Consider the following 121896-nt stretch of genomic DNA (forward strand, 5'->3'; position numbering starts at 1 on the left):
GAATTGTACTGTTACAGGCCTCTTTATTAAAACACTTCTGCTGTGTATGTGTTCCCCCGGGACAGGTGGTGGACATGATCAGAAACAGTGGAGCATCAGTCACATTTCACATCCTGGATGAAGCTTCCTACGAGCAAGCCAAAGCAACGGGAGTGAACCTGTCCGACCCTCAGAGCACACCGGTTGCCAACGGTGGGGCCAAACCGGCTCTAAAGCCCAAACTCTGCTACCTGGTTAAGTCCAGCTCAGGCTATGGGTTTTCCATTCGCTCAGTCAAAGGTGAGATGACGAGACGGGCTAAGGAATGTCAATTTTGGGCATATGATGAAAAGAATGAGAATGAAAGAGTGCTTTAATAAGCACTAAATGATGACATACAATTAAACCTGTTTAATTAATCTACCCATGTGGGTTATTTATAGATCAGGAACAAGTCCGTAATTAGAATAACTTTTGGGTTTGCCAGATTGTGAAAGTTAGTTTATATGCTCCTCCAGAATGACTCTTTGTTGTAATGCATTTAGATCTTTAGCGTGTCCATTGAGGAAGCATTTTGATTGATATGTATAACGTCAATAACTTAAATACTTACGAATGAAGCAAGCTTGTGGTGAAAGTCAAAACAGCACGTCATTTGCTGAACCGGCAAAAGCAAGTGACATATTCAAGGAGAATGAAAACAAGCCAAAGTGATTTGCACAACCTGGCCACCAAATAATGTTGCTATTAATGGCTTATAACTGATCTATAAAGTAGGCTACTCCTATTTGTATCAGTCTGTTTCATCTTTGCATAGCTTTCATATCTGCTATAACATCTTCTCTAGGTGAGCAGGGTTTGTTCATGGCAGAGGTGATCAGAGGAGGTGTGGCTGACAGGGCTGGGGTCAGTGTCAACGACCGCCTGCTGGAGTTTAACGGGGAGAACGTAGAAGGCTCCACACACGATCAAGTAGTGGACAAGATCAGACTGGCTGGTGGCAGCAGCATCATGTTCCTGCTGGTTGACGAGGAAACAGACAGGCACTTCCAGAACAAGCATATGAAGCTAGGAGCATGGTTAGCCACTGCCAAGTATCTCCCACACAAGCCACGCATCATCCAATTGACCAAAGGACCTGATGGCTATGGCTTCCTGCTCAAGGAGGAGAGGAAGCACCCAGCAGGCAAGGCCATATGTAAATATCACAAACAACTGGTATTTTAATGCGGAGAGAAGGCTGTGTTTTAACAGTGTGCTCGTTGACTCCATGCAGGCCACTTCATCAAGGACTTAGACAGAGACAGCCCAGCAGAAAAAGCAGGTGTGAAGGAAATGGACAGACTAGTAGCTGTGGACGGTAAGGAGGTGGACAGATGCAGCCATGAGCAGGTGGTGGACAAGATCAGGCAGAGTGGAAACAAATGCTGCCTCCTAGTGGTGGACAAAGACACGGACCAAATGTATACGCAAGTGAGTCAGAGTGCCACTGTCAAACTTCAATATAGACTGCAGACCATCTAAATGTCATCGTTGTGTCCCTCACAGGGCCAAGTGTCTCCTATAGTCTTCTTGGAGGAGATACAGGATTCCAACTCACCGCCCAGTTACAGAGAGGCCCTCAATTTACCTGCTCCTGTCAAACCATCCACACCCGTTCAGAGTAGGAAGGAGGAGCTCAAGCCCAAACTGTGTAAGATGGAAAAGGCCTCAACTGGCTATGGCTTTCACCTAAATGGCATCCAGGGGGTGTCTGGAAATCACATCAAGGAGGTAGGAAGTACAGACATCTCCAGCATTTCATCATTTTCATATCAAACTGGTGACAAACACTTCGTTTCAGGTGGTTAAAGGTGGAGTGGCCGACAGGGCGGATCTGGAGGATGACGACATTGTGGTGGAGGTCAACGGGGTGAATGTGGAGCAGAGCAGCCACGATGAGGTGGTGGAGATGATCCGCAGCAGTGGCAGCTCTCTGGAGCTGCTGGTGGCTAACGAAAGCGTCTATGACCAATTCCAAGCTAAAGGAGTGACCATCACACGCCGGCTGCTCGGAGAAACATCTTATGCTCAGGTCCACACTGCAGACACTCCAGAGGAAGAAGAGAGACATGAGGAGGCCAGACCTGAAACCCCAACTGAACCAGCAAGAGCGAGGGTGAGTGGTGCTTTGTAAAGCCTCACAGGTGATATATTTCACTGTGTGGCTCCAGGGATGGCAATGGCGGGTTTGTCGGTCTGGCCACCTCTGTGGTCCAGACTGAAATATCTCAACGACTATTGGAGGGATGTTTTGCACAGACATTGATGTTCCCCAAACAATGAGTCCTATAGTGACCAATCACCAGCAACACCACGAGGTAATCATTTGTGGTTTTGAGTGAAATGTCTTGTCAACTATTGGATGGATTACCACAAAATTTCATACAGACATTTATGTTACTCTAAATATGAATTGGAACAACTTTGGTGATTGCTAGAGATTTCATTAGCGCCATCTTCAGGTCATACTTTGAATCGGTTCAGTACTTTGGTTTATGAATAATTACCTGCAAAACATACGAGACTCCCCATGAGTGTTAGCAGTGGTTTGTTTTGTGCCGTTTCATGTCATGTCATTTCTTTTCTAACTTTTCAACCACAAGCCTTCACAGAGAAAAAAATGTTTAATGTGTAAAATAATTGTGATTTTGTTTCCCCTCTCTCTCTTCTAGACGCCATCGTCTTCATCTGCAGATAGTGTCGATGAGAGACTCTGAAAAAATCACAGAAAGGAGCTGCTCTCCGATTTGGCCTTTGTCAATCTAATGTTGATCCATCATTTTCTCAACAATCAGCTGTGTGGGCTTCAATCTTCCAATCGACATCACAGGAGACAAGAGATGCAGAAAAAAAAAAAGGACAGTCAAGACTTTTGAAATGTACTGACGATATCTTAACTCTGGCAGGATATTTGCATGATTAAAGGGCTGAGAATACTTTTTCGTGAATACTTTTGTCTTCCTTTGATGAAAATAGTAGCTCTACTTGGAGATGAGCAATGATCTGAGTAACGTAAAACATCTACCAAAGCTTAAGAGCTTCAGCTGTTATTATCACCAGTACGTACTGTGACCTTTCATGTCTGTTTTTCTCTTTGCAAAGACTGCTGCCTTTATTTAATGTTCTAAAAGGAAATTAAATCAATTACAATTTCAACTAACACCAATAAATGAAAACATACTATCTGAAATAAGCTTACTTTACGAGGATTTGATTTTATTCACAATTAACGGACACATTTTGCTTCAGGGTGGAGATCATGAATGACATCTTGATCTTTTCCTCGTATAGTCCTTTTACACTTCAGTAGCAGTGAAGCACAGATTTGCTGTGAACAGTACAGCTCCAAAAGATCGTTCTGGCTGAAATAATAAGAATTTAAGTGGTTGCATTTGCAGGTAAAATTTAATTACTAATAGTAATGTCTGTTCTGCAAATATTTCAATTCAAGAAAGTCCACCTTCAAAGTGTTTTGCTAATGTGCTCCAACAGTTCCCCATCACTTGCATCCAACAATCAGCCATTCCTGATTCAGGAACAGGCATTCGATATAATTATCTCTCACATATTAAAAAACAACAACTGATCTCTGGATATCTCAAGATTCCAGATTCAAAGTCACCCAAGGGTCAGTAGTCAAATCCAGGGGGGGGATGTAGGGCATCAGAAGGACATTTGTTTCTCTGGTGCCTGTTTGTGGGCGAGATAAAGGAAGAGGATGCTGGACAAGGCGCTGACCAGGAAGATGACGTCAAACCAACGGTGGTAGAAGTTGAACTGCAGCTCTCCCAGAACCTCCGTCACGATGGAACGATACTCCAGCGGCATGCTCATACGCATCAGCAACACGGACGATACAAAATACATCCCCTGGTGGAGTGAGACAGATGGAGAAGGTGTTGCTTTATCTGTTGTTTGGAGGCTGTGCTCTGTGTTACAAGATAACTATATAAAGCAACACACTCACCATGATCTGAGCGAGGACGAGCACGATGACATTAGACGACTTGCTGCTTGATATTGCATAGAAGAACTAAAAAAACCAAGGAGCATTATACAGTTGGTTAAACAGCATCATTTGAAAGAAAATATCACAGATTTATTATAGATCTGTAGCCATTTCAACATGTATCATGTGATAGTTTTACCTTCGTGAGGGTGATGAGTAAGCCCCGAATGGATGTAACGATTATTATCCCCACCAAGATGAAAGAGATGTGTTGGGACCAAAACTTGACCTGAGAAGCGGAGAAAGAGAATAAATGAAAAACAAAGCAAAACATGTGTTAATTGGGAGTAGGAAAGGAAGATGACAACTTCATCATGTATCTATTTAAATGTAAACATACTGCCATATTCTGAGAGTGTTAGCTATAACGCAACAATAACGCAATTAAATAATTATGCGATCATGATCAGGTACGCAGCAGAGAAAGCAGCAAGAGAGACGACAATGTGCTGGCAATTATCTTTACAGGAGGTCATGCAGTGTAACGTGACTATTACAGCAGGTAGGTGTGTGTGCGTGTGCGTGTGCGTGTGCGTCTGCGTGTGTGTCTTACCTCAAACTGGATGCCCAAGTAGTTCACTGTAATTTCAATACCCCTCGTCACAGGATCCGTCTTTCCAACTCGATCAAACACAATGTTTATTGTGGCCTATGGGGGATAGAAGAGGCATTTTGAAAAATAAATAAAAGGTACTTTTTTATAACTGCATCTCAAACAATAAGAAAAACACAACAACATGTGATTACCTAATTGGGCCGTAGCACTCACAGAATCTATATGTGAGGTGAGGGAAAGACACAATGCCAGAATATAATTGCGAATGTTCTCACCATGAAGATTTTCCAAACACAATAGATGGAAAAGAAGTAGCCGAGGAAATTGAAGTATTTCCCCTGGAATGTCTTCGAGTACTCAATTCGCTCCTAAAGATAAGGAAAGGTGGTGGTAAAGCATTAAGTAATCATTTATCGCACGTAGGCAAAGGTGTGTGTAGATAGAAGTGTGTGTATGTAATGTCAGCAGGTACCATAGCCTGGCCCCAGTCCAAATGTCAGTTCACATGTGGGCAGCTGCAGAATCATTCTTTATCTGATGTGATTAAACCATGTGATAAGTCAAGAGCAGACCTGGCAGTACGCTATCAAAAGCTTCTTTTTTTGCAAGGTCCTGTGATGTTATCCTGCATGTGAGGATATATAGTGGTAATAAACCTGACTCTTGACATCTTTTATAGAAACTGATTTGTATTTATGTGACATGTTTAATAGAACCAACGTTTAGGTTTAGTGTGGTTGAACCAGCAAAAATCAGCAAAACTAGAATGAAAGAGAATTAAGATTGCAGCTCTACAGAGCTTTTAGCGAATTGTTTTATAGCACGTTTACTGTACGATTGAGTCTTAGCCCCGCTAATTAACTCCAAGTCCAGTAAACACTGGTTCATCAGGTGCACAGAACTACTACTCCAGTGAGACATTACTATAGATGTGTGTGTTATGGATGTGATAATACTTAATTGTAAGCTAACAACTTTATTAGTAGGTGTATATGGTCGGGGTAAGGATATGTAGAAATAACATGGCTAAACTCTGTCAGGAAGAAAGGACTTAAGTGTACGTCAGTAACGTCTTCTTTCCTATGTTTTTAACTAGCTCTGTAATCTTTGACTGGCCCACGCCTCCCTCAGCAGCACTGACCACACCGCCTTAATAATCAACGGAGGAGCTACGAACACAAGAGGTGCATAACAATCGAAGGGGAACACAAACTAGCATCCACGCCTGTACACAGCTTAGAAGCTGATAAAGCTCCAAACTGATAGCAGCAATTAAGAATGTGTTTTGGGAGATGACTCTTTGTTGTCAAAGAAACTCCACCACAGATTATACTTGAACTGAGCCTTTGGTTTACAGAGTCATAAAATCGTCATTAAAGCATGCTTAACCTGTGTTTGATCACGTGAGAGTTGGGACAACACAATGTTGACTTATAATCACCTGTTGCTATGTGTTAGCAAAGAGTTACTTATTTACACACCCAGCAGTTATGGAGCAACATTATCATTCCTTTGGATCCTGTTTGTGTTTTGCTGATGAATGTAAGCCCAATATTAACTCCTTTTAGCTGTTTTTGGTCTCCACCTACTCCTGAAGGAGTCTCTTTAGCTGCTATATACTCTTTTATATAAAAATATATTAAATACATATGCTTTATAATGTCCACTAGTAAGTCCCTAACTGTGCCTGTCTGCCGATCGGTGCTGAGCAGGCAGTGTGCATTGTTTTTGAACCAAAACAGTGAAGTTGCAGGCCGGACAGCTAGAGACAATGAGCTGAAACTCGCTACAGCTCCGTCAGGCATTGGGGTGTTGCAAACCTGCCAATCATTCATTACTTTTGAATCCCAGGCATTCCTTGTTATATGGTTACTTGTTCCAACCTTAACTTGGAGGGAGTAAGTCAGGTTTGTTTGTTTTATTTCCACCTGCATAACGTCATTCAAGATTATAGCCTGCATGTTCTTCTGTATTTTTGTTTTTTATTCACTCTATGTTTCTTCATAGTTAAGTGGAGCACAGTGTGCTTACGTGGCCTTGTGTGTGTGTGTGTGTGTGTGTGTGTGTGTGTGTGTGTGTGCACGTGTGTTACCTTAGTGGCTTGCAGATCCACAGTCTCAAGAAAGAGTTGCCGACTCAGCTCCTCCAGAGCATCAACCTCCTGCTGGATCAGAGATAGGTCTGGAGGGAATAAGTCAAGGCTGACATCCACTACAAATACTGTAAACAATTAGTACACAGTTATCTGGGAACAGACTTTTGGAAACTATAGTCCATATATAAGTATGAAGGATACTTTCGCTGCCTGTTTGTGTCGAGGTAACACTCTTGATCATGCCCCAGAATCCTGTCTGTTTGTTCTGGTCTTCCCCACGCTGGTACATCTGCCTCCGTGTCATGGCAATTCTACTCACACACAGAACAAATTGTAGTAGTAAGATAATTTGTTTTATTCATTCCATCAACAAGATAAGTAATACTTTTTACTCACCGTTTCTTCTTGCTGACAATCATGTCCATAGTCTGGAGCAGCCGCCTCTCCAGAGCGAGGATGTCACTGTCTGTTACATTCCTTTGAAAAGAACCAAGCAGGACGCATCAAAGCAATGGCCGCATGTGTCATGAAAACAACAATATGCCATTCACGATAACAATGTCTGACGCATATAAACAGACTGAGATTAACAAGCTGTGTGATGCGGCTGCTGAAGGTAACCTGAGAGAAAACCCACAGCTAAGCTTACCTGAGGAAATAGGACATGTACGTGTAGGGACAGTTGACCGCACCAAACCCAGACAACAAAGCCATGAGGGTGACTCCGATCACACCAACACGACTGATGAGCTGCTCAATGGACAGGATGCCTGGGGAAAAGACAACAACAGACTGACAACAGTGTTTCACTTGGCTATCAACCACCTTTACAGACGAAGGCCTCTACACAGTATGAGGAACGAGAAACGAGGCGTAAAGGCGCCCAGAGAGGAGACCAATGCACACTGACCATGTTTTGGACTCAGGATGGGGAATGGGTCTCCCAACTTCCAGAAGAAATACATGAAGGTAAACCACACCATACAAGCGAACAGAAGCTTCTGTCTCTGCACTACACACAGACACAAAAAAACAGCTTTCTGTGACATAATGTGTGAAATTACAACCGTCAAAATTGCGTAATACATTTTTAGTTACAGCATTTTATTTCCAATACCCGGGTAAACAGCTATACTTACACAGGCGTATGTTGCTGACAACAAAGTATCCGATGTAGAAAGGCACCACGAAGATTAAGACCAGCAGAATCACATACAGATTCAGCTTCCAGTGAAAATACCTAGAGCTGTGGCAAAGACATGAAACAAATGAAAATTCCTCAACCGCAAGGAAGCAGCAATAAAACAGAGTTATAGTCCACAGAACATGTACTCACTTGCTACTTAAGGCACCCAGGATCTCAAAGATGATGAGCTCAAACATGGTGCAGGAAAAAGCAAAAGTGATGGAGAAAACCACCTGGACGACATACTGTCGCACCTGTCAACAAACACAAAAGCAGTTTACAGTTAGTAGAGAGGACGTCCAGTGCTTGATGAGGCCTACAGCTCTATTGGAGATAACCAGGTGGAAATGCACTTGTGTTTAATAACAGTGTACCTCATAATCTTTAAACAGCCGCCGCATAAAGAATAACCAGCCAAACCCAAAGAACAGCACCTGTGTTGGAATAAATGAGTTATTTGGAGAACGATGTGGTCCATGAAGAAAGACAATAAAAAGTTATTTACAGTTGAATCCACATAAACTGCTGTTATGCTGACGTGGGAAGTGTTTGATCTCAATATTGAGTATTATGAAATGAATTTAGATAGACACACCATGTTGGACTACAGGACGTTGAAGTTCAACGTTACGTAGATACCATTTTAATACAACGTTAGCTGGCGCTGTATGAACTTGTTCAGTGAAAATAACACACGTTGCGATGTGTCGACTTTATTAACTCACTATCAACGTTACCTGTGAGGTGAACATGATGACTGAGTCCACCAGGAACGACATGGTGATGTCTGTAAAACAGCCTTTAGTCCGCAAAACAAACTGACCGTTCAGGTGTAGCAGGGTAGAGGACAGTTATAATTCATGCTAATCTGTAAAAAAAAAAAGTCGGGCTTCAAATGTTTATGTCACTAATGGGCTCATTTTAAGAGCATTTGTTGTTCAGCTGTCAAATTACTACGGCAGCCCATGTTGTTACGTCATCAAAATGAGTCCGACTAAATACACTTCCGTCGCACAACTGTGACGTCTCAGAAAAAGAAAAGCAAATGGCATGATACGATGTACGATGTAATACGATGATTCATGAACCTTGAAACATTTTTAAAAGCATTTTTGATTGATAGTAAATCATAAACTTGGTTAAAGTTAGGGTTAGCCCTTTCATTAACGTTCTGAGGACTTTTGTTACGCTGTAGTAGTTACCATGTGTGCATACAGAGGGCGACAAAACATATACTGCTACTTTTCCCCACCACCAAGAACAAGTTGCCTATACTTTTACTAATAATAGTAAAAATTATAATAACGATGATAACAATCGGGGTTTTTTTTGTCTTTAAAGGTCCATAAAGTTATTGTTCTTTCTCAATCCACCTCTATTTGAGCGTTTGAGTCCCTCATGAACACAACAGTTTCTGCCAAAGTTAGAAAAGATTTGGTTTGTTTACTTCACGTGATTATTGTTTCTGTAAATATTGCTTTATCCGTACTCTTCTAGACAGTGCACTCTTCACAACGAGTACTGTTTGATACTTGAATCTATAAACTGGACTACTGCAAATACGTTTACCGTGATATGTTTACATAAATGCTTCTACAATTAAATTGTATCAATATTGTGGATGCACGTAAATGAAACGTTTTTATACGTTTATTTTTTTTAATTTATGATTTATCTCCGGACAATAGAGATGAGTTGGAAGTGAAAGTTGCAGGGCAAATTAACTCTTTTCTCCTGTGGTAGGCTCTTTCTGTCATCGCATACTGCAACATGGGCCACAAGGAAATCCTAATTAATAGAGCAATTACTCAATTGTAACTTTTTAAAGCGTAAAAGCATTAATAGTGGATCAAATAATTGAAATCTCCACCTGTATCACAAAACAATACAAAAAGTGACACTGGAGGGCGCTGTTTAATCCAAACTGCGCTGTGGCTTTGCCCGCACTCATAAACCCCACTGCATCCAGAGAACTGGAGGTTCGGAGCTGCCACCGGCTGGTGTTCATTGTGCTGAAGGGGCGCAGAATAGAAAACACACGGAGGAGTAAAAATAGTTTCTCGCTTGGTCTGGAGTGATGTTTCGAAAGACTGCTGGGTTATAAGGATGTACAAGATGTTGCAGAGGTAGAACATCTTTACCTTTTGCATTAGGACAAGTAGGTGAGTGTCATAATTCATGTCATAATGTACGTGACATAGAATAGAAAATATAGCCTAAATCAAAAATAGCTGCTGTATGATGTTATATGTATGATGTTATGATGTTATGATGTTATACACTGCTTTTATGTCCATTGCAAGTTTAACTTAGTCAGTGATGTGGCAGAAAACAAATCTGTTCACATTTTAAAGAGCTCTGATAACTATGAGACCCAAGGATAATTTATTTCTGATCTATTTCTCATATGAATAGCTTTGTATTGAATATTGAAATATATTGGTATAGCACATGAGGATTTCTTTTGCATTGCATTGCCTCCCACTGAATAGTTTTCTGGATGTTTTTATGCAATGTAATGTGTTAAACAGTATCTAGTGAACTCATGAGCTGAATTCTCTCTCGGAGTAGGAAAATTCTGACTCTTCAAAGTTCTTCCTGTATCACTGTGACCAGTTATATAATTTAAAGGAGAGTTTGAGTTCATGTTGGGCTGACTGTTATTTGTGAAATTCTCAGTACCGCTCTTTCTCCTCCCTGTTAAATGAGTGATGAAGAAGATGATGATCCAGGCCTCCTGTAGGAAAGGTGTGCAGGTGTGTTTAATCCTCCTGATGGTGGGAAGACTACAGGGTGAGTCTGCCATGATAACAATACATCGAACAACTGACATCGAGAACTCATGTCACACCAAAGTATATATTATGTGTTGTTTTTTTTTATACATATTATAATGTTATTGTTTTTTTATTTTGGTAGGTGTTTCAGGCAGGGTAACAGCATCAGCGCGTTTAGAAGCTCCAGTGGAGAAGCCCTTCACTCTCACTTGCAGTGTCTTGAGGGAACGAGGTGAGTCTCTGAGGCAGGTGCGTTGGCTGGACGTCCAAAACCAGACCCTGCTGAGCTACCAACCCGGCAACAAAGACAGTGTGAGTGGACAGCAGTATGTGGAGCTCGCCTCCTCCCCAAAAGACACCTCAGCCATCACCATCCGCAGGGTGGGTTTCCGTGACGAAGGCTGCTACACCTGCATCTTTGACATGCATCCTTCCGGTTCAAAGCAGGGACAGACATGCCTCACTGTTACCTGTGAGTAAGTCCTGTAATGACCACACATTTTGTGAACAAGGACGCAATTAGTTACAGTTTAGACAAGATGAATGTCTAATCTTGTTGGTGCTTATATTGAGAGCAATTTAAAATGAGTATCAGTATATAGGTTCTTGGTTCTCCAGTGCCAAGGTTTAAAACCATGTACTGTTACGACATGCTGGCCTGTTAGAGAGCTAGAAATGCAGGGATGAAGCAAAAACAACATGCGGGTCTCTGACATTTATTCAACCCTGAGAGGACAGCTTTAGATGAAACATGAGGTATTTTTTGGCCCATGATAAATTCCAGGAAGTGTCTCTGCTATTGTGACATGGTTGTGAAGTTCTTGAACCAGGTGGGAGAAGCATCCACGTGAGGCCAGGATGAGTAATGATCACGGTGACACGCAGAAGGGAGACTGATATCAGCCGTACAGATATATCGAGGAGCTCAATCATCCTCTGTTTGATACAGGCGTCAGTGTCATTCACATCCATTTATTTAAATCAGCTGCATCTATTGTATTAGTGTTAGTAATATAGATTTGCAGCCACTTTGCCAACAGTTTGTTGACGGCTCTATGAAAGTTATCGTCAAATTGGAGGCTGACGCAAACAGTTTTTCCCGCTCTGCTGCTCGTAATTACATTTTAAACAATGTTACGTGAAAGTGGCATAGCTGATATTGGAAGTCTGCCCTTTGCCCCCGCCCTTTAAAATGAAACAAAACAAATACTCCAGAAGACTCCAGAGACAGTTACTCCTCCCTACAACCTCAATATCAATCCGCTCTGGGGATTTACTGAGAAATATGTAACCCCCCCCTAACCTTTCAGAGGCTCAGTCGGCCATATTAATAAAGAGCAGTGCAGCAGTGGAAGAGAAGGGGGGATCATCTTTCTAAGCAGAAACAGCTGTTCCAGATTCCAGTGACTGGTTTCTGTTTGGGCTCCTCGTATTTCTGAATATTGTCCTGTGTTTCACTCTCTGTCCCCCTGTTGTTTTTCTTATGTCTTTTCTCCTCATCCATCATTCTTCCACTGGATGGTGGGCTCTTTTCTTACTCCCAGCTCAAGTCACCGTTGAAAGCAACAAGACAGCAGTGAGCGGCAAGAAGGCCTCCCTCTCGTGCTCCTACGGTTTGCCTGAGAAGGTTCAACAGATCATATGGAAACACACGTCTGCACAAGGTGACTCCACAGAGGTGGCCTCCTTCGCAAAGCGGAGCGACCCCATGATAGAGCCATCGTTCCAGGGAAGAGTCTGGCTGAGTGCCTCTCTGTCAGAGAGTCAGCTCACCATCCAGCCTGTCGCTATCCAGGATGAGGGCTGCTACACCTGCCTGTACAACACACATCTCGACGGGCCGAAGACGTCCACAGTTTGCCTCGTCACCTATGGTAAACTTCTTTTTACACACCTCCCATTATTGATGATTATCATATATTACATTATGTAAAAGTATGGCCCACACAGAAGCCGAATAGGCGAGGAAAACTCCTTGAGGAAAGAGCAGGTTATGTACAATATAGTGTACATACCGTCTATCAGTCAATGCTTGTGTTATAAAAAGTGAGATTTCTCTTTACTGTATTGAGCAGGAATAAGGTCATCAGGCTGGATTAAAGGATACGTTTCTAAAATGACATTTTAAAAGAATAGTTTGATAGTTTGGGAAATTCTTCGCTTTCTTGCAGAGAGTTAAAGAACAAGATTGATATCCCTCTCGTGTTTGTGCGGTAAATATGAGGCTACCGCCAATAGCCGGTTAGGTTAGCTTAGCATAAAGACTAGAAACAAATAATACATTACATTACATTACATTACAGTCATTTAGCAGACGCTTTTATCCAAAGCGACTTACAATAAGTGTATTCAACATAGGTATTCAAGAGAACTACAAGTCACCAGAAGTCATAAGTGCATCTCCTTTTTTAACAGCATCTAAGAGCATAAACCAGAGCATAAGTATAATGTAGAAACAAACCAATACAATAAGTGCAACAAACTAATACGAATACAATAAGTGCTAAGTGCAAGGCTCAGGCTAGTACTTCTTGAAGAGGTGAGTTTTCAGCCTGCGCCGAAAGATGGGCAGCGACTCCGCTGTCCTGACGTCAGTGGGGAGATCATTCCACCATTGTGGGACGAGGACAGAAAACAGCCGTGACCGGGTCGATCGGCCTTTAATTAACCAAAATCCCTCTGCAGTGGTTCAGCAAGGAAACACTGTCTGTGAAAACTCAGACAGACACCCACTTTATCTGATTAACTCAGACTACTGAAGCCTCATATTAGCTTTTCAAAAAAATAACAGAATCCATCCTTTACTCACAAAATACATATCAGGCTGATGGGAGTTCATTTGTTTGTTGTTGAAGCATTCTTTGATTGAAAATAAATTAATTGTCCAGTGATCAACAATGTTATTAGAAGTCTTACTGAATTTCTGTATCAAATTACACACAGAATCTCATGGCAAACCATCTAATTGACATATTTTATTCTGGACTTAAGTGTAGGACCAACAGACTGACCCACATGTCCATCTCTAAAGCCATGCTGCTAAAATCTGACATTCAGGGCAGATAAATTGATTTGTAGTCAATGCTTTTGTTGTCACAGTCATCTCCTATGCTGCTTTGTTTCACAAAAATGTCACTTTTATGTTAACCTCACTTGCAATTTTTTTCTTTTTTAAGATATAGAAGTAAGAGTTGTTCAGATGCATATTTTTGCAGAGGTGTAGTAGTGAGTGACTATGTTAGATGTGGGAGCTAGAAAGACATGATCTTGTGGGGGATGATGGAGTCAGACTAGCTGCTGAATGTTTTCATGATATAGCAAGGCTAAGCTGTCGGCTGATTTGTTAACACACAAACACAGAAGAGTGTGTCCATGTAAAGAATGGAGCATTCGAAAGAATGATGGAGGCAGGGAGTGAGGTCCGGATGCATGACTGTGTCAGTGTTTGCAGCAGACAGAGATCCCCTCTGTGCTTTGTCTCTCTCTTTGCTCATGTTCTCCTGCTCCCTTTCTCTCACAGTTATCTCAACAAACAGTTGCGCTTTTGTTTGAAATTGAACTGTACAGTACAGTAGGTGTTTCCAGTAGTGAAGCACGATTAGCATTATTTTAACGTTTTGTATTTTTTCTTGCTGTGTGCGGCTGCCAACGGTCTTCCACCCTCATCCCACCCTGGATGATGCGACGCCCCCTCCTTTACTCCCTCTCTCACACATGCTGTCCACACACAGCGATAGATAAAACATGCAAAGGCATATGATCTCGCAACATTTACATCTGGAGTAAGTCACTAAAGTAAAATGTGTTTCTTCAAAGTGAAACAGAAATAGTGATGAACTTACAGAAAATGATCACCCACATATGCAGCTACCCTCAGCTTTACGGAGCTTTATAGGGAGAAATATAGTGAGGAAAGTCTGTGGAATTTCATTTTCGCAAACAATCAACTTTCACACCAGCTTTGTGCTCACTCTCAGGTCATTATGGTTTGGATTGTTATAAAGATTTCTTCCTGTTGTGGAAATCTGATACAATCCAGACCGATGGAGGGTGAAGCTCACCAACTAGAACTCCGAGAAGACGCTGAAACTACGAGGGCTGGATATCTGTGGCTGAACGTAGTTCTTGCCAACAAAAATGTTCTTGGTTCCAGTGCCTCACATTCCTTGCTCAGTCTCAGAGCGAGAACAGAGAATTGAAAACAGCCAGAGATTTACTTATGGAACTCAAGAGTAGAGGAATTCACATTCCTACCTGATCAAAGGCTTTAAGGTTTTTCTCAGGTATTATCTTAGCAATTTACCCAAAGACACTTCGAACATGTACAATACAAACTAAACTACAATCGGGATTAGCATAACAATTTTCATATGCCAGTCCTCAGTGTTTGATTGTCATGTGATACTATTTCCAGAGTTTTCTGGCTTGTGTATTTCACACACAGCACAAGATAATAGAGAAGAATACATTATTGGCACAGTGCATTTTATATGTGCCATATACGTCTACCACAGTATGAGCTTGTTTGTGTAAGTGTGTGCCAGTGTGTTGTGATTGCTCTAGTTTTTTCTGTATATTTCTCCCAGTGCTGCCCAAACCTCAGGTGAGCTACAAGACCACCTCTCCCGGTGTGATCGAAGCCAACTGCACCTCAGTGTCACGGCCCCCGGCAGAGATAGTGTGGAACGTGGAGAGGGATAACCGCACCATGGGCCCCCCTGTGACAACACAGCTCCCACAGGGCGATGGGACCACTCTGGTCATCAGTACGCTGACTGTCCGATCTGGGCTGCTGAAAGATGTGTCCATCAAATGCTTGGTGCACCACAAAGGGCTTGAGTCACCGATTGCTGTATCCATGAACACTAAAAGTGAGTTGGTCTCGGTGAACCTTTGCTCCAATGAGATACTTGACCTCAATAAAGCATTGTTTCTTTATTTTTTCTGGCATACTCTAAGTTCTTGATGCCCTCATCACATGAGATATCTTTGGAAAAAGAAACCTACTAAGAATACTAAAGAAAGCAGAGATCATTGGCGACTGTAAAGGACACGTAACGTGCACATCCCAAAAAAACTTAGACAGGTGCTGGATAAAAAAACAACAATCTGAAACCCAAAGTCAGAAAAAAGATCTGCACATTGTACTGATACTCACACTAAATTTAATTTAACAGAGTACCGTACCGATCAGGGAATTGTCAAATAAACACCAGAAAGTGTAATGTGTTACATTGTACTGAATCTTTGTTTTGTTTTTTTACAGTGTTTTGGTTTTCTATTTTGGCCCTTTCCATAGAGACATACTTTGTGATGTTTGTTTGACAGCTGACGAAGATGATCAATTTGTTGCTTTGTTAAATTCAATTCATTAGGAGCTATTAGGACTGCGGTCTGACTTTTGCCTTCACACTATAAGGAAAGGCCAGTTCTACTAATCCTATGTCTCAAATGTGCAATGTCCCATGTACAACAATTATACAATTGAATTAGTTTTACTAAAACAAAAATCTGTATTGTTTTATTGCAGCTAATGATGGGCAGTAGGTAATGGCAGTGCATCAATGGCTTTAGTTTGCTGAACTAAACTCTGAGATCAGATGGTAACACTGTGAATTAAATCTCAGATCTAATCACTGATGGTCCATAAAAGGGAACCATTGTCCAGACTAGCACAGGCCTTACAGTACCAACACGTATCATGACTCTGGCTTCTGCAAGGCTAGGATCTGCACACTGCAGTCTCTAGAAATATGGAAGATAATAAAAAATGCTGATCATTTCACTTTTTTTCTCCCTCCTAGTTGGGACGGCTCTCACCATCCTGATCTCTGTCACTACGGTGGCTGCCCTGTTGGTCATGTCCCTCTGCTTCTGCCTTTGGAAGTGTTTCTTGCGCAAAGAAGGTGAGATCCTATTTGTCACGAACAAGTGATCTTGCCAAGTGTAACATCTTGTATCTACACACCCTTTAGGCCATTTAGATAGAGATGTGCAGAGGACAGTCGGGAGATAATGCTTGTCAATCTCAAAAATATGGGGCCTCCACTCACACCGCACTGCATTCAGAGATTAGGCGGTGGAGAATGAGGGAGAGATTAATAGATTACATCTCAACCAAAAAACACCAGCGATCAATTTGTTACCTACAACCAACTACTTGCTAATGGCCAGTAGCAGTTTTATATGGTGGATGTGGTAGCTAGTCGTCCAGAATCAGATTTGATTGGATACATTTATATAAAAGACCCAGACTTCCAGATGAGTTGACAAGAATATTCTCATCTTTTACAGGACGAGAAAGGAGACATTTTGATATAGGAATACTCAACCTTTGTTGACATGTATTTGGCATACAGCAAGAGATAAGTCAACAATTAAGACAAGGGCACAGGATTGTAACTTTATTTATTTCCCGTTATGTTAACTGACGGTGATCAGAGGTATTGATTAAGCTGGGAATGATTTTGTGGCACTTTTTGTGTAGTACTGTACCTTTCCTGAAGCTGACCTTGCTCTCCTGGCTTATTTGGGAAAATGTCTACAGATTCACAACTATCATTCTCTTAAGAAGATCAATAAAAACACATTTTTAGGACCTTTCAGAACCTGGGCGTGTACAAGGAACAGTGGCCCTGAAGGGATGTGCTGCAACACTGACGGAATAGCCTCTGTTCCTCTTTCTTCTGTGGCTCAGCCCAGTCAGTATTTCTGTCTTTCGGAAAAAAATCAAGCGTGTTCCTGGAGTTTACTTTGGACAAATCCCCATCCAGTTGCAATAAGAAATGAAAAGCTTTGTGATTGAACAAAGTTAAACAATATTTACTCTCTCATGGACCTCTTTTGTTGAGGTGTGACGCTGCGGGCTTGTGGGAAATGACATTTGTTGATTCTCACCAAAGAACAAAGACATTGAATAAACAATATTAGATCGTTTTTGGAAAACTAGCATCCTTATCTAAACATATGAAGCAAGCTACATGACATATACTGTTTAGAGAGGCTCTGTAACCTGTTCCAAGGCTGTATTTTCTGTTATTAGAATAGTGACAAACGTCAATGCGACCCTCACAATACTAATATTTGCTGATGTGTTAAAGGAGACATTTGGAAACTTGCCATAATATTAGCATGAACGAAACTTTATAGCTGCATTAATCAATGTTTTTTATATTAACAGGGGGTCTCCATTTCTCCTTAACTCTACAGAGCCTTTTAGTCTCTTTTAGCTGCAACAAGCGGCTGTTTTCAACAAAACCAAAAGCTGTGATAAACCAAATAACAAACTGGCTTGTGAAAATAGTGCAGCGTTAAAGACACAGCATTTTTCTGAGGTCTTTCAAGTCAACTGGAGCTAACAACATTGCTCCTCATTCACATGATATCGTGTTTATATCATCTAACTCCTGAGAACATGACTGCCTTCTTAACTTCATTTTTGTTTTTTTATACCTGCACTCCATCTGCACTTTATTCGCATGTCCAATCAATGTTTTCTATCTGCAGGAAGGAAAACATCCATGGCATTACTAGTGCGATACAGAATAACACTGTACACAGGCAGCACATCAGCTTAAGCAGAGCTCAGTCTGGTGCCTTAATAGACAGGACAACTGATACAGGATCTGGAGTGATGAGCTCTGGTGCCCACCTAGCCTTGACAGCACATTAGAAAACTGATGTTTAGTGTTGGCATTAAATTGGATTCTACTCAATTACTCCACTATTTTTTTTCCACACATGCAAATGTTAATTACAAACGTCTTTATAACATCTATGTGTGGCTTTCTTGATTTCTATTTTACTGACAGCAGACTTTTACACAGGAGACGTTCCTCATATGTGAGGTGTGCCATCGGACCCTTCTCCCACTGCCGCCTCTTACTCCGATAAAGGCTTCATGTTGAAACGTAATTTGCTAAAATGTTTTAACTACAACTGTGTTATCCAGACTTCATCACTCCAGATCATGTATTGTATTAGCTCAGAAAATGTTACCATCACAATGCAATTGTTGCTTTGTATAATCCTACAGCTGAGACATAATAGTTTGCCGTACCAGTATGTCTCAGTATGTCTCTTGGTGATTTTTTACAGAGCAGTCAAACGGTTTCAGGTTTGCATCTGAATTTGATGGTCCTCATTAATAGCGTTGTCATGCGGTCGTAGCTGCACCAAGTCGCATTTGAAATCTTATTTTTCTTCCTGGAAATTTATGAGAAACTATTCTCAAGAATATGAGAAAACACTGAACTTTCAAAAAAGTAAAATGTATAATGCGTTCTTCCATTTGTCTCATTGTTCTCCATGTATTTCTTTTCAGCTGATTAATCTCTCAGAGGAGACCAGACGCTGTAAAGAAGGGGCAGTGTTTCTCAGAGTCAACCTTTGCAGAATTGTTTCCCTGCATCATCATCATCATTATCATCATCTTGGTACAAAGGGAAGATGTTCTGACACACATCTATAGGATGACAAATACAATCCTATTCATGAACGCCAACTGTACAATGATATGTATCTCTTCTGCCTCTGCCCCCGACTCTTATATAATCTCCAGGCTGTCCTCACATGAAGTCAATAAGGAAACATTTTCTCTCTGGCTCTGTAACTGATTGACTCGATGGCCACACTCTCTACAACATACAGCAGAGTCACTCTGTGGCAAATTGAAGTCCAATATTGTCCTTTAAATACTTCCCTCTGTTTGTCTCCGTCTTTTACCTGGTCCTGAAAGGATAAGTGTGGTGATAATACATTTTTTTCTTATTCAACAAATCCTATGAAAAGACTAAAACCAACAATGAATTGATTCCATTAACAACCATAGTCTGTGTAACAGTCTGATACAGCATGGCCCTGCATTGTTGTTCGAAAACTGTTAACAAAAAGTCATTATGAGCTACGTGACGCACCGATGACTAGAACATGGGCACTGTAATTAATATACTGCTGAAAATAGTCCCCAACAAATGTCCGGTTTAGCCCAGTTTCAGTAATAATTGTTAAAAACTACAGTGCCTTAAAGAAATTATTATTTCATTCAAGGCTCACATCTTAGTTACAGTAGTTCCCCTGACAAACTAACATTGTGGAGGACACTTTTTTCTGTATTTTAATGGGATTTTTCTTTCAGTAGGAAAAATAAAGAATATGGTGAGCTTTATCCTTTAAATAACAAAGCTAATTGAAAGTATAAGCTCACCATTAAGGTTCTACTTCTCAGCCGAAGGCCTACGTCACTTCTGTATATTGTTAAAGCTGGGTGAGGTCTTCACTTGTTCAACTAAGAGGGCTGTATACTTATGTCTTCTTTGTGTAATATCTATTGCAAACTTTTCTACATGTTTCAACGTCTGTGTGTGCCTGTGTGTGCCTGTGTGTGCGTGTGTGTGTGTGTGTGTGTTATTTGTACGTTGCTCTGGATCAAAGTGGCACCTAAATGCTTACAATATAGTGAAGCTTTTAGGTTATATCATGTTTGCATCTGTACAGTATACAATGTAAGCTTTATGCTGAAATATTATTGTATATCAAAGCATATGAATCGGTCAGTTATGAACAGATTGACATGCTGGTTATCAGATTTCAAACCTATTGCTTCAGTTGGGCTCATCACATGCCTCACCATTAACAAGACTTTAGGCAGCATTCCTCTGTCAGTAGAGCTTCACTATGCATTCAACACTGATTATAAGCTCAGAGTTTATACATTAGAATAATTATGGATGTGGAAATGTGGTTTCAGAACATTTGTTGGAAATACATTAAAATGTATCTGGCCCTGTAGCAGAGCAACTACAGTCAAGAAAATATGAAATCATGCATTATGACCGACTACGTAAAGTGTATGTAATGAATGCAACAAATAGAAAAATAAAGATATTTCAAAAGTATACTTTTTTGAAGCTTTATCAAATTAGAATCTTTCATTGCCACTCTTACAGCTTTTTCAGCTCAGCGTTGTACCTTTCAGAAAAACATGAAATTATTTTCTGATGTGCCAAACCTTGCTGCCAGATGCTCATTTTTTGATGCCTTTTTCATCAAAAGCCAGATGGAAGGTGATGGACCTCACAGAGCAAAGAAAGCACACACACACATGTTGAGCACACACATTCACTCACTGAGCCTGCAGCGCATGCCAGCTCTCTTCTGATGTATTAATACAATATACAGTATGTATTAGTTCTGTTAACTCAGCACAGGAAAAACTCAATCAGCTACCAATATCATGGTTGTTAAAAATAAAAGATGATAACAGTTTGGATCACATATTTGGCTCACCTGCTTAGAAGGGTTTCTAAGCTGCAGTACTGTAGACCACACACTCAATCAAATCACATATTTGTATGTGGTGGGATATAATATGTGTGTGTGTGTGGGGGGGGGGTCTGCATGACTTTTAGAGGTTAAATTCCACACTCAGATGGTTTAGAAATCTATTCCTTTTAGATGCAACTCTTACCTCCTTTGTTCTACTGAAAGGTATGTTTCATTGCTTGTCTGCATTTTACAACCAGGCGAGAAAAGAGAATACGTGTATATGTCAGGCTGTGGTGAGGAGTGAGGAGTTGAGATGTGTTGCTTTGGGGTATTGTGAGTGTAATTTACAAGACCCTCTAATAATACATTTACACAAATTTTCCTGTTGCTTTGGGGCAGCAGGTTAAACCTCCAAAAGAGCCACTCTACTCCATTAAAGTGTCCTTGAACGAAACCCTGAAACCCTGCCTGCTCACTTTCTGTTGCTACGGATCAAAGTGGAATCTAAAACAATACGTTAAAGCTAAAAATGTGTTATTTAACTTCACATTACCCACTCACTGTTCATTAAAGATCTTTTTTTTAAATTATAAATCACAACTGATCCACTTATTTATTAACTCTACTAGAAAGGCCCCCTAGAGGGCGCTTCATCACGTTTTCTCTACTGGAGCAGCACCCTACAAGGCAACTTTGTCACTCTTTCTCCCTTTAAGAGCATTCTAGAGCATTATGTTTTATCCACATTGTGGGCATCTAAGAGGACATGTTTCTGGAGGGATTTTGGAGTATAGGATCACAAGTATTCAGCACTCCTCCACACTTCATCAGATGCTTTCTAAGTAGAAATGCTGCAGTGTCCACACACTCTGTAAGTGACGTCAGGCTCGATCTAATCAGGCCCATCTCAAACGCTGACGTCGCACAAGCCTCCACGCTCTCCATCTCTCTGCTGCCTGAACCAGGGCTTTGTCCACCAGAGAAAAGACACAATTACTCATGTGTGTGTGTGTGTGTGTGTGGGTGTGTGTGTGAGTGAGTGTGAATGTGTTTGAGAAAGAGAGAAAACCTAAAGGAGCAGAACTTGTGTGTGGGCTGTAACTACCAAACACCGTTGTTGAGGTGAAAAGAAGTTCACTAAGTCATTTCACAGGATGTTCAGGACCCACGTACAGAATGTACATTCAACTTTTCACCTTGAGTATGCATTCCAGTGAGTATTCTGTACGAAACATAAAAGTCAGGTCACATTATTCAGAAGCATTTCATGACATTTTCCACATGCCATTTCTGAGTCAAAGGACCTTTTGTGAGTACCGTTAAATTGATTACAACACAAGAAACACTGTGGCCTACTGGACATCATCTAAAGGAAACTGAATTATGTTATCAGCATGATGAGTGATTTAAGGTCTTATGAGGTGAGCAATCCCTGATTTTCTGATTCTGTTCTCAATTTTGTCATCTTTCAGATTGCAAATGAGACGCAGAAATAATTTGACTTGGAAAAATATTATGGAATTTCTGATTTATTATAGTAATCTAATCGATTACTCAAAATGTAAATGTGTGACTTTGTTTTCCAGTTATTCCCCCAAATTTCAGCAAGATTTCGCAGCTAACATTGTTAATTCATGAAAGCAAACAACTTAATTTTACTAATTGAAGCTTGATAAGATATAATTTAATGATAACATTTTAAACACTGACCACAGAGCTAAGCCATGCATTCAAACATTCATCAACTGTTTTTTATTGTTGCTGCAAACCATCCCAAGAAATGGCTATATAGGTTTTACTGCTCGAACTACAGAGTCTCAGTGTGGTTGAGCGCAGGTGGGACATCTGTCACTACAAATGATGTCAAGAAATCTTTCAATCTTTGACTTTCTGCACATTTGAAGTTAGACCACACTGGTGTGGTCGAGGGAACCGCTACTGCATTTCCGCTGGTGGTAGTGAAAAACACAGAGGGCTGTGTGGGACAGCAAATGTGTGAGACAAAATACCAGATTCACGAAGTAAGTAAATTTGCTCAAAATGTCATCTCTCAGTCTCTGAGAGTATTAGGATTCTTCCACGTAGAACTATAGGATGAGCTGGCCAAACGATTCTTTCTTTAAAATATTTAAATAGTCATCTCAACTGACAGGAATGCAAAAATAAATATCAAGGACGCCACATTCAGTCAAACAGTCACAGATCAGCCAACACTGGAATTTATTTAACAGATATAGACGCCTCCCAAACTTCAGTCCTCATACCAAAAGACAGAAGAATGCACAACAAGTATTCAGTGAGTCTGCACACAACAAATCTACTTACCCACTGGCATTTTTAAACAACCCACCAAAGCTTTGAACAACAAAGTTAGCCAAGTCAGCAAAGCCCTCTAAGTCATGTAAATTAAATGATTGTAGGAGAAAAAAAAAAACTAAAAAAATAATTAATAATAATAAGAAGCTTTGCCTGGGAAAAACCTGAGCGTGAGAGAATAAGTTCAAAGCTGCTTCTGGTCTAGCCGGGTTAAGTTGATGGACGTAGTGTGCATCTGTGGGACCACAAGCCTCCTCCGTTCACCTCTTCTGCAGTGTGGTTGATCGCTTAACTTCTTGGCCCGTGTTCCATGACACGACCACATACTTGAGTACATTTTTCCATCCATGTATTCGGCAAATGTGACTGATCCAAAATATTCAGCAAACGTTGAAGGCAGCATATCCTGCGTTTTTATTTTTGTGTAGTCTCAGCATGCTGTTCTCTGACAGGTATCTCAGTCTGTCGGTGGTTGACGACAGCATACACGGTCTGACACTTGACTTTCATCTGCTGTGTTTGCCATCGGGGGAGCTTGTGATGGTGGTCTTTTTGCAGTACTTGGAGAGCAGGTGTAATGCAGGATAATGGGGAGGTCGGGTATCATGTGAGTGGACCTTTCCTATGACACCAAAACACCAGAACAAGATGAAATAAAATACTCTTACTTGACACCATTATGACTCTTCAACATCTGGGTTAAATGATTAGTTTTTGAGAAAAGAAGATCCCATCACTGCTTAGTGTGATTTAGAGATGCTAAGCTAAACTAAGCCAGCTGGCTACTGCCTGTAGCTTCATATGAGCGTACAGGAAGAGAGTGGTGGCAATCTTCTCATCTAACTCTCAGCAAGAAAGTCAGTACGTTTAATGCTCTATTGTTAGCGTTGAAATGTAGAAATGTTGCATTAATTGACTGTGAGCACGTATTAATGTTCTTACATTTACAGCCATAACACCTCAGGAGGGTTAACACTGTCAGTGTGACAACCAGAAGAGCTATACTAACACAGATGAGAAAGTAGGGCAGCCAAGGCACATCCTCATCATCATCATCCTCATCATCAGCGCTTGGTAGCTCATCTACAGAAGAAGAAGAACCACATCAGTAGTTCCAGTCTTTATCCGTTAAAATGTATGCATGTAGTTCAACAAATAAAGCTTCTTACCTTCATTATAGTCAGAGATCTTTACCCCCTGGTTTAAATCTGTAAAATAATAGAAAATATATACAATTTATACCTGAATTTTGACGTCTAATAAATCTATATTTTGGCACTGAGGGAGGAAAAACTGCCAACCTGAAACTGAGATGTTGATGTTGTGACTGATTAACTCATCTTTGTATCCTTTTAAAGTGCATCTGTACAGGCCGTCGTCATGAATGGAAATCCGCGTGAAAGTCAAATATGAGATCAGTTCGCCCTCAACACGTTTGTCGTTCTGTCTTATTTCTACGTTTTCTGTGTCATGAATGCGTTCACATTTGTTTGTGTCGAGCAGTTTACACCAGGTGACATTCAGTGGTTCTCCACAGTGTTTGACAGGACACCTGACTGTCAGAGGTTGTTGCGGGACAGCTTTCAGCGTCGTGCCTCTCCAGACCATCAGCTCAACTTCACACGGAAACAAGCCTGAAAAAAAACAAAATCACGTTTCACTAATCATTAACATCAGATCAAACATCTTTGTCTCAAAGCTGTTCATCATCATAACAAAGTGCCTCATACAGTACATTCTCACAAAAACATCGACAGTATGTTGGATTTGTTCTCTTATGCAATAAATGTAGTTACATTTTCAAAATACACCAGAACCAATCTAAAGACTATGCAATTGACATGATTATTTCTTTAATTATTACATTATTATTTTAATTGCAACACTGCGTGCACTTTTTTAAACAATTCTTCCCGCGTCATGAATTGAAGTCCCTCTGAAACACAAAGTCTGTACTCCCTCATTCACCAACCTGCCGTCTTCCTCCCTTGTAGTTGCCCAATAATTGTATTGATAACTATATATTAAATAATTACACTGTAATTTATGGGCTGTAATCAAAAGAGTGACTGTTAAAGACTTAATGACTTAACTAGTCACTTAATGACTCCAATCTATTCAAAATGCACTGTCATGCCCTCTTGAAAGTCATATCACAACACAACAGTATTAAGGCTTACCTTGACCTTTGCCAGAGATGCAGACAAATGTAGAACAGCATAATGTCAGCAGATAGGTGTATCGCAGTCCATCCATGAGACTTGACGTGTTCATGACCTAACACCTTACGGATAATCTAAAAGCGGAGCTACTGCATGGGCTCATTTCACTTGTAACAAGCTCGCCACTTCCTGTCCTCCCACATATTTTCAAAGACCACCCTGCATGTGTGTATTTCAATATGTCATGGCAAGACACAGTTGATGCTGTGCACACAAGTGAAAATTGCTAATGTGTATTATCTTTGCAATTTGATTCTGCAATAACACGGTTACAGAAATACTTATTTAAACAGATGTAGGTCATTCTCAGTGCACAAACTGAGACACATAGTTATCAAGATTATTGAGTGAACTTGACACTTCTTGTCAGGGAACTGGAGATCAACTTTCCAGGGACGCAGTTTCATCATCTCAACCAACAACACTCCTACGCTGTCCTAAAGTGGCTCAGGAGCCTTGGATGAAAAAAGTGAAATATACATGAACCATTATTTGTTTTCGTCAAACGGTGTGGATGATTGGTGGATGTGAATGTATTTGATTGATGGCACTGTACAGTGTTTTTTATTCTTTGCTTTTTAAAAATAATGCAACCAGATGCCATTTTACCTTTCTGTAGTAGACTGAGGCCATGTTCCTGCTCAGTGGTTTGAGAATCACTCGGGCTGCTCCAACAGTGCCCTCCAGTGTACAACGTGATACCATATTTGACAGATGAAATGATCAAAACTTAAAACAGTGAACGTCATCATTCGAAGTTGCTTTTTTTAGACTTTACAAAACTGCTTTTACTGCATTTTGCATGTTAAAGAAATCTCACCGAATGATCATCATTACATCAATAAAGATCTGTTAATCTTAAAATAGATGCAGTTTGTGAAGTAAACAGCACCGAGTTTCCACCTTATACGGGAGAGAAATGTCAGTGACTTCCTCATATTCTTCAGCAAGAAAATTTGCACAATCATGCAAAAGAGCCGACAGCAACAAGAGTTCTACTCCTAGATCGGCTTAGCCCCCTGTGATATAGATATGCAGAGAATTTTGATTTTACTTGCAGATGTTTCGAGACATCTCAAAGTGATGACAACTCCACAGGCATCACCTCCAACAGTTTTTATTGGGACACTTTGTTATGTAAAAATTGCTGGACCGGGCTGTGTTGTGTGTTTGTATGTGTGTGCGTGTGTGTGTGTGTGTGTGTGTGTGTGTGTGTGTGTGTGTGTGTGTGTGTGTGTGTGTGTGTGTGTGTATTGGCACACAAAAGGCTGTTGTATGGTATCTACAGCCACCCCCACCTCTCACTCTCTCTCTCTCCAGCCCATGTGCAGCAGAGCGATATCACTATAGCACTGTCAGGCTGAGGGTTGCAACAGCAACCAAGCACATGAACCTGCCGCCTTTTGACGAATACAGTGTGAACATCCAGACTCTGTGGGCACATCATGGGAAACTGCACTTCAAGGTAAGTGATCATCCTTAGATGCGCAGAGTAGAAGGCACCCTCACATGCCTCAGAGCAATTTTTCAGCAGGTGGTGATTAGGCTCTAAAGCTTTCCAGGAAGTGTATACTGACAACCTAAAACAAGACTGATGACATTAAAAGAAACTGTGGGAAAGACCACTTTTTAAAAAGAATATAAAAGAGCTGGAAGCACGTGTTTAAATTAAACATTGTTGTATTTTGGCCCCATGTTAAGCAGCTTGTGTATTTGCTTCAATGAGGAAATATTGGTGATAAGAACAGACTCAGTGTCCAACTTAAAGAATTGACAGTATATAACAGTGCAGTTTGTATCGTTGTAAAATGTTGACGTTGACCTAGAACCACCCAGAAAGTTCCACGACCTGTGCTGTTAGTGGCTGACATACAGTACACAGTTGGTCATAGATAGATGTGGGTTGAATATCTGAAGTGTTTCCTGTTGCAGCAAACGTCATCTTTTAAACTGTCAAATACTGCTGTGGGGTAAAAAACCTATACGCCTCCAGCCTCCTAACATTCTCAGTCATTTTATTTTCCCCACACTAATGGGTTTTATTGTTCTGTTCAATGCTCCGGATGATTGCATCTTCATTGTGCTCTTCATCTTTTGTTCTACTGTCAGAATAAAGAAGAACAGGAAAGGTAAAAGTACATTTATTATGGACAGACTTTATACAGTTTTGCTGTGTGTGATGTTATATATTTACATTTTCTCTTCCAGGTGATTATGCAGCAGATGGAAAGAGCAGCACACATAATAAGGTAGACCTGCCCACATCAATGTTGAGTCTATTTTTGTTGAGTGTAAATCTCCATGGTTATCAGCTCCAGCTTTTCATGGGACACAGGGGTGTTCCTGTGCTTTTATGATAGCCCGGTCCGAGGTGCTGCCTCCTTCAATTTGCATACTGGGTGAACATTAATGTGAGGCCTCTGTTGTAAAAGAAACTGTGAGGCTGTTTATTTCGGTTACAGGAAGTCATAACCACAACCCACATCAAGATTGTGCTGGTTGCAGTAGTCCTGTGTGAAAAAAAGTATAAATAATGATGTGTAACATAAATCATGTTCAGGATTTACATCTTACTTTTTGTATTATCTCATGACAGCCTCACGAGGATGTAACGTACGCCTCTATTGACCACAGCACTGCCAAAGGATCAAGTAGGACCAGAGCCACCAATGATGATGATTGTGACTATGCAATAGTTCATGTCCCAGCAGCACGTCAACCTGAACGTGTGTCTGAGTGCTCATCTAAAGACGAAGGTGCAGACGATTATGTGCTCATGGGGTGAATAGAAACAAGGGGAAGTTTATTCGGACTATTGCAAGATGCAGGACTCGTAGATAGCACAAACAGGACGAAGTGACTGTCTGTTAATCAAATCTTGATCTTCAGTGAAGAAACTGTGACAAAGTGAAGAAAAAGACATCCACGGTCAACAGCAGGTGGTTGCGGAAACACCAATCCCCCTCATGTTTCGCTCCACTATTGAGAAAACTGTCTTGTTCCTTTCTAAAGAAGACAAACTTGCATCACATTTGTCATGTGTCAAACTTTTATATCATAGCACCTTTTTAAACTTTGGCAGAAAAGATTGTCAACTAAATTGGTTTTGTCGGTGTGTGCACTACTACTATGTAATACATACTGTATGTAGTATGAATTGTGGACATATCTTTGGTGTTTGACCACTTTTTGACACTCGTGCAAGAGGTTATATCTATTTTGAACGTCTTTAAGACGGAAGAGCAAGTAGCTGTTAGTTACAACATGGCCTGAATGATTGAGAATCGTTATCCTAATCTTTACGCCACTTTGTGTTGAATTTTGAAATTATTTTCATTTGCTTTTGTTTGTTGTAACATTTGTCTTCAAAATGTTTTCGCTTGCAAGGGGTATATGTGCGGTAGACAAACAGTTGCAGAAACTTAACCCTACGTCAAGATGCCTGAACCAGACTTCAATAACAGCGCGCATTATGCCCAGACTAACATGTAGCTCAAATGTTTGTATAATAAAATGGTAGAATTGTGTGTGCAGTTGTGGCCTTTGCCACTTTATCCAATCCATGATGGAAGAATGTAATGTTTATAAAAGTGTGTCCACAGCAAACACCTCAAACTGCTTTCCAGAGTTTGTGAATATTTTATAACATTGCTCCTGAGAACTATGCACCAGATATAATACAATTAGATATTTAAGGCTTCAGAATTTATATTTTTCATGTCTTGTACGAGCATTTTGAAAATGCCTCAGGGTTTGTTTGACTGGATGGATATAAAAAAGTAAAGTGGTGTAATTTACTGCAAGTTGCATTTGTTTCTCTGTGGTTTCATTGGTATTTTGCAGTCATTAAAACCCCTTTTACCACATTAGTTCATTATTCAGTTGTATTAATCAACTGAATCACTGAAAACATCTGAGAGAAATCATGGCAATAATCTCTTTTAAGGTCAAACCGTCGGTAAGGTTCTTTGCTACATTTCAGAGAGCTGTGAATGTGTTCACCAGAAATAGACAAGCAAAAAACTAATCGAGTCCAAGGGCGTCATGTTCTGTGGACAGAAATGCATTTGACAGCTTCCCCTTTTCTGTTCAACTAAATAATCAGTGTGAGGTTGAGACACATTATAGTTGCTGCAGCCATTTTAATAGCAGAATTCAAATAGAAAGTCGAGACCCTGGCTGCATGTGTATCAGGGGAATTGTTACATCAAGCATAACCTGTTTCAATGTGGACATGTGGGTACATATTAGTATTATTCAGACTTCTCTTTAAGATGCAAGATACAGGATCGGGAGCATTTTGATTGCCTCTCAACGGCGGCTCAAAGCTAACAGCAGTAACGGCGCAAACATTGGCGAAAGTGCTGACAGAGCTAACAGTGTTTACCTAAGGGAGGGTGGTTGTAACGCTTCCCGCATTATCAGCTGTAACCACCATACAAGAGCAGTGCAGAGTGGCGGCCATGAGCTAAGGGCAATCTCACACGTATTACTAACACGCACCTAAAGCACGTGCAGCAGGCCCGGCTATGCCAACAAAGCAAGGAGAAGCTTGGATATCAATACATACAGAGAGCGACTTCATTCTCTGCTCAGGTAGACATAACTCCACGATATCTTTACATAGATGATGGTTTTTTTGCTGCTATATTATTGTTCAGGATGTTAAATACAGCTCTTTAAACATGGACTGTGATGCATGATGATGATGATGATGATGATGATGCTGATGATGATGATGATGATGATGATGATGGACTATTTTCTGATCTCCACCAGTAGATGGCAGGACAGTCCTTTTTCTATTTTCCATTTCCTCTAAATCAATTTCTTGAGAAATGGGTTTAAACTCATCATTTATTAGGATGGTCTGGTGCGAATATTATTCAAATGGGTGAGAAAGGGTGGATGTTCAAGCAAGTATCAGTTTGCTGCAATGGATAACAAAAGTAATCTTCATATTTAACCTTTTTAAATATTTACCACAGTGGAAAAAAAAGCTAAAATCATTTTTAGTGTTCTTTTTAATTTTGTAGAGTTTAGCAGTGGAAACAGTATATTTGGATGTGTGTTCAATACACACAATTACATAATTTGACATTACATGAATACCTCACATAATATTATCTTGAGGCAATTTTACAGCTGTGTTTTCTAATTGGGATCGTATTGGGTTGACCAAAGCTAGAATCTGTTAAAAGGTGAGCATCTCTTCACATTTATCTACAAATATATGTTAAAAATAATAATGATAATAATGTTCATATAATTGTCACCCATATAGTTCATGATTACATCAAACGTTCTGTAGTCTCGGCGCACTGAGTCCGGCTGAAGGCGGTATTCTTTCCAATTCAGCAATTCCTTGCATTTGTAACTACAGTTATTATTAATGTTCTCCATGACACACACACACACACACACACACACACACACACACACACACACACAGAGAGTAGTGGGCTGCATGTGCAGTGCAGCCAGTGTGTGACATCAGATACATCCCCTGTTCCATCAGTCAAGAGTTAACTTGGGGCAGACTTTAAACTGAGAGACTTCCCTCCCTTCTCGGAAGTCTTTCATCTCACTCTCCTCTGTCTTTACTATTTCACCGTTTCTCAGTTTCACAGCCTTCAGTTTCTCACAAAGAGTCATGTGCATTTAAGTGTGTGAATGTGATGCATGTGTAGGATTTTATGTGAAAAACTCTGCAGATGAATTATAGATAGAGTTCACACGTTGAACATAGCTGGCGTAGGGCTCCACTTCCTCCACATCTTCTGCCTGTAATAACCAGAAAGGTGTCACAGACAAAGCTCAGCAATCTGTAAACAGTGAAGCAGTGAAACACACAGAACTACAAACTGCAGACATAGAGGATTACCTACCGGTGGCGATTTAGATGGTGAGGTGTCGGACGGCTGGCATCGCCTGGCAAAAGGTGGATACACAAACCAGCTCAGTGATTCAACATAAAAAGCTTACAAGTAGTCATTGTAAGTCATTTTTCATTAAATGGAAATTCTTACCTCAATGTTATTATTTTCTTTCGTGCCAAAAATAGAAATCCTGCTAAAATCACAATGATTACGACAACAATAAGGACGTACAGCCAAGGGAAATAACCTGCAGTGAGAGAGTGAAAATTAAAGGTTTGTTAAAAATCTGCAGTATCAATAAAGCACATAACATCTATTTAACCACTATAAAGTCACCTAGTCAATGTTTACTAAAAAGATTAACCTTATTGCTTCTGCACTAAACCCAAAGCTTAAATGTTGTCTCTCATACTGTCCACTCTGCAAGAGCCTGACCTTTTTCGAGTTTCAGTACCAAAATCCTTTTCTCTGTCCAGTTTGGGTGCTGGATAACACAGCTCAGGTTTTCTGTGTCCATTCCCTCGGGGAGCTCCAGGCGACTTTCTACTGTAAAAAATCCATCTGAGTAATTTTCCACAGACGATTCGTTTCCCATATGACTCCAGCTGATGTTGGCAGCAGGTTTTCCTCTTTCGGCCTTGCACACTGCCACCAACTTGTTGTCTTTATGGTATAACCAGGCTGATATACGGGGAGGAACTGGGCCAGGGGAAACAAAACAAGAGAAATGAGACTCACCGAATAGACCTATACTTCAGCTCACTGTAACTAAATCACAAAAAAATCTAGGCAAGTAAAACAGAAATTGATGTTTTATTAATCTTTGTCACAGTGATTTGGGTGAACTGACCCTTTTAGATAACCTTATTGATTATGTGGCTCTTGAAATCATGAATCTTTCCTACCTATGATAGCCACATGGATGGCATGATTGTCGTTTCCTCCTGTGTAGACCGACTCACACTTGTATCGCCCTTCGTCAGTATCTGAGAAGTTTGGGATGTGAAGGTAGGACAAGGCGCTGGATGTGTTTCGGAGTGATTTGCCATCATTGCAGGAATCATCGTTTGTGCCATTGTTAAAAGATATCCTACATTCTTTTTTGGTTTGAAATCGTATCTCCCAGATAACAAACAGCATCTCATTCCATGTCTTATTGCTGCATGTCAGGTTAACTTCACTCCCCTGGTTGAAAGCTAAATGTCTGACAGCTGAAAAGAGAAAAGGATAGTTGCATTATATAATGTCTGTACATAGCGGTCCAATGACTGGGCTGATTAAATGGTTTGGGTTTATTCTATACACAGTGAGCATGTCCTAATATACACAAAAAACGTGCAAAAACATAAAAACATCTTCAATTCTACACGGGAAGTGGAACTGCAAAAACAAACCAACAAAAAAATAACAAAACAAACTATAAATAGCATGTAACACAGATATAACTTAAGCCATGAAGCATTACACAAGATGAAAACAGCTAAAAAATGAATCATATTTGATGTTTTTTATTTTTATTACTTACAATAAAATATCCCAAAATCAATAAACTATGATAAATTGGCTTAAACCTTTGATCATTATTAGACGGAAGAAAATTATATTCGAATGTCATTTGAAATAAATTCAAACACATCAACTTTCCTTCAGAATATTTTTTTATCGTTGCAGAATATAAACATGTATTCTAAGAGCTACTGAATGAGAACAAATTATAATCGGCCTACTTTTGTAATGCAGGCAAACATTTGGTATAGCCCCTTATTAATACTTCATAATTGCCTTCCAAAATAATAGAAATAGAAAAGGGGAAATGTGTTTACCATAAACTGTGAGGTTCGCAGAGTGTGTGCTGTGATTAGTTCCTGAGAGAGATGGAGGTGGATGTGAGGAAAAGGTTAGTAAAATCAGATATATCAGTCAGAAAGCATGCAGTTAGTGATTTGTTCTGAGATGTTCTATCAGCAGAGAAACAATCAACGGGTTCATCTGTTATCTGTCAGGTAGTATTAGTAAGGGTGTGAAGCGATTCAATTAAAACCGGTGTGACTTGAGCAGCTGCAGCAGGGCTAAATCACAGACAGTTGTGGCAGAAAATGCACTACTTTGACCTTTGTAAAGCAAATCTAAACAGAAAAAAAGAACAAAAGTAGTTTCATTTAATCTCTCCATAACCTCCCCCAGTGTGCCTGTCTACACTGTAGAAGAAGCTTGTGACATCATCACTGCTATTTCAAAGAAATTGATTGCTAAATGCAGGACTCAATGAGTGACTTTCATGGTGTTATGGGGGTCTAAGATTTGTTTTCTTCTGACAGGTGTAAGCAAACAGGCATGCATGAAGTGGGATGGCAAAACCACAGATTCAAAACAGAAGTGTCTCTTCCACCTCTCAGAGACCACACAGTGGAGAAAATGTGCATGGTGGGGTTACCCTGATCTGAAATCATGATTTCCACTGAGGAAGCTGGTGGCAGCGTGCTGCTTGTTCATTCAGAGAATATGAGGCAACTTTTTCATATACTGTTTGTGTTGTGGGAGATTTCCCTCCGTTGTCAGCTTGTGCATTACCCCGGCCTCCGAGCATGTTCTTTCCACTGACTGTCTACACTGTGTGAGTCACACCACAGACTACTTCACAGAGAATGCAGAGCGTCTAACCACTTACAGTTTACTACTCATCCAAATATTACTACATGTCACAGAATATACAGTAATGAACGATATTATTATGGCTGTATAATATTTGAGTTACATTGCATGTTAAGGGAAATACACTCACAAAACATACATCTAGTAGCCTATAAAGTAGCACAAATGACAGTATGAAAAATATGAATCCCTAGTTTTTATACCATGAACCATGTTGCTAATTATCAGAGGCAACTCCTAACGAGATCATATTTGTGGAGGTTTTGTGCGCCTCAAAATAACAGCGTCTGTATCTAAAAGCTGTATCTGACCAAGGCTAAATGATCTAAAGTGCTAAAACCACTTGTGAGTAAAATGAATGTATGTTCAAACCTGTATCCATGCTCCGTGCTTCAGACAACACGAAGATAACCACAGCATAAATCCACATCATGTGCCCCATCGCCAGTTGTCTTCAGGTTCCTCTGTAGACTGGCAACCTGCAGCGCTGTGAGAAACACATCAAGTCTTTAACCGAATCCTCAGTCCTGAACTCCGTCTACAGTGACATCAAACTGAGTTGCCAGGTTTTGCCCGGACTATACCATTTACCCTCGTTTATCAATTTCTCTCTCTCTCTCTCTCTCTCTCTCTCTATTTATGCACAATGAGCTCAGGGTTTGAGTCGAGCGAGTTCTCCACCCCATCCAGACAAACTGAACATCCTTAACACTCCTGATGACAAACACATATAAAGGACATGTGACTCACTAATCCCTCCCTTCATTTTTGTCTTCCCCCCTCTCCAAACCGCTTTCCACTGAAACATCTGCCTTTTTGCTCCAGCACAGGATGACATCTGACAAGATACCAGTTTCCTTTCTTGCTAGTTACATCTCACTCTGTCAAAGCAGTATGTGTGAACACTCTAAGCAAGACAACGTTGCAAAGCAGATACATTAGACACAGTCACATTTCGTATATGTACAATACCATAGATAAAATTCAACATGGCTCAGACTGCATTACTATATGAATGCTCATACATCTAATACAGTGTAATACTATTGGGACTACAGATGAAAAATAGCCTTTTGGCTAACTCTGGCACATTTGCAGAAATGTTTTTATTAATGTGCACTGTCCCGTTCAAATAAACCAATAAATAAATACAATAGCATTGCAATAAATCCCACCTTCTTTAATGTTAAAATGTTCAGATGTTATTCAAACTAAGACGGGTGTGTTGATTCTAAATAGGCCTTTTGGAGCTGCTGTTGTTGAACGCATTTGCATTAAACTGAGAGGTGTAGTCTATCCTCATTGATTTAAATAGTGTAGACAACATATCAGAGACGCCCTCTCACCATAACACAATACAAATGTAGCAACAGCACAATCTATATAGTCTCCAAAGTTACCACAGTTAAATCAACACTTCTCTAAAAAGGTTACTTACTGAAAGCAGGATTTATTGGCTGTTGTGTGACTTTTAGCTAGGTTTTAAATAATAATCTATTATAGTTATTATAGAGAAGAAATCGTTTGTGCTGAGTAAGTGTAATTTGTTTTGCGGTCTCTGCTGGTGTATGAACATCTTGCTTTATAACGGTTACTCAATGCAGAGGTGCTGACTCCATCCTCAGTTTGCAGATCAGAGATGAACCGACAACAATGCATTAGGCAGTTATTGCGTGCGTGTGGTTATGATCTGCAAGCTCAATGCGGAGTCTGTGGTTCATGAGTAGATCATGGAATGAGACATCTTCATATTAGCTGCCCCGAATAAAATCAGGTTGGCCGGATGAACAATAAAAACTCAAAGTTTCTGTTTGCTGAGTGTACTCTCACTCTGCCCATAACTGTGACAATGAACGTTCAATGCAGATATACAATCTCTGAAAGAGAGGCCTACATAAAACCTTCTGGTTAAACAGTAAATCAACCCACAGCTCGGCCAGCACTTATTTGCCCGTCCTCATAAAATGCTGAGTTTGGGAATTCAAAAACAGTACTGACACTAATGTGAGGAAGTGATAGTTGCAGTAATCCAGCTTTTACCATGCACAAGCGTGTTCTCCTTTTTCTAAGATCTAATATTAGACAGTGTTTATTCAACAAAAACAAGTTCAGCTGACTGTGAGCTGGCACACTTGGCACTAAAACTGGCTCTTTTTTTACAGCTGTGAAGAAATGTTGCTTTGGTCAGCTGTGTTCCTCTAATCCAAAACTAAAAAAAAACTTTGAGGAAGAGAATACTATCTGTGCCACATGCTGTGTATGTGTGTGTGTGTGTGTGTGCGTGCGTGTGTGTGTGTGTGTGTGTGTGTGTGTGTGTGTGTGTGTGTGGCTGTTTCCTTTGATAACACAGACTTCCTGTTGATGCCAAAATCAACCTTTTTGGCTCACCAAAAATATGCTCTGAGGGGTAAAGAAAAAAGAGAGATGTATGAAGTGAAACAATGAATATGTCTTCTGAAAAAGAGTAATAGCCAAAAGAAGCTCCTGATGTACATTTGTACTTAATGGGGCAAGCCTTCCTCTGTGACTGATGAACTCTTGTCAAAGTAAATAAATAAATGTCATTTTGCCATTCAAACACCTAAGCAGGATAATTCAATACAAGTATAATTTATTTTCACATTAACATAGAAACATACTATTCTACCCCCCTGGTCTAGCTGCAATAACATTAAGCAACATATTTTTAAATTTGTAGGACTAGTTGATCAATTTTGGGCCACTGTATTAAACTGTTGTGACTATATGTTGACTACATGCACACATATAACATGAAACAGATGACATGTACTTTCTTTTCCATCACTGGGGTTATAATTCCATTCTTATAATGTAAAGGTTATGTTTTAAGACGAGACGCAAAGGGGGCGGAACCATCCATGAGAGGAATCGCTTTTCCCGGGAGTATCTATATCACGTCCTCGTTTGAAAGTTTCTCTTTTGCAACATTTAAACACAGGAGTCTCTGTAACGATGTTATATGTTCATGTCAATAATCTCCTCTTTCTTATAGAGGAATCACGTTTCATGTTTTGTCAGGAGAATGGCTTTTCTTCCACACGAATGAGCCTCAAGTCGACCAAAGCACGAATGAGACACAGCCGGGGCGAAGAACGCTGCGCTCCGAAATGATCCCTGGGAGTTGTAGTTCGTTAACTTCTCCTCTTGTTTTGTTCGGTACATTGGCTTGGACGTTTGACTTTTTAATCACATGTAATGCACGACCACGTCATTTGTAGAGTCTCATTTTCGTGAAGCCTGCTCTTTCAACGACACGATGTTTTATGCAGATAATAAAATGACCCCCCCAACGTTAAACCTTTGAGTTTACCTTCACCATGGTTACATCGCTAAACACCACAGAGCTGTCTGAGAGAGACGCGTTAAGGAAACCACGATTTTTAAGCGAGAAAATGAGCGTCACTCGCACGAATCCTAAGACAAATGAAGCCTCTAAAGTTGTGAGGCCACAACGGCTTTATGACCACTTATATGGTAAGTATACTTATAATATAGCGTTAAATGCACGCTGACGCGAGCTATACCATTTACACATGTAGTGAACTGTCTCTCCACAGATCCTGTGTACACGGTGTCATCGGAGGTGAACCATGCCAGGTCCAGAGTCAGTGCGTCTAAGGGCCGAATAGTAAGTTGCGTCCACATGTATCCTACAGCAACATATTGGTTTTGTTGAGCCCTAATGTGTAACTCTTATTGTTTTGCCCAAATACTAAGTTAAAGGCAACACTCATTTTGGCTTAGCAACTCTTAAACACAAGACATATGTTGGGTCAAACTGTATTGTTTACTTATTACCATGTTTTATGTTGGTTAAGTTCTGTTGCTCACAGATTTGTCAAAAAATGACAGTATTGTTCTCAGTTGTTTACACGTATACCGTAAACTCATCTAGAACTTCACCGATTTATTGTCAGAATAGTGTTTGTTTTAAGCTGGCAAATACATTTATTAGATAAGAGCATACAAATGAAGCTTGTACTGTAATATTGTACTGTGTATAACTAAGTTAAATTCATATTTTTTATTTCACACTATTAACACGGAGCTTAGGAAAAAATGTCACAATTGACCCACTTTCTGTTTACCTTTGCTCTTCAACTAGGACCCATGGCCAATATTTTTTCTGTTGCTACACATGAGAATAAAGAAACAGACTGAACATGAAATGCACTCGCTGACTGTATTTCTCTCTGCCTTTATCAGAGGAGAGTGCCTGTGTTTGAGTCGATGTTCAGTGACCTGTCCCACTACCCACGGTATACCGTTCAGCTGGACCCAGCAGACCCAGTACCGACCTTTATGGATCGTCCCTGGCGAGGCCACACGGAACAGCGTATGGAGGCATTGCAGCAGTTGGCTGGGTAACACTAACAGACACCATTTTAATGAGTATTAATTCAAGGTTAAACTACGTTACTCTTGACAAATATACACTGGGTCTCTTGGCATTATCTACTTGACAGGGCTATTCCAAATGCTCAGTCGTGGCTGAAAAGGGAGGAGTGCCATGTGACCGGAGCTGATCGCTGGAAATACTTTAAACGGTTTGATTGGCCTGTCTACACTCACTCATTCACAGCTGTGAATACGGTGGAATACAACCATACTAACATTGTGCAGCGGTTTCTTCAACCTGATATTATGACAGTTTGCAAAGTATAACTGGCATATTGCCACAGTTTCCACTTTAGATATTGACCGTGTCTCTGACGAGGTGTTGCATTCTGTTTCCCTTAGCCCTCTGATTCCCTTTGCAGAGCAGATTCCCCCGCATGCAACTTTTGCGTTGCCTAAGTAAGTACCGCATTGATTCATCACGCTTCTTTATTTTCCAGCCAAATCTGTTTGAGGGTGCATCCTCTCATTTTGTCTCATCAGAGAAGACGTGGTATCTTCTGGTGGAAAGAATGCTGGGCATTCTGAACAGCCCACTCACTTCACTGTCGGGGTCCAGACAGACTACAGGGAAAGTGAAACACAGACAGACCCGTACAGCCCTGAGTATGTGGTGCAACCTGGGACAACTCCCTCAGAACTCCTGCAAATGGCAGCTTTGACTTGGGGTACATGATCAACTGTTCAGATCTTGACTAGAAGAGACTATAATGTATAATTACCTTGTTAAAACCAGACATATTCAGCTGTCCCACTGGTGGTCATCTGAATAGTTTACCGGCACCTACCAGGTTATTAGTCTACTTGTACCTTTAGTGTCTTTTATTAAGCTTACCTACGCATCTCATTAAACCCTCCCTGATGACGATTTCCCTTAGGTCGTGGTCTGCCTGCAGGCCTGGCAGAAGTGGAAATGATAGAGCGGGCACGTGCCAAACAAGCTTGGGCGACCACCCTTCCTCCATTGGATGACCTTAGTCAGCTGGAGAAAAGGAGACGCATGATGGAGGAGATGGAGGTCAAAGAGTGGGCTTTCAGAGAAGGAGAAATCCAGAAGTGAGTGGTGCTGCACCTTAACCGCTGTTATTTAACTTTTTATTTCCAACAAGAAAAGACATAAATAGATAAGTAAACCACTACTCATCCAACATGTTGTTAGTGCAGTTTGGCACAGATTTGAGCCACCTGTTAGCATGTACCAAGTAGCATTATATCTTAAGCCTTATGCCATCACAATTCTACTTGAGATGGCATTGTAAAGGTAGGTTCTCTCATCAAAATGCTACAAACACATAGTACTTGGGGCTACTACATGTCTAACCAAGAATAATATGTTGACTTATTAAGTAATCTCTGTGACCCCCCTCCTTCCCCTTGATGTTCCTGCTGTCTTCACCATGCAAAACCTGCCCTTCTGCCATTGCTCTTTGTTTTTCTGTGGTGGCGACAAGGTTGCAAGATGCTCGTCTTACTGTGCTGAAGGACCTCTTGAGGCAAAGAGATGAGGCCCAGAAAGAAGTCACAAGCGAGAGACTCAACCACATATTTTCTAAGCTCCAAAAAGACAAAAAGACCAAGCTACATAAGATTCACAATGACTACACCAGGTGTAAGACAACCGCTGGCTCTGCTCTAACATCATACCTCGATCGTGAATGTATTATTCAAGGTTTTTCTTTTTTTCCGTGGTTATTTTGTGTGTAGCACTGAGAAAACTGGAAGCCAAGGGGAGAAATGTGGAGGGGAAGCTAGGGCGACTTGGCATTGGCAAAAACTATACGGATATTCAGCCATGTGCCCCTCGGAGCCGCAGGGATACATTCTCCAACAGGAACACCTGCAACAATGAGTTAAAAAGCCACTACTTGAACGCATATGAAGGTCTGAATCATCAAGTAGAAGTGTGGATCATCTCCATACTAGCATCTCGGAGACAACATTATCCGTTTATTTTCAAGGAAACTTTAAACTGTTTGTCAATCATAGGTTTGCTGGAGTTAGAGGCAGGACTCTCTGCCTCAGACCTCAAGCCATGGGTGAAAAGACATCAGCCCAAAGTCATCAACAATGTGATCAGTCCACCTGAGTGCCCAGAAATAGAAATGATGAAAAAATACAAGGTAAAGCAGAAAGAAATATGTTCAAGTATATCACTTACGTTCTACATACACATGTATTACCGATTGTTGGTCCACAGGCCCTGAGAGAGGAGGAAAATAAGCAAAAAGCTTCGCGTTTTCCTGTCAAGAGGGAGAAGCCCGTTCCTCGTCCTGTCACTCCCATAGTGGAGGAGCCACCAGAGGTCAGCAAATGTCTCTGACTCTAATTGACATTAACCTTGCTCATCCTACATGTTTCGTTTTATTGTTAACTCATTCATGTGTCCCTCTATAGGGGGACGAGGAGATAGAGCTCGCAGTCATCCACTTACAGAAATTACTGAGAGGAAGAAGTATTCAATACAAGGTCTGAACATGTCTGCATGCACATGCATGTGTGTGTGTGTGTGTGTGTGTGTGTGTGTGTGCATGTTTACTTGCATGTCCGTTACTTTTTTTTAATGGCTGAAGTGCCTACAGAAATGTTTAAATGTTCTTAAGTTGTAAGGACTCTATTTACTCTCTATTCACTTCTGTCTGTGTTGTTTTACAGATGTTTAAGGGCAAGGAGAACCATCTGGAGCTCTTTCGGGAACTGAGGACTGTCCACGCCCTGCAGGGGGAGGAGCAAGAGCTACAGAAAGCTGACAAAGAGCTCGTGATGACCCTTAAAGAACAGAGAGACAAACATAGACACGAGGTGAAAAACATAGTCACATCCACATACAAAATGTTACCAACTCCAAACAATCTCATTGCGCCTCCTCTCTCCCCTCCCAGACCTCTCAAGAGGAGGCTTCTCAGGCCGGAGTGGTAGGCGCCGAGCTTGAACACCTATTCGACACCTTGTCCAAGGGGCTGATTCATCTCCAGGAAGAGCGTAGGATCCATGCCTTTATACTACTGGCTGAGAGAGACCGTCGCCTGCGAGAGGCTGAGGAGAATGGGAGGAGACAGGTGGAGGACCGCAGGCGCATAGAAGAAGATGAGATCTTCAGACAAGTGTGTACATGTGTCATTTGTTAGCTACGAGTGTGCAAAGGATAATATGTGTTTGCGGTGCACAGGTGTTATTGCTTCGCATGTGTGTGTGTGTGTCCTAAACACTGTGTAACAGGTGGTTCAGGTGCACCAGGAAACTGTGGATTTGTATTTGGAGGACATCATCCTAGCAACCTTGGAGCAGACAGCTGACAAGCAGGCCAGAGAGGAAATCCACAGACGGGCAAAGGAGGTCAACGACATCGCCTATGCCATGGAGGAAAGGTAATGGATACCTCAGCATGCCAGCTAATGTTTTATATTCAGAAATTTCAAAGCAGCAATAATGACCAAAGATAATGTGTGTGTTTAGCCGAAACAATCTTCAGTCGGAGGAGATTGTGTCTGAGTTGATGTACAGTTTCCTCATCCCAGAGGTCGAGAAGATCACTGTCAGGCAAAGAGGTTTGGGAGATTTTCCTATTTTCCCTGTATTCACACATTGTTATCATAGAAAACAATGTCAAAATGATTGAAAATCATGAGTAGATGGTATTTGTACCAACAATTACAAACAGATAAAAAAAGGCACCACGTTTTAAGACCCGTTCCCTTAATAGAAACAAACAATAAATGACAATTGACTGATAAAGTTAAATGATAGATTTACCAGCGGTCTAACTGTGTGATTTCTCTCATCCAGTGCACCAGAGGCAGCATAGACACTTACAAGCAGCTCGGAGCATCATTCAGGGAGCTGCTGAGCATTCTGGGATCCTTCCTAGTACTCTCTTGTCGTCGCAGTTGACCTGTCCCTCTGAAAGAGCCTCCAACCGGGTCCTCGAGGAGATGATCAGCCAAGTGGAGCAGGAGAAGGGGAAGGAAACAGAGTAAAGAGAGGACTATGAATATAACGTGTTGAAATGCAGTCCGATGTCTAAATTTGCTGTTCATCAATACTATTAAAGTTTCATATTCATCATTGTGGGTTTATGGGTTGATTGTAGCCTTTTGATTGTTACTACTTTAACTAGAATGTTCAGTATATTCCTACATTTTCTGACAGGGTCCAAGTACAAGCTCCATTTCTATTTGGGGACTCTAGTTGGGCTGCTGTGATGGTATGGAGTGCTTGATAGGGGCCCTGGACTAAGGCTTGTATTATGCTATAGCTATTTGTTAAGTCTAATGCTGGTGCCAGTTGGTATTGGTGCACCTGCTCTCCACCTTAATCAGTTGATTGCTTTCCTCCACCACACTGAAGCACTTCTCATTTTATTTTGACCGAAATTTGACAGAGTTTTTTTCAGGGACAGGTTTTACAGAGAGACTGATTGATTCATGCAGTAACTTATTTACAGAAAGAAATGTGCTTTAAAGTGAGATAGGAAGTTATAGAAAGACGTTTGATGTGGTAGTGAATTCCTATAATATAAGCCTGTAATGACTGACAGCAATTCAGCTCTCAGTCTAATGCAATTTTTTTTAAAGTTTTAAAAAGACTTTTAAAGTCTTAAAAAGTCATGGGACGGAAACAAAGCTGGATTTTCAATGTCTACACAGAATGCATAATAAATTAGCCCCTTATGGCCTCAGTACTGCCGACATCAAAGTTTGGAGTAACTGAGGTCACAATGGTGCTCAGGTAACCCTAAATCATTTTACTGTAGAGTTTAGGAGAACACTAAGGAGAAAGTACGAGAAAAAATACATTGTAACAAATGTTCTATTTTCTCATATTTTAACTGTAATAAAAAAATAATTAAAAAACTGAATAGACGCCTATCAAAATCCAAAAGGCGTCCGCCTACACACACCTACACACACACACACACACACACACACACACACACACGCACATTCTCTGCCGACAGGCCCGTCCCGCAGGCTGCACCCAGGATATGAAACATCAAACAACACGGCCAGCAGGAAGAGCTAATGCGATACTCGTGACACCTGTTGAGTGTAAAGTAAATCCGAGGCTACCGAAGCGCAGTGGGCTACTGACAGCTGTGTGGACATCTGGAGTCACCAAGTCAGTGAGTGGAATGATCTCGATCACTGTTTGATTAACGCTCGACCTTTAACCAGGCAAAGGAGTTGTCGGAAAACTCTTTATCTATTTCAGATTATATAAGAGTCACTTTACTTGTTGTTGTTTTTTTGTTTCGACTTATATAAAATGTAAATGGGCTGTGTCAGAACGTTATTTTCTGCCCAACAAGTTAACAGAATGACGACAGAGGTGCGTGGCCCAAACAAAAAAATGTATTTCGCGAGGTGCTTATTGAGAATCGCGAGGTGCTTATTGAGAATCGATGTTTCTCAATCACTGCCAGTCACACGGTTGTGTAAGCGAACGTAAAACGTTTACTGGTTCTGGTTGTGTCTGGCTAATTTTACAGGAATGGTAACAGGTTAAAGGCACATCACATTAGGCCAACATAAAATACGCATTATGATTGTGGTTAATAATGTCATATAGTGGATTGATGATGTATTTATAGTAGCACATTTATTGACACTGAGAATACGCATTTGAGGTTGAAAAAATACACTTTCTTCAGGTCTGTCCCTCTCAGTCAGTTCAGTTCACTGACTTGAAGATTTGAAACAAAAATACAATTATACAAAACTATTATAAAAGCATGATCACTGTGACAGATCAAGCAACTTTATATGTGTCATTGGAAGTAATGAGAGTATAAAGTGGTTCTGTTGAAAGCGTGGGCACTATTCACTGTTTTGCACCGCTGCAATTAAGGCACTTCAGAGTACTTGGTGTTACTTGATGCTCTTTGATGGAGTTTGAAATGGTTCCCCACTGTGATCATTTAGCCTCGGGGAATGGATTACAATGAAAGGCTTTTAATAGTCTTAAATATCTCAACTGAGCCTTCATTCAAACGCATGCGTCACTGCACCTTTATTCAACGATGCAATAGAAGAAAATGATTCTGCAACCATTTGTCGAATGAATTCAGCCCCAATATTGTTGTCTTAGAAGGTAAGCGCGTCACAGCTCATTATTGCAGAGCATACGTCGTATGTAAGTTTTTTTTTTTTTTTGGAGGGACTTGTCATTTTTATCCATAAACAATGTTGTACTTAAAGTTAATCAATAGGGAGTAGCTACCGATGCCAGAATGGTCTCATCATCCTCACAGGGGAGAATGAGTCAGAAGGACACTGGAGTGCAGAGCATCCGAGAAGCGCTCACAAGGCACAATAAAGCGGTGGATGAGGACGGAGAGGTGACGGAAGATGAGGAGCCCCAAGCCTGCGGTGTGTGTGGAGATCTGGCCAAGGGTTTCCACTTCAACGCCTTGACGTGTGAAGGCTGCAAGGGCTTCTTCAGGTGAGGTTGTTTCGCTCACTCTTTTTCTCTATATTACACACATGCTGCAGCTTATCCCTCATCCCAGTCTGTGTTTCTGCTTCCCAGTTTTGCCATTATTTATAACAACCAACAGGGACATCTGTGATATAGGAAACAGGTGCCTCACTTGCACTTATCATCGGGGCAGATTTACAGTTTTCTCACTGGCTTAAGCAGCATTTCTGAAACGAGGCACCAAACAAGTATAATCATCAGATGAATTAAAATGGATACTGAGCCAGACAGCATTCCATCTCTCCAGCAAAACTGTCCCTTCTCTTTCTACATCAATTACTCTACCGGTGTTGCCTTGAATTATTGAAGAAAACTTTCAAGAAAATGGGGCTCAGCAGAACTATATCAAAACATACACTCTCACACAACTCCAGTCGTATGCTCTGTTGTTCCCAAACCCGTGCATCTTTGCTAAAACCATACTATTTGAAATACAATTATATATCTCTTAATATTTTACGGCTAGCTTCACATATCTGAAACAGAACCAGTGTGACGTCATCATTCAGCATTGTCGTTACACACATACATCGCACACTGTAAGACTGTAATACAATGTGTGTTTTCATGCATGTGATTTTTTTAACATCAAATTGATGTTTGTAAGCTGTTACTAAGTGGATTTTTAAAAATAAATTCAGACGTGCCATAAAGAGGCCAACGCAGCTCCGCTGTAGGTTCCTGAATGAATGCAATATAAAGAAAAACAACCGACGTTCGTGTCAAGCCTGCCGCTTCCGTAAATGCCAGGCCATAGGCATGCGCCAAGAAAGTAAGTAACATCCAGATACAACGTATGATCCCGTATTAAACCTTTACAGTATTTACATTAAGACAGAAGTATCTGATTTGAGGAGTTCATATTTCAATTGCTAGAGTGCTAGTTTTGTGAAACTGTTTTTGAAATCAGATTTCCATACATGCAGGTATGTTTTGTGTCCTTGTAGTGGTCATGTCTGAGAAGAAGGTGTTGGAGCGGAGGATCCGAATCCAGTCAAAGAAGATGCTTGACGCACCAATACAGCTGTCCTCCCAACAACAGGAAACCATTCAGGAGCTACTCTGTGGCCACCACAACTCATTCGACCCAGCGTTTTACCGCTTCAGTGGCTTCAGGGTGCGTGAATGACTGCCAGCGTGTTTGAGGTGTTGTTTTTGTCGTTGTTTTCACATGTCTGAACAATGCTTTCATCTTTTCAGCCCATGGATAGAAACGTCCTTCCTGCGAGTGAGTTCAACCAGTCTGAAAGCTCACTCTGCTTCCTCTCCCCCTCGCTCTCGCCCTCCTCCTCCTCCAGTCTCTCTGGTTCCTTTGAAAAACAAGAGAACCACGAGGACGAAGAGGTCAGAAAAGCCAGTGTTTTCTCGGCTCTTCCACACGTGACTGACCTCACCACTTACATGATTCAGGACATAATTCGTTTCTCCAAAGGTCTCAGGGACTTCCGGTAAATGTGTGCCTCAATGCATACCAAATATGTTTTATTTTAGAACTGATGTCTACCTGGAACAACTTACTCACTGTTACGTGTGTGTGTGTGTGTGTGTGTGTGTGTGTGTGTGTGTGTGTGTGTGTGTGTGTGTGTGTGTGTCTTGCAGATCTCTCAACATGGGGGACCAAATTTCTCTGTTGAAGGGAGCCACTTTTGAAATTATGCAGATCCGCTTCAACATGGTGTTCAATGCGAACACAGGCATCTGGGAATGCGGCCATAACACATACTGCATCGATGACGCTGTGCGAGGTGAGCCAATGCATGCTTTGGCATATGTTCAAAGGAGGAGGCTTGGCTGTATCCACTGTGCGGTGTGAACATGTACGTAGACATTACAAATAGCACTGTAATAATAAAACCATTTTTTTTGTTACGTGATGAACGGGTCAATGAGGTGGAAGTTTCACATTTAATTTGTTTCGGTGTCGATTAGCCCTGCATCTTTGTATGTGAAGTTGCAAAGTGGTAGTACTGTTTTATCTGTGAAAGTGTGTGTGCACTTCTCTCACCCGTCATGTTCACAGAGGTGGAACGTGACGCGTGGAGGAAAGTTCACCAGAATGTCGTCGAACTGGTGCGGTCTGCTCCTTTTATGAAGACAAACTGAAGAGCTGTAGGCATTCATTCATTCGTTGTCTTCCAGCTTTGTACTCCCTCGGCTGGCAGACACTCTGTAAGACTGATCCTGTGCGCAATGTCTCTCAAAAATGTTTATGGGATATTTACAATAAGATTAGGAAATAATTCAGGCCACACAGAATATTATTCTATTTGGATGTTTTAATGCAGCTCTAAAAAAAAAAGTCTTTGACGACAGTGTGACAAAATTCAATCTATTTTCACAGGATTTCCTCTTCCTATGCAGCTGTATTCATTGCATTAGATGACAACTAAAACTTCTTAGCTTGTGATCTTTAATACTTTTGTAAATATTGATCCTAAGAAAACAGAAAAATATCTTGTTGAAGTAATCCTGATAACAATTTTGTCTATATTGCCCATAATTTACTTACAGTAAATACTTTTAAAACTGAAATATGAAATGAAAAGCTTATATTCACATAAAAGCTGAGGCTGCAGATTGTTTGAACATACACAGGCTGGTGCTGACAAAAATAATTGAGGTTAGCAGCTCATTCATACTGACTTGAATCTGCAACCAAAGTGGGTGAGTTTCATTTAGGGTCATGTAGGCAACATCTCTGGTTCCCCTGCAAACATTATGATCCATTTTTAATTAGTTAGTTTTCCATGTTTGCACTTGTCTCATGGTCTATCATTGGCTTGACATCTCTGTCATGTCGTTTTGCAGCGGGTTTCCAGCCGCTCCTGCTGGAGCCTCTGCTCAGATTTCACCACACGCTGCGCAAACTGGGCCTGCAGGACGAAGAGTACGTTCTCATGCAGGCCATGTCCCTGTTTTCTCCAGGTAGTGGCGCTTCATCACAGTCCTTGCTGATATTGCTGAATATTTAAACCCTAGAAACAGTGTGTATTAGTACCCAGCCAAACATAAAAATGTATTTCTCACTAGTAGAGATTTGTTTTTATGTGATCTATCAGACCGTCCTGGTGTGCAGCAACACGGTGTGATTGACAAGCTTCATGAAAACACGGCACTGACACTAAAAACCTGGATTGACTTCAAGAGGACAGGACCAGAAAAAGAGTGAGTGAAATACTCTCAGTTCACTCACTGAAACCTCTGACAGATTGAACCACCTCTGTTTCCTCTGTGCCTTCAGCTTGCTGTACCCTAAAGTGATGGCCTGTCTCACGGAGATGAGAACAATGACCGAGGAGTACAGCAAACAGGTTCTGCAGATCCAGGACATCCAGCCAGACATTATCTCGCCTCTCATAATGGAGGTGGTTAGTAAAAACTGCTGTCATGACTTTTAATACTGTCATCTACTGTCCATGGACAGGACCAGCTGACTGTGCTCATTGATTTAAGGCAAAGTATTCTGTTTTTCTTGTTGTGCACGTGTTAAAAAGTGATGGTCTAAAACATAAAGATGATTGTTAGTCCTGCTGTAAACTATCATCGGTCACCCACACGTCAAAGAAGCCATGAGTAAGGCAGGATTAAGTTTTACAAAGTTTGTTTTAAGTGGTTACAGTACCGGTGGATTATGGTGGATTTGACATGTGTGTTTTATTTGTTTTGCTTACAGTAAGTACACATTGTGTCTATCAAAGAGTGTTCACGTTATGTTTTAAAGGTTTAATGGTTTTCAAAAGTCCATGAAGTTCTCATAGAAGGAAAAGAGCTGTAGTTGCAAAGACAATCTTTGCATTTTATACCTCAGGTTGTTGTTTAGTGTTACTGTGAATAAAACTGCTCTCCAGACTGTAGTGCGTGATGGTGCCTCCGCTCCATTAACAGCATAATAAGGCAAACACTGCCCCACTGTGGACAATTGAAAGGCTAACATTGTCAAGTAGATCACAGGGCACAGCCTAAACAATTCCATAAAAAGTATCCTGGCAAGTTTATATTTTTAGAATCATTTTATTTAGTTGTTGGTGTGTTTTGTTATTCCTCGTCCTTCAAACTCAAGAGTTCTTATATCTCACAGCTAAACTAATACAATCATTATTTCCCTTTTTATACCTCGGACATTTATGTTACCCAGAGGATCGTGCTTATTGATTTTGGTGTTTCTCTGCCTTTTCTATATATTTGGTTATGCTGGAGCCAGCATCTTGTGTACTCGTTGGGAAAGTATAGTGAGAGAAAATTCTTATCAACTTAAATCACAATTTTCTAAAGTATGTTAAATGTGTAGCTGCTGGCTCTGCTATTTGGCATCCGAGACCAAGTCAGAACTCTTCGGAACATTCATACGTCTCACTTTTCTGAAAATATTGAGGCATTTAAGACTAAATCACTCTGAACAGGCTTAATACATACCATCTCTGACGTCCATTTTGCCCTCGCACTAAAAGAAGATGGAACAGACAAAGAGCTCGATCATTTCCAGGCTATCCTACTCTTTATTTAATGCAAATTACAGTACCAGGGAACTATTCCTCAGAGCACGCAGAGGGAATATTTACAGAGGTGCACATTTAGCTTACCTTCACAGAACAAAAGAAAGAAAAAAAGAAAAGGAAAGAAAAATTTCAGTCACAAACAGAGGCATTCAAGTAGTAGTACTGTTATACATGATGTTTTTGTAGTATTTTCTATGATTTTTCTTTTCTTTAACCCCAGTTAGCATAGTGTACATGCTAGTATAATATATTATACTAGCATGTACACTTGCTTGTTCTCTGTTTTGGTAACCTTTGTGGTGTTTTTAGTGAACTGGAGTTAGGGGTAAGGGTGAGGTGGTCAAACGTTTGTGTGGTGGTTAGCAACACGTCCATGAATGCGAAATTACAGCAAGCAGGAGACAGGAGAGAGGCTACATGACTCGACCTTAGGTGCTACTGAATCCCTCCCACCGTCCAAGTATGCTGACAGGAAGGAGAACAAGCAAGAGGACAGATCAACAACAAAATATCCAGAGAGAGAAGAAGAGAGACAGAATACATTACTGCCTCTGAGGATGGCTCATCACAACTACATCTTAGTTTGGCTTTGGTAACAGAACCAACACTGTGATTAACACAGAAACTGTACTGTATTGTTTGTGTATATACATATATATATACACATACAGTATATGAGGAACCCCCCTCCCCTCACTTCATGCCCCGGAGCCTGTGCCAGAACTATGGTATACATGTTTGTGCGTGCATGTGTGTCCAAGACAAACAACTATTAAAATAAACACTTGTCAAATTGTTTCTTCATTTAAGGAAAATGTCTGTATATTACAATAAGTGTGCAATGAAAAAGGGGAAGAGGTGCGAGTGGAGGGGACTGAAAATCAAGTGGGACTGTGTGTGTGTTGCGGGATAGCAGGACATTCAACAGCACCAAAGGGAGAGTCACAATCGGGAGGGGGAGGGTGATGGCGGGGGCTGGGTGAGGAGGGGAACAAGGCGAAGGTGTATGAAAGCAAAGGCACTCCAAACTATAGTTACACTATACATGACTAGTTCTTGTTACAATAATACAGCTGTCATCTACTGTACTGTACAGGTAAGATTGAACATATGGCTGGATAAAGCTGATCATCATCATCTACAATATCCACAAACATCAGTTTTGCCCTGATTGTTTTGTTTTTTTAATCTTTTTTCATGTCTTTCCAAACCCTTTGTCATCTTTGTTTTTGCTCATAAACAGTACATGGGTCTGCATATATACATACCTTGAACACAACATGGAAAAAATAATCAACATAACATTTAAAAAAAAAAAAAAAAACATACAAGTCATACATGTCAGAATTTTGGTGAGGAGCATTTATACTGTATATACAAATTCTGCTTTTTTTCTTTTCTTATTTTTATTTTTTTTATGTAGTGAGTATTCTCTGTAAATAAGACGCTTGGACAGACTGTACCGAGTGGCTCTATGTGCGGCGGGTGGAGGAGAAAGAAGGCTAGGCTAACACTTCAGTCAGTGGTCGCAACACGTGAGACAGCAAGAGATGAGCCGAGGGACCGCCGCCGAGACTTCTCAAGGCGTCGAGGAAAGAAAAGTGTTAAGAAACGTCTTGAATTCTTCACAGAGACGGAGAGAGAGAGGAGGAGCGAGACGGGAAAGGTGTTTGTCTAGACACTGCACTGTCACAGAAACACTGTCACAGACAGAGTCGGTACAAAGACGGGGAATAGAGCAATGCCCTAAATCCATCTACAGCCTTAATAGAGACAACACAGGAGAACAAGGAAGAGACTGCTGGAATCTAACCACACTCCAGCAAAGAAAACAAAAACACCACCATATCTAAATCTATTGTCCTTAGGCAGCGGCAAATATTGCCACTGCTCAGCCAGATATGAGCTCACCATAAATGATTTCTGAACCATTGTAGTTAATATACATATATCTATATATACTTTTTATACATAAGGAAAAGTAATATATAAACTGTGTATGTATGCGTGTTTGTTTTTGTATTGTATGTATATATTATACAAGCACACAGGACCAGATACATGTCACATCCATTGCACGTGGCAATCCGAAAACATCTGCCCAGGAGTACAAAACAAAAATTAAAAACAAGGTCGAGTAAAACAGCTTTTCTGACCATTTAAAAACAACCCCAGGCAAAGAAAAAAAAAAATAAAAAAAAAAATGTCCAAACTTTACCCCCGCAAGGGGACTGCTTCTTTCCACATACATCAGGATCATCATGCACCCATGTGTGTGTGTGTGTTTATGAGTGTGTATGTGTGTATACCCGTGCGTGAGCCTCATGCCTCGTCTGTGGAAGTGGAGGTGTGAAGTGAAAGGGCGGATGACCCCCCCCCGGGTGATCCTAACCATACTCAGGCCATGCACTACAGGAGGAACCATAGGTGGGATCGGCCAGGGGACACATGAGGTCAGAGGTCAAAGGGTGCAGAAAAATGGGACAATATGGAGGAGGACAAAGGGGGGGAGGCCAGATAGGGAGAGGGCCAAGGGGAACAGCTTAGGACTTTTTCTACAGATTGTCCTCTTACAAACATTAGCAGGCTAGCATTGTGTATACATGTACAGTGTACTGTTATCAATAGTACAGTCGACAACAGCTCTGGCCCTGCGCTTTCCTTCCCTGTTGAAAGGGCACGGACAGACGTCTTTGACGGAGGATGGAGTAGAGTTCAAACAGCTGGATGAGGGGCAAGTCAGGGATAAAAGAGGCAGGTCAGGGATGCTTTGTTTGTGGTCGTGGCATGGGGCTGTTGAACCCGGACAACGTCGGCATCACTCCGCTGCTGTCAGGGAGGAGAGCAGGTCAGAGCAGAGCTGAGCGAAGCTCACCCCCTGGCCAGGGCAATGGAGAGGCCGTGGGCTGGGGCTGAGACCGGGGCGGGGCGGGTCATCTGTGGGCTCAGGAGGTGGAGTTGGAGGCCGAGGCAGAGGCGGTGGTGGTGCTGGGACCTCGCTCTGTGCTGCTGCCATCTGTGGACAGGAAGAGGAGATGATCATTCAAGCGAAACAATTACTTCAACAAAGTTTGTGAGGAGATTGGCGAGTGAGGGACAGCAAATAGAGTGATGAGTCGCCCTTTACAGGGAAAATATAGACAGGGAAAGTGAAGAAGTAATGCTCATCACCTTCCTCAGTTACTACTAAGAAGGATCTTTTACACCCCACTGGAGCTGCTCAGTGACCAACAGTTACTGGTTGTTTTGGGTAGTCAGGTAAGGTAAGCAGTCAACTCTCTGGTGAAAGCAACTTGCATAGCAGCGTTAAACGCCCACAGTGCTTTTTACACACCACCTTAAACACAAGTAAACACTCTTTTTCAAGTTAGCAGCAATAGAAGTCACAACTAGTAATTCTAACAGATAAATAGAGCCTTCAAGCTGCATTAAAAAAGGGGCCTGTTGGAGGAAGCGTGGGTCAAACCTGTGGTGGCAGAGGTGTTGGTTGGGGTAGAGGCGGCGGCCTGGCTGCGGGCGTGGGCAGGGAGGAGTATGGAGGCCAAAGAGGGATTACTGGATAACTCTGAAAGAGAAACGGCAAACGTGTACATGTTGACTGATTTAGAGCTGAAACAATTAGTCCTTTAAACGGTTAGTTGATCAAAATTCATCAGCAACCATTTTGATAATCTCTTAATTGACTTTTCTTTCAAAATATCCATGCAACAGCTTCCGTTTTAGTTGAAAATGTTAATATTTGCTGGTCTACTTCAGTCCTCTACACTAATAAACAATATATATGCGTGTGCACACCCTGGGTGGTGAAATTGAAGAGGGAGGGCTTCTCTCTCCCGTTGGGCAGTTTGACGTTGGGGTCGCGCAGCTCGTCAAAGAAGGAGTGTGCGCAGGCCTCTAGAGGGGTGAGGCGGGCCGTGGGCGTGTACTCCAGCAGGCGAGAGCACAGGGCGATGGCCTCCGGAGGTGTACGCGGCCGGAACACCTGAACGACAGTTAGACACAAATACGGATGTCAGCAGGGACCACATGAAGTCTGTTCTCAAGTGTTGGCAAATAAAAGAAGATATTCCAATGCTGCTAACACACACGCACACACACACACACACACACAAAATGAACTTGAAAATGAAAAAAGAATATCCCCAGTGTGTTTTATGAGTCAGTCAAATGTAATTATTTGCTTTTAGGGGTAAATAAAAATCAATGAAGGGTTGGCTTTGATAGCTGCAGCAGTGAACAGCTGTACACAGAGGCAGAGAGCGACCACTGCAGGGCCCCTGAGAGGGCAACGGGATGACATACTGCCTGCTTATTGGACGACTCGGTTATCCAATGGAAGACCTGTGGGTGGGACTGCTGAGGGACAGCCAGGAAGAGAGAATGTCTCTTTACCCTTTCCCACCCGTTTTATTTTCCCCATGACTTGTAACGCACCAAGATGAGAGCGTGAAGTGGAGAACGAATGTATCTGATGTCGACGGGCCAACTTGTCTTTAATAAACAGACAGATAAAGCAGAGCAAAGTAAGGACTGACTGAGCAGGATGGACAAATTGTCAAGAACTAAGGAAGAAACACATTTCTTAGCTTGATTTCAAAGAACTGTTTCAGCTGTGAAATCCTAACACTAAAGAGAGTTTCATGACAACTGACTGAGTCTTGTGTGTTTTATCCGTCATTCTTTATGGGGGGCTACACAGCTCAGGGCTGTTTAGGTCTGATGTTGGGTGGATGTGATGGAGTTGGATGCCTGCGGAGCGACATGCGGGTATGTTGGAAACACAAGCATGGAGGCAAGCGATGAAGCAGCGGTGGATCTTAAGAGAAGTAAAAGGGCTCCTGTACCTGTTGACTCACCTTAGTCCAAGGATGTGCCTTAATCTGGGGGAATTTGAACTCGGTGTAGTTGGGGTTCATCTCACGAATTTGTTCTCGTGTTGGGGTCCCGAGAACCTGGAGAGAAGAAAAAAAAAACGGCAGACAAGAACAAGAGCATTATGTCTCTAACTTGAATTCCTCGTCATCACATCAAAAGAAACTTTCAGTATCACATATGAAGACTTCTACGCCCTGTGGGTCACCACCAGTCATTACCTTGATGATTTCAACCAATTGATCCACTCCACTGTCACCGGGGAAGATTGGTTGTCCTAGCAACAGCTCTGCCAGAACACAGCCAGCTGACCACACATCTAAAAAAAAAGAAAGGAAAAGACAGGTCACCGAAAGGAAAGAAAGATGTCCGATACGAGCAACAGAAGGGCAGAGATGACCTCGATCCTCTGGACGAGTCTGCGTGAGCAGCAAATAATACAGAACATCTGATAATCTCAGTCAGTATGCGTTTATCTTTACAATCAAATAACATATATGTGCCGAGGTGAAGCTTATTAAGAGGCTGAAGGATTAAAGTGTTGACGGTGACAGCTGGAGTCAGCCTACCTATGCTGGACGTGTAGTCAGTGGCACCAAAGATGAGCTCGGGGGCTCGATAGTAGCGAGAGCAGATGTAGGACACATTGGGCTCTCCACGGACCAGCTGCTTCGCACTGCACAAAGAATCAAAAGCACATCATCATCATCATCATCATCATTGAACCTGAAGAAAAGCCTTGTGATTAGGATGTACACAGAAAAGTAAGTGACTTTCTGATTAAAGTAAAAAAAATAAAATAAACGCTGCCTACTTGCTTATTATGAACTTCCCTGGGTGGCATTTTCAGTCGATTGCTTGAATTGTGAAGGAGCATCAAACTCTTCAGTGAACACTTAACAGCAATCATTTAGCTCAGCACAAGACCAAATTCTTTCAAATGAGTAGTTTGACATTTTCTCTTTCTTACTGAGAGTTAGATGAGGAGACTGATACCGCTTTCATGTCTGTATGCTAAATATGACGCAACTGCCATCAGATGGTTAGCTTAGCTTAGCATCAAGACTGGAAACAGAGGGAAACAGCTAGCTTGGCTCTATCCATAGGTAAAGAAAATCACCTATCAGAACCTATAAAGATTTGATTTGATTTTGTTTCCTTCAGACAGAGACATTTCCAGTCTTTAAGCTAAGCTAAGCTAACCGGCTGCAGCTTCATATTCTCTACAAGAAAGCAAATAAAGGGCATTTCTCAGAATGTCAAACTATTTCTTTAAACTACAGGAAAAAGAAATCTGACCACTGTTGACTCGTAACAGTTACTGAATTACGGAGTCTCACCTGCCGAAGTCGCAGAGCTTAAGCACAGCGGTCTCTGGATCCAGCAGCAGATTCTGGGGCTTGATGTCCCGATGACAGATCCCAAAAGAATGGATGTAGGCCAGGCTCCTGAACAGCTGGTACATGTACAACTACGCACAGAAACACACACACACATAGCAAGCTCAGTTTTCATAACAGGGCTAAAGTCTCGAAACAATCACTCAAGAAATCAATTTCAGCCCGGTCAAGTGCGTAACATTTTATCATGTTTAAGCGACAGCGTCTCGCATGGCCTCTGTAAACTCCTGACACTTGTTACCAAGGCCGTGTAGAGATAAAACAAAACATGAGTCTGTAACTGCAAAAGGCCTTCTTTTGCCCCTCAGACTCAATCAAAAACTTGTGATTTTGGCAATATCTGCATACAAAACGTATTCTTATGTCCTCTATGTGAAACATGTTAAGCTCTGAAATACCTCTTTTAAACCAACACAACATCTAGAACACAAGCAGGCGACGTCTTTATATGATTCACCTATTCTGAATGTCGAAAACATTACATTATTTTCTTGTGAGGTGATAAATAATGCTTCTTTGCAGTAATACGGTGAACCAATACTGTATGTGCTCAAGCTCTTCTCATCCCACATTTCCTGTACTGATTAATATTCATATTGGTGCGCGTAGTTAAAAAGGTAACTGAGTGCTTCCTCCGCTTCGTGGAACTAATAAACTGGAGGTGTGTTTTTTTTAATTATTTCACTGAAAATGATTCAGACTGAAGAGACGGGCAATGTGCAGTCACTTTTCTGCTTTTGCTAATTATTCGCACATTTGCCTCACATACCTGTCACAATCAGAAATACTCAATAAGTGACAACTAATCTTTTAGAAAACAAACATATTAGGAATGTGTAGTCGCTTTATGGATGCCTACGGTTCAGGTCTTAATAAAGTAAATGGAAGTTTCATCACATATCTTTCACTAACACAATGGAGCAGAGACGACACCCTTTGGTTTATTACATTCTTTGGATATAATATACGGTACTCTGCTGAGACAGTAATGATGCTATAAGATATTGAACACGGAGTTTAATTTAATATGGTCTTTCCCAGGTTTTGTTAATAATACGGAACACACCACTTAATGTCGCAGTGGTTAAGGACTCTCACACACACACACACACACACTTATGTACCTTGACATAAACCATGGGCAGAGTCTGCTTGGCTCGGCTGTAGTGTCTGGCCACTCTGTAGACCGTCTCAGGAACGTAATCCAGAACCAAATTCAGATACACTTCATCTTTCTGTTGGAGAGGAGCAAAAACATGCACACAGAGGAGCTCAGTGTAAAATAGTTTTAACAAAATAATCTATCATAGTTTGCAATGTCAAGCAAAACAGTTCCCTTTACATTGAGTATGACAACAAACAATGCAAAAATAAATAAAAATCCACGTCAGCTGCCACACATTTATTTTGGAGAATAGTTTCTTCCTCTTCCCTCTCTGTCGGCCGTTATGATACGTCTTTCCCTGCTGAAGAAAGCTGTCTGTGAGCTGATGTAGCCGATTACTTTTCACAGTCTAACTGGGGATCCATTGTGTAGGACTCGTCCCCCGAGGGCAGGAAACACACAACCGATGCGTCATAACGGCCTGCGCTCCAACAGTGGCCGCAGACAATGATATCATTTCCTCGTTTCCTGGTTAGAGGAGGGCGGGGTTGTGCACGTTAAACTCTGGAGCACACTGACCCTGAAAGGATGCTGCATCAGAAGCCTCTCCACCCAATTATTCTAACACTTCCCTTCGAGAAGAAGCAACGAGTCATCTGGTGTTTCTCGTGAGTCCATTGTTGGAGACCTAAAAGTCAAGTCACACTCGTAGCTCGTACGGAAATGAATTCATGCATTCACAGCTAGCCTCTCTGTCACTGGTGGTTTGTTAGGGAGGAACAATCAAGCCTTAAAATGGCTGAATCGATGGACAATAGACTCTTTGGGCTGATTTGATCACCAGAATAAGTGCCTTTATACGTTTCCTTCACAGATAAGTCTGACATTATGATCCCATTTAAATACCAAAACACAACAATGGTTCTCTCAATTGTTTCTGACCTCGCTGCCATGCCTGTGACACTTCGCCCAGAGCCTCTTGGTTTCTACTGATTACTCACAAAAACATAGTTACGTTTTTTAAAGCATGCTCAGTAACTTCCGAAAACAGCTGAGCAATTCAGTGTTCGAATGTTAACGGTTCCTTTGTTGGGGACTATTTTCAGAGGTGGATAAAAAAAAAAAAAAACATTTGTTCACACCTTTTTGAATCACCACACTGCAGCCAGGAGCGTTCTTATGTTTTATATCACCAGCGGAGCAGTGACCTGACCCGTTGACCAGTGTTAAACACACTGCCTTGAGGTAATGTGACAAGGCTTCCAACTTGAATTAATGAAATCATCATTTGGTCTGGAGCAGGGTCTACAACCCCATCTTTTAGCAGTGATGGTGGACAGAGCTGGCTGCAAAGCACGATGAACGAGCTTGGTCCCGTGAAGAGCTCCCAGACAGACTGTGTGGTACACTTCTGTCAGCTCAATGCCCTGCTTTGTACCGACTGCTCTGTCCCGCTCCCACTCAGACGCACATATATGGTGACTGAATGAAATACTGGGTCATTAGGACAAGGAGGCTACAGTAGATATCAGTGATGATGAGCAGCGTTTCCCAAACAGCTCTCAGACATGGTTAGCTTTGCTTCCACACTCTTCTGTCACTGGCATCACCCTCCCCCCTAACACTCTCTGCGTGTGTCTCTGTCTCTCGATGCTGTGTGTGTGTGTGTGTGTGTGTGTGCAGTGCACCCACTAGAAAACTCCCATTGATAACATTTGTGACGACTAGAAGGCCCGCTCCGCCTCCTGCTAGCGCCATCAAAGCTATATTTAGCCTAGCAACAGCAATGACTCACTTCCTGCCTCAATACAAAGCCACTTCCTTGGCTTGTTCCCAAATGGTTAACCGGGGGTGGGGGGGGGGGGGGGGGGATTTGATTGGCTCCTTGTTCACTCCCGGCTAAATAATTCAGCTTCTAATTTGCTGAGAAAAGCTGCTTGCACCTGAACAACTGTCTCAGCTATACATCATAACAATCACCATGATGCTGTGTTGTGTAAGAGAAGGGGATAGATGGACCCTGTGTGGTAATATACAGTTTATGTGTCAGTTTCCACAAGTGTAGCTTATACTAGCATGTGGGCTTCCTAATCATGTGCTCAGAATGTGAAATCAACTGACTACACACCAGACCTGGCTGATTACCCAGAAGCAACTAGAGAGCAACATTGAGATGATGAGGGTCACGTTGACCTGCTACGGGGACCCAGGTCAAAAACTAAGCCGTGGGCCCACACAAGCATTTCTCTCCCTCTGAAACTGAAAGAATTTGAAAATAGGTTTCAACACATTTTGAGGCAGGGCCCTAAAATACCACAAAGTAATCTCCACACAGTGAATCTGGTGAACCCTGAGGTTTGGGGGCCTTGGGGCAGTGCCTGGTTCTCTATCCAGCCTAAAGATGAGAGCTCCGTGAATCAAACATGGAAATACAAAGATGTGACAGTTCTGCTCGAAGCTGACAAACGCAGAAAAACACAGACAACAGCTCAGACAGTTCGTCCCACAGCTCGGGGTTGGATTACCAACCACACAAAGTGTACATCTGCCTCCGAGCCCAGCTCTACAGGGGCCTTCTGAGCTTCCAATTGTAGTCTGCTGTGTTCACTGGACTTAATGGGAACTTGACAACAGGTGGGGGTCAACGGGGGCTGAACATTTGTTTTTTTAACCCGAGGCCTAGTTGGTTAATCCTGCCATAACTCCAATGCTTTATGAATTTTTTAATTCACATTAGCAATTTATGTCACTGCAGTAAACGCAACAAAACTAGAGAATGAACTGAATCTTTATTTTTGTGCTGTTAACAACTGACGCCAGTAGCGTCATGACGTGCAGGCAAGAATGCTGATATGTATGTTTGTATGTCAGAGAATCAAGTGAAGTTATTCAAAGCAATTGTGCCTTTGCGTGTGTGTATGTACACAGATGGGATTTTGAGAAGTAACCGCAGCGGAGGGCAACGCTGTCAGCTTAACGTTTTACACGCACTCTCTTTGCGACGGCATATTTTGAAGTCAGTCCGCTATTTGCCTACCTGCCTACGCTGTGTGGACCTGTGGCCTTCTGTTTGAACAGTATTATACGAGTGGTTAAAGGGTTAAAGCCAAAGCACACTGTGTGTCTCAAGCACGCCACATGCCAGCAGTTACATAAGACTACCTGTGCACATGCCGGCCGCTACGGTAGCAGCACTCATAGACTGGCTCACAGCTGCACCCAGCATGAACCCTCCCATCAGAACGAGAGCGCACACACACGCACACACACACACACACACACACACACACACACACACACACACACACACACACACACACACACACACACACACACACACACACACACACACACACACACACACACACACACACACACACACACACACACACACACACAATCTGTAACTCTCCATCCATCCGCTAAGCTCCCCTATCCAGGTGATTTACCTTTCGCCTACTTCTGCCCCCCACCCCCCCCGCCCCCCCGCCGACCCTCTCTTTTCTAAGTCAAGGCTCTGGGTGGTAAATCCCCATACCAACAACACAGTGCCAGTCTCCATAATTAGCCTGGAGTGATGTGGTGAGGGGGAACAGGAGGAGGGAGAAGAAATGGATACATGAAAGGAGGACACACGGGAGGAGGCAGGGGGGGGGGGGGGTAGGGGGGGATAAAGAGATGGATGATAGTTGTGGGTTATCAAAATAACAATTCCTGTTATTGCAAAAGTCATGATGGGAAAGCTGCAGGGTCAAGTCACAGCTGTCAGTATACCAAGAAATCAGCTGAGCTTCCCAGAGGTCAGTGACAACATGGCATGAGGCGAGGGGTGGGGCTTAAGAGCATGGATGGGAGGAGGGGGGGGGGGGGGGGGGGATTCTATAATAAACCGACACCCTCTGGCAAATAGATGTTCCCTTACCATCACTCAGTCGTCTCTCCTCCCACCCACCCACATCATCACCTCCCTTCTATAATCCCCCACAGCTTTCCTTGGCCTCGGTAGGTGTGCAACATGGAAGAATTCCTAACTGCAGAGTCATGGGTATAGTCCCAACAGCTCGTCTGCCAGGTTCGTGTCTATATTTGACACATGGACCTCTGCCTGTTTTTCAGCTGGTTGATATGACATAGCCCAGCCTTGTAGTCTCCAGGAGACCTCCAATGGCCGACAGAGAGAGGCAGACAGAGGGACTTCCCTATCGAGGCCAAGAGGACGACATAAAAGGGTGCAGCTGACAGGAAGAGAGTTCAAAAGCCAACACAGCAAAATTTTAAATAAATTTAAAAAAAGTCTAAAAGAGGCAGAAAATTCCCAGAAAAAAATAAAAAACACTGTCTGAACAGCTATGGCATAAACGCTAGCGTTACTGATTATTGTGATTATCAATCATGACACTAGGTCTTGAACATGGGAGAAAGCTGAATTATTTCATAACTCCGCTGAGTCATTAAAACACTCCAGGCAACCTTATGGCCCTATTGAAAATGAAAGAAATTTGTACTTAAATGAAATATTCTATTTATTGACGCTTACATTGCAGAGCGGTATTAAACATAAAATCAATAATGCAGTCCAGAGACAAACCTCAGACACACTCAGCCGACTGACCTTGTCTCCACTGGAGTAGAAGAAGTAGCGCAAGCGGACTATGTTGCAGTGGTCCAACTTCCTCATGATCTGCAGCTCACGGTTCTGCACAAAATAAAAACAGGAATGACACATTACAGTTTTCATATTGCATGCAAGATTCAGGCTCATGGTTCAAGAAGAGAGTCTGCGGACCTTTAGGAGACCCTGAACACTTTCGAGTGGACCGACAGTCCAGTAGGAAGTTAGACATTTCATGATAGTGACATGTTAGTTACATGTGGTACACATATACCACCAAGCATTTTTGAAACAGTCATCTCGTTGTCAGCCACGTCACTGCCACAAGCTCAAGAAAATTGGATGTGGTAGCAGCAAAAGAAAGCTGATAAATAGAGAAAAGAAATTGACATTCATCCCTTCACGGTCGAATAAATCCCATGGGGCTGAAACGTGATGACACAATTATGTATTGTGTGGCATGTTTCCTGTTCTCATCAAAGGAAGCAACAATTAAAGAGAAAAAAAAAGCCCCTCGAAAGCAGGACACGTCTGAGGAAAAGATGTGAGAAATAAATACGTTAAAGTCACAGCTGCCTTGGGGGCCTGTAGTGTGACGACGAGTTACAGGCCCTCACGGGGCCACTGGAACAAGATGTAAGCACTGGACCCTGGTAGAGCGCTCCATCTGTAGTCATATACAGTGTGTCCATGCAGAACATGGTTGTGCATATGGACGTCAACATTATCAAGGGAGGGCAGGAACTCAAGCATTACATAAAGCTATAACGGCTTCATTATGGTTCAGATTTTGAGCGGCTTGAATAGTAGAATGGGGGGTTTTGTACTATAACTGCCCGAAGCCCCCACACTAACCGCAATGACTTGCATACTAGTATTCTGAATATGAGACTATTACAGCAAGGATGTCAGGATTTACATAAAATAAATCCTCGTTTGTCGCTCTTATTTGCATAAATGTTAAATCTGCATAATATGGAACTATAATTTCCAAGTTTTTCATATTTGGTATTTTTGGATTAACCATTTCTGTAAACATCAAGGTGTGTACATGCCGAATACAAACAATGTATACAACCAAAAAGTAACCAGCTTACAGCCGACATCTATCGAGAAGCTTCCGTTGTAGAATTAAACAGACAGAGTGACTGACCAGTAGTGGAGAAGGGTCAGCGGTGCTCTTACGGGATGAGCGATTAACTAGCTGAGCACAGAGCAGTGACCCGATACGCTGTTTGTGTAAACACAGGCTTCAGGTTTGGTGTAAACAAAAAATAAATAGCACACAGGTCGGACCTGTGCTGGGGAACATGTGTTCTTTGGTGTAAAAGGAGAGCAGCTCATGAGCTGCCTTGACTGACTGAAAGCCCATCAACCTCTAAGCGTGAAACGTTAAAGTGCATTTGTTCAGATACTGGAGGACGTGGAAGTTTAGTCAAAGTTAACTCGGATGTGTTCGCCCTTTAGAGCTGAAATGATTGTCTCTTTTGATAATCACGTCATTGTTCAGGCCTAGCTCCAGCCTCTAGTGAGGGATTATTTCTTCGTATTTGATAGTTAACTGTTGGGCTGTTCTGACATTTGAAGACGCCACCTTGGGCTTTAGTACATTTTGCACCACTATCTGGCATTCTGTAGATGGAACAATTAAAGATAATAAACTTGATCGATAGTTGGGACCTTAAAATAATGACAATACAAAGACGATGTCATCACGAGTTAAAAGGTGATGTCTTGAAATTGCTTTTTCTATCTTACAAACAAAGACAGTAAACCAGCAAATATCCACATTTAAGAAGTACATTTTGCTTTAAAATGAATTGGCTAAATGCTTCCGCTCTACAGCTTTGAGACATACAGCAGGTTGAGAATTTGCCTGATGAGCCGGAACCGTCTGAATAAGGATGACAAAACATAGTGAAGAACTGTGCTAGCTGACTGACTGGGTGACTAATGAGATCCCCCGTTATGTGGATCAGGGCCATGCTGACTGGTGCAGGGTGATAAGCTGCTGTCCTTCCACACTTTTATGCCATTTTATGAGGATTTAATCCCCTCTCATTCATTTTTTAACAGAGCAGAGTGAGTCGTCTGTCCACTAAAGCAAGACCTCACCATCTCAGCAGCATCTTCCAGCTCAATGGCCTGGTATAGACAATCACCCCAGTCTAATTCACTTAGAGGCAGAAACAAATGGTTCCCACAGTCCCCTCTCTATGCTTTTTCACCCTTCACACAACTAGGATCCACCCACACACACACACACACACACACACACGTCTTAAAGTGACATCATAGCGTGTGGGTCACGGACCAGCCGTCGAAGGCAACGCCCTCGTCTTCTTGCAGTGGCTCAGTGGGAGTGTTTGAGGCTGTGCCTGTGTTGTATGTGAGAAAGATGGTACCACATGGAGGAGGAGGAGCAGACAGGCTGATGAGCAGCCCTGCCCAGCTGCTCCACTTATACTGCAGTCATTCCTGCTGACCGGCCGGCAGCACCAGCCAGCAGACAGAAAGAGAGAGAGAACACATCAATTTCAGGTTGCTGGAGGTGCTACACCTTGGAGGTGCTGATGTTTACCGTCACACACACACACACACACACACACACCCTTTGGTAACAGTTTATGGACTCTTTAATAAAGGGATTACAAATAACTTAACTTAGCCAAAGTTAATAAAAACAAATGTAAATTGTGCATTTATTGGGAAAAGCTGCAGATATATATACACATTTGTGTCTCCGGTGAGTAATCACAGTAGCACAGTAGCAGGGTGGTGTATGTGGGATTGTGTCCATCTTCATTGTAATGAAACATGTCGCCCCGTGAAACAATGTGGCTCAATGATGGGTTTAGTTTTTAGAGAACAATATGACGCGGAGGGATAAGCTACAGCAGGCTTCGACTGCCAAAACAATACTTATAAGTCACAAATACAATGAAAACACAGAGAATCACCAGATTCATCCTTTAACAATGTTGTGTACGTACCATTACCATATGTGTGTATGTGTGAGCATCCATTTTCCAACAGAATGATATAGGATCCCTCTGATGGGAGTGGAGGACCTATCCCATAATGCACCAGGAGCATATTGTAAGCCCACCAAGGTTGCCTCACATATTCATCATCTCCATCCTAATACAGAGCCTATTCACATGATTCCCCTGTTTGACTCGTGAAATGTATGTGTATATGTGTGTGTGTGTGTGTGTGTGTGTGTGTGTGTGTGTGTGTGTGTGAGAAGATAAAGCATTCATGTTGGACTGGTATGGTTCCGTTAACACAGGCTCACTTCTCAGAGGAACACCACATCAAACAAAAAAAAGCAGAAGTGTAGAGAGAAAACTTTTGAAGAGGAGAAGGAATAAGGAGAAAATAGAACGCAGGTGTTTGTATATATGTGTGTGTGTGTGTGTGTGTGTGTGTCGGGGGGTTACACACACTTCCTGGCGCATGCTTGGCAGTCATGTGAGGAGTCTTAGCGCTCTTTTGCCTCATTATTTTATAACAAGCTGTTCACAGTGAAGGACCGGCCGGGCGAGTAGAAGCCACGAGACAGAAGAGAAGACAGACCGAGCGAAAGACGGCTGAGGTAGCGGCTCTGCTCTGAGGAGGAGATTTAACACTAAACGAAGAGAACAATGTGGGTGATCTTCAGCTGAGCATTGTGTAAAGATGCCATCTGCTAGCATGTCCTGCTAACCACAGGTTAACAGGAAAAGCGGGATAAGACTTTATCGTGGCCAGCATGCAGAGTCACAAATAGTTTGTGTCCCGGACAAATGTGGATTTTGTGACAGATGGTGGACACCATTAAAAAAAAAAAAAAAAAAGGGACATCATGCATCTTGTCTGGTTTTGGATAGCGAAGAACTGTGCTGATCCTCCAAAAAAGGTTAGACCTGAGGGCACTGAGCTGCTGAAGTATTCAGCTGAACCGGTTGCTGAAGGGCGAACACATCCGAGTCAACTTTGACTGGACTTGAGTGACTCTCACGGGAGCTGGAGGTACAGGGACACCTAAGCTCGTCCTGCCTTCACTGTCCTTGTCCTCTCCCGTAACGCACCCTGAGATACACAATAGATAGAAAAAATAATGAGCACTACCCTCATAGCGGAGGGATGGTGAATCAATAGACTAGCTCCGTCTTACCCATTAAAAATCAAATAATCCATTGATAAACTTTTTATTCAGTGAGTATCTCAATAGGGACAAATATACCACATATAACAGCATTCATAGCCTAAGATAGTCTACTTCTTTCTGATAGTTGGGAGATTTATGGCACTCTCATGTCTGTGCAGTAAATATTAGGCACCCACCATTAGCCGGTTAGCTTAACTCAGCACAAACACGGGGAAATAGTCGTTGCTGGTAGGGGACTTCTGTTACGTATGGAGCGAGGTGGCTTTTCCCTCCGTTTACAGTCTTTGTGCTAAGCTAAGCTAGTGGCTGCAGCTTCATAAATACTGGACACACATGAGAGTGGTATCGATCCCCTCATCGAAGTCTCTGTGAAAAAGTATTTTTCCCCAAACAATCAAAACACATCCTTTAAAAAAGGTGCCTCTTACCAATGTCTAATCTCCTCTATTATAACTACAAGATGTGGAAATGACCCACAATCACAGAGCCAGAGTCACAGTGTGTAGGCTTTTTACCGCTCACATAATGGAAAACATTTTAGTCACACGTTGTATTGCGTCATCTTAACTGTGTACTTTGGCTTTATATGCTGTGCCTTGATCTGTGAAAGCCAGGGAATGTGGGATATAGACACAACAAACTAAAATGTTGCGTGTATAAAAGGGATCAACGTGACCCAGGACGTAACATTCACAAACATCTTTGTCCTGGCTTTTTTCTTTTTTTCAAGGTTATATATATATATATATATATATATATATATAGAGCTGGTATTTGGGGTTTGTGGTGCCGATATATTATAGTGTAATATTGTGAGATGTGTTAATGTGTTAATGTGTAATTTGTCCACCCCATTTATATACATGATTGTTGGCCACTCTCATAATATAACCTTAATGAAGGTGGGATTTATTGCAGCGCTGATGTATTAGATCAGTTTAAGCTAGGTGCACCAAACAAATAGGTTCAAAACACATGATTTCAACACTGGTCCCAGTTTGATAACGTGCTGAGCATGTATGCAGTAATACACAGGAAAAAAAGAATATGACCGATGCAGGCACTGTGCAGCCATTAACCTCAGCTCTGAAGACTCTGAGCTTAATGAGAACCTTAACAGCTGTCCTGCAGGCTTGGCAGTCTCAGGTCTTTTATCTGTGAGCTGGAAGCAGCAGGGACACGGAGGCCCCCGAGGCCCCGACCCCCCCCCCCCCACCGGCCAAGAGTAAAGGGAGCACAGACGTTGTCGCCCCAGCAAAGGAACAACAAGCCATCCGTCAAATCTATTCAAAGCACAGGAAGGAATTCCTGCAGAGCTCTGCGTGGACTTGACGAATGACATGATGAAAAAGATAAAAAATAAAATAAAAAAGACTCTCCCACCACTACCACACACACACACACACACACACACACTTCCTGCAAGAAAACACACGCGTTAAAGCAAGGATGTGCCAAATAGAGAAACGCTAAGAAGTTTCTCCTTTGTTTTCTCTTTGTTCGCGGCTTCGCTGATCTCACTGTTCTTGTGAAGGATCACTCCATTCATGTCTCTTTCACAGTTACTTAGTCGCAGTCATTACACGTTACGCTGTTAAAGGGGAAAAGGACGAGTACAAGTGCATGCTTATTTATCGATGCGGCTTTTATCCGTCCGGAAGCGTCTTGCTTTTTCGTTGACAAGTGAGAGAGTTGCGGAAGCCGAGAGACGCATTGCGTTTGTTTTACCTTAAACCTCTTGTCTTGCAGGACTTTCTTGATGGCCACCATCTCTCCGGAGTCGCAGAGTTTAGCCTGGTAGACGACGCCAAACGAGCCGTTGCCAATGACCTTAGTGTCCGTGTAGCTCACCTCCTGTGGCCGGTCGGGGCCTTGGCCTGGGGTGGCCACGACTGTCGTTACCTTGCTGCCATCTTTATCTCCTAAAGAGAGGGACAGAGAGATGAAATGCGGATGCTCACAATAGTGATATGCACAGATTCTGTTAAAGGGTATGGGAGAGAGAGCAAACTGACATTAGAGACCGACAGCTTTGTGAATGTCAAACAAAAGTGAAAAATGGCCATTACAATTTCAAATGTGCCATTTTTTAATTGCTTGTAGTGTCCAACCAATAGTCCGAGCCCTGAAGAAATTAAACTTCATCATTTGCTCTCACAGGTTGAATTCCTGCGGAGAGATTTCTTGGCCAAGAGAAACAGCCTCCTTCTTCAGCCAGTCCCCCCCCCCCCCCCCATTTGTTCCAGCAGTACTTGCTTGTGGTCAACAGCTGTGCTTGCACTGATCGGCTCCCAGCTGACTGACTGAGTGTGAATCATTGCTGAGCTCTAACAGAGCGCCCAAGCTCAGAAGATTGTCTTTTGAACGTGAGATTTGTTTGCAGTGTGTCGGAGTACTTTGAGGGGACTCAACCACGACCACGGTGTACAGACAGACCGAAGAGATTCCCAGGATAATTATCAGCGAAAAGTCAAAAGCTAACAAGAGCGTATGAGGCTAATGCACTATAGATTGGAATCGTGCTCCTCCTCCCCTTTATGCGTTCCTCTCTTGTCAGTCAGAACCAGCTCTGCTCCCCTGAGATCACGACATGGAGGCTTTTTCCTGGTTAAGTGGTTCTCTCCCTCTGCCTCCCCCCCCCCCCCTACCTTCCCCCACAGAAGTGTCAAGGTGCAAAATTACTCGTCTCATTAGCATACTCCTCTTTCACACCAGCAGCAGCAGTGAAAGGTTGCGTTTGAGCCAAAACACCCACGCACCTAAAGTAATCATTTTGTGAATGAAATTGCGAAAAAAGCGTCTAAATTAAGATTTTTTTTGAGTTGCCAAGACTGTCCTTTGTTAACAGCTCGCAGTGGGTACAGAGCCATGTTGCTGGGTGGATTAGTGCTGCTTAATAACCGTGACTGTTCCAGATCATGGTGTTATTTAATAGAAACACTGTGCAGCGTGCTGTGGTAGCAAAGCAGCTCCACGTGGAGGACACGGGCAGGCCACAGCGTCCTGTCCATATGAGGAGGTAGTGACCATCCAATGCTGACTTCTGGTAACTTAAAGTTCTTAAATCAACAACACGATTTGGCTTAATTAACCCTGCATGGCTTGAGTTGTTCTAACACCAGTGCAGAGATGCACTGGTCCGTTTTGACACAAGTAGTGCCTGCATAGACACACACACACACACTCTCTCTCTCTCACACGAAAGAACTACACCCCCATGCTCCACTGTGTGACCAGTGAGTGGTCCAATTACTGAAGATGTGATTATGATCAAAGAATAGGAAAAGGAGTGGAGGAGGAAGAGAGGGCGAAAGGTCTGAGAAACCAACAGACCGTCACTCTCCAGGATCGAGGCTAGAAAGAGAAACTGAAGACGGATTCTGTAGCGACAGAAATAGAAAAGAGCGAGAGAGAGAGAGAGAGCGAGAGAGAGAGAGGAATATGACTCGGCCCACAGCAGGGCCACTTCTGTGACGCCTCTGCACTTCCTTAAACCGGGAGAAATGTCTGTGCACACTCACACACATACTGTGCGGACACACACTGACACACACACACACACACACACACACAGAGAGACAAATACAGCTCACAGTGAGATCTCACACTGACGCAAACAAGGAATGACCAAGCAATCAGATTGCCATTGATTTTCTTGCATTTGCACGTCAGCGAATGGAAGCCTGTGTGAAGCACAAACTTTCACACACTAATCTGAGATAGCCTTACGCACTTAAAAACTGTCAATTTTCACACGGATTCCTCTCCATCTTATACGGGTAGAAAACAGTCACAATCAAATTTCAACCTAGAAGCACCTTCTCATTAAACTGAATTATGCCCAAACTAACCATCTGTAACCTGAATTGTCAAAAAATACCAATTGGCCCCAAATAGAATGAAGCAAAGATGTAACTCACAGCCTCTATAGAGGAAAGCACAAACGCCTTGCAACATGTGCTTGCAGCCTAATTACTTCGTCAATTAGTCTGCCACGAGAACATAATTAGCGTGACAAATCACAGTTCACGTTCATGTGCTGTATCACTCGGCTACAGAGTGACACAGGAGCCAGAGGCATCAAACGCCAATTCAGGTCACCAGACTATAGCCCCGCCCACAACATGTGTACTCAATGGGGCCCGGGAAAAAAACACCACCGTTGAGCCATTGCAGGACACGTGTGGGCCTGGGTATCATTTAAAGTTACTGGATGAATCTACAGACAGCCGAAAATGAAATTACCAAATCCCTGTGATTCAAGTACAAGTAAAGAAGACCAAACATTCACTGCCAACTTATCAACATGTATTGGTAGTCAAAAGTGGGTGTATTTTCCTGAAGCAAAATGCATTTGAGATAATACCGACTACAAATCTTTTCTACACGTGTGCAAACTTGAATGTTTTTTCGGAGGTTTACCAGGCTGATGTACAGTCGCATGCTTTGCACATCATTTCACGAGCTCAATGTTTTATTGGGCCTTATTTGAGCCCATAAATCTTTTGCTCCTAGAAGTAGAAGACTTGCTGGTATGCATACAGTGTGCCCGACTCTCCAAGATATATGGCAAACAAGTATTACGTGGTGTTCAAAAAACTACCTTGAGATCGACACCCGTCTGATATGATAGGATCTCTTAAAACCATTTGCAGCAACTCAAAGTCAGATACTCTGCAATCAGAACAAGGGAACACATTATACAGAGGACCATTAATTGTAAAGGTGCATGTTTTTCCCTTTGGAGCTTATTACTAGGTGGGTAGCTCTTACACGAGCTACCCACTTTCCAGGTACTATACGGGGAATAATTTGCTATGTTAATCTACGAGATACTATCAGGCTGTAGCGGTAACATTATTCATATATTTATTACTACATGAGGGATAATTTTCACACCATTGATGTCGAGTCACTGTGAATGCCACAGAATGTGCACCTGCCAAACTGTTGATGTGTACATTCCTCTGTGAAACGCATACAATCCTTTATACAGCATGTATCAACCGTTTCTCTGTCGCAGTTAAATGATATCACACATACCACACGCACCGTGACTTCAAACACAGAGGCCGAGTACTATCATATCACTATCAATCACTTCAAAATGCACTTACTCAATCGGGTTAAGACCACGTTAGTGTGCTGAACACATTAAAAGCTTTTAGGCTACAAAATGCACGGAATGTAACTTACTGGACTGCAGGGCGAAGGGACATTTTTTGAGGAATGTATCAAGTGATTTGCTAAATTCCCGGACAACAAAAAAACGGAGGAGCAAAGGACGCGCGGTGTTAATGTGTGCAGGTACACACACACACACACACACACACACTCGTGCAAAGAGCAGAGTGTGCAAGGCTGATGATATACTTCTCTACATTACTGGAACATCCAGTCGCAGGAATGTCATCGCTGACACGGATAGACTGTTGGCTCAGCAAAAGATCAAGACATCGAGGTATCAGTGTTTTTTTTTTTTTTTAAACCAGACACCATGTGGGTGGAGAGATTTTAGATATCACAGTGGTGTGCAGCCTGCAGGCCACCGCGCCGACTACACCCAACAGACCGCCCACAGATTGATCATCTCACTCGTGTCTCCATCCATCAAAACTCCGCTGTATTCTTAAATCCTGTGAGGGGGGTTTCTGCTGCTTCTCGTCTCGTCTGCTTTCCGTTTCAATTTGGAATCGAGGAGTATAATTGGTCCGTTTTGCTCCCATCGGCACTTGTAAAAACGAGAAAGAGGATACAGAGAGGAAAGGGGAGAAAATAGGGAACGAGGGAGAGAGCTGCAGCTTTGAAATGCTAAACAGGCCGCTCATTGTTCTTGGCCAGCTGCCTCACCCCAAAAAACAAAACCAAAGAGAGCTTATGTGGGTGTGCAAACGGATGAATGTATATGTATGCGTGTGCATGTGTGTGTGTGTGTTCTTGTCTGTCTGCGTAGGAGGGGTAAGAGTGTTCTCTCCAGGATTATACACACTGACTACAGCTGCTTGAGATAATCAGCAGTTATTCACACACACACACACACACACACACACACACGACTGGAGGTGATATGTCTCCCAATGGATGGTGGAGGTCAGGGTAATGGTGGAAGAGAAAACAAGTCTAGGTAGATAATAACAAGGTGACATGGCGTTATATCAATTTAGTCCAAAGTGCAATCATGATACAGCTGAAATTGCAAATTGTGGTTCTCTGAATAACTAATCTGATTTTTTAAAGTCTATATAAGGTTTCTGCAGTCACTAGTTTGAAGTAAAACCATTATTGTTACAAAAGCAGCATATGATAATCTCTGGTAATGACGTAAGCTATATCGAAGGGGTTGCCTCACATAGTTCTACATTACAGATTTAGTTTGAAGCAAGCAAATACAATTGCTTTCCTCAAACCTGTGCCAGTCATAAGCACCGTTAATCCAATTCCTACCTTGATAACATGTTACTTAACCACTCCACCGTGGACGTGTTAAGAGAACGGAATAACGTGATGCTGCCATGTTCAATCCAAAGACAGTTTCTCACCAGGGTGCTGTTGTTTGGGCTCGGAGTCTAGTTATCTTATTATTTCCAGTTAAAATACAGTTCGAGAGCTCATTGCTGCTTCGTGTATTGACCGATTGTCTCAGGGGACATCGATGCAATCAAATTCTTTCCTCTACGGGGCTGAACACCACCTGCTAGTAGAAATCAAATGATTAAACACAATTCATTGGGCGACTCCAGCTTCAGCCTTTAATGACTGATAATGATGTATCGGCTTAGCAGATGAGTCTCAAGGAGAAAATACTATATTTTAGCGGCTGAGAAACCCACAGCGAGACACCGGTGTAAAGCTCAAGTAACGTTAAGTCCACAAGGGCCGCCTTACATTTCAGTAGCTTACATCTGAACAACAATTAGGACATTCGGCTGACTTATTGATTGGCCCAACACACCAGCACTTCAACACCCGTATCCGGGGCAAGATGTGTATTAAGATTTGGGATGGGTGTGCATCTTCCTGTGTGTGTGTGTGTGTGGGTGTCATCTGAGTGATTTCCAGTGCCAAGGCCCAGAGAAGAGCCTCAGCCTGAAGCCTTACCCCAATAACACACATCATAATCACACCACAGCCCTGAAGCATCACCAGCATTTTCCCCCTCACACACACCCAAATGTGTGCCTCCATGCAAGATAAGAAAGGGTCGGTACAGTAGATGTCTCCAACCAGGACAGCTGTCAATAACGTGGATATGATCATCAGTAATTCATATCACTAACTTCACTCTCATGAACTGTAATTTTAATTGAAGCTATATTAGGTTAAGATAAACCCCCATATCCAGTCTCATAGCACCATCTTATGTGGTCCAGACATGAGTACTATCTGCAATCTATGACACACATGCAGTGTGATAAAATGCTTTAAGACGCCAGTTTGTAAAGATGACATTTAACAGGCGGTGGAAAAGTGAGTGAGCTCTACATGCCTTGAAATAGTAACAGAGACGATATAAAGCAGATATCAAAATAGATACGTGTATGGACCAACTCCATCTCTGCAGCCAGTCTAAAACCAGCCTCGGGCACGGTGTCACTACGTGGCTCCGTGTACACAGGATGCTGTGGGTGTCACACCGATTTCGACACGGCCCATATGATCAATGAACCTGCCCTTCTCCGGGATCACGTCAGTTTCGCAGGAGTCAACCGTGGGCGCACCTTCCGCTTTGGCAGTTGCGTAATACAACCGAACCTATCGCTTTAACTCAATTGCATGCGATGTAGTAATAGCGCTATGAGATCTGATCCGCACCCGAGTGGACCGGATCCGCAGTGCAAAGAGAGGGCTGGATTTTTGATCTGGGTTGGTGCCAACCGTACCGCCTTCTGGCCCGGCGCGGCCTGCTAACCCTGGTCAGGCTGACCGGCCTCGGGGCCGCGCATCAGAGGCCAACGGTGTGGGCTCACACCGAGGCGTGCAGTGTGTGTGTGTGTGTGTGTGTGTGTGTGCGTGCGTGTCTGCCACTCAGAACCGTCCAATCTCAGTAACACAGATATATGACAGGGCTAGGCTAGGCTACCCGGAGCTAACGTCATGCGCTCGCGTGACACATTTTCAACCCGGTTAGCGTGAAGACATTCGCGAGGACGTTGTAACCCTCGGTGGGCCTGGTGCATGCAGCAGAGGAAGGCTCCTGGAGAAATACTAAGGGTGTACTTACTGCTGACTTTCATGCTGCCGAAAGCAGAGGGCTGCGGCACTGGTTTGCAGCTCTCCGCGAAGGATGTGGTCCTGGGCCGACCCGACATGATCCGATCCCTTTGGTTCTCTCTCTCTCTCGACTCGGGAGACTGTGACTTGCTAAACGGCAGAGCTGATCGATTCGTTAAACCTTCTCATCCAAAAAAAAAAAAAAAAAGGATGACAGTAAAGGAAGCACACTATAATCCCTTTATCGTTAAGTCTAACGTTAGTTATTATCGCCTAATAAACTACCCTTTCCTGCCCACCGACGGTCAATCAGAGCAGCATTATCTTCCTTATATTCCAGGTTTTCTTTCAGCGGACCTTTGAAGACACGTCTCCGACTAAAATAGTCATGAATCTGGCCTCTCCCTGTGGCCCCCCCACCCCGATTAAAACCAATGTCTTTCTGGGTGCAGAATCAATTTCACAAAGAAGAAGCAGGGAGAGATCAGGTGTTAGGAGGGCTGATCCGGTGCGGTTCTAAAGGTTAATGCGGCGTTTCTGGACGATTCTGGACACATGCAGCTCCTCTTCATATCCCGATGTGGAGGCTCAATGATCCGACTGCCATGGCGGCTCCCTCGCTATACCCTAGCTTACAAGACCGTCCAACGGAAAATCTGCCAGTTGTTCCAGTTTTTCCTCCACGAATTCAACGACTCCGCGCTGATTCAAAGACCGCCCTCGTTGCCGTCAAATGTCGGTGTCCTCACCGAAGCTCCGGGGCAGCGACCTCTTCAGAAAACGATGGTCTTTAGGTACAGAGTGCGACGATGCCGAATTTCTTTTTTTATTCCTTCCCCATAGGTTTCGGGCTCGCTGTCTTTGTCGCTACGCACGTTAGCTGCGCCAGTTCCGTAAAAGGTTACAGGGATTGCTCCGCCGTCGTGGCAGGAGGTTCACGCTGTTGACGTAAACATCAACGGAGAATAGGAAAACTGTGAACGCGCAAACGGGGAATCTGGGGTGGCCGATACAGCCAATCAGATAGGGTCTCCTTCAGTAATGGGCGTTAACCGTGTTCCTGTGGTCCAATGAGAACGCAGCTCTTGAGCACCACATGGCATAATTTCTTGGCACCGCCCTCATGGCTTCAAAGGATTTTTCCCATGCCGCGGCAGGGACAATGGGCGGATCTGCTCCCAGGACTGATAACTTTGTCAGCCAATGGCGCTCCAAAGCCAGACTGTCAGTTCAACTGGACCCAGCTGTCACAGAGCACCGGTGGTCATGCAGCACTGTTGCTATGTTAGTCACAGAAGACCGTCCACTATCTCGCTTCTTTCACATTTTTATATACACGCAGCCCTCCGGCACATCCATTTAATTAGTGTCATAATGCTTAGTAATTTTAATAATGTGTGTGAATACGTGCATGGCTGCCTTGTCACACTACAAGTCTTTATTCAGGTTATTGTCAACCCTACATCGTTATCTTTTATGCACTAACCTATACTTTCCAACAGGCTGACCTTTATAAAGGGTTTATAATTCGGAACTAATTGCTTTATTAATGGTATATCATTTATCACACCACTATATCACTCCCTTTGCACTACCCTCATTCCCTTGGACTAGGCCTACCTTAACTCTTAACACCACAGCTTAGGGCATAATGTTAGTGATTTTGTACACGTTGTATACATGCATAACTGTATATTTTCCATCGTAAATAAAGTGGTTTCTTCTTTCAGTGCAACTATCACTGTTTTTGCCTTATTTGTAGCCCACATTTCGTCTGTGTGTAGCATGGAGGGGGCTAAAACAGCATCTCTCCTTCCTGCCTAATGACAACAAAGCTGAGCCTTGACTCTTTACTCACCCAGTAGATCAGCTGTTAATGAGAACACATTTTGTGTTGCCAGGTTGTTGGTTTCTTGTTTCTCTTTGGTGTAATGTTGTTATAAATGTTGGTAAGCCATTAATACTGAAAATATTGTTGGTGATAATAAAGTTGTTAATAAATCAACTTTCGTCCGGATCCAGTGAAAACCATTTTACAAGTGAAGTGGTCGTACAGTCCAATAAGTTAAAGGAATTTTTCACAATCTGGCAACCCATTTTTGTTATTATTACAGCAAGGGCTATAAACTGATGAAAGAGCATTAGTAAATAATTGATTAACTATTAATAAAGCCAATAGTTACAACTTATAAACCCATTATAAAGGGTTCCTGAAGGTCAACTAATCACTCTCTTTTATTCAGTATGTAATACGTGTTCAAGGAGGTAGATAGCTATGGACTATCGTGTTATTTTGAGAAAGAAATGTGATTGACAACTCTTTTATTATATTTTTATCATTATACGTCAGTTATCCCCATCTTGAACAGAATGCGGGTCACTTGGCTGGAAAGTCTTTTCTCCTGCACAGTGATGCTGGTAGTCTGTCTTTTGTGTGGGTTATTTATACTCTGTTATGCTCTATATCAAAAGGAATTTCTCCCAGGCTGCCCTTCAAAGGTTCATATGCAGAATAGAGAGCAGTGGCGTCTCAAAAATAGGCAGCAGAGCAGAAGTAACGCAAGACGCTGTTTTCCCTTCACAGCAACACCACCTCAGGCAAACACACATTGTCCCATTAGCCGAAGAAAAAATGACATAGAGACAGAGAGGAGATAGTGGAAGAGAGTGAGAGAGAGTGAGAGAGAGAGAGGCCAAGACAGGGAAGAGAAATATAAAAAAAACAGGGCGAGTAATGCTCTGTTTTTGTCTGTGTTGAAAGAATATTATGAAAACTCCCAAACTAACAAAACCTGTAGTTGGGTGTTACAGCATATGAATACAGATTGGTTTGTAGGACTCTGGGCAAAATGGGTTGAGGGAATGTGAGTGTGGGGGCCTAATAGGGACTTATTTTTGACATGTGGCCCCCAGCTGGTTAATCAGTTTTCCACTGTATAAAACCGGAGAAGATGCAGAATGAAGTGATGTGAAGTTTCATTTAAAAAGAGAGGGTTTGAAAATCTGTCTAGCATACACACAAGACACACACTCCAGATAACTGTGACCTTTGCACATTAAATACTCTTAATGAGTCAGGACAATAATACTGAGATAATAATGAAGTGTGTTAAAGTATAAGTGACCCGTTTTTATCGAGTTGCTCTGACGGTGTGGGTGTGGTGTCTCGTAAACCAGTTGTAGATTGGAAGCATCTGACAACAAACGTAGAGCATTGTAGGCAATGAAGGAGGAAAAAGCAAAACTTAAACAACAAAATGCAGACCATACAATAAAATGGCATACACTTTAAGGAATGTGTTGATAATGTAAAACAATAAAAAGGGTACAGCGAAGAATTCTGTAAACACCAAAACATCTTATTATAAATATCACAATAAATACAGCATATACACAATAGCTAATATAGAGCACATTTCAGATGTCCTGTGAAAATATATCATTTTGAACGTAAGGGATGTCATCTGACAGCAGAAATATACACATACTGCCATAAGTAATATTAAAAAGTAAACAGCGTTGTCTGCTTGTGAGCTCCAAAAGTTTTTATAAATCTAATAAAAGCACCACTCTGACCCACAATGCAAGATTCAAGAATACTAATGCTCTTGTCATACAGAATTCCAAACACATTCCTACTGAAAGTTACAAACAGATGATCTCCCATTACAGATGCACATTAGCCTAAAGCTAATTGTGCCTGCTTTATCCTAAATGCTAATTTTGCACATCGTTTCTTAGGACATTAATTCAAGTGGTGGAAATGGATGAACATGTAAAGTGCAGTCAATTTGTGCTCATACAAAGGTTGGTTTGATGTCTTCTTTGAATACCACAGGGTGTGGGGAGCGGTACAGGCTGGTGTAGTCATCGTACTCGCTGTCAGAGGAGTCTGAGGAGCTGTCTGATGACAGGAGAGAGCCTCGCTGCAGGCAGGAGTCACAGTAGGGACGGTGGTAGTAATCGTAGTCTGTTGAGCTGCTAGAGTCAGAGTCCCAGTAGCCACAGGAGTCTCTAATGTGTCTATGGTGCCGCTTATTATCACCACCTAATTCCAGATCAGGTGGAGCTGTGTGATCTGCGCACGGCAAGACTGAGCGTCTTTGGGACCTTGAAATATGACTCCGAACTTTCCTTATCGCTTCATTCCCTTCCTCATCCTCCTCCTCCTCCAGCTCGAAGTCAGGGTTGTGAACCTGGAGGAGGGTACCATCCACAGTGACCCTATCAGGGCGCTTGCCTGGAGTTTGGAGTTCACAGTTTTCCCTTATCTTTTCACATCCAGCAGCCTCTGACCCTGCATAGAAACAGGGAGGGGCCAACCCTTTTCTGCAGGAGTGGAAGGGCGGCCGACGTTTCCTCATCGCATAGGGGGAGATGCTGGGGTAGCGGAAGAGAACAGGTCGATGAGGAGTGCGCGGTGTGCGGAGGGAGAGAGGGGAAAGAGCAGAGGCTTCGGTAAATTTTAGCTGAGAGGGCGTTCTGGGTGTTCTGGACGTCTGACCGGGTGATCGAAGTGCAATTTCCATGACTGCATCCACACTAAGCTCCTGGAGGATCTCCTGCAACTGCTCGCTGCTTACAAAACCAGTTGGTATGGCATTTGGTCCCAGCTGGGATGTTAGGCCACTCTGATTGTTGAAAGTTTCAAACTGAGAAGGGTTTAACCCTCTACGGGATTGTAGGGAAGTGACAAAGTGAACCGTGTCTTCTGCTGTCCTGAGTGAGCCAGGGGACTTGAGGGACAAGGGTTGTTTGAGATCCTCCCTTGTTCCCTTCCCAGCTGTGTCTCTACCTGTGAGCCCAGCGGTAGAGACACCTCTCTGGTTTTCACTATCATACATATCATGAGGGAGAAGAGAGGAAGCAGCAATAGGGGCTGAGGAGCTTTGAGCAGATGGAGGCTCAGAGGACGGCGTATCAGCAGCAGCAGTGAGGTGAGAGTAGAGATGTGGCGGCGAGAGTTGGGATTTAGTGTCTCTCTGAGGTAGAGAAGAAGAAGCGGGGCCGTTAGACTGAAGCTCTGTGGTCTGAGTGGAGGTGGAGTTGAGGTTGGTGTTGAAAGAGTCCAGGTTCTGGTCCTCGGGTAGCTGGCTGGCTGACATGAGTCGCAGGAGTTTATCCTTGGCGTTGTTCACCTGCTCCTGCAGACTGTCAATCACAACGCTCTTCTGGAAATTGTAACAAAAAACACAAGCTTGAACACTCCGACACATATAGCATTAAAGAATCTTGTCAAGCAATTTCCAACGTAGGTTATTGCAACAGGTTAAGTGCAGTGGTTTAGTGCAAGTCCCAGCCAACAGACATCCTTAATAAAAAGAGAGAGTGAACGTATAATCTGTCCGGCAACATGTTTTCGAGGGATTGTTGCCAGTTTGAGATCACTACTGGCTTCACTCATCATGTCTAATGAATTTTCAAGCAAGTCTGGGAAAATTAATTGACCGAACTTAAAAAAACTTTGTCCAACAACAACAAACAACACAAGACAAACTAAAAACTATAAAAGTTGTGTTTTTTATTCAATGAAAAATTGTAAGAATTGACAACGAATTAAAACAAATATGTATCGTCACATTATAAGGCAATTCAAGACCTAGGTCCATAAGACCAGCTCATAAATTATTTGATATTCTTAGTAATTAGTAGATTCAAAATTATATAGTACCTCAGTAAGGAGTTTTTTCATGGAGTTGTTCTCCCCCAACAGGTAGTACATCTCATCCTGGCTGTACACCGAGGGCTGGCTCTTACTGGGGCTGCTGAAATACTTGGCCATCTGACTTGGGTTGTTCTGGTCCTCTTCAAACTGCCGCCACTGAGTCAGCTGCATGTTGGTGAAACAGTGTGTCACGCTAACTTTCAGCTATAGATACATTACACACACTAGTAATTAATCCAGGACCATTTCACACAAGACTTTTTGACCAGGTGTGTTTGAGCGGATTACTCACTTTTCAAATATTTCCTTCCTTTCCACTGAAGATGCATTCCTTTGTTGTGACATACATCCACTGCCAGACACTTAGAGAGTCATAAACCTGTTTGCAATATCCTACGTGGTTTTGACTCATTCACACCTTCTGTGTGAGTCACATTTCACTGACAGAAATGGCAAATTGATACGCATATAGAGAATAGAGGTTCGGGCACCACAGACACTCATAGATTTTACTACTTTTGTTAAGACTAAGAGAGAAAGTCATACGTCTGTCATTCATGTGTCTATGTAGAGTTTCTGCCTGTCGGATTGACTGCTGGTTTCCAGACATAGTATCTTATGATTAGATGACAATTCTGCCTAAAAGATTCATGTGTGTATCTTGAGCTATTTTGTCTTACCTGAGGCACAAACAGCATGCAGTTGGTAACCAGTGTGCAGATGAAAATGGCTCCAGCCACAGTGCTATAAACCAGATTGGGCCAGGCGTGCAGGAAGATGGACACAGGGACGGCCACAGCCGAAAAGAGGGTGACCAAAGTGACGGCTGTCATGATGGTGGGAGACTGGTTGACGGGAGGGTGGCTGACATTGCTGGTCAACCCAGCAAGATAAGTCCCATAGAGGAGAAGACAACCCTATGGAGAAAAGTGGGGAAAAGGTAAAGACAAAGGCCACAGAAAATGTAAATCAATAAATCATATCACCATTACAATGAAGGAATCTCTATTTTATTGAAATCTAATGTAAAATTGCATTTCAATGAAATAGAGATTACTTACCTTCTGAACAGCAATAATGACAACCCACAGATCCGAGTATACAGAGGAGCAGGTCTCCAGCCGAGACAAAGAGTAGGAAATGTCTCTCTCCACCAGCTAGAGCAGGAAAAAATGTATAGTATCAGTGGGTTGCAACCTGGATAAATGTGGTTATGTCACCAACACGTCTATAATTAATTACATTAGAGGATTGGGAAGTTTGTGATTTCGCAGTCACAAAGTAAAACTTGCTTGCAATTTCATTAAAAAAATAAAACAATTGTTATTTGACATCAATAAACAATTGGATGAAAAAAGGTCATAATCCTCAAACTGTTCTGTAATCAAACAACACAATCTTTACTTGTTTTACAACTTTCTTTTCCGCCCCACAGAAAACCACCATTGAATTCTACCTTGACAACAGCTCCGACAGATCGTGAACACCTGATCGGGTCTGTGAGGTTCCAGGTGGTGAGAACCAGCATGTCCACCACGATCAACAGAGCCACCATGCCCATCAGCTGGATGTCTCGGATTATCTGAGGCAGAAGGTAAAGTCCCCAATCACTTCAATGTCATACAACAAATGTAACACTCTGGGAGACCCCAGTTACGGAACACTGTCAATAATAACTTTTTTGGAAGTGATATATAAAAGGAAGTTATGGAAAAAAACAAGAGAGCATTTACCAAGGTTTAGCAATCCTCTAAATCTGTAAATCCCCAAAAATCATTCAGTATGTGGATCCAGGTTTGCATCAAGAAAATAAAGACAATACAAAGGCTGGGGGAGCATTCCTACCACTCTCTTGTCAGGCACTCGCTGGGTGAACACTCTGTACAGTCTCCACGTCTTCCCCAAAATTGGGCCAAACACCAGGGTACTTCCGACACAAAGAGTCCACATCCGAGCCTGGAGGAGAGAGCACTGCATAAATATCCAACAATGATCTATCCAACAACATAATGAAGGATTGAGGGAGACTGCAGGCCTTACTTGTAGCACAGCTGTGGATGCTCCACCTTGTGATTGTGATCGTTCCCCAACGGCAAACAAGAAGCCGCTGCTGTAGGTGAGGACACTTCCAAAGAGAGTCAAGACATTCAGGTTGGGACTGGACATCTTCACTATCCTGATAATACAACATGTGCAAACACACACACACAATTGATCAGTTAATTCAGCAAATATATTTTTAATGTTTATAGATGTGTTTCTCTTTGTAGACTACCTGTTGTTTTTGAAGCGCATGGTGAAGAGCAGGAAGCAGAAAGCCAGCAGGATTCCACAGGAGAGCAGCGTCCACACCACAGCACTCAACACTGGGGAGAGAGACAGCCTTGGGAACTCCACGGCCATCTGCACACACATGCAAACGCAAACTCCTCAAAATCCAATCCAAATATTACAGGTGTGTAGCTGATATACATGTGCATTATTTGATTACTGTTTTTATATGTTCTGAACCCTCCATTTTGTAAATGTGATGTAAAAGCAACAAAAAGAAGTACACAGGATTCAGATGAATTAACACACTTTATTAAGGCAAACAGAACAGCAATAAACATGCTGGACCTTATCTTTCATTTGAAAATTGGAGATGATTAAAAAAAAAACAGTTGAAAGCAACATGAAGAGATGAAATGTCAGATTTCAGACGTTGACAGGCAAGATGATCAGAGGAGCAGAGTTGACTCCGCCATGATTACGCCGAGGGTTAAAGTAGGGGAAAAGTCTTTCATTGAATGAGTATCCAGTGAATGAGTAGATATGAGAAGCAGATTCTGCGTCATAAAAAGAAACCTGCCCCCACTCCAGATCCACATACACCCCGACTCTCTGGGGCTTCCCGACCAAAGGCACACGGATAGGAGTGCTGCTGAGGGCCCAGTAGCTCTTGTCTTTCCTCATCCCCAGGGCCCAGTAGCCTGTCTCAGGGTTAAGTATATTCCCTCCTTTTCTGTTGACGGATTGAAGCCCAACTCCAATATCCCACTGTGTCTTGCCTTTCACCTGGACTTCGTAGTACAACCTGCGTGAGGAGAAACCCTCCTTTCCCAAAACACTGACACCAGGGTAAAATCTCTCCGGATTGTCCGGGAGGCTCAGCGCTACATCACAGTGAAACACCTGTTTCTTGTTTTCAGACAGCACCAGTTTGGGATGAGCTGTATCAGGGTCCAGAGTCACATCCACAGCACACTGCTGAGCCCTCTGAAATTCGGTCTCACATAGCCTCTTCACCTCAGCCTTTACTGTCTCCTCCAGCTGACACGCTACTCTCCTGACTGTTCTCCTGACCGTGCCCACATACACAGCACTCTCTACACAGGTAGCAGACCAGTCTTTGATGGCTGGCAGTGTGGAGACAGCTGGAAAGCTGTGGATAAGAAAGAAGTCGTCTTTGGTGTGTGAGAGCTGCTCCAGCTCAGCGTTTCTCCGTCTCAGCTCATTGATCTCCCGCTCCAGCTCCATGATGAGTCCTCTGGCATTGCCTTCAATTTGCCTCTGCTTTGCACCAATCACCTCCACCACTTCAGCTTGACCTTTCTGGATAAAGTGGAGCAGATTGTTGAAGACTTGCATACTCTCTTCAATCTCTCTTTCTGTGTTTCCTCTGCTGAGCTGAACAGTTTGATTGATGTCGCTGATTTTCTCATGTCGGACATTAATCATTTCTTCCACTTCTGCATTTATCCTTCCGATTTGAGCTCTCCTGTCACTGCTCTCATCCTCTATAGGTACAGTGTGATGAGCACTGTGGTCTCTCTTAATACAGATCTGGCACACATAAGTCTGGTCAGTGTTACAGAACAGGTCCAGCAGTTTTGCATGCTTCTTACACACTCTGTCTTGCATGTTCATTATGGGGTTGATCAGGTGATGTTTCTTAAAGGTGTTTAGGACATGATGGGGCTCCAGGTGAGTCTCACAGAAGGAGGCACAGCAGTCCAGGCATGATTTAAGAGCCTTGATTCCTTTTCCAACGCACACATCGCATGAAACTTCTCCTTTATGGCTTGAATACTGGTCCACGGTACGGACTTTTTCTTCGTCTTTCTTTTCCAATGAATTCTTGAACTGGGAAGCCACCTCAGATATGAAGGTGTTAACTTTGAGCTCAGGCCTCCTGTAGAACTTCTGCTTGCACATGGGGCACTGCGACAGATTAGCACTCTGCCAGTATCCTTGTATGCAGTCCCTGCAGAAGTTGTGCCCACAAGGAGTGGAGACTGGTTGGTTGAACAAATCCAGACAGATGGGGCAAAGAAGCTGCTCCTCAGTCAGCACACTGCCAACAGCAGCCATTTCTGGGAACACATCCAGAAAGAAAAGCAGGTGGGATTTTAAAGAAAAGTTTGTCTCTGGTCCTTTCCATTATACTATTAGGTTTAGAAACAGTTGTGCCTGGTGAGCTGTCTACGTCCATGAATAGCAACAAATGCATGGTGTTACATTTCATCACAGGATATTTCCTTCTAGCTGAACAATTTATGTGAACTGAGTTCTACAGAAACTAATAAAAAAGAATTGTTATGACTTTAAAATAAAATAAAACAGTATATTAAAATATAATATAGTCACATAATCACCATAAAGCAAATCACCATAAAGCAAAGCACAGGGTTCCCTTCCCCTTTGAGCGTGTTGAAACTGACAAATGCATAAATTAACATCATAAAGCATGAAAGAAATCAAAGAGATAACTTACCTCGCTTTACGTGGTGTAGCACGGAGAGGAAAGGAGTCTACATGAGAGTGCTTGTGTTCCCTGACACAGTGGCTCTACTACTTTGGTTTCTATTTGCAAAGTCACATTAGACTTTCTTGTGCCCGCCTCATGTTGCTGGTCTCCACTCACCCTTCTCTTAAAGGCACCAGCAACTATGATGATACTAAACATAGCTTCACTAGCCCAATGGCTTTACATGTCTAGATCTCTACTATTGAACTGTCTTCTCAAGTGGTACATAACACATTTCTAGTATGCTTTTATTCAATGTATTTTCATTTGTGTGGGTGGTTTCGGTGATGAAAGATGGAAATTCCCCACATTTTAAGCCATAGGTCCAAGTTTATCAAGAGCAGTGAATGTTTTGCCAAAAACTGCAAGTGATAACTAATCGGAAGTTTAAAATGTAAGTTGCATTGTATGAAATTCAGCCTTGTGTGAATAATGTGATTCATTTCTTACATGCACTGTCAAAATAATCAACAACATATGTATGTACATGTACATATGTCTTTAACCTTAACCTTTAGGAGGGCCAAAAATATTCTGTTGATCAGCCATGCTGGATTTAAGAAAGCTATGTCTGCTATGTCTGTGTGTGGTTGTGTGTGTGTGTGTGTGTGTGTGTGTGTGTGTGTGTGTGTGTGTGTGTGTGTGTGTGTGTGTGTGAGTGATTACCGTGCTGAGACTACATAGTCTCTGCAGAATGTCGAGACCCTCCTGCCTGTTGACTCCTGAGTGGATGAAGCAGAGTGTGGAATCACACTGGGAGCTGCAGTTCAGCTTAGGCTCCATTACTGACCCCAGTCCGTCCACTTTCACACACAAATCCTGAGGAACAAACAGACGATAAGACGGATATGATGACATGAAAATTGTTCTTTGTAAAACTGACTTGCAACCATTCAGAGGGAAAATGCATACATTCTTTGCACCTTTTTCAGTCAAAACATTTTCACTGCACCTTTATATATCTTAAAAATGAGAGCACTCTGAGCTCCAAAACAACAAGCACTGGACCGCAGAGAAACACATTTTTTATGAAGTCCTGCTTCTTTTTTAAGGTCACACAAATTAGTTGTAAGACTTTTAGCCACCACAGTGTGGTGCTATGACGGAAACCTCCGAGAGGAGGATTTTTGCAAGCATGGAAGTGATTTTGCACATCATTGATATTACACCAAGTAAAAAGCTTGAGATTAGAAACACAAATAAACCCAACAGACATTAAGTTTAGGGTGAAATCAAGGTTAGAATGGAAATGCCCAAATAGTGTCAATTATTTACCACCACAGAACTAAACCGAGGAGGCAGTACTCGGCCTGTGTGACAGGAAGCATGTGGGATTCTGCTTATCCTCAATTTCCACCAGCACTACGTCATTACTGAGGTGAACCAGTCAACACAGGAACGCTCTCTGCTGTGATAAACATTTGTGCATCACGCGAAAGGGTGAGCGAAACTAAAGAAAATGTAACACAATCAATATGTCAAAAGCCCTCATTTGCAGTTTTACTGAGGACCATATAATCTGCAATTAACCAGGTTATTTAAGGCCCCTAAAACCGAAATCAAACTTTGGAGAGTATCACCAAACAACTGTTTGTCACTCTTGCCACAGGCATTTTTATGAGGCTACCTGTGCTGCACTGACATGTTGCGGATTTAATTATGCGGCATGGTATCACCCGATACTCTGAGCTATAACACAGGCTGAGAGTCTGATGTATACGCTGCAGTGACTCAGCTGCATGTTGTCGAGACCATGGATGACCACTTGTATCGATACAAGTGTGTGTGTTATTAGACATCACACATCTCGTCATTGTCTGGAGAATGACAAAGATACCCAAAGCACTCTGGGATAGTTGGATTATGGGATTCAATCAAAACACAGCTGTGTGAGAAGTCTTTGACTTGCATTTGACTTTTGGACGTAAACTATATGTTAATCCACCCAACATGAGACGGAGATGTTCTATTTGACAGACTCCTTTGGTGTACGTTATTGAGTGAAGAACGGTGTCCACAGAACAATGAAGCCCGCTGGGCAGCATATCTGGGAAACGTCTGGAGTTCCTGTTCATGTCCTGTCGTCACTTTCCAAGTATAGATCACAGTTCTGCTGCTTTCCGCAGGGAAAGATGACAGAGAGAGGCATTTCCTCTGTTTTTTTCAAAATCCTGCCTCTGTAGCTTTCAGTTTGGGAGAAAACCGCCACCCTGCAGAAGTCAACAAAGGTCAACAGAGCCCTTCCCCAGACTGAGTCAGGTTTTACGGACATGTTATTCACTGTTCAGAATCATCTTGAGGAGTGTCTTTTGAAGTCCTGAAGAATAAACCGCAAGTTGCTCCTCAGCTGTCTCTGTATTCCTTGTTTAAATCTAGGGCGGGCCTAATGAGTGTAGCTCAGCTCCACTTGGTAACTTGCCCTTGGGTCTCTCTTTAAATCTTTTTTTTTTTCTTCTTGTATGTGTCTAACTATGTGCAATATTTCACCCATTTCTGACAAACCTCTGCACTCAGAGAGAATTGAGTTTTCCATGGCTTTCACCAAATTTTGAATATACTGCATGGAGTAAAGCCCATTCATCATCCTGTCAGTCTCACTGTTTCTCTTAAGATTGTAACCATGGGCGCTGCCAGAGGTAAAGCCCGGTTCAGAGGCCAATATTGAAACATTCCTCCTCAGTTAGTAATCCGTTTATACGTTTATTCTTTAAGCCGAGTTAGAATACAATTACTGCACTGAAGGTCCGGCACACGTCATTTCTGGGCACATGGTGCCTTTTACAGCCCCCCCCCCCCAAATTTGTCAAAATTCCATCAGAAGTCATCTTTGATAACTGGGGAGTCTGCGCTTGTGCTGTATGAAACCACGTGACCATTTCAAGCTAAACACCTGAGGAAATGCGTCACAGCAGGGATGAAACTTTTGGTGTGTACACATTAATTACTAGTTAGCATATTAGTTCACGGACGCGTTCTGTGGGAAACTAGAGACTTATACCTACTTGTTGTAATAATAATATTAAGAAGAAGAAGAATATAAATAGTTAAGTTATGAAGCATTTATTTACAGACTTCATGGACGTCATGGAGCATTAAATTGAACTAATGCATAATCTAGGCCTGTGATCTCCATCAACAGCGCATAAATTAATCAACTGTTTATTTAAGCGATCTTACTTGGTGAAAGTATGCGTAAAAACATGTGTTCACCCAGTGCTGCATCGATGCAGCGGCACGGTAAACTATCAAACTTGTCAATCAAATCACTTGAGAGGAAATTAAGACGTAGACCAGTGAAGGAGGAAAGAAAAGAGACCAAGAAAAATCTAAAAAAGCAAACCTCGGTCTCCAGAGCGCACAGAGGATCGCATCGTCTCGTCCCGCTTCAGGCTCCATCGCGCAAGGCTGAGAAAGTTATTAACAATCGGAAATAAATGACAGAATAATATGTTATCTAACATAGCTACAAAGGTCCCATTACTGCAGACGTGTAATGAATCCCACGACACAATATGTCCGTCAAACTGTCAGTCCTACAGCCCGGGAAGATCCCGTCAGTCAGGAAAAGTTCACCACACTGCCGGAGTTTTCATTTAAGCTTTGAGGGAGGGAGGGAGGAGTGTGTGTGTGTGTGTGTGTGTGTGTGTGTGTGTGTGTGTGTGTCACGGACATAGGGTGTGTAATCTCTCTCTCTCTCTCTCTCTCTCTCTCTTTTGTGAGGTTTCCAGCTCCAACTGCCCACCAAATGGGTTTCAGAGTGTGATGTGACCCATGTGGTGCAGGAGGGCTGTGACAGTGTGGGTGCAGGGGGAGCCTCGGGGGACTGGGTGGCATATAGGACAAGGCGGAACACTAAACAAATATACTGAATAACAGCACTTGTTTTAATGGAAAGACAAACACAAGCCATCTCTATTTTGTTTTCCAAAAGCAGGCCTCCGTTAGGGATGGCCGACAGATTGTCAAAATAGCTGGTTGGCTGGTAAAACACATCAAAAAAAAAAGGAGCTTCTGTCTGAGAGAAATATTTCTGCATTCGTTCCACCAGCCATAAGAGGCATAGAGGTGTTATTAAGATGTCATGGAGATTTATAGTGTGAGCACACACACACAGGGTCATTCCTGATGAGGGAGTGTCACCATCACTGACAGCAGCTGTTAGTGGGGAGCAGAAACACAGACAAATTTAAAAAAGAGATCATGCAAATATTCATTCAGCCAGTCATCGACCTCACCATTCATTCACACTCTCTCTTTCAAATGTTTGGTTTTGTAATAATAATGGGATTCAGTGACAAGGTCCAGCAGAATGCAGGAGACATTTTTTCAAAACAAAGTTTTAATTGTAAGAATACTTTTTAGTTAAAAAATCTAAGGAGCTGTAAACATGTAAGCATTGGGAAGATCATGCCATTAGGTTAAGCATGACAATCAATCAAATACATGCAACACTCTTCTATTTAGTGTCATGCTATGTACCTGACAACGGGATCCTCTGTTAACTAATCCTGGTACTGTGGTGGGGTCCTTCGATAATATGCGTCCACAGTCATGTTTTATAGTAAAAAACACACACACAAAAAACAATAACAAATATGCAACTAATCAGTCAGCTGAACTCTAGCAGAAAATGAGACAATAGCCTCTAAACTCAACATTTTCGCTTGTGCCTTCAGATCAAATGACACCACGCGAGCGCTCCCATTGAGGGACTGAAACACAGTTGCCAGCTCTGTTACACCCAAAGCGTGGCAATCACTCTCAGGTTTCCCTCAAGATCAGGTTCAAGATGGACTGCACCAGCGGCAGGTGGACTGCACCGATCCTCAGATTACCAGGATCTTGAATATTTCATGGGGACATGTGGCTGTTGCTCAAAAAGCACAAGTCAAAGAGGAGCAGCATGGCAGGCAGGACGAAAAGGATGAAACAGGACACATGTCGTGCTTCTGAGGTTTACCGGGGATCAATTCTAACACAAAAGACTCGCCACCTTTTTATGGATTGCCACATTGTGCACATGTATCAGCTGGAAGTTCACCAACCAAAATAAATAACAAGCAAAAGCTTTTAAGCCAGTGACACACCATTTCCTGTTGAACAATTCCTGACAGGCAGCACCACCGTTTCCTGACGTGGAAGCATCTGCAGCTGTGAGTCAACATCTGACCACAGTGTCAGCCAGTCCCAGCATTCTGTGTTTGAGACTGTGTGGGCGTAAACGCATTGTTCAGTGTGTGAGTGAGGCAACACTAACCCCCTACGGCCCTACACTGTCCTTGCCAGAGCCTGGACGCTCCCCTGTGACATGCCCAGGTTTGCCCAATAACATACCCAAAGACAAATCCCTCTATGGAAGGTTGCGGCTCCTCCTGCAGTGTTGCTATGGATCTGGATTACCACCGCCGGATCAAGGCTCCCCTGCAGGCTCCAGTCCTTGTGTATGTACGAATAAATAGATAATGATGATAGCTGACCCTGTGAATGAGTTGATGTAGAAATGAGCTCAGAAGCAGTTTAGCAAATTATAACATTTAATAATGATGTACTTAAATCTGCTTTAGTTGTTTTTTAGGGGTTTTAACATACTGAAGATAGAAGTTGAGACCATGATTCTCTAAATCGTTCGCTAATGATCGTAATTGATTTGAAATGGCTTGTAGAAACATCATTAGCAAGGCAGCAGTAGTTGACCTGAATGGATCACAGGACTCCTGTAACCAATCCTCATTAGCCTATTTATTCCTGTATTTATTCATACAATTATTTATGCATTTAATTATTTATTGATATTTAAGTCATTTTTCATCCTCCGTAACTATTTACAGTTTCAACATATAAAAAGCAACATTAGCATTTATTTGGAGTTGTGTGTGTCCACAATTATTCACTCTCATTTTAGCTCTGTTTTGATCCGCCAACATCTGAGGGAAATATCGACTGTTAAGCTGCTAAATGCTTCAATAAACTCATTAGCTAATTAAGAATATCAATCGAAGCAGCTATGAAGTATTTAAATTGAAGTTGTAATAACAATGTCTATTAATAATAATGTGGGAGAAGGTGCATTTGAAAGGACTCGATAAAAAGTTCTTTGACAAAAAACAAATCTCAAATCAAGGTCCACTTACAGTTTTTCCACAGCTTTCAACCACATGTCTTATCTCTCCTCAGTTATTTGTGTAATCTCCATGATGAGCAAAGAGATGCAATCAAAGTTCCAGGAAATGCTGAGGAAGATGGGGATTGAAGGCTCAAGGAAAATTGAAAAGAATACCCCAATTCCCGCGACCCCATTCATATCTGCCTTTATCACTGTGTCCAAAAAGTATTGCTCAGCTGGAGGAAGATTTTCTTACATTGTGATGTTATTACATTGTCATTTACTACAAAGACTCTGTCGAGCTGAATGAATGAGGGAATGATGTTGGGTCAAGAGTGACCGTGGCAAGAGACATTTTTCAAGTTTCAAGAGATTCACCGGGACAATCAAACATTGTTAACACAGCAGTAGATGATTATCCGCCCACCACTTCATTACTTTCCCCCTGTAACCACCTCCTCCTCCTCCCTCTAACCAGACTTTCTCCTTGAAGGAGGATTAGCTGTATAACTCTGTAGACAGCATCTGATTGTTGTGAGGGCGTCTGCAGTGTGTGTGTGGCAGTCGTGTGTAAAGGCTCAGCGGAGTGTATGTTTGAAACTTGTCATGTGTGAGGTCTGGCATGCATGTTAATGCACACCGGCAACACTGTGAGCTGATATGAGCCGGTATGCCTCTCACTGAGGGCGATAAGAGGCTTAGAGTACGCCAAAGTACTTTGCTCTTTGACCACCTGCAATACTGAATGTAATGTTCACAGTCAATGTGAAGGTAAAGAGTAACGTACCCCAATAACATGCAGCAACCAAAAACACAATTTAGATGGAATCAATCCTAAATTACAACTCATGTCAACAGGACGTGTGAGAAATTTGACCACACAGATGCATTTACTTTGCAGAGTTGCAGAGGGCTACAACAGAGACGCCATCTTCCTTCTGTGAGACTTCACTATGTGCGCACGAGCCTTAGGTGTAACGCAACTCCACAGTGTGCTAGAGTTTCCTAGGTGCCTGCTGTTGGTAGACGGGTCCTATGTGCACACGTGTTTGAAAGATAGTGAAGAAGACGGGAAAAGAAACACTGGAACCAAGCTGTGACTTGGTCACAGACCATTCAAAACAAACCAAATATGTGAAACTCAAAGCGTCCTTCTTGCCAGCCAGGCTGAAAGAAACAGCGAGGTGAAAAGAAATTGAACGAACCGCTGAGATAGGAACAGAAGGTGTGAAAAGAGACGAGAGAAGAGGAAACAAAGTAGTTAATGGCTCTTGGCAGGTGATGTTTAAGGATTAGCAGAATGCACTCGCCTTGGCATCTGTTGGTTCTGGGTTACATAGAAGGGTCTCCCAGTATTCAGCCTTGAGAATGAACTCACCTTCATATGCAAATGAACCTGGACACATTCAATCTACAAAATGGTTACACACACACACACACACACGCACACGCACGCACGCACGCACGGTTGTGGTGCAGCACAAAAACACATTTAAATATATACATCTTACCTTTCAGCAACAGGCATTACAAACTTCTAACACGATGGAAACTTAAAAAAGGTGAAACAACAAAATGAAATCTCTTTCTACATTCTCCTAAAACACATCTTTAATCAAATGACAAAAGGTCAGAATACAAACACAGTTTAAAGTTATTACAATCAGTCTTTATTATTGGCATTATATACAGTACAGTCTACTTACATTATCTGAATGGGGTACAAGTAAATACATCTTAATATATATTCTGTGTCAAGTGCCATCTATTCTGCTGCTCATTTAAATATGTAGGGTTTAACATTTGAGAAAAGGATTTCTATAAAAGCATTTCATATGGTTATAAAAAAAAAAAGTTGCTGTTAAGATGAGTATAAAAATCACTCAAAAAACTTAATCATCATAATGTTAATCTAGTCACATTTCAGGGTGCGTAGGCCTAAATCACATTTCTTCATTCTCGGATTCACTGTGGTGGAAGTCTCTATTAGTAAGGCACTTTAATGTTCTAGTGTTACTGTAACACAGAGGAGCGTTCTTCTGTTTTCTAAACATTAGGGTCTAATGTGAAGGCATGGGGCACTTTTTCCTTTTCCTTCCTCACTCGTGGACACAACCTGTCTGGGAGGCAATAACGTCTCCCAGCTTTCCATACAAGTAGGGAGACGAAGCGGTGATGTAACAGACAGTTCCAGTAGTAAATAATGGTTTCTGTCTCTAAAAGGATTAATTCCCATAAAAAAATAAAAAATAAAAAAAAAAATAAAAAAAATATCGGACTTTTCTCTCCATTCACACACACACACATCGATATTGTCTCCATTCACACACACACACACACACACACACACACACACACGCACACACACACACACACACACACACACACATCTATATTGCAGAGAAAAACTAACAGCCCTGAACGTAAACATGAAGGCTGCCACTGTGTTTCGCTGAATAGCTATTGTTTCTGTGATAACACAGTGAACCCTTTTCCCGGGTCCAACCCACATCCACTTCCTGTGAGCAAAGCGTGGACGAGCTTTCTTCCACATACTCGCACAACCCATATTCTGGATTCATGTAAGACGACTATGCCATCGTGGCAAAAACGTATCGCATCTGAATGATCGGGACACATGGCGCTGACAATCAACAGAGAAACCTGGATCTTCTAATATGGTGTGAGACAACTTAAATGCACGAAACCGTTGCCCAGCAGGACCACACACACACACAGTGTAAATAATGCCATCTCACACATCGTACCCGGTCAGTTTAGAACACTGTAGTGTTAAACTAATGTCAACGTTTCAGCAGATATATTCAAAATAAATCCCAGACTTTTTTTCTCGTTGGCATAGCAGCTTTGGTGCTCACCCAGTGAGAGAAATTTAAATGAAAGCTGGCTGACCAGTAGCCGGACAAAAAACAAATTGTTTGTATCCAAACGTGCAGAAAATGCAGAGCATCCTCTACTACAAAAGCACCAAGTGTTGTATGAAAGATAAAGTCTGCTGCCCTGAATGGAAAAGAACCCTGCCGCTCTTATCCTCGACCGTGAGACCAGCACTTTGATGGAGTCATGACTGGCAGACTGTGGATTTACATGGCTACGTGGCTCCTTTGCTCATGTTATGTAGAGTGATGTACGGATTCCATCTACAAACAAAGTTCCTTTAAATTGAGTCAACAAGTTTTCAGAGCCTCAGGAGTCATTCTGTCTACAGACGGCCACACAGGCCGACTGTAATGCAGTGTTACCGCTGGTGTTTGTATGTGAGTATGTGCGTTTATGTTAAGTCTGACAGCCAAGTTCATCTCTGTAAAAATCTTGAACAGACTGACAGACTGACAAGGCCGGCCCCATCCAGAGGTCTCAGAGGCTGCTCCATGTTGTGCTATCCCAGAAGCACCCTCTGCAGGCGGTATGCGGGCACGCTGCTCTCGTCCTCCGACTCGGCGTCACTCTGGGGGTTGGAGCTGCAGGGAGAGGTGCATTCTGGGGAGCACAGGTAGTGCATGAGGGGCAGCCGGTACTTCCCACAGAAGTCCACAAACTTGATCTGGCGCACACATGAATCAAAGTAGACACCTGGATAAAGCAGAGAGAGACAAGGAAACAAAGGGTATGTATGAACACATCAACATAGTAGATCAATATTTATATGTTGCATCATTGTCATGAACTCTGTTCTCAACGCGGGGATTGGGAAAGTTTCCCCGCCATTTTCTTTCGTAAATTACTGGACATTTTTTACTTCTTTAGGTTTGTCAGAAGTATTTAAATAAAAAAACAGTTTTTGTTTGAATTGGTCACAGTTGGCAGACATACTGTGTCTGCTTGATAAGGGGTTACAAGTGGTAAATTCGACATTGTATGGGATCACAAGCCAAAAAAGAACACATGTCAAGAACCAATGAGAGCGATATGAGAAATATTTTGACGCTAAAAACAACATTTTCTTCACATCCTATGAAAAGGCGTCTTACCGGCACACTTGGGGTTGGGGCACTTGCTGGCCAAGTCTAGGTAGTGCAGCAGGTTTGAAGGCATGTCACAGGGGTAGTAGGGCAGATTTCGGCTCTTGACGGTACGTCCTGCCAACTCCAGCAGTGACGGGGGGTCGTAGGTCATCTCCTTGACGAAGCGCACCACCAGTGGGTTGCCACGGAGACTGAGCTCCTGCAGGTGCACCAGGCAGAGGATCTCCCTCGGCAGGTAAGTCAGCAAGTTGTTGTGGAGACTTAAAGATCGCAGCGAGTGGAGCCTGGAAAGGGACAGAGGAATGATTTCACCCGACAGAACAAGTGGGGTCATTGCACATGCATATCTGGCTTTTATGTAATCTTGATATTGTTCTCTTCGGGTTTCACTGGTGAGATACCGGCAGTGTATGTGTGAGTGGTTACCTGGTGAGCTGCGGGGGGACACTTTGGATGCGGTTGTCACATAGGACCAGGTAGCTGAGCCAGGGCAGGTTAGCCACTTCTGGAGGAATGGCTGTAATGAGGTTCCCACCCAGATACAAAAGCTCCAGACTAACAGGAAAAAAAGAGACCCAAGTAATTATTAAGATCACACAGACCAGTAGAACAGAGATTTACACACTATTTTCATCTTTTGGGTGCCCACAAATTAATAAATAAAAAAAGTGATCAAATTATTCCAAACACAAAGTCAATTTCACAGCCAAAACCTGTACCATGAAGACCAGGGGTCTCATATCCCAAATGAGCCATTTTTGCCTGACTTTGACGTTGAACATTTGTAGTTTGTAATGAAAGTCGCTGCAGTGTCAGTCAGGGCAGCCATATTTATACATGAAGTTAATGTGTTATAAAAGGGAATTTCTCTGGCCAACTGAGTGACCCCAAGTCTAAAAAACTCATAAATACCACAAGGGGGAGCTAAAGATGCACGGCTACATGCTGTAGAGTTTGTGTGTGTGTGCTTCTGTTCCTTTGTGTCGAAATTTGTTTGTGGGGTCACGTTTACAAATCATCAAAAAGACAGAACAACAGAGTTCAAAATGATCTAAGACCACAGATTTCTTTTGTGCAGTACACACATTCATGTATCATCCAATCGCGATAATATATGGAATAAATATACATCCGTGTTAACTTAATTAGTACATAATGTGACGAGGGTTAGGGTCATAGAAAACCACTGCTTCCAAGTTTAGCAGACGGCTAAATGTACGTGACTGTTGTACTGAGACGTCAAAGGACCCTGGTAGGTCAATGGAGACATGGAGGGGGGTAATTGGGAGAGAAACAGAGAGACAGGGGGAGAGAAATGGATAGCTGGTCAGCAAAAGTAAGCCGTCGGGCCATCTATCTGCCTGCTGGAACTGATGACAAAGCGAGACAGGAAGCCATTATACTGTCCTTGGTGGCTGAGCACTGAGCAAGCCCCCTCTGTGACGGGCACTGAGACAGGGTCTGCTCACTGCCCTCACCGACACAGTGACACAAATCAGCTCCCACAGATGGAGAATGGTCCGCTATGGTCAGCATCAGGGACAATATAAAAAGCAACGCAAAATTTAAGCTTTTTTTTTTCCTCGGCCATTCTACCGCAGAAGCACTGGTTCTAGGTTTCTTCTCCCAACACATCATGTAGATGTTATATATGTAGATGTTATATATATATATATATATATATATATATATATATATATATATATATATATATATATATATATATATATATATATATATATATATATATATATATATATATATATATATATATATATATATATATATATATATATATATATATATATATATATATATATATATATATATATATATATATATATATATATATATATATATATATATATATATATATATATATATATATATATATATATATATATATATATATATATATATATATATATATATATATATATATATATATATATATATATATATATATATATTAATATATAATATATATATATATATATATAATGTATAATATATATATATATATATATATAATGTATGTTTTAGTGATTTAGTGACCGAGAGAAAGTGAAAACAATCTCTAAAAATGTATCGTAAATGGATACAAATAGATATTTTGACTTGAATTGGAAAAGAAGTAAAAAAGGATGAAGCTGGGAGATTACAATTACACATGATTCCAGTCAACATACAGTATGTGCCTCTAAACACGGTACAGTGGTGCAGGGATGATGTATTTTTGTAGACTGACCCCCGGAAGTTAGCATGACACTGGTTCCCTTGACAAAAAGCCAATGGGATTCTTCCATTGGATTTTGGATTATTGCAGGAAATAAGCTGTTTATGTTTATGATGCTTGTTCAGCAAGATAACACCGCCTTTATGAATTCTGAAGCGTGAATGCAATGGGCAGAAGAAAAAAGGCTTTAAACAAACTACACCATGGAGGCACTGACTTTGAGATGAGGGGAAAAAGAAATGCAAAAACGCTAATTCACTTCAGGTTTTATGACTCATTTGTGCAGGACTCTAAAAGCGTTTTAGCTTCTTGATTATTCTTAGTTAAACAAAGCTAATCAATAATTTGACACATATTGTGAGAGAAAGATCTCACTTTAATGTAAATACAATTTTATCCTTTTATTAAAAGTGTAAGACAGCAGGGCAGGGCATGTAAATAATCAAGATATTGTGAAATGAAATAGGGCTGGCTACATGTGACGATAAATCATTGTCTGCCTCTTACTCAATTCCTTACTGAATTTGCCACACTGGTGTGTGTGTGTGTGTGATAGAGTGAAGAGCCTCACGTGTCTGACCTTTGACCTGACAGTGGGTCACCACGACTTGCTACTGTTAAACTCGGGAAATGATAAGATAAAAATGATCTCATGGCTGGCCTGTCAATGTCTTCCACTCTAACAGAAAATATACATCTTCTGAAAGCTGTAAACAGACTGCTGCTCACACTTTGAGCGGTGTTTTGAAGTTAGTGTCCTTTGTTTAACTTATTTTGATTAGTTTATCACGAGTGATATTCTTTCTCCATATCTTTGACTTCCTTCACAGAATTGTGTCTCTCCTGTGAGGCCATGTGTAATCATAGCAGCGCCTCCTCCTTTATTTTCCATCAGTTTTTCTTTAATCGCTTTGAATGCATTTGACTATAATAATGAATATGTCATAACAAATATTCTATTGCACAACTTTCCGGTCATTAGTAACTACTGCTCGTATATATATATATAAATATATCTCCAGAACTACTTCTGGTTAATTACTAGAACGCAAGTGAACTTCCTGCACACACAATGAATCAAGATGTTTCTAAACGGCCTGGAAAGGATCATGACTCACACGGATCAATGTAAGAGGGGGTTGTAAAGTGGTAAATACCATTAAACCACACACCTCTTAAAGAGAGAGAAAAACAGACCATATTTAGTTAGTTAAGTTCCCTCTTCAATAACTCTACAGGTTGCGTGAGTGTGACTTTGTGATGGACCCTGTAAACAGATATGTTGTTGCCAGGTTAAATAGGTGGGTCAGCTCCTCTGACTCATGCTAAGTATCCGGTTAAGTGTGACTAAAGAGAGTTTACAGTACTTTCTACAACAACAACTGATAAAGGGGATTCAAATCTGTCCATATGGAGCACACAGATAAAAGGTCGACTCTAGCAAAACAAACCTAGAAAGCACCAAACATTTTAAATGTCAGTATGTACTGAAGAGGGGCTCATGTTTGGCTACAGAGTGGGATGGATAACATTGATTGAGTGCTGATGTAACACTGCTGATTGATTTGTCAATTATTTGATTAATCGTGTCTATTAACTATCAGATGTTTTGAATGATGCCAATCACAATTTCCTGATGACCAATAAGAGGGATCTTTTTTTTTCCTCTTCTTTTTTTTTTTTTTTTACAGTTTATAACAAATAAAACGATTAATCATCGTCAACATTAACTCTTTGCTGATCTGCTTTATCAATTATTCGACTTTTTTCAGCTGTACAGTTAATTGTCACCTACAACAAAAAACAGGAAATCAACTTGCTTTACCTTTCTGGTTGGCTGGTAGTTTTCTGTTTAAATTCCAGTCAAAAGTTGGACCATCATTGTAAATCCGTGGCTACCGGTGTGGCGTCCCAACTGGTTTTCAAACTAACTGGTTCCCGTACCGTTGTGTTTTACCCAACATCACCAAATGTGGTGCGTCTGTCGCCATATTCGTCACACAGTCACAAACATGATATTGTCGATTGTCAAGCTGCATCTTTTATCAACTGCGATGCATATGACTCTAAGTGAGCTCTTAGCAAAACAACATATAATCGATGAGGGTGCAAGTGTTTCCAGCTACATACTCATATATTACGTCAGCGTCTACGTAACATATTCGCCGCAGTTGATATGAGATGAGCCTTTAAAAAAAATCGCCAATATCATGTTCGTGAATGTGTGACTAATCTGTTGACAGAGGCAACACAATGGCTGATGTTGGGTAAACACAACGTACGGGAACCTGTTAGTTTGAAAACCAGTTGGGACGTCACACCGGTAGCGTTAATTGACATTGGAATAAACTTAATACTCTGATGAACTAAGATGGAAAAATAATATCCTCGGCAGGAATCTTAAGTGGCTTCTTCATCTCCCACCCCGTGTATTATTGTGATTTACCAATTATCTTATTATTATGGAATATCGACGTTTACATGTCCAGCAAGCTACAACGCCAGTGCTTTGCTGTAGGTTATAACCGTGACAGCTTGTGGCTTTGCCCTCCATGGACCTACCTGGTTAGATTCTCTATTTCTGCGGGTATACTCTTCAGTCTGTTTCCACCGAGTGAGAGCGACTGCAGACGGAGCAGTTTCGTACACTGAAGGGGGATCTCCTCGAAACGGTTCCCACTGAAGTTCAACACCTCCAGCTGCAGGGAGCCGAATTCTTTGGGCAGCGAGAACTCGTCCAGGCGGTTGTTCTTGGCCACAAGTGTTTTCAGCCTGGTCAGTCGCGTAACGCTCTCGCAGATGGCCGACAGTCCGTTGTTGCTGATGTCCAAAAACTCGAGGTTGGAGAAAAGGCTGACCGAGGAGGGCAGCGAGCCTAGTCGGTTGTAGTTCAAGTAGAGTTGCTTGGTGTCCCGTTTCCTCTCGTCGCTGATACTGTCAACGCCGAAAGTGTCCAGGCTCAAATGGGAAAAGTCGAGCACGCCATCGCCTACCGCAGCTGCCCCTTCGTGAGTCTCCATTATGGCGATTTTTCTTTTTAGCGTGGATTTAAACCCTGAAAGTCCTTGCAGAAGTTTTGCTGTCAGGCTGAACGCCCCCGTAAACCGATAGTTAGCTCCGGGACTTATCTGTTTTTGACATGAAGAAGGGAGGTATTTCCGTACACCCGCTCGTGACATATAACCACATCTCCGGTGGAAATGTGGGTCACTGAGTTAAAACTGAGGACAGGCTACTGCAGCTAACGTTACAGGATCATTGAATGCGTTTACGCTCTGCTACAATATAGCCGTTCTTTGACGAGAGTATATGCTTCGATGTTTAGCGATTGGCTGATTCTTGAGGCAGACCCCGCCCACGCAATCGTTGATTGGTTAGTGTCCCGATCTGTCATATTGCTGCAGCGTCCGTCAAGGGATTTGTAACAGGATTATTGCAGTTTTGACGTTGTATTACAGGTGCATATTACCAGGTCGGTGAGTGCAATTGCGCTCTTTTTCAGTCTCGCAACAGCGGAAGAATCGAGTCCATCATGCCAGCTGCGGTCTGCCATTATGCAACACCCCTCCTCTGTTGCATTATGCAATACTCTGCTGATGTGCATAGAATGATTAAAAAACAAACGTACAGGATAATTTGGTTCCTCCCACTCTATTCTCATCATGATACTTTATGAGGAGTGGGGGAAATGAGATTTTCTTAAGGCTTACTTAGATGATAGATAGATAGATATAAACTTTATTCATCCCCAGGTGGAAATTAGTTTGTAGCAGCGGCAATTTACAGAGTCAAATATAACGTATGGAATGCACAATATATACAGTACAATAAAATAACAGAGCAGATATTGAATTTGAAAGAATAGATAAATAAAAAATAAGATAAAATAGAATAAAAATGCACAGTATATACAATGAATAGAGTGGTATTAAATTAACAACTAGGTAAACTGAACAAACTGAACAGTAGTGCAAGGATCACCAACAACAAGCAACAACCGTGTGGCGTTGTTGTAGTCATGTGAAGGATGATGATCTGGCCAGAGGTGATTTGTTATAAAGTGATATTGCAGAGGGCAGGAATGTTTTTCTGTATCTGTCCTTGTGATAGTTTGATCCAATCAAACCAGTCGGTTGAACCACAAACAAAGCACAGCTGGTCTCTTCACTATGTCATGCTCTCATGACTTCGTTTGGGTCAACATAACCTTTTGGCAGAACACATGATCCTAAGAATATTTTTATGAAACCAAATGTGTTCAACATAACAAGTTATATAAACTTGTTTACTTGTGAAACCAAATATGTTCAGTTCAATCCTAAATGATGATTTTGTTCAACAGCAGTGGGACTGTTAAAACGACTAAACAGTGTGTGGAAAAATGTGATCTGCCACCCGGAGCAGCTTAAACACTGCAGTGTTGTTCCCATGGATGTATAAAGAGAACTGCATTGTGCCAATGGACTTCACATTATACTCTTACAATGTCAAGCCCAATAGATTAAGTATGTATAGCTATATCTATTTAGCACTTTTTCTAAACAAAATGTCAAAGTGATTCACTGTGCAAAGGATTTAGCACAATGTCAAATTAAGAAAAATCATAAATAACATAGCAAAAGAGCCAAAACATCAGTTTAACAAAAAGCAAGGAAATATAAATGCATCTCAATGAGTTTCTTAAAAGAAAAAGACAATTCATTTTAATGATGTATTAGTGAGAGAAACTCATTGCATGGGGAACATCCTGTAAACAGTGGTAAGCTGACCTGAGAGATTTTAAGTTACTTTATGGACACAATAATTCAGAGCAGTACTCAGGGGCTTGTCTCATAGGTAATACAAAAACAGATTTAATTCTAAACTAAACTGGCAGTCAAAAGAGTCTAACGGGGTTCCCTACACTTTGTATTCATTAGAGGAAGGAATAACTTGATGTATACTTTCTAATTCTCACTACTATCTCAGTCAGTTGCTCATTATACTTCAAAAGAAACTTCTTCAATGTCTAAAGTTGTAATTTGGCAGATAAATCACACACACACACACACACAAAGTGACAAAGCCGTGTTGTGGTGAATGGGCTTTATTGGCGTAATACATATTCCTTACAGTCACTGCACTTTTAGTGGAATATAAAGAGTTAGATTGGACCTAGTAATGCAACTTTCACACGGACAAATATCAGAGAAACAGTCACAAAGCACTAGTTTACTGCTAAACGTCAGCAAAGCACACTCACTCTTTCAATGCCACGTGGCATAAAAGCCTTCGTGTAGGCAAAGGTAGAGACCTATACTTTTTGCAGGTCTAAGGCACTGATTTGTATTGTCAATCCTCCTAAATAAGATACAGGATTTTAACAAATAAACACATTCAACCAACCAAACTACTCTCAGCATCACACACACAATCACGCACAAGCACACTTAACTTATATGCACCCAGTTATTGATGCGTCTACACTACTTCAGCTGACAGTGAGGCTAGTCCTTCTGTTAAGATGATTTTGAAAGCACAGGTATAGTGTTGTTGCTGGGTCCAGAGTAATGTTTTCCCTGGAGGATTTTTGTTCATCATTCAAACACTTCATCAAGACTTTGGTTTCAGTTTTTTCATCATGCTATATTCAAAGATCAGGTCTCTGCTGGATGCAGTCGTGCTGCTCCACACTGAAAGCTTGACCGCTATGTCTTTGACACACGTTTAACCGAAAAAGCACCAGAGAGACTTGCCTGAGCATAACATGGGAACACGATGAGTTCAAACTCGAGCCTATAACATACTTTACATAGAAGCAAACTATTTTGCGGCATAATTATTACGAAGATACAAACAAAATTCAGGCTTGTGCTAAACTAAAGCCTAAGAAACTATAGAGAGAAAGAAAGAGAAGTGCATTGGTCAAGTAGTGGCCTACTGTGGCAGTTCTAAATCACTTGTAGCTTTACCCTCTTGTCCCAGCTTCTTTAACCAAGCTGCTGTGCCTATAAGGCACATATGAGGGTGTGGAGAAACACGCTGCACCAGGTGTCAAGTAGTCAGCTATCTCTGTACTCCGACAGCTCCCTCATTTTAACAGGTGGATTCTCCTAGTGCCTTACTTCGTTACCTTTTCAAACAACGACTTCCATATCCCAACACAGTGACAACTTGACAGGTTTTGTTTCAGAATAACTGTAAAAAATATAAAGATTGTAGTGGAAATAGCCCCAGGGCTAGTGTAGAGGCGCAGTACTACAATCAAATATGACAGTACTTAACACAAGGGAATCCTATAATACTCTTTGATAGCCCCTGAATCTAACAAACATCAACACAAACACATAAACATTGTAGAAAATGTATAATAATTAACATACGTAGCAGAGAAACATAAAAAAAAAAGTCAGTCGAATGACAACACATGGCCGCAAAGGTAAATCAAGTATGGAGGAAGGGTGATGACGTGCATCCTCTCGTTTATTGCGTCCTTATTTAGGCCTCCTTTGTGCTGCTCTTCATCTTCTGAACTGTTTCCTGTTAAAAAAGTTGACAGAACAGTGAGAGTGTATAATTTACCGCTGAATATTTAATGATGTGAGTACATATATCTGTAAGCTTTTGTGTTGTTTTGTTGATTAACATGTTTGAAAGAACACATATCCCTTGAATACGACTAAAGCAAGGAAGCAAGGTCCTTATGACTGAATTTAGCGCACACCTGGTCACACCAAACTTGCACCCACAGAGCCACATTGCGTTTACAATGGCATTAAAAGCTGCCCTTCTGGAGTACAGAGTACATGACCATGCTGACTCAGCATTGGCCTCAAGCCAGAGCCCTAGTCCTACCTTGTGAGCCTCATGCTCTCATTCACACATATAAGCAAGCACATACACACAAGAGTAGACATGCCGCAAAAAATATTCTGAATATAGAGGTTCCAGAAAGATGTCAGGACAGGTTTTAGAACTCGGTTCTAGAGCTTCACTCTTGGGCTGGAGAGGTTCTAGATCCCTGTTCTTTGTCTAGAGAGGGACTAGAACGGCCACCATCTTTATTTGTTGTCTGGGGAGGTTCCAGAACTTCCTTTTTTTGTGGTTGGCAGAATTATTCCATTGTGTTCTAATACCAAGTTATTTTTCAGACATTTCTGTAGCCAAGTGTTTCTATCATTGTTCTTCCTCAGAATAGGCTATGCAATTCATTATTTTCTACATCACACATTTAGCACTGCGCTCCTATAATATGCAGACTCACAATGGACAGTTAAAAATACCTATCAATATTGACACAGCTAAACCAGAGGTATCGTCTTTTTTTATTCCATATCCTTACTTGTAAAAACCTGGTGCTAACATTACCCACAATTCAACTCGCCTCAACCACCGTCAGTTCAGTCTGAGATTCAGGTGTGATAAGCTAGTAGTGGCTAACGTAGCCTCGAGTGGCTGGCCACAAGCAGAAATGAGGAGCGGGCCAGAGAGGTCTGGTAAACTCACTTATTTATAATTCTACATCCCCAGATTTCTTTCACTTTCTAACTTGTAATCTTCAGAGATCTTGGTCAGATTTCACAGGCTTTATACAACTTTTTTAACATATTCAGTAGTAGGTTACTCCCCAAGACCCGTAAAGAGACTTTATTGTGTAAAGTCGGCGGAGCTCCCCTTTAGGACTGCAATGACGATTCTGAATCGTCCACACATCTTCTACAATCTATAATAAATGTCTTCCTGCCATCTGCCTTCTATTTCATATCCACGGCCATTTCTTAGTTTAATCGACCTAATTTAGAAAACATGTCTTTAGTTGCCACCTTTGATTTACTGTTTCCCTTTTCGAGCAGGGAGTCATAAGGCTGCTCGTGCCCTGGCTCACTGAGATATGTTAGGCTGGTCAGTCACATAAAAATGTACACCCACCAATTCCTCTGTGTCTTGTTTTGTGCTGGTTGAGCAGTTTCACTCAAATGCTCTTTGTCCAGAAACACATTGCAAGTAATGACGGTTATATCCCGAAGGAATCTAAAAGCCGACACTTGGCTCATGTCGGTGGTATTTCAGGGACCTTCTAACCAGATGGAACCTTATGAGCAGAGGGCAGTGAGCAGGAGCTTTGAAATGCACTTTAAAAGCTGTCCAGTGGATTTGTCCTGTTCTGCAGGATGTATTTCTGATTGTGATTTATGTTGACATTAATGATGAGTGCATTACATGTTTTACTTGTTCACACGTGTTTTCAGATTGCAGAGACAGACCTGGTGCTTGTTGAGCTCAGCCACACGGAGGTTCCACTCCTCCTCAGTCATCTCTGCCCCAGTATCTTCTGTCTCATCCACAGCTGCCGTTTTGTCTGGACAGATAACAAAATAGTCCAAAAATGGCCACAGGGCATTCGTCGTAATGTCTGAGTGAGTGACTAGAAATAAATAAATACAAATAGCATGAAGATAATCTCCAGTATTTCAACTCACCAGTGCAGGTCATAGCAGTGCAGACCCAGTTGCCGCATGCACAAACACAGCGGTTACACTCTACCTGGGTCTCTGCTCCGTCCTCATATGTCTCATCCTCCAAGGCACATTCTGCAGAGAGACACAGGGAAAACTATTCAGAAGGAACCACAGATAATAGACTGTAGAAGAAGGATAAGAAAAACAGCATTACACTGTAATCAATTTCCATGACCACGGCTTGTCAGCATTTCAAAATGCCGCATCATTCATCCAGTAGCTTCATTTGACATGCCTTTGGCAAGTTTTAGCTTACTAATCAAAAGTCAGCAAATCTGTGCCCACACCCACGTGAAGCAACTTAAGCAGAGTGTCCATATAGTGTTTTCTGGCAGAAAAGTGCTGGCAAGTGCTCAGAGTGGCCACTCAGTCATAAGAATGTGTGACGGAGAATAAAGTAAAAAAAATACATTCAAGACATTTCCAAAACATTTTAAGATATGTATCATTCTCTTTCAGGCCTGAACGGCATGAATTCCACAATCCAAGAACCTTGTATCTTGGTAAACCTGGAATTTTTAAATACAAACACACAAAGTTAACCACACATGTCTGTGTTTACTTGAGTCTGGTAAAGCTCCAGGGTTCAGTGCTCCGTTGCAGATGTTTTTTTTTTATTTCCTTGACTCTGCTTCCAGTGAACTTTATCCCAGATATACTGGCGTCACATGACTGAGCAGACTGCCGTGACGATCCAAAAACTCTGACTGTATCTCAAACTATTCAGAAATGCAATTTGAGGCTCATTTCCACAGTTTGCTGGGTGTCGGGACTGCCTGACTGAGTTTATGTCAGTGCATCCATACACTATATCTACTATATCTTATGTCAATGTGTCACTTTAAGCTCACTCTTCTCTGGTGGATTGAAGCCAGGCTTCAGGCAGTTGAGGAACTCATCAAAGCTCAGCTTCCAGTCAGCGTTCTCATCAGAGAGCTCAATGAGGGCATCGACACACAGGCTCCTGGGAAGCACAGATAAACATGCAAACACTTAATAAACATCATCGCCTCATACGGTGGCAACAGGACATTGCAGAGGAAATAAGCATACAGAAGAAATGATAATAACTTAGGTGTTTTTGCCAGTGCAGGCTCTCACAAGAGGCCTTCAGTAAAGTTTGCACTAGATATAGTTCAATGACTTGCTGTGTTGCTTAAAATAGCACAGCAGCAAACAGATATCAATCTGTGTGTGCAAGCGTTGCCACAGAACAAAATGTTTACAGAGTTTGAAGGAAAGGGTAGCAAAGGATAGCTATTTCCATCCTGTCCTCGTACACATTCATCTAAGCATGCAAACTGACAAACACACTGACCTGAGCAGCTTGTTGCTCTCCTGGTCAGCGTAGGACTGCAACTCCACAACCGATTCATTTTGCTGGATGAATTTGAGCAGCTCTGAGGAGTCCAGCTGAGCATCGCCATTGTCGTACGACTACAGAATCACAGAGAAGTGGTAGAGGCACAGTTAACTCTTATGAACAATAGGACTGGCATTTCATACAAACATTATATCTTCAGGGGTCACTCTGTATTGTGATCATGTGGGTCATGTGTGTACCGGGAAAAACTATCTTCATGGGTGTTTCTGATAGACAGGTCGGTCTAGGCTACCAGTAAATTTGCCATCACTGCCACAAAATATACCAAGGGCAGACCAATTTGCATGACAATAATGCTGTCAAATTAAGTGAAATCAGATTTGCATAAGCAAATACTGCATCCACTTACAGCCTGTACTTCTGTTGTAATATAAAATAAATGGGGCTGGAGCAGCAATGGGTGTTGGAGCATGAAATATTCTATTCATATAGTCATTTTTGGCATGCATCTTTATCCATGCATCCATTATCTGTAACCACTCATCCTTTTACAGGGTTGAGGGTGGCTGGGGCCAATCCTAACTCACATTGGGCGAGAGGTACACCCTGGACATATAGAGACAGACAGCCATTCACACAACATCATAGTATGTTTCTAACTGGTTTTCATATTGTATTGTTTGTATTAGTCTAGGACACCTAATAACATCAGGCAAGGAGACTGCAGTTGAAAACTAGCCTGTCAGCTTACTCGGGTACTTTTACATTTGTTTGAATGTTGATCAATGCGCACTGTCGCTTTTCAAATAAAGAAATTTAAATTTGGTGGGAAAGACCAGTCGAATAAAAACTGCTGTTTACACAAACTGTTCAAAGCACCATCTGCTCTTCTGCTTTAATGTCATCCATGTCAGCCTATATTGTGGCAGAGGTCTTCCTCTGCAGGACAGAGATCCTTATTAAAGTGAATTATAACCATCAGCTGACAAGCTAAAGGTTTATCACATGAATAATTAGACACAGTCTGGGGTGGCTTTTAGGATCAGGGGGGTTGCAGGAGGCCCGCAAACGGGTAACTAACCTGGGATACTCTGTAAAAAGAATGTCTATGAGCAAGTGTGTGTGCACTAATTGAGACGAGGGTCCATTCAGTTCTGTCCAGAGAAAAGAAGCCAACCTTAAAGTACTTGAGCAGGATGTCGGAGAAGTTGGATCCTTTGACAAACCAGCCGTCTGGGACAACCTCAGTCTGCAGCCACTGGATCACACGACCCCTCAGCTCATTACGGTCAGCAGCATAGCAAACCACTGCCGGGGTGAAAGCATTTCTATCGGTCAACAGCATTACTGAATAATCCAAAGGGTAAAAACGATCTTGTAAACGATATCACGATTGATCCCTGTCCTTTTGTGCATATGTCAGTACGTCTATGTCCTTTATGACGGATCATAAAAATCATAAAATACAGTGATATAAATATACATAAAAAATACATATATCACACACAAAAAACTCACCTGGGCTGGCAGCGGGCTGTTCTGGTTTCTTCTCTAAAGGTTATTAAACAAGAGAGAAAGAATATCACATTTGAAGCAAAAGATAAAAACTCTTCAATTGAACAGCATTAATTTGATTTAGATGATTCGAGATAAACTGGCTCTGAGCACTTGGCCAAAGGTCTGCAAAGAGGAGAGTGTGACATAACGTCTTTCCACGAATACCTTTTCTGCCACAGCGCTGATCAATGTTCAGCTCAGCTGGGACTCAGACCCAGTGCGACAAGTGTGAGCAGTGAAAGTTCACAGAAGATAAGATGCTTATATTAGATGCATTAATACATACGTCAAGGCCAGGAGTGTGCAGTGACGTGTGGCTGACTATCAACCTGTTCACCTCTCATATCAGTTCCATTGATATATGGTCTAGTTCAGGGATCACACGCTTATTATTTTTATTAAGTATATTCAGTATTATCAGCACTTGTAGCATCTGACAACTGAGCCAAATTCCATCCCATTTAAAGGGTCCGATTCTAAACAAAGTGTGGTCTGATGAAAAATGGTTGCGTCACATTTTCGGGCAAGTAGAAATTCATGTTGGGTTAATAAACTTGACAGCTCACTGTCCACATTGGGCCACCGCCTACAGTAAAGGTACTTCATAGAGTTCTGTGCAGTATGATAATTGGAAGAAATAGAGCATTGGCATTGCTTGGTAGCAGCAGATCATCAGGAGAGAAATCACTGCATCCCTACTCAGCAACACTCATACATGCTAACCAAACAAATGTTGCTGCAGTAGCACGAAAAAGGTTAAAGGATATTTTTAACCACTACCTCTCCCTGTCGAAGCTTTTCAATGATAAAGTGTAAAACATGTTAAAAATATCCACGTAAAAATGTAAGCATATGGTTTCTAGAAGGGCCTCTCTAGTCTTTTATCCAGATTTGTCTCTGCTTCTAAAAAGTATTCCTGACTATAAGAACACTTTATCTCTTGACAAGAACTTTTTCTTTTTTAATTAACTATGGCATGATTATGGTCTTAACCACACTTACTGTAATTTACTGGAATTGTAAAAGTGACCCTGGGAACAACAGTTGACAAGACTATTACCGAAGTTAAGAAGTAGTTTTCAATCTAGACTGTGGAGTTGTTAAAGTGCTCAAAAAAAGGACATTTTAACATCTACACTTCCACGAGCACTGGGCCAACTCCATCTGCTGAGGAATATTGTGTGAAGCAATGGGAGGCTCCTCAACAGCTAGTGGACCCTGTGGTGAGACTTTCACATTTTGTGTAATGGTGCCTTGTGCTGCTGCTGCTGCTGCTCGTACCGAAGCAGTGTCCATCGTGGGCCACCTGGATCTTCAAGCCAGTCAGACAAGCATCTCTGTGGAGCTCACAGTGATTCCTGTAAGTCTTACTATTGCTGCCACACACTGACCTCTTGTGGGGCTTACAGCTCTGGAAAGAGAGGGGCAGAAAAATCAGTATTTATTTTTTAATTCTCTACATTCGCACTCCTTTCTTGTATGGAAGTGATGTCCCTTGGTGAGCCACTCACCCAACACTCACCTCTATACACAGGCAGCTGGGCTCCCCTTTCTCTGTGACAGTGCACTCTCTGCCGGCCCCACAGAACACATTGGCACACACTTTGCTCTTGCTCTGCAGCTCCTGAAAGAAATGAAACCAATTGTTGGCACTTCAGAAATAACATTTGGTTTTCTACAGATTTCACCCACAGGGCGGCGCTGTTGCCCTATTACTGTAACATACCTATTTAACGGCCCTGAGGAGGTGCTGACCAGATTTTAAAACACAGACCAGACACAAATTTGCAATTGGATTTAAATCCTAAGTATTATACTTTCATACTAACATGTTTAATCAAAGTGTCTCCTCTGTCACAGATCTAGGGAGACAGTATAGAATCTGGCCCCTGATGATAACCCAAAATGAAGATGCACTGTTTTAAAGCACTTCCGCAAATATCTCAAAAATTACTCTACAGACTTCAAATAAATGTGGAGGGTTAGGCCAAGGGCACAAGACGAACGATTAACCTAATTGTTTGTTGTCATTTATAAAGAACTGCTTTCTAATGACTCCTGAACTGTGACATTTAAAAACAACTGCCTAACAAATATCAATCAATAGATATTCTTCCTCAATATATTCCACTATTTCTTGGACACATTGTTTGATTTCAGACAAATTTAATCTGAGCCATCCTGCAAAGTTTGATGGCATTTCCCCTCATGGTGACGCTGCCTGAAATTATGAATTCAAATGGCAATAATAACTTTGTTGGCACTTGAAACACATTCACTCCTCATACAAAGTCCTAATATTCCTGAGCAGCATGATTAAGATATCCTGAAAAAATATGGCCGCGATCTCTCAATCGGCAGGATTACCTGTTATTGTGTATTTTGATTAACATTTATTTTGTTCAATTAACACATTTAGATTGTTATGCTTCCTGGTAACTGCCTTATCCCTCTTCATATTTTAGTCTAAGCCCTTTTGGTCTCTCAAGAGCCAGTTATGTTTGCCAGTAGTTGCCATGTCAATGATGGCCAGACGTTGACCGTTCTCCACTTAGAACAGCCGATGTCTTCAGCGTAGATAACACCACGCAATGCTGATAATTAAAACAGGGTGTTTACAACAGCCTTCTGTGTGAAAGACTGAAGACAGAATGTGAAGCATGCAGGCAAACAGAACTACAACCAACATGTTGGCTCAAAACAAACAAAATCTCATGTTTCTATTATTTCAGTGCCAGTTAAACTGTTATTGTCTAGAACATTTAGTCAGTCTAATTTTTACTTGTTGACATCTGCCTTTGTTTCTTTGTCTTTGTTGAAGAATGTCGCCTCAGGACTCGACTTGCCAGAAAATGAGTTCACTGGTGCTACAAACCAACCAATCACAACACGCCAAGCGGAGCTCCGAGAGCGGCTTTATGACCCTCATTACCTCCTCCTTTCCCTATCTGTGTGTGTTGTGTGTGCGTGTGTACATGGTGTTTCCACATCTGGAGTGTGAGCTGTGTTTTCCTTTGGGCCCCTTCCCATGCTCTTTTAAAGCTTCACTCCTCCCTGTTTCTCCAGACTCCCCTCCTCCTCCTTAATTAAGCTGCTGTTTCCTGTAAGACCGAGACAGAAAGTTGGCCCTCTGTGCGTGAGTGCATGTGAGCTGGCCTCCAAGCCGCTGCGTGTGTTTGTGAGTCCAAAGTCTGGTATGTAGGTTAAACTGAGACTGCATTCTTGTGACCCGAACACTTATAAGCTCACTAATGATAGAAAATAACAAGATGGATGCAGTGAGAGGGGAGCTAGTCACATGCAAGCATCGCAGTGTAGCAGCTTTAAAGTGGTGAGAGGAGAGGGATTGTAGGGGTTTGGTTCATTTCTATGCATCCTATAAAGACACGCACACACTTGCACTCCAAGGTTGAGGTCATGGAAAATCTTCAAAGCAATCCCCGTGGCTTTGAGCATGTTGGACAATTCAGTTTGTTAGACACAGATGTGCTAGAAGCCTGTTGAAACCTGCAGAAACCTCAGATGAGAACATGAATAATGGATATAGGATGCTCAGATGAATCTAGTATATATGTAGAGCTCTGTCAATCCATCTCTCTCCGAGTAGAAACAGCAGAGGATCCCTGACATTTAGCTGATGAACAGAGAGGGACAAGGCTCTTTTTTTTTCCAGCTGATTCAAGTGGATTGTTGCTATGGTGAGAGCATGTACAGGCTCCTGTTGTGGCAAGATCACAGAGGTGTCAATCAAAAGAGGCAAATGGAACCAAGCCTCATAATGAGATCACAGCGGAGCCCGCTGTTCAGAATTCATGATTGACACACACTGTACAAAACAGACAAAGTGACGCTAATGTCATCCAACCAACCTTCAACAAACCAGGGAAGGGAGGCTGCGTTATGTGGTCATTAATCATGCCTGCATGGATTTCATTGTTGCCATGGACAGGAGTGTGCAGACATGCGTCATCATTGAGTTACATAGACATACTGTCCTGTTTTTGAGACTGAACCTGTTTTTGATCGTTATTCGTGATTTGCAGCTTACATGGAACCATAAAGAAAATGTATCTCGTGTACACATGATTCTAACGCATTCCTAGAGCTAGACTAAGAAATTGGCCGAGCTGATATATTAGTGGTTATATGTAGTGGACTATGTAGTGAGTAGTGAGTGATTTCAGACACAGCCAGTGATTTAAGTTTCGTCTTTATGCTAAGCTAAGTTCAGCTAACCGGCTGCTGGTGTGCTTCATGTTTAGTATACAGTCATGAGCGGTATCAATCTCCTCATCTAACTCTTGGCAAGAAAGCGAATCACTGCATTAACGAAAAATGTCAAAGTCTTCCTTTAAGATTACCAGTTTAAGAATTGAGAGTTTGGAAGTTGAGAGCAGTCCTGCACACAGTGCCCAGAACTGGATAAGGTGTTAAAAACTACAGTATCCCAGTTCTATCACAGTAACACCTATTCAGGTGTTTCAAAACTAAGATATGGGTTTATTCAAGTTTCAGAAATCAAGATGATGACGGTGATGCTTACATGCAGAAATATGACCAGGACTTTACGCAAACCCCACAGTGACTGGGATGCTGGGACGCATGTAAACACACTCATTAACCTAATCACCATGAGAACAGATATTGTCAAAAATGAAAACAAACAAACCCGCTGCGGGTGTCCTACTTAAATGGCATCAATTTTTCATTACGGCCAACAAAAGACGCCACATTTTCCTTCTCTCCCATTTAAAACCGATCACGGGAGCCGGAGCTCTGATAAGTGACTGGTGAATCATAACAGATTAAGCAGAGGCGCTCATACAGAAAGCTGCCTCGAGCATAAAACAGATTGCATACATTTCACAGCTCATTTTCCTCGACTCCTTGCCCTTTTTCTTCCATTTTTTTTCTTCTGTTTTTGTCTTTTTGTCAGGGGGTTAAAAATATTTAGAGGTTTTAAGAAGATTAAAAGATTGAAGTGATATTTATCAAAACACTAAGTGCATAACTAAGTCCTATCTCGGCATGGTGCCTCTCGATTCAGGGCTAGTGTACTTTTATTTCTCCTCTCTGTCTTGTCATCTTATTCTCAGCGCCATGCCCTTCTACGGCTGCAAGAGACGTGTCAGTGATCCGAGACTAGCTTTGCAGATGGAAGTCAGAGGAGGAGAATAGGTGAGCAGAGAGAGGAAGAAGAAGATGAGGAAGCTATGTGCAGAAAGTCTGACTATTAAGAAAGCGGTACATGGGGAAGAGACAGGAAATGAGGCGGCGGTTGTGGGCGCTCTGAAGTCAATCTCTCCCCTGCCACGTGTTGAATGGCTCCATGCTGAGACAGAATGGAGTTTAAAGGGCAATGTATTCTCGCTTTAGTTAAAGAATGTAAAAGCCTTTTCCTTCTCCACTGCTGACAAGGGCAAAGGCAGTAGCAGCAAGGCTAATCCTGCACCCACCAACCCACCAACACATGAAAATCACATTAACATCTATCCGCATGTCTTTGTGCATCTCCCCATACACACAAAAGTATGAGTAATGGAGCCTATCCGCCCACAACTGTGTGTTTTGTGCACGCACTTGTGTATGTGTGTGTGCGGGTGTATCTCGGTGATGCTCCATTGATTAAGCAGGCAAATCAATGCCTCTCTCCTGTGGGTGTCACTTTAGAGCCACTGTGAATCCCTTCCCACAATGCACCATGCCCCGCATTAACATAGAAAACATTGATTTACGGATTGTAAACACCCTGGCATTGATATGTTCCTACAGTGACAAAGAGCATAATGGGCATTACTTTAAAAAATGAATGCGTTGAATACTGCATTTAACCTTTCTGTTAATGAATTATACAACAATATGACTTTCTGTAGCGATCAAGATCAGTTTAATCAGCTTGATTGGTTTATTGGGCACTCAGAGCTTCATTTAATGCAATCCAATACAACAGACACAGCAATAAATGCTGTTCATATTGAGCTTTTCTCAAGACCGCGTTACAGAGATGATTCAGCGCTATATGCTCAGTGTGGAGGTTGTACTTTTTGGTGCTGTTGAATTGTACCGCATGACCAAAAGATGATGGGTGGTTCAGCTTGACTTTCATCGTCCTCTCAATGACAGAATTTAAACATTTACAGAATATAATAAGCTTCATAAAGATATTAATCATTGCTGGGCTTTTGTGATGTATTTTTTGGATGGAGCTAGATGTATCTGTAAGCTGGTACCTTAGCGTAAAAGATACAAACGTTTGACAAAACATGTTCCTTTTCCCCCTAAGGTCTGGTGTGTGTTTTATGAATAAAATATTATGCTATCTGACAACTTGAAATATTAATGTACAAATTGTCCCAGACGGGTGCAAGAATATGGATGAGTAATATAGTTTTCATTCATTCTGGTCACTAATCCTGGAAAAAAAGGCTCAGTTTCTATTCTCAGACCTGATTCTCCCTCAGATTTGTAACTGTCAAACAAAATTCATATTTTATACTGGAAAAAAAATGCTGCTAGAATAATAAAAAATGTTTTACAATTAAAATTGATAAGTTACTTACCCCCCGAAACTCACAGTTATTAATCAAAGAAATTACATTTCAGAACTCGTCAGAAATTAAAACAATGATGCAGATTAGGGAGTCAAGTCAAGACAGGCATTAAAGCTCCCAACTGTGTCCTGAAGGCATCAAGATGTCTCAATTTAGATATTGTTTTAGCTGACATTAATATTCAGCAAAAAGTATAACTTAACCTGAATGTAATACTGAACCCTTTCATGTGAAAGCATGAGAGGAATAGTTCAGCTACTGGGAGATTATTAGGTCACAATTATTCACTGCCTTGTCTGGAGTGAAGAGAAGATCGATTCCGCTCTCATGTAGTAAATAAGAAGCTCCAGCTGGCAGCAGGTTAGCTTAGCATAGCATAAAGACTGGAAACAGGGGGAAGCCGCAAACGTGGCTCTGTACAAAGGCACACGTTCAAAGGCATCATACAAAACCTAAAGAATAAAAACAACAAGTTGCAGTTCTAAAGGAACTACTTCTTTTAAAGTACTCTTTGAAGACTTTTAAGGAGTAAAGAGTGTGAGACTTAATGTGACTGAAAGCAGAAATATTGTTTGTTTCTGACCTACAATGACGCCATTCTCTACATCGTGTACTTCATTATCACAACAGGTAGTCTCGGACTGACAGATGGACAGACAAATGCACGCACAGCAAGGCGACTTCTCTCTAACAGCCTTACAATGCGACCTACTGTTTACAAGCAAGCTTTTAAATTACAACGAGGTGAAATAACGGAGGTGGAAAAAGAAGACGGAAGGCGAAGGGCATAGATGAGAGACAGAATCAGGAGTTAGGAGGTGCACATTCCTGGGCTTTGTTTGGCCTCAGCCGGGGTCCGACACAGTTCGTCTTGAGCCAAAATCTCCTCAGTATCTAGGTCAGAGAGGTGCCCCCCCCCTCTCCGGCATTTCCCCTGCTCTCCCCATGTGTTGTCTCTCCAGCCCTAGACTTTCCAGCGCTCCTCAGCTCCATGAGATGTGGGTTCATGCCAGGAGCGATGAGAGGACAGGGAGGGCTCGAACCGAACAGCTCGTCTCCGTCTGCACTTTCTTGCTTCTCTTTCCCTCTAACCAGGCCTTACGAGAAGAGAAGTGGAGCACAGTCAAAAGGAGAATGAAGACTACTCTTGCTCTTACACTGCACGCTGGCTCTGAAACCGTTTGAGTGTATTCGAGCTTGTGGCTAAATCCATCGCACGGGGGAGAAACATAACAGGACTGCCATCGGCTCCGCTTTGGAATCACTACAGAAAGTTATAGCATGTGCCCTCAATAATTAAAGTGCCTCCATTCTCAAATCTCTAGCATTTCGTACTTTTGAATCTATTCAACTATATCTTTGCACATGCATATCAAATCAGGTTCAGTCTCATTTCTTTCTCTACTTGACAGCCTCTTGAGAGCAGGCATACAAAAGCACTTTTTCAACCTACATCTACATTGGTTCCTTTGAGCTGAGAATCATGCTTAGTATTTCATGGATTTATGTATCAATGAGCTGATGCTGGAACTGGCTGTGTTCTTGGAATAATGAGGCCAATGTAAGACAAATTAGAGGGTGTAATAAAGATATGAGCTCTTTGTATGAGCTCTACGGGTGGTCTCAAACACTCCTAGTGGGCCCAGGTCTGAGATTAAACCTGCAGAAACAAAAGGGACTTTTGGTAACGACCAGTTTACACAGATTGGCGTGCTATTCTTCGCCCTGTTTCTTATTCAGTGTCAAAGGAATGCACCAACGGACAGGATGATGTCACCCCAGTCTGCAGCCTCTTATTTTACACCCAGAGGCCCCATTGTTCCAAGAGCTGAAATTTACAGCTACACCCTGAAAGAAACAACGAGACGAAACGAAACGAAGAAAGATGCACAGAAAGAGACAGAAAGAAAGGAGAGAGAGACAGAAAACACAGAAAATGTGAGAGAAAGAGAGACTCTAAAGAAAGGCAGGAAAGAAGCCGTGTTCTGGGCAGAGCCACATCTGCTAGCAGTTAAAATGTCAGCGGAGAACATAAAATGCTATGAAGTCAGCACCACCCCCCCCCCCCCCAACCTCCCCTCCCCTGTGAACTCTGTTGTCACACTGCTGGGACAAAAATGTTCCCTTTCTCCACCACCTGACACGGAACAATCGCATGTAGAACCACCTCACCTTTATCCATCAGAACCTCTCAACAGCAACCTTTCTCTCAGGTCATCTCTTTCTGCACAAAGCACCGATTGTGTTTGTTTGTTAATTCTCTTCCGTGTCACTCTTATTCTTGGTGCATACCTCATTTTCCTTTCACTCTCTTTTTTCCCTCCGTCCACTTGGTCACCTTCCCCTCCCCTCTCACCCACCCCTGCTCTGTTCTGGGCATTTTTTTTTTCCGCTACCAGGAAAGGAGAGAGGAAGGGAGGGAGACAGGGAGGGTCCATGCGAGGCTTAGGGAAAGGGAATGAGTAGATTCCCTGCCCTCTTTGAGGCCAGTATTGGGGCCAAAGGCTGGAAAATGTTTGCAGAACGAAAAAGGCCAATTTACAGACTGCAGGATGTAAGTCAGTGTGTGCGGCCATTTAAAATCTTCTGAGATCTAAAGCTTAAACATGCAACTTAATCTGAGACACAGACCAGGTCTCATAAACTCCCACTATTCATATCATATTTGTACCCATAATTCATAGAAAACTTGGTGCCTGGTTCCACTTTGACAAATAAACACATGATAGAAAAATCAGAAAAAAGAGCTGAATCAAAGCTAAAACGATGAGTGAAACTGATATACCCAATTATTAAAATTGCAAACAGTATATCAGATGTAATCTAGTTGTTTTGTTGTCTGTTGTAAATGTCGGGTTGTGTAATAGAACACTCTGTTCCAGCACACATCTCAACGCGTCACAAGAACATTTCATTTGTTACGTCGTAAACCACTTCAAACCACAGTTAAAAACTGTGTAAGTGACACACTTCTAAGCTGTAGCAGTTGTGGTTAATGGTAGAAAAACTGAGCTGTGACATTTGGAAAGAACAATGCCAGCCAGTTAATCACTCATCCCACAGTGACCCCGTTTTCACCAAGCAAACTGCATTTTAAATGCAGGGCCTGATCTCAAGGTGCGCCGTCTACACGGGCCGCTGGATACAGAACCATCTCTGGTGAAAGCAAATGTGGACTATGAGCTCTTTTTTTTTTTTATCGTATTAGAAAACAGTTTTCAACTGAAGAAAAACGGTGAGTCAATTATTCAACACGTCACACACTGATGTTAATTTATTGCGTTGGACCGCGAGCAACAAAGAGGAAAACAATTGGAATCCGTCACCCTTTATAAGCTGCATTCAGAGTTACTGAACTGATTCAAGCCTGGCCACCTACATGTATGTTTAACTATTAGTACAAAGATGGTATATGTTACATATTCATCATGTCTCACTCACAAACCCCTTGAGTGGACTTTTGTGCTGCTCTTTGTCATTTGAGTGTGCGTTAATTCATGTGTGTAGTGCCTCTGAGTGCAGAGTGCCGGTAATGATAAGACACCAGTACTGCTGGTAAGCTAAATGAGGACTCCTTTTAAGCCAAGCCAAGAGTGAAGAGAACACACTGCAGGGACATGAGACACAGTACACCCCCCCCCCCTCTTTTTGTCTCACGACACAAGTCTTACCTCACCCCCCAATCTCCCCTGTTATAATTGCATGACTGTGGCTCCATCTCCTTTCTGCTTTACATCGCTCTGTCTCAGCGCCCTCAACATTCCCTGCGTAGGATCCATGACTGGATGTTGGGCTACAGTAATTAGAGCAGGCTGATACAGACAGAGGACACAGCGTCCCCTCATGCTCATGTTCCCTCCACCTGGGCAGATATTTTTAGCCCACCTTGAATGAGGGAGAACAGGCATCAACATGGCAACATGGCGAGGTGCAAGAGAGGCTGTGGCTCAATCAGAGTCAGCTACAGATCCAGGGCCTCCACGAGAGAACCAGCTTCTTCTTCTTCTTCTTCTTCTTCTTCTCTTCAACTTGTCATCATAATCCTCTCAACTCTCGGACCATGTGAGAGAGAAGAGCTTGTCTGGCTGCCTTGTTGGGCTGACTTCCTCTTGACGTGTATGTTTTTCAGCAGCTAGCGCCGCTGCAGATAACTAAATGAACCACTGTGTCATTCCACCCTGCCACGGCGGATGACGGAGGATAAAACAACAACACTGCATGCCATAAAAACAGAAATATAAACAACTCTCTCTGTTTTTTATGCAAGTGTGTGCTCACATGTCCCCCAAGGCTGGAAACTCTTAAGACTTTTACTGCGCCTGCATCTCGACCTCATTTGCATATCAACCTCCCAGTGTGTTTGAGTAAAGCATCAACATTTTACTCACAAGATGCATATCTCGATCCCTGCCTGCACACACACGCACGCACACACGCACACACACACACACACACACACACACACACACAGTTTTACACAGAGCCCCGACCCCGAATCCAACCGCACTACATCTCTAAGCTGCTTGTCATCAAATGCTGCAATTTCTCACCTCAGGAAGCACACGGGCATTCTCCTTCGTAATGAATCAGGGGTTAGTGTCCAGGTTTAATACCCGACAGTCACGGCAGAAAATAGACACATCAGTTCCCACACAAAGAATCCCGCTTTCATCAGTCTTTCCTGCTCTTTAATGGAGTAAACCTAACACACATCCCCTCATCTATACATAACCTTAATGCACACCCTGCCGGCTCATCAGATACAGCTTTGCTCCGACTTGTTGACCTCCTTTAGACGGCACACTGGAATGCCAGATCAGGCCCTTCCCACGGCCAGTCAAAGGGCCACATATTATCAGGGTAATTACCTTTGGAGAATAGATGCCTTTCTAATGCCTCCCCATTAACTTCGTGGGTACACTCAACAGACTCCGGCTGTGTGCTCCGTCTTCCCCGTGACATACCTCACATATCACGTCTGCGAATCCAATAAAGGCGCACACAATGGCACATTTTCCAGCCAGAGAGCAAGGGTAGGGTAAGCAGTGGAAGGTCAGCGGAGGGGGAGGGGGGGTGGCCGGCACGTCAGGCTATGAGTGATGTCATGGTGCTGTCATGACACTAATGGGCATCTGCGTGAAGCTGTAAGGATAGGGCTAGGCAGCGGACAATTGGTTTGTCATGTGTTTCGCATTTGGCGAAGCTGCTTGAAAGAAAATCCATCCTCTAATTAGGCTACAGCTTTTCCCCTTTTGTTTGTTTCCTCAGCATGCAACTGTTGTGCAGGTCAACAGAGGAGTCAACACAAAGCCAGGTGTTCAACAGCTGTGTTCCCTGAGGTTAAGCCCATCAGCCACCACCTGGCGCGAGTGTGTGTGTGTGTGTGTTTCTATTTCTTCACAGAATTGGCATTTTGGGGGATACGCTCATTGACTCTCTCACTGAGAGTTAAAGATCGAAGGCGTTCATCCCTCAGGCCAGCTAATCTAACAGCACATTATCTCTGTTTTTACTCAGAGGTATATAGGAACTACTTGGTGCTGCAGTGTGAGACCCATAAGGTGAGTATTCTCACAACTCTTGAGCACAATCACAACCCCAGAGTGTACACAGACCAGCACACACGCTCCCTCACTGGCCACCCAAACACGGTGTCTGTGTGCCATTAGAGCAGCTGGCGGTCGGCGGAGCGTTTAGCACCCAAGCGTCCTACAATATTGATGGTGACAAACACTAGCCCTCCCTTCTTTTCTTTTCACAGCTGTCTGTCACTCGTCAGTCCTCTTATGGCAGCTTCTGCTGTGTGAACTGAAAAACTCCACACACAGGAAAAAAAAAGAAATCAGACTATAGGAGGAGTGTTTTTTTTTTTGAGTGTGTGGTCCAACAGAATGCAAAATGTGAGTGTTTGTTTCAGGTAACAGTCAGAAAATACTCAAACTGCCATACATGCATCGTTTTTAGGATTAAGAATGGTGTCCCTATTGAAAGAAACTGTCCCATTGGCAATTTAGTTTAACCGCGGGCCTGTTTTTTCTCCACAATGGAGCTCATCATTGCGCATGAGTGGCTCCAATAACGGCATAATTGGTTCTCCTTAATAAGATAAATACTCTAACAAGCCAGGCGCAGCACAGTCAGCTGCAAATGCCAGGTTTCCCCCACAGTGACGTGTTTTGTCGGATAATGGACTGACTCAAACCCTTTTCCAGATGTGCTCTAGCTGGTCTAGCTTTGTGAACAAAGCTGATGTGTTAATGTTACTCCAGAGGGACAGTTTGGTGCGGAAAAGCGTTTAATACAGATGCAAGGCATCGTGTGGTACCCATTTGAACCCTATGAATAAATTGCCATAGTAAAAGATAAAGCCGATTTAGCGAAACTTACCTCCGCGTTAGAGAAAGCCACGGCCAGCAGAAGGAGCGCAGCGACACTTCGCAACATCTGGACACGAGAAAGGAAAAAGTAAGAGTTTAACATTTCCATCCGTTTTTTTCACACATCAGCGGGAAACTTGAGGAGAATGCTACTTTTCACGCACTACGTTACCATTATTTTGTAAAAGCAGCTCGGCTCGGATATGTGCTCGGAGGAGGAGAGGTGCTGGTCTGGGTGTTTTGTCGGGGCGGAGGCGAGCAAGAGGTCCGTACAAGAAATTTGAGGAGCGCTGAGGAATTCGTGCCAGTCCGTCAGTCTCTCCTCCTCCTCGCTCACCGCCGCGGCCAATGAAAACGTCTGGAGGCTTCCGGCGACGTTTATACAAGAGCAGAGGAAGGGGGGGGGGGGGGGGGGGGAGGAACCAAGGAAAGTGTGTGTGTGTGTGTCTGAAACCATCTCTCCCAAAAAAATACCTATGTGGTGAGTGCGCGTGACATCATTACTTCGGAAGAGGGACCAAGTGTATACTTAACGTCAGGGCAAACAGGAGGTCTGCACACCAAATAAATACTTTATTTTTTCCTTTTTCTCTTTTTTTTTTAAGGCAACGTTTCGATCAGTAAGATCTTCCTCGGGCCTCATTTGTGTTTTCTCTTTCTCATCCACCCTGATGAAGATCATTTCAGACAGTATCCCATTCCTCCAGTAGTCAATTAGTTTGTATTATAAGTCCTTAAGAATAAATCAATCATCAAATTATCATGCAGGTTTCTTTTTTTTAAAGTTTGTTCAAACACCATGGTCTGGTTGGTTTCACCATTTAGTTAAAGCTGTGTTAGTTTATTTTTGGTCACTAGGGGGCAGAATAACTCCAAACCATGCTGACAGATGCACGCTCTTAAAACACTGTTATGGGTAAAGTAAAAATATGAATATTTACACAACCAGCAGACTTCGTGCAAGATTAGATTTCCATTAGATTTGGGCATAATACACTCATTTGTATTCACTGAATATCGCTATTTGCTGCTGCTTGAAATGAAACAATGAAAGAACACAAAACAAAGGCCAAGTTCACATATTTGAAA

General features: G+C 42.2%; 11 protein-coding genes across 12 annotated transcripts in view; 5 read left to right on the plus strand and 6 right to left on the minus strand.

The window, feature by feature from the left end:
• pdzk1 (PDZ domain containing 1) overlaps positions 1-2738 on the plus strand; it is a 3774-nt gene extending 1036 nt beyond the window's left edge. Inside the window, exons 2-7 of the mRNA XM_076107073.1 lie at positions 66-279; positions 827-1165; positions 1256-1452; positions 1528-1752; positions 1823-2137; positions 2694-2738. Of these exons, the coding sequence (XP_075963188.1) occupies positions 66-279; positions 827-1165; positions 1256-1452; positions 1528-1752; positions 1823-2137; positions 2694-2738 (1335 nt within the window). The remainder of the gene's footprint in view (positions 1-65; positions 280-826; positions 1166-1255; positions 1453-1527; positions 1753-1822; positions 2138-2693) is intronic.
• Positions 2739-3211: 473 nt separating this feature from the next.
• LOC142966702 (Golgi pH regulator) lies at positions 3212-8855 on the minus strand. Its single transcript, XM_076107074.1, has 14 exons — positions 8605-8855; positions 8242-8301; positions 8018-8121; positions 7821-7927; positions 7592-7693; positions 7331-7451; positions 7078-7158; positions 6883-6992; positions 6679-6767; positions 4862-4954; positions 4584-4679; positions 4170-4259; positions 3989-4054; positions 3212-3891 (listed from the first exon to the last, which is right to left on the minus strand). The coding sequence occupies exons 1-14, from the start codon at positions 8644-8646 to the stop codon at positions 3685-3687; spliced, it is 1368 nt and encodes a 455-aa protein (XP_075963189.1). The 5' UTR covers positions 8647-8855; the 3' UTR covers positions 3212-3684.
• A 1284-nt stretch (positions 8856-10139) lies between these two features.
• Positions 10140-16579, plus strand: LOC142971195 (OX-2 membrane glycoprotein). Its single transcript, XM_076111848.1, has 5 exons — positions 10140-10660; positions 10796-11116; positions 12189-12518; positions 15231-15515; positions 16449-16579. The coding sequence occupies exons 1-5, from the start codon at positions 10579-10581 to the stop codon at positions 16577-16579; spliced, it is 1149 nt and encodes a 382-aa protein (XP_075967963.1). The 5' UTR covers positions 10140-10578.
• Positions 16580-26744: 10165 nt separating this feature from the next.
• LOC142966751 (uncharacterized) lies at positions 26745-29255 on the plus strand. Its single transcript, XM_076107077.1, has 4 exons — positions 26745-26913; positions 27558-27577; positions 27657-27697; positions 28045-29255. Exons 1-4 carry the CDS (start codon positions 26894-26896, stop codon positions 28231-28233), a joined length of 270 nt encoding a protein of 89 aa, XP_075963192.1. The 5' UTR covers positions 26745-26893; the 3' UTR covers positions 28234-29255.
• Positions 29256-30457: 1202 nt separating this feature from the next.
• On the minus strand, positions 30458-34671 carry LOC142966735 (cell surface glycoprotein CD200 receptor 1). Its single transcript, XM_076107076.1, has 7 exons — positions 34571-34671; positions 34352-34466; positions 32233-32538; positions 31763-32026; positions 31478-31574; positions 31337-31379; positions 30458-31232 (listed from the first exon to the last, which is right to left on the minus strand). The coding sequence occupies exons 2-7, from the start codon at positions 34419-34421 to the stop codon at positions 31143-31145; spliced, it is 870 nt and encodes a 289-aa protein (XP_075963191.1). The 5' UTR covers positions 34422-34466; positions 34571-34671; the 3' UTR covers positions 30458-31142.
• A 2512-nt stretch (positions 34672-37183) lies between these two features.
• cfap91 (cilia and flagella associated protein 91) lies at positions 37184-42460 on the plus strand. Its single transcript, XM_076107075.1, has 17 exons — positions 37184-37474; positions 37558-37628; positions 38207-38364; positions 38467-38547; positions 38741-38797; positions 38882-39066; positions 39277-39454; positions 39850-40007; positions 40103-40279; positions 40385-40518; positions 40596-40700; positions 40793-40864; positions 41051-41197; positions 41278-41499; positions 41615-41763; positions 41852-41943; positions 42182-42460. The coding sequence occupies exons 1-17, from the start codon at positions 37318-37320 to the stop codon at positions 42370-42372; spliced, it is 2334 nt and encodes a 777-aa protein (XP_075963190.1). The 5' UTR covers positions 37184-37317; the 3' UTR covers positions 42373-42460.
• A 1831-nt stretch (positions 42461-44291) lies between these two features.
• nr1i2 (nuclear receptor subfamily 1, group I, member 2) lies at positions 44292-48270 on the plus strand. The gene is made up of 8 exons (XM_076103257.1): positions 44292-44836; positions 45514-45644; positions 45820-45989; positions 46073-46320; positions 46472-46617; positions 47681-47797; positions 47932-48037; positions 48114-48270. The coding sequence occupies exons 1-8, from the start codon at positions 44625-44627 to the stop codon at positions 48268-48270; spliced, it is 1287 nt and encodes a 428-aa protein (XP_075959372.1). The 5' UTR covers positions 44292-44624.
• A 1071-nt stretch (positions 48271-49341) lies between these two features.
• Positions 49342-74554, minus strand: gsk3ba (glycogen synthase kinase 3 beta, genome duplicate a). Of its 2 annotated transcripts, none has more exons than XM_076107080.1 (11): positions 73732-74554; positions 67239-67432; positions 61358-61441; positions 56765-56875; positions 55581-55711; positions 54810-54916; positions 54462-54559; positions 54225-54320; positions 53164-53350; positions 52835-52933; positions 49342-52384 (listed from the first exon to the last, which is right to left on the minus strand). In XM_076107080.1, the coding sequence occupies exons 1-11, from the start codon at positions 73817-73819 to the stop codon at positions 52314-52316; spliced, it is 1266 nt and encodes a 421-aa protein (XP_075963195.1). In that variant the 5' UTR covers positions 73820-74554; the 3' UTR covers positions 49342-52313. The 2 variants fall into 2 exon arrangements, with proteins under 2 accessions (XP_075963195.1, XP_075963193.1); XM_076107078.1 differs by having other exon boundaries at positions 54213-54320.
• Positions 74555-76993: 2439 nt separating this feature from the next.
• gpr156 (G protein-coupled receptor 156) lies at positions 76994-87740 on the minus strand. Its single transcript, XM_076107081.1, has 10 exons — positions 87516-87740; positions 84842-84994; positions 81662-81789; positions 81427-81562; positions 81232-81342; positions 80843-80968; positions 80448-80543; positions 80067-80303; positions 79393-79551; positions 76994-78892 (listed from the first exon to the last, which is right to left on the minus strand). Exons 2-10 carry the CDS (start codon positions 84956-84958, stop codon positions 77519-77521), a joined length of 2484 nt encoding a protein of 827 aa, XP_075963196.1. The 5' UTR covers positions 84959-84994; positions 87516-87740; the 3' UTR covers positions 76994-77518.
• A 4185-nt stretch (positions 87741-91925) lies between these two features.
• lrrc58b (leucine rich repeat containing 58b) lies at positions 91926-99828 on the minus strand. Its single transcript, XM_076107082.1, has 4 exons — positions 99063-99828; positions 94691-94819; positions 94271-94548; positions 91926-93872 (listed from the first exon to the last, which is right to left on the minus strand). The coding sequence occupies exons 1-4, from the start codon at positions 99677-99679 to the stop codon at positions 93679-93681; spliced, it is 1218 nt and encodes a 405-aa protein (XP_075963197.1). The 5' UTR covers positions 99680-99828; the 3' UTR covers positions 91926-93678.
• A 1742-nt stretch (positions 99829-101570) lies between these two features.
• LOC142966885 (follistatin-related protein 1-like) lies at positions 101571-121119 on the minus strand. Its single transcript, XM_076107083.1, has 11 exons — positions 120980-121119; positions 120818-120874; positions 109402-109503; positions 109161-109290; positions 107841-107873; positions 107500-107630; positions 106317-106435; positions 105850-105962; positions 104960-105070; positions 104744-104838; positions 101571-103019 (listed from the first exon to the last, which is right to left on the minus strand). Exons 1-11 carry the CDS (start codon positions 120980-120982, stop codon positions 102978-102980), a joined length of 936 nt encoding a protein of 311 aa, XP_075963198.1. The 5' UTR covers positions 120983-121119; the 3' UTR covers positions 101571-102977.
• Positions 121120-121896: the final 777 nt, after the last annotated feature.

This window comes from Anarhichas minor, unplaced genomic scaffold, assembly GCF_050575085.1.
Source record: "Anarhichas minor isolate MPS153535 unplaced genomic scaffold, ASM5057508v1 ptg000004l, whole genome shotgun sequence".
NCBI lineage: Eukaryota > Metazoa > Chordata > Actinopteri > Perciformes > Anarhichadidae > Anarhichas > Anarhichas minor.

Excerpts from the sequence above, each read along its gene's own strand:
- LOC142966702 (XM_076107074.1), bottom strand. The coding sequence starts at position 8,646 with ATGTCGTTCCTGGTGGACTCAGTCATCATGTTCACCTCACAG. Across the intron at positions 7,694-7,820 it reads TGTCAGCAACATACGCCTGT|TGCAGAGACAGAAGCTTCTG; the intron begins GTAAGTATAGCT and ends GTCTGTGTGTAG. Across the intron at positions 6,768-6,882 it reads GACACAAACAGGCAGCGAAA|ACCTATCTCTGATCCAGCAG; the intron begins GTATCCTTCATA and ends TATTCCCTCCAG.
- LOC142971195 (XM_076111848.1), top strand. The coding sequence starts at position 10,579 with ATGAAGAAGATGATGATCCAGGCCTCCTGTAGGAAAGGTGTGCAGGTG. Across the intron at positions 10,661-10,795 it reads GATGGTGGGAAGACTACAGG|GCAGGGTAACAGCATCAGCG; the intron begins GTGAGTCTGCCA and ends TAGGTGTTTCAG. Across the intron at positions 12,519-15,230 it reads AGTTTGCCTCGTCACCTATG|TGCTGCCCAAACCTCAGGTG; the intron begins GTAAACTTCTTT and ends TATTTCTCCCAG.
- LOC142966751 (XM_076107077.1), top strand. The coding sequence starts at position 26,894 with ATGGGAAACTGCACTTCAAG. Across the intron at positions 27,578-27,656 it reads AATAAAGAAGAACAGGAAAG|GTGATTATGCAGCAGATGGA; the intron begins GTAAAAGTACAT and ends TTTCTCTTCCAG. Across the intron at positions 27,698-28,044 it reads AGAGCAGCACACATAATAAG|CCTCACGAGGATGTAACGTA; the intron begins GTAGACCTGCCC and ends ATCTCATGACAG.
- LOC142966735 (XM_076107076.1), bottom strand. The coding sequence starts at position 34,421 with ATGGGGCACATGATGTGGATTTATGCTGTGGTTATCTTCGTGTTGTCT. Across the intron at positions 31,575-31,762 it reads GGTACTGAAACTCGAAAAAG|GTTATTTCCCTTGGCTGTAC; the intron begins GTCAGGCTCTTG and ends CTCTCACTGCAG. Across the intron at positions 31,233-31,336 it reads CACCATCTAAATCGCCACCG|GCAGAAGATGTGGAGGAAGT; the intron begins GTAGGTAATCCT and ends TGGTTATTACAG.
- cfap91 (XM_076107075.1), top strand. The coding sequence starts at position 37,318 with ATGGTTACATCGCTAAACACCACAGAGCTGTCTGAGAGAGACGCGTTA. Across the intron at positions 39,067-39,276 it reads AATGGCAGCTTTGACTTGGG|GTCGTGGTCTGCCTGCAGGC; the intron begins GTACATGATCAA and ends GATTTCCCTTAG. Across the intron at positions 41,500-41,614 it reads AAGATGAGATCTTCAGACAA|GTGGTTCAGGTGCACCAGGA; the intron begins GTGTGTACATGT and ends ACTGTGTAACAG.
- nr1i2 (XM_076103257.1), top strand. The coding sequence starts at position 44,625 with ATGGTCTCATCATCCTCACAGGGGAGAATGAGTCAGAAGGACACTGGA. Across the intron at positions 45,990-46,072 it reads ACCGCTTCAGTGGCTTCAGG|CCCATGGATAGAAACGTCCT; the intron begins GTGCGTGAATGA and ends TCATCTTTTCAG. Across the intron at positions 46,618-47,680 it reads CATCGATGACGCTGTGCGAG|CGGGTTTCCAGCCGCTCCTG; the intron begins GTGAGCCAATGC and ends GTCGTTTTGCAG.
- gsk3ba (XM_076107078.1), bottom strand. The coding sequence starts at position 73,819 with ATGTCGGGTCGGCCCAGGACCACATCCTTCGCGGAGAGCTGCAAACCA. Across the intron at positions 54,917-55,580 it reads AAGCTCTGCGACTTCGGCAG|TGCGAAGCAGCTGGTCCGTG; the intron begins GTGAGACTCCGT and ends TTCTTTGTGCAG. Across the intron at positions 54,560-54,809 it reads TGACTACACGTCCAGCATAG|ATGTGTGGTCAGCTGGCTGT; the intron begins GTAGGCTGACTC and ends CTTTTTTTTTAG.
- gpr156 (XM_076107081.1), bottom strand. The coding sequence starts at position 84,958 with ATGGAGCCTAAGCTGAACTGCAGCTCCCAGTGTGATTCCACACTCTGC. Across the intron at positions 80,304-80,447 it reads TCATTATTGCTGTTCAGAAG|GGTTGTCTTCTCCTCTATGG; the intron begins GTAAGTAATCTC and ends TTTTCTCCATAG. Across the intron at positions 78,893-79,392 it reads TGAAAAAACTCCTTACTGAG|AAGAGCGTTGTGATTGACAG; the intron begins GTACTATATAAT and ends TACAATTTCCAG.
- lrrc58b (XM_076107082.1), bottom strand. The coding sequence starts at position 99,679 with ATGTCACGAGCGGGTGTACGGAAATACCTCCCTTCTTCATGTCAAAAA. Across the intron at positions 94,549-94,690 it reads GTCCCCCCGCAGCTCACCAG|GCTCCACTCGCTGCGATCTT; the intron begins GTAACCACTCAC and ends GTCCCTTTCCAG. Across the intron at positions 93,873-94,270 it reads CCCCAACCCCAAGTGTGCCG|GTGTCTACTTTGATTCATGT; the intron begins GTAAGACGCCTT and ends TGCTTTATCCAG.
- LOC142966885 (XM_076107083.1), bottom strand. Across the intron at positions 105,071-105,849 it reads CTTCAATCCACCAGAGAAGA|AATGTGCCTTGGAGGATGAG; the intron begins GTGAGCTTAAAG and ends GTCTCTCTGCAG. Across the intron at positions 103,020-104,743 it reads CTGAGCTCAACAAGCACCAG|GAAACAGTTCAGAAGATGAA; the intron begins GTCTGTCTCTGC and ends CTTTTTTAACAG.